Source organism: Thunnus thynnus, chromosome 13 (genome assembly GCF_963924715.1).
Source record: "Thunnus thynnus chromosome 13, fThuThy2.1, whole genome shotgun sequence".
Lineage (NCBI taxonomy): Eukaryota > Metazoa > Chordata > Actinopteri > Scombriformes > Scombridae > Thunnus > Thunnus thynnus.
In genome coordinates this window covers 5,838,099-5,959,994 of record NC_089529.1, presented here as the reverse complement: position 1 = coordinate 5,959,994, position 121,896 = coordinate 5,838,099, and the positions used below count along the sequence as shown (strand labels likewise).

The 121,896-nt window shown below is 40.1% G+C and overlaps 5 protein-coding genes across 14 annotated transcripts; 3 read left to right on the top strand and 2 right to left on the bottom strand.

Moving 5' to 3' along the window:
• Positions 1-225: 225 nt before the first annotated feature.
• LOC137195244 (myosin heavy chain, clone 203-like) lies at positions 226-4,376 on the bottom strand. The gene is made up of 11 exons (XM_067607448.1): positions 3,998-4,376; positions 3,728-3,886; positions 3,343-3,481; positions 2,947-2,997; positions 2,663-2,737; positions 2,472-2,528; positions 2,279-2,338; positions 2,123-2,187; positions 1,850-1,916; positions 1,110-1,147; positions 226-1,006 (listed from the first exon to the last, which is right to left on the bottom strand). The coding sequence occupies exons 1-11, from the start codon at positions 4,066-4,068 to the stop codon at positions 799-801; spliced, it is 990 nt and encodes a 329-aa protein (XP_067463549.1). The 5' UTR covers positions 4,069-4,376; the 3' UTR covers positions 226-798.
• Positions 4,377-4,882: 506 nt separating this feature from the next.
• On the top strand, positions 4,883-71,672 carry LOC137195243 (vacuole membrane protein 1-like). 9 transcript variants are annotated; one of them, XM_067607439.1, is made up of 14 exons: positions 4,883-5,761; positions 9,572-9,733; positions 10,549-10,674; positions 11,462-11,561; positions 11,747-11,885; positions 15,228-15,318; positions 18,295-18,405; positions 32,361-32,603; positions 36,414-36,545; positions 45,707-45,787; positions 46,216-46,332; positions 50,908-50,969; positions 67,354-67,456; positions 68,676-71,672. In XM_067607439.1, the coding sequence occupies exons 3-14, from the start codon at positions 10,663-10,665 to the stop codon at positions 68,817-68,819; spliced, it is 1,335 nt and encodes a 444-aa protein (XP_067463540.1). In that variant the 5' UTR covers positions 4,883-5,761; positions 9,572-9,733; positions 10,549-10,662; the 3' UTR covers positions 68,820-71,672. The 9 variants fall into 9 exon arrangements, with proteins under 9 accessions (XP_067463540.1, XP_067463539.1, XP_067463541.1 ...); XM_067607438.1 differs by having other exon boundaries at positions 11,459-11,561; XM_067607440.1 differs by having other exon boundaries at positions 4,886-5,761; positions 11,459-11,549.
• A 9,088-nt stretch (positions 71,673-80,760) lies between these two features.
• rps6kb1a (ribosomal protein S6 kinase b, polypeptide 1a) lies at positions 80,761-93,634 on the top strand. Its single transcript, XM_067607435.1, has 15 exons — positions 80,761-81,105; positions 82,146-82,189; positions 83,068-83,188; positions 84,522-84,590; positions 85,270-85,417; positions 85,626-85,683; positions 87,310-87,410; positions 87,562-87,652; positions 87,792-87,882; positions 88,017-88,124; positions 88,231-88,293; positions 88,442-88,519; positions 88,600-88,707; positions 90,281-90,393; positions 90,757-93,634. Exons 1-15 carry the CDS (start codon positions 81,034-81,036, stop codon positions 91,019-91,021), a joined length of 1,530 nt encoding a protein of 509 aa, XP_067463536.1. The 5' UTR covers positions 80,761-81,033; the 3' UTR covers positions 91,022-93,634.
• A 202-nt stretch (positions 93,635-93,836) lies between these two features.
• Positions 93,837-97,953, bottom strand: rnft1 (ring finger protein, transmembrane 1). Its single transcript, XM_067607437.1, has 9 exons — positions 97,759-97,953; positions 96,644-97,110; positions 96,483-96,559; positions 96,280-96,380; positions 95,767-95,920; positions 95,515-95,673; positions 95,311-95,376; positions 95,121-95,222; positions 93,837-94,955 (listed from the first exon to the last, which is right to left on the bottom strand). The coding sequence occupies exons 1-9, from the start codon at positions 97,782-97,784 to the stop codon at positions 94,821-94,823; spliced, it is 1,287 nt and encodes a 428-aa protein (XP_067463538.1). The 5' UTR covers positions 97,785-97,953; the 3' UTR covers positions 93,837-94,820.
• Positions 97,954-101,844: 3,891 nt separating this feature from the next.
• LOC137195240 (SUN domain-containing protein 3-like) lies at positions 101,845-118,644 on the top strand. Of its 2 annotated transcripts, XM_067607433.1 has the most exons (11): positions 101,845-102,172; positions 105,473-105,568; positions 113,371-115,489; positions 116,095-116,183; positions 116,305-116,546; positions 116,660-116,728; positions 116,885-117,016; positions 117,136-117,257; positions 117,399-117,572; positions 117,687-117,776; positions 118,073-118,644. In XM_067607433.1, the coding sequence occupies exons 3-11, from the start codon at positions 115,406-115,408 to the stop codon at positions 118,184-118,186; spliced, it is 1,116 nt and encodes a 371-aa protein (XP_067463534.1). In that variant the 5' UTR covers positions 101,845-102,172; positions 105,473-105,568; positions 113,371-115,405; the 3' UTR covers positions 118,187-118,644. The 2 variants fall into 2 exon arrangements, with proteins under 2 accessions (XP_067463534.1, XP_067463535.1); XM_067607434.1 differs by lacking the exons at positions 101,845-102,172; positions 105,473-105,568 and adding an exon at positions 112,664-112,927.
• Positions 118,645-121,896: the final 3,252 nt, after the last annotated feature.

The following is a 121,896-nucleotide window of genomic DNA, read 5'->3' as shown; positions in this document are numbered from 1 at the left end:
TGAGCAGAACTGGGCTCAGGGAGGGCGACCATCTGCCTTGACCGGTTGGGTTGAAAAAGAAAGAGGGAGGAGGGAGGGAGAGAGAGAGAGAGAGAGAGAGAGAGAGAGAGAGAGAGAGAGAGAGAGAGAGAGAGAGAGAGAGAGAGAGAGAGAGAGAGAGAGAGAGAGAGAGAGAGAGAGAGAGAGAGAGAGAGAGAGAGAGAGAGAGAGAGAGAGAGAGCCCTAACTATGTGAGGAGAAAAGTCAGTGTGTAGTAATAGCTGTAAAATATGTTAAATCTTGTTGTACACTGAGAGAAACAAGCTCTGTAGTAAATGTTTCTGAGTAATTACATCTGTAAAAAAAAATGTCTTATTATATTGCATTTGATATGATTGTTGATATTTGCATATTATGGGATATTTATTGTTAATCATCTGTCTATGTTAATCATTTTCTGTACTGCTCTGGCAGTTGGCATTTAGGTTTCTGATCTGTCATGCCAATAAAGCTTATTTGAATTTGTAAATTTCAATTTTAGAGAGAAAGACCAAGAGTGAGAGAGAGTGTGTGTGTGTGTGTGTGAGAGAGAGAGAGAGAGAGAGAGAGAGAGAGAGCACCCCCCTCAAGAGGGCAAGGAAAAACTCCCAAAAAAATCCCTTTCATGGGAAAAATTGGAAGAAACCTTGAGAAGGACCACAAATGAGGGAGCCCCCTTCCTGGGCGGTCAGGTGCAAGGTCAGGTCAAGTGCTCAGTGGCCATTTTAAGACTCATCTGTCAGGCTAAGCTCTCTATGTAATGTGTGGTCTAGCTAGGTTTTAGCTAACAGGAGGGTGTATGTGCTGGAGCTGGCTGTAGGGCTCCAGCATGTTGAAGATGATGCTCCAAAGGTTGCAGTCAGGGTTGGAACTGTTGCAGAAAGGCACGATTGAGGTCATGATACCCACAGAAAGGAGGACACAATTGGTGATAAGCCCGGCTGCCTTAATTCCTCTCCACAGGATCGTAGCACAACGATGCCACCAGCTAAACACACACATAATACACAAATAAGTAAAAGAATAAGGGAATTCATTTTGTTCTATTCTTTTTTTTTTTTTTTACAGTGCATTATATGACAGACAACTACCTCTCAGTCTTCTTATCTTGTTCTTCATCCTCCTCATCCTGCAAAGATAACAGACAGCTTCAGTACATATCTCAGAAGTAGGCCAACATCTGATAAACAGCACTTAAAGGAATAGTTGGACATTTTGGGAAATATGCCAAGTTACATGAAAAGATATTTGTTTGGTAAATGTAAGTGATCAGCTGGTCAGCTTAGCATAAATAGAGGAAACGGAGGTAAACAGCTAGCATGGCTCTGTCTGAAGGTAACAAAAGCGGCCCACAAGAACCTCTAAAGCTCACTAATGAACATGTTATATTGTGTTTGTTTAATTCATACAAAAACCAGAGAGTAGTTATGAGCCAGATTATTCTTCTTCTTGTGATTATTTCTTTCTTAAGTCTCAGCTGGTGGCCTGACAAACTTATGGAGGAACCTCGAGATATAACATGTTCATTAGTGAGCTTTAGAGATGCTGGTAAGAGGATTTTATTACTTTGAGTTTGGACAGAGCCAGGCTAGCTGTTTCCTCCTACTTCTAGTCTTTGCTCTATGTTAAGCCAAGCTGAACATATTTACCATACAGAAGTGAGAGTGGTATCAAACCCTTGATCTAACTCTCGCCAATGAAGTGAACGAGTGTTTTTCCCAAAATCTGAAACTACTGTATATCTTGAGCAGATGCTTGAGGGGGAAGTGCTAGTCATGGCTGGTAGATACTGTTTTATTGTGTTTGTAATGTGTTTGGATATTATATTCACCATTGCTGAAACGTCCAGTGGTTGTCTTTTTTCACTTAATGGCTCCTCTGGAGAACTCCGTGCAGCTCTATCAAATCAAATAACACAAATAGGAAAGGTCAGACAACTCCATACAAACATCTGCTAATTGTAATTAGATCATCTACAGGATGGCCAACAATTACATGAATGACTGAAACACACTACACTCAAACTGGGTTATTTTAAAACCAAGTTTAAATAAGAAAGATTGTTCTAACAGTATAAGCAAGTTAAATATCACACAATAATTACAATATCTGCTCTTCCTGTGTGCTTCTCAGTTGTTCTCGAAGTTCTCGTCGTTCCTGTCTGAGAGCCTGCAGAGGAGAGATGAAATTTAGAAAAGCAGGATAATGGGCACAGTAAGCATGCACATAGAGAGGACACTATACTGTATGTGGTACATACCTTCATGTTGTTTAAATGCTCCTCTATCTCGTTCAGTTTTTCAACCACTGTCCGGAATTTCTGTCAGAAACAAAGACACTCTGATTAACTGACATTTTCATCAATTCATGAACACCTCTGATGTTGAAAGTGTGGCGGCTAAGAGACACTACAGTCATCATATCTTGAAGGTTTTATAAAGATTTATATATACCTTCTTGATTTCATCATCTTTACTACGTAGGGCTTCCTCAATCTCCTCCAATTTGTGCTACAAAACACATAAAAAGTTATTTATCAACTATGTTACTTCAATTCAACTGAATGAATGTGCTATTTAGACAGGGAAGCAGTTTGGAAGAATATATATCATCACATTACTATCAGTGAAGATCTGTGTTTTACCTCTAATTCCTGCTCAGTCGTTTTCAGCTTTTCAAGGTGATCCTCATATTTCTCTGTCAGACAGAGTTGGTCCAGCTGAAAGAGAAGCAGTTCACTAAGAGTGGCTCCAGGGAAGGATGCTGGGAAATAAACACCAACTAAATGCTTTTCTTTTTTTTTTTGTACAGTTCTATCAACTACTTTGACATTTAATTTCTTCTCATGATCAATGTTTGGCTGTAAAATGATAAGAAGAACACACACAGGAGTAGAGAGGAGATAATAAGTATATGGCAGAGTCTTACTTCAACACTCAAATTCTCATTCTTCTCCCTCAGCTTCTGATTATCCTTTTCCTGCACAAAGACAAGCAATGAAATCAGGGTTAGAAATCAACACCAGTTTAGGTGGGAGCTACTGAAGCAGCCACACTGCCAGGTCACCACCTGCTGTATCATTTCATATCCCTGTGTGACTCTAGTTGTGTAGTAAAAGAGGGAAGATGGTTGTGGAGTTTAGACTGCAGGTGGTGTCCTGCCATGAGCAGGAAACAGTGAATGGTGTTTTTACTACAACCTCAACTTCTCACTATACAGTGCTGCCCTCAAGCCAACTTTACAATGGTAACTGTTCTTGAATATTGAATGTCAATCACCATTGAGTTTATAGACAACTGAAGAGGAATTAAGCATATCACTCACCATATTTTTTATGTAAATTGACTGATGCCTAACAATTCTTTTTTCTTCTTCCTCAAACAGAAGCTCCTCTGTCTGGGCTTCTTCCTCTTCTTCTTGCTTCTGCTTCTTCTTTTTAATATTTGCCAGCTGCTGTTGCAACCTGAATTTAAAAAAAACAACCACCAGGAATATGTAAGCTCTCATATCCTATTTTGAAAAGGTGCACATGGGAATGAAACGTTATTCTGGGAACAACATTGTGTGCAAACATTGGTTCTTAGCTTGTTGGTATGAGATTCACTAACAACATTACAGACAGAAGATGGTGAATTTTGGTCAGTGTGTATAAAAGTCAGTTCGCTAACATGATGAAAAAAAGTAAGATCGAGTTAGTTAGGTGTCATACTCTTTCACTCTGCCGGTAAGTTTCTTGTTTTCAGCTACAATCTCGTTTGTCAATTCCTCAAGCGCCAGTCCATCCGCCAATATCCTGTCATAGAGCTCCTTCTTCTGTCTGTAGCTGGTTCCTGCTTGAATGAGTCTTCTCCTGAGCTCTTCCCGTTCACTACAGACACAACACAATATAAGAACGTTTTATATCGACAGGTTTATCACATATAGTCAAATGAGACTCAGGAGAAAATAGACAATCAATATTTTGCCTTGAGACACGCACCTGATAGTTTGCTCCTCTTCGTCACTCTGTTGAACTATTTCCTCTAGATTTATGAAGTGCACTTCTACCATTTCGCTGTCTTCCTCTGAAGTGAAGAGTCCTGTTTAAGTTGACGTGTTGCCTACCTTAAATCTATTTAACAAATGACAGCTGTGTCTGGTTCCTGACTGAGATCTACTGACTGTCTGTATAACTACACATTCCACATTCTATATGACATCACAACAGTGTGGATTCCATACACACACACACGCACGCACACACACACACACACACACACACACACACACACACACACATTATATTTGTATATGCCTTAATATGATAACAGCAATAATTTAATATAATAAAAAACAGTTACTGTAATAAGCAGTCACAGGCACCATACTTACACGCTATTTATAAGCAGACTTTGAGTATGTACTGTGTTCACAGACACTCAAAAAATATTTATTATGTTATATTGTTATATATTATATAATATGTATTTTGCTTATTGTTACCTTATTTGAATATTTGACTTTCACTGTGCAAACTTATTGATGTGAAGATACTAAAAGGCCGAGTTTAAGTGAAAACTAAAGAGAGGTTATTTCTATATGTCAAAAAATGTCTGGAATGGTATCTATAAACTCAGGACAGTCAGGATGTATGTACTGAAGAAACCACCATTCCTTATTTGTTTGACTCCTTCACTACTTTCTCTCCCTATTCTTTTCATTCCACCCTATGTAGTGCCCTTCACAGTTCCTCATTAGTTGATCAGAATGCAACTGGATCCCTGCCTCCACTTGCTTACCTGCATGTGTGCACCTGTTCACTCCTACCTAAGTAGCTTCTCTCCTCACTCTTTCTCATGGCACGGCAGTCAGTTCACATTGTCTCTGTGCGTGAATACTGGTAAGTCAAACTTCATTTTACTCTTGATTAATTGTTTGTTGTTATATTCCTGGTATGTCCATATCCTCAATGGTGGAATGTAACTAAGTAGGCTACATTTACTCAAGTACTGTACTTAAGTACAATTTTGAGTATTTCCATTTGATGCTACTTTATACTTCCACTCTACTGAATTTCAGAGGGAAATATTGTACTTTCTACTCCACTACATTTATTTGACAGCTTTTGTTACTTTTCAGACGAAGATTTGACACAATGGATAACAAGCTTTTAAAGTACAACACATTGTTAAAGATGAAACCAGTGGCCTTTACACGGACTTTTAAGTCTGAAAATGAGAGATTTCTTTTCAAACATATAATACGTGTTATAAATAATTGCTAAGACGTGTGAAAAGACTGAACTACGTAGTCTTGAATTGTGGAGTTAGAGCATCACACTGTTTTTCACCGCTTCAGTGTTCAGGATTTTTGGGCAGGTCTGAAATGGTGGATCCATGACGTAGATTGTTGACTAGCACGAGCCCCCTCCCACGAGCTCAGTACTCATACTTACTATTTATACACAGGTAGTTTTACAAACTTTCATAGGATGCAACTAGTATTCACTTCGGATAATCTGCTGTTAGTAGTGAATAGGGCCATTTTCGGTAGACGTTAGCTCCAAGGAATCATTTTAACCGAGCATCCATAGCATCCCTTGAGGGTGGAGCCGCCCACTGCTTCTGCTTCAGCACCAGCTGTGCGGCTTCGAGGTCTCTGGCCAGAGGGAGAGCATTTGCCGGGCAGCACTTCACCAAAAAGCACGGCGTGCTCCAAGGGTGACGACCACAATGAAGAAGGCCAAGGACTTTTCAGTAGAGAAGTGAGTACGTTAAAGTGAACCGAACTCCATTGAAAAAAACGACAATTTAACATAACGTTAATTGGTGATGATTCGCTCGTTAACTAGTCATTAAAGTTAAATTTTTCCTGAATCATCCACATTTACACGCAATATATGCGCCGAATTACACAGTGGCTCCTAATGTGACTTTATTTTTAAATTTTCATCCATGTTGCTTGCCTTACACCTACAAAGAAGGCCTATTTTAAATTGCGTATTTTTATATGGGAGTTTGGTATGAGTGTTTTTAACTCAGAGGCTGTTCGTTTGGGCCAGGCTTTCAGCATCTTTAGTGAACACGCCTCCAGCATTTCAGAGCAGAGAATACTGCTTATTTTTCCATGATTTTTAGACCTAATTTTATATACTTGGTGATTTTTTTTAATCATTCAAATTTGGCTGGGTGGTTAATAACCAAGCAAAAATGAAGCCAATGCGGAAAGTGCCAAAAACTGCAGTTCCTCAAATGGCCCCTTGAGGCTGACTCCATCCCCATAGACCCCCACGTTAAAATGCCCAACTTTACAGCAGAAATAAACATGTTTACAGTCTGGTACAAGAAATGGGTTTGGTCTCTATAGCTAATTTCCCCGTTCATGACAACTGTACTGGGGGTAAATTTTTTATATAACTGACCTGTTTAAATCATAGACTGTAAAAAAATATGGACGCAGTCACCGTGACATCACCCATTGGTTTGTGAACTTCCGTTTTGAAGCCTCAAGTTTAGCGATTTGACCATCCCCATCTTGGATTTGTCTGTTGCCATGTTTGATTTTTGGAGCCTGAAGTGACCATATTTGGACAAGAGGGTGGAGCTGACAATAGCACTTGCTGCTAGCTTAGTTAGCATGATACATTTACAATCCATGGTTAACAGTGATAATGCTGATGCAAATTTCCGCTAGCGAAAAACAGGCCTACAACCATTGAAACAAAATGTACTGAACTGTAAAGATGAACATCCGACTCCTTAGAGGGTCTTTTATCACAACTAAACGCTGAACAAGACCTTTTTAGGCGACAAAAATGTTACAATTAATTTCAAGAACTGAAAACGCACTGTGAAATAGCAGCAGCTAAGCCTATACTCTGGGGTTATGCCATGGTTACGTTACGTAATCAATGTTGCCGTGGTAGCAACTTGTTAATCACAACATAGCCATGACCCAAAGCATACGCTGCTTCATCATCTATTTTACTCTAAATGGGACCATAATTTACAAAATAAACATCATGCTGTATTGAGGAAGACTTGAAACTAATGATTGAGACCATAAACTCATTAGGAAAGTGTTTACTGAGGTAATAAATCAAGTGAGAAGTAGGATCATTTTCTCATAGACTTCCATACTTCTTTTTGCAGCCAGTGGAGTTGCCCCTTGTTGGCTATTAGAAAGAATGAAGATTTAAGGCACTTCCACATTAGCTTCACTTTTCAGGCCGAGAGCTATCCATGGATGTATAAAGAGAACTGGATACAGCATTGGAGGCGGGGCCCCGTTCATTCCTATGAAAGTTGCTCAGTGGCGCATGAAGCCAAAAAAATTCAACAACTTCTGCATTGCTTCCGCATCTGTGCGGCCCATAGAGCAAGCGCAGTAGTGACTTTTGCCGGCTGAGTCGGCTACTTCTGGTTTAGCCCTCCGGCTAACTTGAATGGGGATGAAACAATTCAATCGTGCGGCTCTTTGAGGCTTTTGAAATGTGATCGGACCAAATGGATCAAATTCTGATAATAAGACAAGTCATTTCATGGGGGTTGTGATGCTCAAAAAAATGTATCCGTTGATTTACAGGCGTCTCTTTCACAATGTAAGTCTATGGGAAAAAGTCTTTTTGGGCCAATGTGCATCACGTGACGTTGTAATTACACGGTTTGGCCGCTATGTCAAATTTGCTTCAAAGCCTGGCGCTCTTCCTGTATCCAGTTCTCTTTATACATCAATGGCGCTACCTGCTTGGTTTAAATTATATTAAGCTGTAAATTTATGCATAATTAAGGACGTGGTCGTTTTGAGTGACATGTCGCCAGCCACTAGGTGGCTAGTTTCAGGGTCACATTTGTCTTTTGGCTGATCTTGGCAGTCAAAATCTAGATAGTGTGCTGAATATTGGCTAACATGCTGCTGTAAACTAAGACAACTGCATAATATCATTTGGCTGAGAAGTAATATCTATAAACAGGATCTGCATATCATTGCAGAATCTGTAGGCAACAGGGCAATATTTCAGTATGGGAAGCATTCTGGTTTCCTTTTGTAGTCTGTTTGTTGTCATGTTTGAGCGGGCTTTGGTTGCAGGCAGGTAAACAATCCAAGTGGAGAGCAAAAGAGGCGAGATTAGCTGAGAAATTACAGAGCAAAGACGACTTCTTGTTTACATGCATGTTAAGTATTACGAATGGCTATATACCTACTGTAAATTCCCTGTCTTTAGCCTAGTGCATGCTGGAAATGCAACAACCCCCCGTGACCCTCAAAGAGGTTGGTATATTGAGATTGAATGGATGAATGTGTGGAGGTTTGCATAGCTCATCTTTATCAAGGTTGTATAATTGAAATGAATTAAATGCATAGAAGTTATTTCAAGAAGAGATTGTTTTCAAGGCTTGATGAGCTATGATTTTAATATTAGAAAAAAAAGGTCTACATTTTTTCACATAATCACACGAGAATAAAACCATTAAATATTATTTAAGCAAATATTAATTCAGTGGAGTTAATATTGTTTAATCTCTTTTCTCTCAGGGAAGAAGGCTATATACTGTTACTGGGGAAGACCAAAGATGCCATTGTTGCGGTAACAAAAGGAGCAGGACTCTCCTTTTTTTTTTGTTTGAGTGGATGTTTTCACCAGGTATTTCATATATTTACGATGGAAAACCCAGCTTATGACTGATAAATTGCCTCACCTCTTCATTTATTGTGATGCTTCGCTGCCACGCTGCAGTTTTAAATTGCCAGGGAGAATTTGTCACTCTAGTGCTTTGGTGCCCATTTCTGTTTTCTCCATCAGTTTCTAGTTTGACAATCACTCTTCCAAATATGATGTCTCTTTTACATGAACTAAATGACCTCTCAGCAATTTTACCTCTCAGCAATATTAACGCTCAAGGTCTAATAGGAGGTAACTGATCTGACTAAAGTGCTAAGACTACTGGGCAGCCTCCAGAGGCTGTGCTTGACACAGATATCATCCATGTCTTACACTTTAAGGTAGAATATTTATTTCTGCTCCTAGGTCGCCAGAGTCCCATGGTGATGTGGGAAATGACACAGAAGGCATTGTTCTCTTGAAACCTACTCCTACTGCACTTTCATAATAGGATCCCAAGAGATAGTAACACAAAAACTGTGTTCATGCCCAATCATCACCACTTCCAATAGAGCGGTGAACAATCACAGAAAGAGTTCTGAAATACTTTTCTCACTTTTACTCTGATGCACAAGATGATGCTGAAACTCAAACATGGCGATAAACAGTTGAGGTCTTCTGTGTCTAGTTATGACCTGAAAAATGTGATGTCCTGAGGTGTTTTTTTTGTTTTTTTTTCAAATTGGGAGTTAGCTGAGCTCTCTCTGCCCAAATGCCATTCATTCAGTCTCTGTGTGAAACCTACTGAGGACTGAGAAATGTTAGAAGTGCGCTCCAGGAAAGTGATCCACTTATTTATAGACCTCCTAATTAGACTACCTCTCTGGAGGTTCTACCAGGCAAATGATGAAATCTCTCCTCCTTTCTGTCTTTCTTCTGTCGTCCTGCTCTCCCCTCCCCCGGTAAACCCAGTATCAGTGCTCTATCCCTCACTGGCCCCCTCATCGCCACACCCTGCACTCAAGTTATGATGCAGTTCATGGGGAGCGTACTTTTGCCCTACATTGCCACTGGGACTCCACCACAGGTTTATTTGAGCCCGGAGCTCATTGTGGATTAAACATCAGATGAACGGTGAGTTAACTCTCTCTGCATAATGCATTGCTAAAATTTATACAGCAGTAGTTATATTACAGCTTTGCTGCTTTGATTTATACTTTGTGAATTCATAACCTCTCTCCAGTGCACTGTGGTTATCTCAGATTGAAACATGAGAATTTGCAACGTATTAAATTTCTCATCCTGTGGTTTATGTGTTCTGTGTTATGTTTCACATTGTCCCCCGCTCAAGAGTTACTCAACAGGTCTGGGTTGTTTTGGCTGAGGCGATTGCGCAATCAAGTGCTGGAGCTGTGCTGCGCTACTGTGTCTCACACAGGCAGTAGTGTTGTCATGTGACTGTTTACTAGGTATTGATCATGAACAATGTGGTGGAATTTAATTAATAATCAAATCATTTGTTGAGTAGAATAAAGCGCACACTTATACAGAAGTTGAAATTAATGTTTTTCCCAAAGCTACCTGTTTGGCACCAATCTCTATAATTAGTAGTTGCTAAAAGGATATTTCACATTGACGCACTTTGTTGAGCCCTTTCGTTGGACTGTGCTTTGTTCTCCTCAGTGCAAGAGGAGAAATGATAGGGTGTATTAAAAGCTATTGTGTGCTTCTAGTGCGCGTGTGTGCTCAAGGTTTAAGGTCTGTGATGAAAAAGCTTTTGTTTGTGTTTCCCTGAGAAGGCCAAGAGTAACTCTCCAAATGCCTTGCAGTCTAATTGTCTGAGAAGATTTTTATTTTCCTCAGTGTGACACTTAAATTGCACAAATCAGACTGCAAAGTACTCACAGCCTCAGCGCTCATAATGTGTCTGTGTGTGTTTTGTCCCTCAGGATAACACTCGACACCCTAAACATGCTGGACCTACCAAGTGGACTTGGCACTTACAAACAGCAGGATACAAATATTGGAAATGTCGCTGCCATTAGAGAAATAATTTGAAGTGCATGGGGAAAAACGTATGTATTTCTCACAAACCTTAGAATGTATCAATTACATGCAGGTTGTAAAGAGGCATCACAGACCACTGTAATATCAGTGCTGTACAGTGTAGCCTGACAGCCCAGCAAGTGTGAAGGCATGGAAACAGGAGCCAGAGGCCCAGACCTAGGGCACAGGATAGAGGGATTAAGCTCTGAGAGCGTGTGTGTGTGTGTGTGTGTGTGAGACACTGACAATTCCACCAGATGGTGAGCTGCATACCTCCGTGTCAGAGTCTCCATCTCACTGCTCACTGACAGATTCCTGTGAGACCTGAGGCTCTGTAGTGAGACACTCTGTGCTTGTACAGTAGGCACGTGTGAATAAGTGTGTGTATGTGTGTGTGGGTAAATGTAATTAAGAAACTAAAGTCAAAATCTTATGTTTTCACACTATTATTGATATGTACTAATGTTTCTTCCACAGTGTATACCTCTTGATCACCAGGGGGCGGACAGAATGAGTGTACACACAGAAAAATTAACAAGACTTGCATGTGCTCCCAGTGTCAACATTGATTCTAATTAAAGACTTCATTAGGCCATGCACAGGCCTGATTGGGTTACCAGCAATCTGCATGATTTGCCAGCAGAGGAAAAACACTGGCTGGTCGGACAGTTTTTGAGTGTGGAGAGTGTTTGGTGATGCTCTGTGTCGTCGTGTGTGACTGTATCAGTTTCGGGGTCGGGTCAGTTTCAGATCTGGTGTGTGGTGTACGGTATGGAGTGTGATGCTGTGCTGAAGGCCCATCTCCTCTCTCAGCAGGACTCCTTGCTGGTGAACGACATGGCAGAGAGTGGGGCAGAAGGTGAACTACTTCAGAGGCGTCTTGGTGTCAAAGAAGAGCAAAATGGTGAGCTGACAGGTAAAAACAAAATACATCTTAATATAACACTGAGCAATAGATCAAACCAATGCTTACAGATACTTTTCCTATTAGTGCATCAGTGCTAAAATTTCTTTGAGATGGTGTAAAAGGTTCTGCTGCAGCTGCATTAGCTTTATTTGAAAAAGCTTGTGTGAGTGTGGATTTGTACTCTCTGCGGCTAGACTCGGTGCCATCTGCGGATGAGAGGAAGGAGAGGGACAGGAAGGAGCGTGAATCCCTGGTGTTATGGAAGAAACCTCTGTTCACACTCCACTACTTCACTCTGGAGCTGCTCATCACCATTAAAGAGTGGATATGGAGGTGAGGCCAAGGATGGGATGCAGCCTCCTTTCCCCCCAAAACACTGCCCTGTCCGCATGTCACGAATGAATGCATTTGGTCAATAAACATTTCTTCCTGGATGGAGACTAAAAACAACATTTATGTGTTAGACAGCCATACAAAAACAATTTAGTTAGCTTAGCTTAGAGAGGATAATAAGGTAATTATTGCACATTTGGATCCACATTAAGAGTTTGACTTAAAAGAGAGATTAAAGAGCAGAGATTAAACTACAATGTTAAATGTAGGTTTGACTGAGAACAAGCAAGTAAAGATTTTTGTATGAATTATTTCTGTATTGATGCCGCTACAGTGTTGACAGCAGCTAGACGGTGTTTATGTGATGTTAGTTTTATTTATAAAGGTTGTTGTTGGTCAAAAAGAGCATGATGGTTGTGGAAAAAAAATAGCCTTCATATGCTCTCTCTGTCACAGACACAGTTAAGTACAAACCCACACATAACACCAGACAGATAGGAGGTGACCCTGATTGTCTCAGTGCTATCATCTGAGAAGGCCTTCTCCTTCATAGTTTAGTGTTCAGTTAGAGGCCTAATGAACCCAATAACACTGTCCGAAAGAGACATCACAGAATTTGCTTATCATTTTTTTCCTCGTTACCCTTCATCGCTACTACTGATAGAGCTGAGAAGGTCTTTCCACCTTGCCGACTGATGTTACGTCACCCACAAAGCCTCAGACCATACTACGTCATATTTGCTTCGCACCACACAACATGCTTTTTACGCACCTAGTAATCTTTGTTGACACCAAGGTCCCAGAAGAAGGTCAGAATGTACTCTCAGGGAGGCCTTTGTGGTTAAGTGTGTGAGGACAACGTGTTTATTTTCTAAACTACAAGAGGATGTGGTGAACCGCAAGCACCATGAGCAGTGTTCTGACTGAAAGAAACTGCTGTTCACCAACATTCAAAACACAAGGCGTTTTAACTGCTGCAGGGAGAGGATACATGCGTACACATTAAGGTTTAGTCTACGAGTGCACAGAGAAGTTGTTTTTTTTTTAATTTCCGCTTTATTTGATGGTGATAGTAGAGAGAGACAGGAAAGGCAGGGGAGAGAGATGGAATAATTTACAGCAAAGGGCCCGGGCTGGATTCAGGCTGCTTCAGTAAGGACTCAGCCGTGACGGGTGGTACGCACTCTACCAGGTGAGTTACTGGGGCACCCAATGCACAGAAGTGTTTCCTGAAAGTTGATCGAAGTGGTTTGCAAATGTATCACATCTGTACAGCCAGTCCTCAGAGCAACACACTGTTCAGCGTTGTGTCTCCACACTTGTTTTGCTTAAGATGTACCTGCAGATGGGGACAGTGGTTGTGTAACAACCTGGTGCTACCCTTGACACACATTGTTTTTGGACATTAGAGACCAGTTTAAATCTTAAAAGGCATCCATTCCACAATAAGAAAATTAAGATTTTTGCACACAATGCATGTTACTGCTGTTGTTACATCAAAATAGCCTTTTGGAAAGACCAGAAATATGTTTTATTTTTACTCCTCACGTTGTATTTGGTTCAGACTTACTGATCTCTTCTTTGTTTTGTTCTTGATTTTCAGTGAAGTGACACATTGTTATTACAACATCAAGATAAATGGAAGTAGTGCAAGGTCTGCTTTATTATCTCCAGCTATGAAAGAAATATTGAGTAAAATAACTGAACTGCAGCAGAGTATTTCATTTTATGGGAGCTGGACCTCTATTAGGATTTGATTGTAATACAATAAAACAAATGTATGACAACTTTAGTGAAACTACATTGTGTAGCCTATATTGTCAGACAGATGCTTCCAGGCCCAGTTCAAACACATTTCAGTCATTTCACAACAGGTGTATCAGACCTTTTTCACAGCAGACATTTTGACTTGTCACAGCAGGGGGAAGCACACGTTAAACTGATAACATGACATTATGTCCAAGGAAGCCATACTGGTGAACCATCATGCACTATACCAGCGTCACAAATTTAGAAACACTAATGAGATTAGCATTTTAGTATTTTTTGCTGTAAAAAAAAAAAGTCTGTTGTATGCCAGACAGGGAGAAACGTCCCCTTCAATTAACTCTATCAAGTGCCTGCACCTGACTGGGACAGGGGGCTGGGGAGGAGGGGTTGTGGTTCACTCGGTTCACTTCATGTCGTTCTCACTTTTCTTACACGCAGCTCAGCTGCTCAGCACACTGTTAAGTCAATTAATGAGGGAGAAAAAATTCAGACAGGCATTCATTCTTACTGAAACCTATCCCTGCTGATACAGTAGCTTGATAACAATTTCTAACCACATTAGCATTAGCATGTAAAAGTCCTTCATTCGAAATTCCTTAGTAAAAGTGCATACATATTATCAGTAAGTTGTAGTTAAAGTATCTATAGAAAAATACGCCCTGTAAGTAATCTATTATACGTTAACGTTACTGTAGGCCATATTATTCAATTGTTAATACTGGTGATAGTTTAGTCCATAGCATTACATGTTCTCATAAGTTTTTTCATTTAAAATCTTAATTTACATAGTTAAGTAAGATTAAGTAAGTACAAAAGTGTAAAAAATGCTGACTTGTGTCACGCCTCGTCTCTGGTCTCTCCCTGACATGCTTGAGTTGGCAGAGCCCTGAAGCGCCGCCCTGCCCTGCACAGGGCGGAGCAGCTTGCTGATCGCTGGCTTATTCAAAGTTTATTAATATTAAACGTATCGCGTGTCCACATTGCACCAAATTCAACACTGCACTCCCTTGGGTCCCCAGCCATACACCTGCCAAGTGTGGAGTAGATCAGATGAATGGTTCAAGAGATACGCAAAGGACATACACACAGATATACAGACATACAGACACACAGACAGATAGGGATTCCTTCCTTTAGTAGATAGATTTAAGTGTCTTAAGTTCAATTCTACATGTTTTAGGGCTTAAGTCAATTTTTTATACATGTAAGTCTGAATACAGTGTTAGTGCAAAGGGTTACATACAGTATGTGGTGCGTTGCCCAAATGACTACTGTATTATCCTTTTCAGAACATGTCACTTCTCTGAGAGAAGACTAACTGTAGTGGCTCAAGCAGTTGCCAGCAGATGTCTCTCTCCCTCAAAGTTGAAATACAAATTGCATCCTTTCACTAATACTTCCTCACTCATGCTACTAATGATTCCTCATCTTTTTTCCTCACCCTCATACTTTGTCCTCTTTACTCACCATCTTACCACTATCTGTTCCCCACTTTCTATTTCATTCACCTTTGCCCTCTCACACTTGCCTCGGTCATTTTGCACCTTCATCCTCTTCTTCTCCTTCACCCAGGCTCTGGCAGCAAAGACAGACTGTGTTTGGCCTGCTGATCCTGTTTATCCTCCTCTCCATTGCCTACCTTTTTGAAGGAACACACCAGAAGGTGACCAAAAACTGTCAATATTTTTTCTAGTATATTATAATCCTACTTTTGGTGCTGTGGAGGGTCAGCACCTGAGCTCAGTTCATCCTCCTCATTCGGCTGAGATAAGTTGTTAAAAGGTAGTGAACACTCATTGAAGAACTGATGTAGGTTGATGTCTGTTTTGAAAGTCTGGGTACTTTAAGGGATGGCATTATTTAATGGATTTTTTACTGTTGATGGTTGCTTTCTTTAAAGTCACAGAGTGCAGGTCATAGTTTCCTCACCTTTTTATACCAGCATAAAACTAGGGGAAGTAGGGGAGAACCAGGATGAAAGTAACACTTTTCAGATAAACATAATTTTAAAAGATAACGTTACAGACAGAAACTAATTTTCGTTGATATCAACAATTCACACATTTTCTGTCAATACCAGGCGCTATTTTGCTCCATGTATGTTTTGATAGTTTGTTTATTGGATTAAATCCAAAGTGGCAGAAACGAGAAAATGTATTTCTGTTTTGTTTTTTAATGAGACACAGAAACGAAACCCCCCACCCCCAAGTTAAGCCCTCTGAGTTGTGTTTTAATAATAATTTGATGGCATTGATAATTTTAGGAAGAGGGGGCTGCTCACTTTACCTCAAAATGGTTCTTTTCTGTTTCCTGTTGACCAGATCTGTCGGGCTAATGCTGGTTAATGGATAAATAATCGCAATAGCGTTTTTCTTGTTCATGTCATAGCTATATATCCTCTTTGTGGTAGGCTACATGGAGGCACTCTGCGTTATTCAAAACCATTCTTTTCATTCTAGCTACATGCCAGCGTGTTTTTATATTTTGAAGAGTCATTAAAAGCTTGTGGCCTCTAATTCCTGAGTGCATCATTTGAACTGTTGATGTGTCGGCAAGTTTTTGCATAGATCACTACGTCAGTGCACTTTGAATGTTGTTAACTGGGAATGTTTTCATGTAGGACAGGAATTATGTCACTTGACTTTATCTTCCTCGTTGCTCTTTCACCAGAAAATGCACGGTTCCACGAACAAGACATAATAGCAACCTCACGTGTGTCTACATGTAAATGACATCTTCATTCTTGAAAACCTAGGTTGCAAAGTTCAGACTAGACTAGACTCAAGTTTAGTCTTTCTTCTGAAAAACGTAAAACTCACCAGTATTCAATTCATTAATGTTGAAGCACTTTATTAAGCTTAAGTAAGTGTTTAATAGGTTTTAAATGAATTTAAACTCTGACATGGCAAACTTCAGGATGTGGTAAAGTGCTAAATAATCTGATGATCATGACTATGACACAAGAAGCAATAAACGTAACTCACTATCTTATTGAAAAAAATTTGCCACTTGAGTGACTTTGCTCACTGTGATCGAAAACCGCTTTTAAGGTAAAACTCCACGAAAGTATGACGTATCCACGTGATATTTTGCAGTTCTGGTAAGTGTTGCGTGCTGTACATGCTGATGCAGTTAGGCATATCAGACTTGTATGGGCTCGGAGAAAATCGCAGCGTTACTTTCGTCCCTATTCCTTTTGACTTGGTTCTCCCCTATATATTTGGGGCAGCTGTGGCTCAGGATGTACAGCGTGTCGACCATTCATCTCAGGGTATGTGGTTTGATTCTTGTTCCTTCTGTCCACATATTGTAGTGTTCTTCAAAAAGACTCTGAACGCCAGATTGCTTCCAATGATCAGGCCAATGCTATGCATGGCTGCTATACTAAAATCGATGTGTGAAAAGGTTAAATAGAGGCAAATTGTGAAGTGCAATATAAATGTAATCAATTTGGCATTTATTTATGTCCCTGCATAGTGGCATGCATGATTCAGTCTGAATCATGCATGCCAGTGGCTTGCATGATTCAATAGTGGTATGAATCATGCATAATGGCATGCATGATTCAGTTTGAATCATGCATGCCATAGAAATTGGGATTGGTACTGCAGGAATATAAGAGCGCCCGTGAGAGTACAGAGCCTGCGTGAGCGTCATCTCTAACAAGTGTGTGCTTGTGTGATTCTGCCTACATCACGTTGGCTTAATTATTAACTTCTCACAAAGCTCAGTTTTACCTGCAAATGTTTTATGTTCACAGAGCAAACAATTGGAGCGGTGTAAACCACAGCGCTCTGTGCTGTAGATCTGACTTGAACCCTTCCCCTTTCTTTTTTTTTCCCCCAGCTATTTGTGTTTTTTCCTGCCATGAACTGTAGCATTTTGAAACCCACTGCCATAAAAAGTTTTTTTTTTTTCAACGTTAAAACGCAGAGACTCAAGAGTTGTGTAATCAGTTCTCAGTAACTACACGCAACAATCACCCATGGCTGGCACTGCACTTCCCAGCATTCTGCCAGCAAAGAGAGGCAGTACGTGCTGTTTATGTTTTGCTGTGGTTTCCTGGGAAATGGAGTCCTCTGTCAGAACCCCCCCCCCCCCCCCTCTACTCTCCAATGCCCTCCCTTCTTCCCGTAATCTACACACTCCACGCTTCCTCCTGAAAGCAACCTGCCTCGGCTCAAGGGAGGAGGTGTAAACGGAGTGATAGATGTAGTGATAGTGCTGGATGAACAGGAGGAAGAGGAATATAGAGAGAGATAGAGAAATCTTGGCTTGCCTTACTTTACTAGTTGTGTAAGAGCTGGCTGCCACCAGAAAGAATAATGGTGCTGTTCTTCTGTCAGTTTGCTGAACACTCCTACCCTACGGCTCTGTCCTCTAAACTCAACAACAACCTCTGTCTCTAAAGGTCTCTCTCTCACTCTCTCCCTCTCCCTCTCTTTCTCTACCACTCACTTGCCCTCTCCCACCCTTTAAAGTGCCCTCTGTTTCGCACACTTTCACTCTCGTACCTTCTCTCACTCTGTCTCTGTCCCTCCCCTCCTCTCTCTGTGTAAGCCCCCCCTTCTGTTTTCCTCACACTCTGTGCATGTGTCTCTGCCATGTGGTTGACCGTCCCTCTCTCTGGCCTCTGCAGTATGTGCGCTACATGGAGAAGAAGACGCTGTGGTGCGCCTACTGGGTCGGCCTGGGCATCCTCTCCTCGGTGGGTCTTGGCACCGGCCTGCACACCTTCCTCCTCTACCTGGTAAGAGAACATTTTCTCTGACTCTCCACGACAAGTTGCCCACCACTTTTTACACAGCATTCACTTGCCTGTGCATGTTAATGACAGAGCTGAAAGTGAAACACAGTGGATGATGGTGGTGCAGTGACGCAGGTCTCAAAAGGCTGTGTTGATGCTGTTGTTGGGTTGTTGCTAAGGCTTTAATAAGAGCATTATGAAAAGCTTTTGGAGGCTCCTCGTGCATTTGCACATGCATACGTGAGTTGGGTGTGCGCGCATGCATTTTAGAGAGGGGCGGAGATGAATAGGCGCTGTGGTAGCCGCACTGTTTTGACAGGCAGTCCAGGAACAATCGCACTCACTGACCCCTCTGACTGAGTGCACATGAGGATAAAAACACCCCCCCCCCCTTCTCCGAGTTCTTTCTGTTTCCTTTCTTCCCGTTCTCCTGCTCCCCACTGTGTCCCTCACTCTCACTTTCTCTTACACTCCCTCCCCTTACTCGTTCTCCTTTTTATGTCTCCTCTCTTACAGTCCCCCCTTTACTCCCCCCTCTCCTTCTCTCTTCCTCTTTCTTTCCGCTTTCCCCCAACTCTCTCCGTCTCGTTGAGTGTTTTTGCTCAGTTCTGAGCATGGGGAGGTGTTAGGTTTGTACTGCTGATCAGATCAGGGTCCCAAAACATCTGCTTGTCTTCCTAGTCCATCTGTCATGAGGGAGTCTGTGTGCCCTCGCCCAGTAGAGCTGAACTGGAAACTTTGAAGTGCGTGTCCTCCATTCTGCTGTTTTTAAAAGCCCAACTCTGGCGCTCCCAAATGCAATTTGCGGAGTTTTTTCTTCTTCCCCTCACTGACCCAGCTCACTTTTCTAGAAGGTTTTAAAGTAGGATGTCACCATCTAGTGAGCGTGGCTGCTACTGCATGTTGTGGTGTCATTGAGTTCATGACAGAACTTGGTGCTCCTTGCTGGAGCTGCTGTCGTGCATTTTTTTTTATAGAGTTTGACTAATATTGTTTTTTAAAGGCCGATACTGGTGTAGATATTTTTAGGTTTAATCCACCGATTATGTTTTCGTGTGGATATTTAAATTAAAAAAATGTTTTTAGAAATTTTAGCGTGTATATCCCTGAATAAAATCACACTTTTAAGCAATCCGTGTTTGCCACAGAATGGACTTATTGTAGGGAGGAAATGCCTCTGAAAGTGCATTTAGACCACAAGACTGTACTATAAACATTGAAACATTGCATGTTTATACAGATTGACAAACCTGAACCTGTTGATGGCAATCCACCTTGACATTACTGGAATGAATTCTCTGATCATACATCCAGATAAAAAATAATAATAATTTATTATGTTGAAGATGAATGCTGCTAACCCTTATATTGGCCTGAGTCATTAGACTAACCCTATTTGTTTACATAAAATCCTGTCTGATCTAGTATCTACTTCCTCTCTTCAACTGTGAGCCTAAACCACAAGTAAGACACACAAAATCGACCTCAGAGAATTATAATTACACATCTTCTTTTCTGTGGAAGGGCTGTTTAAAGGAGCCATTGAGATTCCTGAGTGATTTTGTAGATTTCTGCATCCTGAGAGATTTCTTTTCTGAAAGAAAAAAAAAGTTTAGAATTTCTGTGGCAAGTGAGCACTGGGGAGTGCTGGCAGACATGTTGTCCTGTTTTGAGGAACTAGGACTGGGTCAGTGGTTTATAACTGGGTCAACTGTTATAAGTTCAGAGCACTTGCTCAGATCTCCCCACAAACTTAGAAGTCTAACACTTGCAGGCTGACCTTTCTGGCAGTGTTTTTCTTCCTGTACATAAGACTTGGGTGTTTACCAGCTCTTGACTCCCAGCATTCAGACTGCTGCTCATTTCAGCGTTTGTAAAGAAGACCACTACAATTACCCTGTAAGTGGTAGACAAGTGCACCACTAGAGATACACACCAGCTCAGAGAAGTGCCACAACATTTATTGCTCAGTTTCTCATCTGGTCAACAATTTGGTGAAACTCTTCATTGCATTTTCACTTCAGCAAACTGATTGTGGGGCGCTGAGTAGACCTGAAAGTAGAGCTCAATCAATTAATTGATTAGTTGATCAACTAAAAACAGCAATCGTTTCCATTAATTAATCATTCAAGTCATTTTTTAAGCGTTAAATGTGAATCTATTCTGGTTTTCTTACTCTTCTATGATACTAAGCTGACTTTCTTTGGGTTTTGGACTTACGGCTGGACAAAACAAGCAGATAGCAGATGTTACCTTGGGCTGTGGAAACTTGTAAAGACAAAAAATAATATCAATTGACCGTTTGATTACAACAATAATCATTAGTTGCACGTGCAGTGCTGGATTACATTCTGCTGAATAGTATTTTATATTTGAATTAAATCTATGATTTGCTGTGTCAGTAAATACCTCGGTCTGTTAGAAATGAATTAAAGCTATTGTGTTTGTAAATAATAACTGATTCATAAATTACCCATAAGAGGTTTATAACTGGCTCATGTCAATACAATTAATAGTCAGTAGAGGGTGCCAGTGGTCTTAAGATGATTCTAAACAAGAGGAATAAGTGCAGAATACCATTGTAATACAACATTTCAGGGAAAGTACATAGATACCAAGTATTTATATTTTTGTTTACATAAAGGCTACAGTTGAAAAATCATAGTCTCACCAGCAAATGAAGATCTGGAATACAGAAGTGAGTCTGAAAGCTTTGGATGGTTCCCAAGTGTCTGATTTTAGGGCTTTACATAACTACTGTTTGACAACGCACTAAATATTTCAGCTTATTTCTATGTTAAACCAAGAAAGACACTAAAACATGAAGAGACTCCACAATATGTCACATTCTTGAAGAGTATGGTGAATCATAAAAGTGTAACAAATACATTTCAGATACATCTCATCATGTGCCAGCTTTTCTTGTAACGTTAAATCAGCATTCTTTAGTACCTCTTTGTAAGATGTGGGAAGGCGGGAATACTAGCCGGTCTAATAACTATTAAGGTCCTCTGTAGTGCTATTTTCACATGACATAACATGTGACTGTGTTGTCATATGACTTCCTCTACCTTCCAAGCTGTCATCATGTGTCTGTCCTTTCTCTGACTTGTTTAAAAGACTTAACTCCTTGATTGAAGCTAATTCTTTCATTTCCTGCGGTTATAGTAAGTGTGTGGCCACATTTTTTTTTCTCTCCTGGCGCAGAGCTAACTTGATCAAGCCGGACACACTGTTAGATGCAAGATTTCTCTTTAACCTGTGAGAAACAGATATGACTGTGATTATATCTTTCTCTGGTAATGAATGTTTTGTGAGAAAAACGGCAACACATCACCTATGAACAGCACACATCTTTAGTGGATGGCGGGAAGCAGTTAACAGTATGTTATGACATCACTGCAGAGCCACCAGCAGAGGGAGGTGCAGAGCCAGTAACATGTTAACCATCCCAGTCAATGAAACTAGAGCAGAAGTGGCAGCTCTCCTGTTCCCTGACATGGGCAATTGCTGCCCTGTGTCTCCTCTCTGTGTTCGCGTCCCGCTGAGACTGCGGGAGATCATTGTACAGGGACAGGACTGGTTACTGGAGGAAGATAAAACCCTGCAACTCAAGCGTAAAGAAGGGGAGAAAAAAAAAAAAAAAAGCACACTTCTTGGCACACCATCAAGTGTATTTTATCCAGCTGCTCTCAGGGAGAAGGTAGTGGGTGGGTGCTTACCATACAGACCATGAAAACAATAAAATCACACAGGAACACTGGAGAGATCTCATTTCGGCAGGGGCTGTGGAGGCGAGGATCAGTACACATGCATGCACACGTACAAGCATTAAGAGTCCTGCACCTGCGCGTCTATCTGCCATAACGATTGTGAAGATCACAATTATGAGTGGGACCGGCTTTCATCCCCACTTAGATTTTAAGCATTTGTTCTGTAGTGATAACTGGTGTCACTGCCCTCCATAAATCCTCTTTTAACTGAGAAGGGGTTAGCCATGAGTGTGACTCTTGAAAGCTTGGGAATGCTGTAAATATTTTAGAAGAGAGCTCATCTGAGTCATCCACCATTAAATTACTTTCAGTAATGGCTGTTGCCATTAAGTCATTATGGGCAGCATGAAAATTGTTGTGCTCAACGTTAAATCAACAGCAACAAAGAATTAAAGTCATTATAATTGAAGCCGCGCACGTTGCTGTTTACATACAGTAATAGCAACTAGGGTAGTCATTTTTTTTCTCTCTCCGTCTTAGCTTTGAGCTGTTTTATGAGTGAGAGGTGTACATGTTGTGTCTTCCGGGATCAAAAAGGTCAGGAGCCACTGAGGGAAAAACAACACCACAGGATAACAAAAAAATTGAAGCATATTTGTAGCATGTTTATGACTCACGACTTACAGTCCCTTGTCTTTCAAAAAGTAAACCAGTGGCTCATCTAAATAAAGAAACATTCTGTAGTTTTCTATATTCAGGTTTTTTTTTGGATTGCTAAATTACAGGTTTCACTGGAGGTTTGTGTAGAATATACAGATTTTCCCCAGCAACCCCCCTAAAATTAAGTTTTAGCTGTTAGCAATTACCAGGAGCACAGCTTTAATTAGCAGCAGGTCTGAGAGTGCAGCTTCCACACACTGTCCTTGCATTGTTGTTACTATCACACTCAGCTCTTAAAGTTTCTCCCGCTCAGATGCCGTTATACAGTTAAGTGCAGTCCGCCCACACATTCACAGTCTGACAAGAACATGTGGGTGAGAGAAACTCGGTCACAGCACGGCAGCATGGCAGGGTATCAGACAAAGGACTGGTATTTGTGTGTGTGTGTGTGTGTGTTTGTGGTTGTGTGTGTGTGTGTGTGCAGCAGTACCCTTCACTCACCTGACCATTGTGTAGTTTTTACAGTCTCTGTAAAATCCCAGAAACAAACAATAGAGCACGGAAACCTGGTTGCTTTGTTTGATATGTGACTCACACACTCCCGCTGCTCTGTATGACATGGAGTAAATTTTCCACCACTCATAAGTGTTCTTTTTTTCTGTCACTTTAGCAGTGTTGATGAGAGAGTCGTCTTTTAACTCAGAGCTGATAAAGCTCGGGGTCAGCTATTCAGAAAGCACTGAATTTACTCTGATGGGTGTGTACATTGCCATGATATTGATTCAGAATTTGATTTAAGCAGCTGTGGTGGACGAATGTAGTGCAATTAAAGTGTTGAATATTAAGGTATTGTAATGTACTCCCTCTGATGTTTATTTATTTTTTTTTTACAATTATTATCACTAATTTATTTCACCAGTTGTGTAATGGGAGTTAATTTAATTTATTTATTTTTTAATCATTATAATATTGTTTGTTCATTAATATGTATGTATATATCATCTATATGGTTATTTGTAAGTATGCATACATACATTTTATTTATTATTTTTCATTAAATGTTGAAAACTCAAACATATTGTTAAAAAAAAAAGAATTTTCTTTGACTTTGCTGTACGGGCTTTCTGTGTCAAACATGACTCGGCGTCGCATAATCCCTCCTGTGTTCACGAAATGAGAATTGACACCTTGCATGCATGTTACCTGGAACATGAGTGACACATCAGGATCAAGTTCAGTAGTTCTTTGAAAAGCTGAAAAGCACCTCTTTGACTCACTCACTGGCTGGAAGTAATGGATCTCTCGCTTTAACTTCAACACCTCTTAAATTCAATTTGAAGCCATTAATTTTTAACTACATCTAGATAGTGTGTCAGAACTTTATCGCTCGGATTTGATCCTCCCACTACTGAACAGGCAGTATTACTTACATACCGTGAAGATACGTTGGTTGGGAATTTTATACACTGCTGGTAAGTTACGGAGCTACAGCTGCTAGTGAGAGGAATTGTCTAACTTTGGTTTTAAATATGAAATGCCACAAAGGGCTTTTACTTCCTTTACCAAAAAAGACAAGAAAAACAAGCAGCACAATTACTTTCATTCATGATTTTTAAGTAATTCATTTTCTTCCTCATAAGGTTGGAGACATGGATCTGCCCAAACGTCTTGTGACTTACTCATCTTCACCAAAGTCCTTCAAAGACAAATACCAGAGAGATTTGTGAATGGGTGCTTTGTGTGTGTGCGCGCGCGCGTGTATGTGTGTGTGCGCGCCCACACGTGTGTGTGTGTGTGTGTGTGTGAGTTTTCACGTGTGCCATTTCTAATAGCTTCTCAATCTTAACTGTCACACCTCAGCCATCCAAGGCATGCGTCTGACTGTCTGTGTCTTTGAGGCCCCAGGAGTCCTGTTAATACCAAGTACAATAACCATTCACGCCACACACACACACAGCCCACAGGAAGCAAATCCCAGGCCAAGTGGGCTTAGTGTGTAGCCAGTGTGGAATGGCACCAACAACCCTGCCAGAACAAGCCAAACTTGACCAGACCAAACCAGAGTGCTGCTGGCAGACTGCAGGTCTTAGGTTTTGTGAAGCATAGTTTTGTTATAAAATTCTTCTATGAAGGTCACCCATCACACCATCACACACCCACAGGTGGGTCGCTGCATCAGCCTCCTGATGGACTTTCTGTGGGGACTTTTTAACTCCGACATTTTGCCTCCCTACAGTAGTTTTTGTTGGCAAAGATGAAGCACACTCAAAGAAGGAATGAACACCCGTTGTGCTTCGATGTAATTCAGCCAAGGCATCGTCACACTTCAAGAGAATGTAAGATGCATCAGCTTAAGTAATTGATGTCTTAGATTATAGTTTATATTTTTTTATTATAAAAAATAATTATTTTTCATCAATAAATCTGACAAATATTTTCTGGATTAATCAATGAATTATTTGGTCTATAAGATGTCAGAAAATAATAAAAAAGTGTCCATCACAATTTTCCAAAGCCCAGGGTGATGTCTTCTTATTGGTTATTTTGTCCAACTAATAATCTACAACTGAAAACTATTCAGTTTGCAATATAAAACAAATAAAAGCAGCAAATCCTCACAATTAAGAAGCTGGAACCAGAGAAAGGTCTGCATAAAAAAAAATAACTTTTGGCTCTTTCAGATATCTATTACGCACATTTGAGCTGGTAATTTGCTCATTAGATGAGGTTAACAGATTGCATATGAACTAGTTGAATCATAGTAACTCCTTCAACTGGAGCTGATAAAGAGCAAACATGCGCTGGCAATGAAAGGCACATGTTTCATCAGTCATCTCTGAAATGTATTGCTCAATAATAATAATAATCTGTGACTAAAGACTCAAAAGGTAACCCCCACTCAGTAACGCCATTGCAAAGGAATACAACATATTTACTTTGAATTTGACTTTTCTCATGTGCAAAGTGTTAATTTATTTAATTACTTTTAATCACTACTGTAAGCTCTGAATTTCAACATTAAATATGAAGATAGTTTCAAACCATGTCAGCTTTGGATTGAAATCAAAGCGTTTTGAGTGTATAATCCATTGCTCAGTGGGGGGTCAGACTGAGTGTCTGTCTGCTAGTCAGGGAGAGGTTTCTGAACATGAAGTCATATGGTGAAACCACATGGATAAATCACTGGGACCAGCCCCTCAAACCTCCAGCAATTCCCAGTCTTTGTGTGTGTGTGTGTGTGTGTGTGTGTGTGTGTGTGTGTGTGTGTGTGTGTGTGTGTGTGTGTGTGTGTGTGTGTGTGTGTGTGCACGCTTACCACTCACTTCTAAACCAGCGACCTGTTAATGAGTGGACTGTCCTGTGTCTGTGGTCACTGAGAACTGGTCAGTTTATGGTCATCCATTAACGTCTGGTTTGGAGCTTCGGAACAACTGCATTTGTCACCATAAACTAACAAGAGGAGGCCACGCCATGACTGGTGTATGGGATGATTATGGTCTGCATCTGCCAGGGTCTCTCAATTAAAAAGAATTAATCAGGGAATGTATAATTCCTCTTTTAAATTTGTATCTTTTTGATCTTAGATAAATTAAAGTGTAGACTAGTGCACAATATTGAAATGAGGAAGGCATACAGGGATCACATTCAGTATTTTTTCGATGTATTTATAACCTGTTGCTAGCTGACACTTTTCATCTGACTCTCGTGTGCTACTGCTTCCTAATATGATTGTACTGTATTTTGAAATTTTAGGTGATACATCATGAGTGCATTCACTCCACCACACCAGTTTCCCCATACAGATTGAACCATCTTTATTTATTTCAAATGTAAAAAGCCCCCGCCTTGCAATTCAAGTCATCATGCCTACACTGTTACAGTATGCTATGAGTGTGTTTCTGCTCAAATAATATAAATAGAATTGTCACTGTGACACAAAAGGTCACACACAAAAGAAAGTATTTGATATGTCAAGTGTTTAACGATTCAAAACTGTTATAAGGATGGCGCTGTATCTTGTGGATCAGAGAAGGTGGTCACCAGTCTGTGTTGGTAGCTGTTCTCAGCAGCAGCTATTGGCCAACTAGCTTTCACATCCTCCTTCAGTGGGCACATTGGCACACACTTTGTTTTTGCTTTAGCACTGAGAGGAAGCTCCTTTCCACGCACGTGCTTTAGCAACTGCCGTGCTCGTGGCTGATCCCTGTGACTTGTCCATGATTGGGGTTAAAAGAACAACTACAAATGAAAAGTCATTTGTTATCAGTTCACCTTCATCATGTCAAATTCCTCAGAAGTTCAACTAGGCACCAATGTCACTATGAATTAGCCAACACAGCCCCACACTACAAAATGTGGCCCTATCTTTATCTTAAATATTTCACAAGGCTGATAAAAGAACTGTTGGATCTAACTCAGAGCATGATTTGTGCTCCTATCAACTTCAGTGGAATTTTAAAGTTGCCTTGTGGAGTTGTAAATAAACAAAAGATTCATTCAGTGTTTCTCACCAAAACACATTGAGATCTAACAAATGTGTTGAACACTTTTCTTTCCTCATAAAACATTAACAAAGGTGATTTTTGAAATATTTAAATCCTGCTATGTTCACATCCATGTTTGCTAGCCTGCGGTCTTCTTCACGGCTTTTGTAGGCACATTGCATGGATGTTCAGTATTAAGAGAGCTAGATACAATGCCGCCACTCAGCCTTGCTGCCAGTTTTTTCCCAGTGGCCACTCGCGGTATTGCCAACGGGATAAACACTACTGCAGTGGACTGCATTACGCAGAAGCAAACCCTGAAGCTAGAAAACTTTTTGGGCTTATGTGGCAGGCAAGCTAGGGCTAGTGCTGTTGCTGAGAAGGAATTTCCCCTGTGATTTAGGGTGGCTCAACAGCGTGGTATGTGGGCATGTGCAGCATTAGCGCCATTTTTTTAAAACTGAAAATCGAGGTTTGTTAGCCTGATTATGTGTCGGCCGAATGGAGCAGCAGCACGGAAAACACTTTAAATCGTGTTGTGGCAGGAAACAACGTTGGCCTACAGCCGAGTCCCCTTAAACCTGGGATTTATGAATGTAGTCTGGCTGGACGCACATTTAGATTGTGTGATTGGTGGAAAAATATTTTACCTCACAGGTTAAATGGCAGCCTGCTCGGTCGTGCAGTGACCCTGGAGAATTTAAACATATAACTGAGACAAAATATTCATACGGACGTGTTTTTAACTAACGAGCATTAGCACTGACCACTGGTCAGCTCACCCCGAGCCTGGCTCTGTTATGAGGGCTGGATGCCAGGTTAGCTTGTTAGCTTGGATGTTAGCTGCAGGAGGCTCGCGTTAGGCTCCATGGAGCCCCGTGAGCAAGAACTTAGTGCGCGAGATGCTCCGCATAGCAGGCAGCATCCTCCAAACCTGCCGGACCGCACTGGGGGAGCCACTGAGCATTCAATACACACGCATTCAAGATTAAAAATGAGAAGGGCCTAGCCTCGTGAAAAAAATATGAACATAGCACGGTTGAGGCGGTTGCTTGCCATGTACAGTAGTTGTCTTGTCTATATATTGTATTGCAATATTGCAGTTATTGCGACAGCCCTATGAAGGACCCGATGACACTTGTTGCTGCGACGGATACTGATTTATCAGTGAGCTTAACGGAGATGATGTGCGGGTGGTGGTGGCAGACTGGCAATTGAATAAAATCATTTGGCTAATAATCTGCTTTTGTAGTTAGAAGAAGTCATCTCAAGATAAAGTTGTATGCGGTAATACTTTCATGATTCCATACCACTCGCAGTCGCCATCTTTCTCAGCTCAGCTGCCTGTTCCACCAGTAGAGACTGACCTCTGGTGGCATGTGCTGTGCACTACATCACCTCAATACAGCATCTCCGTATCAGTTTAATAGAAAGAGGAGTGTCTGTGTTTTTGATGGAATTGAAAATCATACCTTCAGGATTTCTAAATACCCTGGTATACCATAATACCTTGATACCGCCCAAGCCTACATGGAGCACTGCTACATTTCCTGGCACGTCACCGCCACAAACTATAGAACGAGTAGCAATATGTATCATGCCGTGTGTCCTTGTGCATATGCTAAAAACATAGCTCTATAGCATTAGTAGTGATCAGAAACTCTACAGGATGCCTTTAACTTAGAAGACAATTTGACTTAAGTTTAATTTTAGGGACTATTCCTTTAAACATCTCACACTGAGTCTCACAGTGGTTGTTTGGCAGTAGTTCTCTGTTATGGCCCTCACTGACATGTGCTCTGCTCTATAGAGATAATATACTGTCAATACACACACACACACACACACAAACACATGTTATTACCGGAACCAAACAGTGTGTGTCTCCTCAGAGTCTGTGTGGATGTACTCATACCCAGGAGTGGGGATCCCACTCGTTTTGGAGGCCAGGCGTTGGCTTTTGCACGTTGCCACAGGAATGCCAGCAATGTTGCCTCCATTGTGGATCCCATCGGGTCAGAGAGAAGAACTTTGTGCCTCTGTCAGTGCTGTTGTGTATTTTAGTGGCTGCAGACATCATCAACGTTTGGCAGATCTCAAAGTAGACATGGTTAGGAGGGGGAATAGTTATTTCAGCACACGCACATGTACCCTCACCATTACTTTGTTTATAGTAAATGGTGTAAAAGGTGAAACAATGGCTTCTCTGAGACAAAAAATACTTCCTCCTCCTGTGTCTTTTGTTACTTTTTCCTGCCATTAATCATCTACTATGCCTTCCGAAGGGATGAAATGTGTGTTTGTGTGTCAATGTGTGTGTGTGCCACAATGTCAGAAACAAACTGAGACAGAGGGCAGTTACCTGGATGTTGTGGGCTGGGCTGCAGATTAATGGTGAGTCACTTGAACAACATGAGAGGACTAGGCTTTTGTGTAAGGTGAGAAGCAGTGACAGAGCATTACACAGAGGGAGAGCGAGCGAGAGCAGGTACACCGAGTCACGCAATGCTTTCAGTTGGCAGGCTGGCTGTGTGTGTTTGGTAAACACACATTTTACCTGAGATAGAGTTGGAAGGTGTACGCAAGAGGAAAATAGTCTTTCTTAGCCACATAAACATTCTGTTTGAGGTGTGTGTATGTGTGTGTATGTGTGTGTGTGTGTGTGTGTGTGTGTGTGTGTGTGTGTGTGTGTGTGTGTGTGTGTGTGTGTGTGTGTGTGTGTGTCAGGTCAGTGAGATCCCACTAGAGAGTCAGTGGGGAGGATATGAGGGTGGGGAGTATCCAGTCTGGCTGGGTCAGAGCTGGGAGTTTCTTGACTTCTCCCTCTGGGTCACTAACGATTTTCTCATTTGTCTTCTGCCTGTATAAGAGATCTAGTATGTGAACATCGGATGTGTTCTTTGTGGGTTTTTTCCATTATTGATGTAAATGCATGTATTTCACTAAAACATTGACACTACAGTCCTGCAGAAGTGTGGGCCCAGCTTTCAGCCCCTGACTGGCTTGCTTATTAGTACTGTGTGTACAGAAACTAATCTATGTCAACTAAAGGGGGCGCGCTGTATCCAAAGGCATTTCTCACACACCACTGTCCTCCCCTCCCATGTCCTGTCCTGTCCTGTCCTGTCCTGTCCTGTCCTGCCTTGTCCCATGCAGCTCCGGAAGTTCCGGCCCCACCCGAGGTTTGCCAGATTGCTTTGGTGTTACATTGCGTAATGCCAAACTACCCCCGTGCGTCACTGGGAGCACCCTTCCTACACACACATACTGTATGCATGAGTGTAAACACACAGAGTGTATACACACACACAGAGTACACAGGACCCGCTTACATCGGCCCACTCTGTGGAACTGCCTTTATTTGCAGGGATCACACTGCTGTTACTGACTTGTTTGATCATCTCTAGTGTGTAACATGTGGTTTTACAGAGGAAATGCAAAGTTACATGACCTTTTCTTCCTGACTGGATCCTGTTCAGTATAAAACTTAATCAAACATCGTGCTCTCAGACGATGTTATCAACCTTATTGTCATAATGAGTCAGTGCGGACTAGCGGCCATTTGTACACACAGCTTCCTTGTTCCTCTCAGACAACAACCTTGCTAACTGAATTCATGCTTCAGGAACAGTGTATTTTTCACACAAATTGTTATACTTTTTGCATACTGTTCTGTTCAGCAAGCCAGCACTTTGCTTTGACCGAAATAGGAAATAAAATTACTCTTTAGCACAAGTGCGCTACATGAAATTACCCTTCAAAACAGGTGTGTTAAATGTAATTCAACCAATTAATGATAATTTATTTAAACTCTTTTGTAAGGAAGCAATGAGATGTTAAATTGCTCATGTTTAAAATAACAGAAGTGCAATTACAGAAAGGAGGCTTCATATTAAATGCGGGTACTGTATTTTAAAATGCCAGTAATGTTGAAATGGAGATTTTCCCTTGTGATATGTTCATTTTGCTATTTCTGTGTAATTTAGTTTAATTGTGAGTGTGTGTGGCCGTAGGAGTCTCTATACACAGCGGCATTGTAGATATCGAGATGACTTGTTTCAGGGTTTGCCGAGTCAAGATCACAAAGCTGGCAGCTTGACAAAACCTTCAGCATGCACCAGAAATCCAACCTGCTCCTCTCGTCTTTCCTTTGATTCTTCTGTTTTCTCACTGGAAGCATAATTGAAACGAGTAAATAAACAAGAGCGCGGAATGTAAACTAGACCAGGCCCTCTCAAAGACAGCAGGGTCCTTAAAAATGCTAATTTGTCTCATTCTTACAGCAGGAACAGACAAACATTAATAAATTCTGTCTGAAGTCTGAATATAGATTTCTTTTTCTGCTGCTCTTTTCATCATTATTATTGCATGGCTCTCCTGTGGGCACATCCAGCGTACGCAGCGATGGGCACATGGCTGTACTCGGTTTTGTGTGTGTATGTATGCATGTCACCTGGGGAAGGTGGGGAGAATCAGGCTCTTAAATCCCTGTGTTGTTGGCACACTTTATATTTTCAGCCTGCAATTGTTTGTCCTTCACATGTCTTTGACGTTCATTTTTATGATTGAATGAGTGCATGAACGTGTGCGTGTCTGTGTGGTGAGTATGTGTACACCAAATAGTTTCTATGCGCCAGCTTTTGTTTCCAACTTTGATCGTTTCCGCCCGGGGCTCTCTGCTCTTTATCTGTTGATACTTTCCCCTCTCCTGTAGATTTTGAAAATACATGCTTCATTTTTTTGCATAATGCTCCAGCTTTGTCATAGCTATGTGTTTTTCTACATTTCCTAAAGGTATATTCAACTCATACAGGGAGGAAAATAGGAGGCGCATTTACACTTTATGCTAATTTACAATGAAAAGCAGAGAAAGAGTTCCACAGCTGTAGGAACTATAAAAGAAACAGCCTAGATAAAGTACTTGCCCACATATAACTGTCTTTCTTGTCAGTCAGTATTTGACTCACTCTCCCCGTGCTAATAACAAAGGGGTCTTCCTCTGACTCAAAACTACTCCCAACAGGTGGACTTACTCCTACGCTATTTTTCACTCCTTCTCTTCATCTTCCTCTTTCTCCAACTTTCTCTCTGTCTTTCTCAGGGACCACACATAGCATCAGTGACCCTGGCGGCCTATGAATGTGGCTCTGTGGATTTCCCCGAGCCACCCTATCCGGACCAAATAGTCTGTCCCCAGCAGGAAGCACCACCACCAGGCTCTGATGCTGAGCATGTGGGTGTGGAGGCCGCAGGGGCGGACGAGGCGGTGGGGTCAGTCGCCCTCCAGGGAAGCATCTCTCTCTGGACCATCATCTCCAAAGTTCGTCTGGAAGCTTGTATGTGGGTGAGTGTCTGTCACACACTGGCTGTGCATACTTTAGACCGGAACAGCTAAAGAGCAGCCAAATGCAGGATCTGCACGGAGTTAAGCTTTTCTAAACATTTCTCATGGCTCAGATTTGGTCACAGTTTGCATTGACCTTGCACATTCGCCACAGCTTTAACCATTATTCAGAGTGTGTGCTTTGAAATATTGTTGCTGTCAGGTGAAAACCTCATATCTCCCAAATGCCAGTTCCTGAGGAGCTAAGAAAAACAGTCTTGTTTTCAGATTGACCACCATGCATTTTTGAATTTATCCAGTGGGTTTTGAAAGGTGTCATTAGACAGAGGGTGGTAGAAACATGAAAATCACCAAAATTGAAGGCTTTTAGAGACCCAGTTTTCCAAGGGCAGGGTCAACCATACATACCAATGACTCCAAATAAGGGCACAAATCAAACAATGATTTTTTTCATACTTAACATGCAAAATGCTGTGGTAAGAGAACAGTGAAAAAGGTGAAAACTTGGCCATTCTTGTGCTTTCTTTTAACATCTTAATACACATAATTATTTAAATCTTTTAGATCTTCCTCTCAGAATCTGAAAGGCTTAAGCTATAAATTATAGAACATTTGCATTCACATTGTGGGTGCGCATGCATTCATTGATAACTAAACTCTGTGGAAAACCCCAACCCCTTACCATGTATTTCCCCTGTGCAGCTTTGGTGGTTTCACACCTCTAACCAGCGTTGTGGCTGCTGAGAAAGATGAAATACTTTAGTCAACAATCTTTTTAAGGGCCAGAACAGAAACATTTTTACCGCTTTATCATATAAAAATGTAATGCTAAACTTTATAATGTCTGAGTTTCTGTTAAAGTTTGGACTAAAATAATGAAGCGATAAAAGATAAAGAGCAGCCTTCTACCTGGGTGTCTAGTTACGCTTAGACCAGGACGCTGGCGGCTTATCACTGACTCACACATGTCTCAGAGTTACCATGAAACCACTGACGATGTTCTACGCTACTATTACACACACACACACACACACGGAAGAGACACATAAAAGCACAAGCACGGAAACATGCTACAGATATCTTAAAGTAACACTCCATTATCACCTTCTTTGTGACTTTTCATGTCCACTTTTGTCATCTGTTTATTTATTTTTTCCATCTCAGTTTCTCTTCCATTTTACAAGCATTACTGAGAATGTCAGAACTCCCAAACGTTGAGAAAAGAGAACTTGGTCACTGAAACATGATATGAGTATATCATTCTTTATTATCTGTTTCCCTGTTCTGAATAATGTGGTAAGGGCTGAGGTGAGGGGGAAATACACCCCAGCTACTTCTTTACTACCAGTGGCTTTACAGGAACCTGTCAGGTTTTTAACCACCTGATTTCTACTGTAATTGGCCTTGAGGCTTCCTTATTGTTTGTGATACATTAACTATGCACATATACACATGCACAAATACAATAGCCATGGTGAAAGTTTAAACTAGCTGCTTATCCTGATATTAAAAGATTTTTCACACCTTTCACTTCATATAATGAGACCTTGTCTCCCAAATATATCTGCATCTCATGCGCTGTGTGCGTGCGTGCGTGTGCGCAGACACACTGATCCTGCACATAAAATCAGTGTCTGTATTTTGATTTATTACAGCAGCATGGCTTCAAACTGGAGTCTGAGCCAAACTGTAGCCACACCAGCAAGCAGCACCACACTCTGAAGATGTGACATAGGAGTCTGTGTGTGTGTGTGTGTGTGTGTGTGTGTGTGTGTGTGTGTGTGTGTGCCACCCAGTCCCCTTGGATTCACCACCACCACCCACTTACCACCACACCCCTGTAACCCCAGCCTGGCGCGGCCTCCACCGAGGCTTGTCAGCTCTACAGTTGGAGACACCTGTTGCGCCCACGGTTTCAAAGCACCCACACCAATACCCCCCCCCCCCCCCCCCCCCCCCCCCCCTCTGCCAGCCTCCCACCTTCTGGATACACTGGTGATGAGACATCCCCCTCCCCTCCCCACCACCACCACCACTACCACCACCTCTTCTTCTCTCACTCTCTCCTTTCTCCCTCCTCTCTCTTTGTCCTTTTCTGTCCCCTCTTAAAGCCTCTCTGTCCACTAACGCAGCTCCCTTAAGTGCTCCACTTCAAACACCACCACTGTGCAGGTGGACATATTTCACTCCCCCCCCCCCTCCCCCTCTGCCACACCAACACTCACACACACACAAACACACACACACACAGGCGCACGCACACTCACAAACAGAGGCAGAGCTATTGAATGGAGCAGCTGCCAGGGAGATTAAGGCACGTCTCCATTATGAGAAAAAACTGGCAGATTTCATCAAAGACTGCAGTGTTAACAAGAGAACAGGGTGTCCAGATTAAAGATTCAGTCTGCCAGGTTTTGGGATAGCACCGCCTCCTGAGAATGATTGTTTGGGCTTGTTGTCGCTGCCATGGTTGCTAACTACCCACTAATCATCTTCTGGCTAAGCCATCCCACTACATGCAAGTAATGTGGCTGTGATTAGCTAGTTATGTTCTTCTGGGAGAGAGATTCAAGCTGTGATTTTGCGTGTGTTCCACCTAGACAACTGCATTTCAGAGCAGAAGCTTCGTTTATTCACTGCTTTGCATATTAGGATGTTAAGGATGTGTCTGGGCTTGAAATCTTCCAAATGCCATCTGTAATTGTAACTTACACTAAATGTATCCTTAGCATCTTCTCTCATACCCCTCGCACCCCTACTCTTCCCCTGTGCCTGGAAACATTAAAGTAATGAGCTGTGAGCAACTCCAAAAACACTGCATTTCTTGGCGGCTGTTTTCATTGTGTTAATTAAGTCTGTAGCCCTCACCCCCTCACCCCTTACTCCCCCCCACTCCTCCCCGTTCTCATGTTTTGGCGGTATGAACTTGGTGAACCAACCCAAGTGCTGAGGATTTATTTCCCTCAAATCACTTCCGCTTTCTTCCTGTTAAGCCCCCCTCAATCACACAGGCTCCACCGCTTTATAGCTACAAGCTCCTTTTGGCTGTTAAATATCGATATCTTGGTTCCTTTAGACCCCCCTGGGCTTTTTAGCACATCTTAAATTTTCCAGAAACAGTGCATTCCACATGTCCAAAGTAGATTTGAACAGAGCAGTGAGCGGTGCACTGTGTTGATATGCTGTTTAGAGGTGGCATCTGGTTTTTCACCTTCCCTGGGCCTGTGTTTTATGTATCCATGATCGTTTAATAATCTGTGGGATTTTCGTTCTCGTAAATCTTTTCCGTTTTATTCCCATTAAGCGCTCTGATCGCACAATCCCAGACGTCAAGCCGTGCAAGCTCCTTTGGATAGTGGATATTGATATTTTTGCTCCATTAACCCCCCAGCAACCATGGTAACATGCTTGTTATAATAATTAGCATCACAGTAAGACAAATGTAGCATTTTTACAACCAAAATACCATTTAAAACAATAAAACCAAGTTTAGAATTATACTAAAAAGCAAGGAAACAGTCATTAAACATGGTTAGTTTACTGTCATGAATGTTAGCTTAATAGTACAAAAAAGAAAAAAAAATTGAATAATGGTGATACAAGTAGTCAGCCTGCACTGTACATAAGAACTAACATATCTCTCTTTCTTAAAGTAATTTTGAATTCAGAAGCCTGTGTTGCCAAAACAATATACGGCAACACATCACATCAGGGAGTACTATAAACACAAACAGCTGAGCAGCACAATCTGTGTGTGTGTGTGTGTGTGTGTGTGTGTGTGTATGTATGTGTGTGTTTCTGCATGAGCAGGGTGCAGGTACAGCCATAGGAGAGCTTCCTCCCTACTTCATGGCCCGGGCGGCGCGGCTGTCCGGTGCAGACCCAGATGACGAGGACTACCAGAGGTTTGAGGAGATTCTGGACCAGACCCAGTCTGCACAGGTGACACACTGTTCCCTGCATCATCTTCCCCTCGTCCGTCATTTTCATCACCCTCTGTCATCTAACACCCCCCACCCCACCACCCAACCCCCACCATGCTAATTTTTTATAAAGCTCTAACTTTCACCTCTGTCAGCTTCACTTCATTCTCGCCTCTCTGCTCTTTTGCACTTGTGCGCTTGTTCTTTATCACCCCGTTGCACTTGCACCATTTCATTCCTAATTGCTTTGTTCTTGGCATTAATTTATTTTCAGTTCTGGTATTTTTCTAAATCAGCCATTTCAACCTCCCTAAAGTGAACCACATTGTACCGTGTGTGTGTTTGTGTGTTGACCACTGACCAAGCCCCACCTCAGTGTCTCAACGGTACAACAGGAATCAAGTGCTTTCACAATGTTGTGACTAAGAGAGCAGCAATGATGCACTCGAGTAAAATGTTCCCGCCATTGCCAGCCCTTCATTTTGAAATTCGCTTAAAAAAATAAAAAAAAAAATGTTCTCCTATCAAACATCCTTGCAAATGTTTCAACAATGCCTAACAACTTATTGTAAATATTTATTTTTCCACACTCTTATGATTATGAATGGACGAGGAGGAATGAGGGGAAACATCCATGTGGTTTCGTAAAAGGCTTTTCATCAAACCTGTCTATCCTGACGCAGCCTTCATCCTTAGGAATGCTCGTCTCTCTCCAACATTGTGGGTCTAACAGTCAGACAGGTCAAGTGCAGTAAAACAACTGCATCCATAAATGGTTTTGAACTTTACAACAGACTCACTTACTCTTGTGCTTGCAAATAAACTGCAGCTGATAATATCATAGACAACTGTTAACAAATAAATCCTGTTTTTTATGAGGATATCCCAGTTATCAAGAGATTACTGAGTGATTCAAAGTGTGTTTCCTTTTGTTTAAAGTATGTATTTCACTTTTCAGCATGCATATAGGATTAGTAACAGTCCAACTGTGGCTGAGATGTGACTTATTCAGTACTTGCATGCTTTCTTTGATAATTCAGTAATTCAAAAAGGAAGAAAATGCCTGAAAAGTATGCTTCTGGTCACAAGATTTAAAAAAAATCCCCACAATATATTAGGCCTATTGTTTATGAATGTATTAGAAATGAGAAACAACGGAAAAAATCATTCTAACATGTCCATTCTTTTGACTGAGACTCATAAAGCAAAAATGTCGTTACCTTGTATTCCTGGATGTAGTGTTCCTCTGTCTGTCTTTACATGCAGAGAATGTAGAGTAGAGGGCAAAGTATTAACATAGCAACCCAGCCAGTGTCAGTCAGATCCCTTAAATCATGTGATTCTGCCTCAACATCCTGTGTCATGTAAAAGCATGTCAATGTAAAATTAACTACTAATAACTACTAATTACAAATACAAGTCATTTGTCTGGAACAACTGCCAGCAGGATTTCACTTCTTTCAACTGTTAGAGTTTTCTAGTAGCGAGTTGTTATCTTGAAACCAGGCAAATCACTCCGTTTATATCAGTAATGCTACTTGTTTTCAAATTTAGTCCTGCTTCCCTTTCTAGTGGCAGAAAATCCTGCTTTCTTTTGGATAAAACTGAACCTTTTTCCACTTCTGGCCACAGCTCACTGATGTCAAGGCAGGTATTTTGCCTTTGGCTGGGTCACATACTCGGAAAACTGTTAATACCCCCAATAGGTGACCCATTGTCTGCAGAGTAAATAAATGATCTTTAAATAAAATGTCCAAAATTAAAGGATGCGAGTCCCTAGGAGCACAGAGTACTCATGAATGATTCATTCAACCCTGTGGATGTGCTGTATGTGTGCAAAATAACTGTTCTACCAAAGGGAAATTATTGCATCAACCACTGTTTTTCATTATCAGCAGTTTAACCGACTCCCAGTGCACAAACTGAAGTGACCTTTTGAGACTCTAATACTGAAACAGATTCAAGGAAGTGACTACAAAAAATTGGCGAGAGGAATCCGTGCTGCTGGTTAATAAGGGACAGGGGTGCAGCACCTGCTGTAAGGTCCGCTGTTACTAATGCTGTGGACAGCTGGGTAGGCTGGCACCAACAGCAGCCCTGGCGTTCAGACCACATGTGTGAGAGTGGAGCTCTGACATCACTCGACTTACTGATAAAGTGGCGCTTCCCACCCAAACTGTGAGAAAAAGAGCAGAGACATGGGAAGAGCGAGACTAACGGGCGGCGTGGGGAAGAGAAGATTTTGTCTAAATGATCATCTCAGCACCGAGGAGCTCCTGCGTGTCTTTTCCCAAACAAACTAACAGTATGACGCAGGAGGAGCATCGCCTGTTCGTCTCGCATCCGTGCGAGGACAGATTAGAAGTGACGCTGCATGCTGCTGTCTCAGTACACAGCCTTAGTCTCGCTCTCTCTCTCTCTCTTGCTGACACTGTTTCTTTTTCTGTCCCTCTGTTCTTATGCTCTTATTCTTTCTCACGCACTCTGGTGGTCTCCCACTGTGCATTACTCTCTCGCGCGCTCTCTCTCTCTCTCTCTGATGATATCTGGCAGCCTGGTGCATGTATGTTATGTGTGCTTGTGTGATTGGACAGCATCTGGAGGCAGGTTGCTTGCACCAGCGAGGACCTGCCACATACGGAAACATTTTTTCTCTCGCCAGGGCTTTTACCATTACTCGGATGTTCTCAGGGTTCCCTTTTTCGCTCAAGGAGATCCCGCAACACCTCTCTGATTTGCACTTTTCCGCCTTTTGCCCTTTTTACACCTTTTCAAGGTGGACACGGAAGCAATCATCCACTGTGGAGTCGTGTCAGAGGTTTTGATAGAAAGCTGAAAATCAATAGAGTAGAAACAGGCTCCACTGGGATTGGATTGGAGAAATTGTGGAATCGTTGGATCGTTGTGTATTAGACAGGAAGTGGTTAAATCTTGTCGTCAAGGATGTGACCCACACCCCCATCCCCCCCCCCACCCCTCTGCCCCCCCCCAACCTTATCCCCCTCCACACACATACACACGCAGGCTCTCACACACACACACTCCACCCTGTGGCAACAGAGCTGGGTTAAGATGCTGTCTTCGTCCCCTCCGCTCAAGTCACAGAGGTTTGTAGGTGCCAGCAGTTTGACTTAAACCCAGTGGTATTTCTCTCAGCCTGCACGTGCCAACTTCCTGCCACAAGTGCACGTGATGCACAGCAGCAGAGCACTCTGGGTTTTTTTTTTTTCTCATTCATTCAACAGAGCTATTCAAGAATAATGAAGTCATGCCTTTTCTAACGGCTCCAGACGCTGATGTCATGAACATCAGATTTTTTTCCCCTCTTAAATCTTTAGCTCAGTACGAGAGCACTCGGCGGGCCGGAGAGGAATCCTCAGTATCGACACGGACCGTCTCGGAAGATCCTACATGGACCGAGTCCATGATTGCTTGTAACCTGATAATGAAGTTATTTCCTGGCTTGTGTTTTGTTTTTTTTCATCCGGCACGGAAAGGGTTAACAGGCTGTGAATTCTTGATTGCCAACTCCCAGGATCGTATCTCCTGTAACTCAAATCAGGGCCATCTGCGCTGGGCGTATGCCTGCCTTCCCCCCTGGCCTACTGCACTCAAAGGCTCTCTGTGCTGTGGTTTGCCCGGCCCCGTCACGTGACTTCTCTGAAAATGCCCCCTCCCTCCTCCTCCCTCTTTATTTCCAGTAAACTGTTTGAAAGGAGGGGGGTGAGTCAGAGTAAAACCAGCTTCCCTTTAACCACAGCTTGTTAAAGAATTTGTCAACGTGGACTCAGGGGTGCATTTTTTTTTGTGTGTGTGTGTGAGTGTGTGTGTGTGTGTGTGTGTGTGTGTGTATGTGTGTGTGTGTGTGTGTGTGTGTGTGTATGTGTGTGTGTGTACGGATAGATTTGAATGTGTAGGTCTTTTTTTTTTTTTTTTCTCCTTTCTTGAAAGGGGACTGTAGCTTCGATTGCGTCAGGAGTCCTTAATCACTCCACTTCCTGTGCCAGAGAGAGCGGGCGCGGGCTTGTTGGGAGTTAATGAGATGAACTTTAGCTGTCTTTGTGTCGGGGGGCTCGCGACCGCTTTGGAGATGTGTGTCTTCTGTGTGAAAGACTTTCATTGAGAAAAAAAAGGAAAACAGAGAGAAGGAGAGAAAAAATGTGCGTGGGTGTTGACTTGTGTATAGGCTATGCATAGATTTTTCCTTGTCTGACACTTTAATTTTCCACATGGAGCAGAGTGCCTTGTCGCTGCCTGATTTTTGTCTCTGTTTGAACTCTGTACCCCATCAGCACTACCAAAGCCTACTGAAAACAAAGTGTTTGCTTTGCCAACTTCTTCACTGTGAAGTCCACTTTTTTGTGGTAAACCCTCTGAACAACTTTTCAGCAAATCTGAAATAAACAGACATCATGTAATAGAAAAAAACCTCACTATCATATAATCTTATTTTAAAACCTTAATACTTGAAACTGACCCTGAAAGTTTACTTCTACAGTATATCAAGATGTACTATGATAAAATCATGGCACTGCTTTAAATAAAGGAACTTTTCCTGTTAATGTGTCGAGGTTGCTGTATGCAGTTCAAAAAACTGTCCTCTCTGGTTTTTCCCTGTGGATTTGTCTATTAACTGTCATCACCTGGCAACTGTAACAACAAATATTCAAACTATCATATTAAAGGTAGTGTTCACTCTGCGTCATGCTCACACATTTTAATACAAATTCTTCTGTGCTTATAGAGTAAAAGTTATTTTTTGCCATGTATCTAATAAGAATTTAATCTAATATTTAACTGACGACATAATTCCAAGAATGCTAATCTTGTGACAAACACCCTGCTTTTCCTCAGATTAATTCATCTACAGCGTATTTATTGTGATTAAATCAAAACAGACATGCTGCATTCCTTACATGTTGGTTTGTGTCATATCATTCCAAAAACTTGATATCATAGTGAAGTTAAAGTTAAATCATTTTGATTAAAAAAAGCTTCACATGTTCATGAAAGACATACATGGGAACATGACAGCTGTAACAAGTGAGGCAAAACCGGTAAAATGTGGTTTCTGAAGAACGCATGATTTGTTTATTCAAATGAGGAGTTGGTTAATCTGACCGTCAGAAGTATATGGGGAAGAAAAAAATCCAAACCTATAAACAACAGATCAAATGTGAGTATTGTTCCCCACAGAGGTCGGCCCCATGTGGGGTGACTATGCAGACTGCTGAGTGAAGCATCTGTGCCGAGCAGCCAAACCTGGAACCAAAACCTCCATGGTTTTAATGACGCTGCACCCTTGACAAGATCTTACCAAATGTAATTGCTGCTAAGCCCAGCCCTGCAGGCCGGTGGTGAAGGAGGGGGAGTTGGGGGGGGGGGCAGGCAGCCCTTGGCAAGCTGCCTGGCAAAGATGGTGATTTTCCATAAGCCACCAACAACAGAGTCTGGATGTCTGAACCCCAGCCATCCAAGATAGACGCTTCCCCAGTCCAGAAATGCAGAATAGAGAGAGAGTCCAAGTACATAGTTCAACTATAGTAAATCACAGTGTCACAAGTTCACACACACACACACACACATAACACCCTCCCCTCACCTCCTCAGGGACCCTTTGTTCACGCTGCAGTGATATTTTCATGCTCACTCTCGTTGCATGAGCCAAAAGCTCAACTGCTGCACCTAATGTAAACAATGCATGTGTCATGATGTCAGAAAATGAATGGGATTCACAGGCCGTCTCCATGGCACTGATTGGTTCTGCAGGGTTCCGTCCGCGCTACAACACCAGCGGTTGTCAGGTGTTCTTGGTCCAGACACAGTCCTCAGCGGTTCAGCTGTAAACCAACCATACACATTCCTTCCCTCCCTGTCCCCCACCAGCTGAGCAACACACCACACACGCACACACACACATACATGCACGCACATGTGTGCACACATGGGGACAGGCTAGAATTAAAACTACAGGCTTGGCTAAGGGGAAACCTTCATGATTGGACGTCAGTGGAGGCAGAAATTCAAATTGTGAACCAATCAGATTCTGTGTCCCTTCGCTCCCCCCACCACCACCTTATTAGGCGACCTCCCATGTCTCTCAAATTTCCTGACCGCGGGGTTGCACCCCGCAAAGAATGTCATCAGCACTGTACTGGTTTTGTTGACCATATTAGGTATGATCATGTATTGCCAGCCCCCTCCTGCACCTCATTTTTTGAATTAACATGATGCTTCAGAAATGGAGGCCTTACCTTTTGAAAAAAAACAACATTGTCTTGTCTTTTCAAATAAAACAAATACAGTTTTTTTCTTTAGTTTCTTTGTCAGTTGATTTGGTATTGTTTTTAGGTGAGAAAAATGTGCTTTTGGTGGGAAAATCTACTTCACACCCAGCAAACAGTCATTTTCAGACTTAGAATAATTAAACACACACCACTGCACTAAATATCTGAAAGTTTCATTATAAAATGCTGTGGATGCATTTTTGGAAACACTTTGCTAAATGAAAATCATCAGGAAATATTTTAAAAATACAAACAATTTGGTTCCAGAAAAATAAACAATTTTATTGTCTTAAACTGAATGTTAGCTGTAATACAAACATAATTATGTGTCTGTATTAGCAGTCAGTGTGTATTTTTCTTTAAATGGAAGGTGTCTCATTTTGGACCAAAAGTCTTCATATATAAAGAACTGTATTTACAGTTATTAATTAGTTACTTTATTAGCTAGTAACTTTGTCTCCTTTTATATTTGTGACCAGAATAGTCACAAATATAAAAGGAATTTGAAGTTTAAGCTGAGAGGCAGAGAGGGATGCTTTTTAATGTGACATATCTACATAATTTCATACAGCCAGTGCACATTCTTAATATGTACATTCACTACAGCAGGAGACAGATTTAAATTCAAGTGTTGAAAGATCTTATTTTTGACCGTAATCCTGTGTAAGGATACATTAACCATGCATTTATTCTGCAGTAAATGTAGCCAGATACCAAAGAGACAGTGGTTTACCTAATAAAGAGTTGTATAAAACAATTACCTCATCAAATATGGCATGAATATAATAACTTTAATATATTTAGAACTTCCCAACATTAAAAACAAGAGTCTTTATTACAGCAATAGATTCATTAACTTTGCAAAAAAAAGGAATTTTCTTATTGTTTTTCATGATAACAGTGCAAAAACTTGAATGAAAGTTCAGACAAATGTAGAAATAATAATTAAGATAAGTTAAATTAATTAAATGATTATGAAAGTAACAGTTTTTGGCTGTTAAATCCATCTTCTCTATTGTCAGCAGATTAGATTATTAACATATTAAGGCCTAGAAAATAAAAAAACCCTTGCACTGGATGTTTTGAAAATGCAGTTTCCTCAGTACATTTTATTTTTATCATTTTAAGGGGGTTGATTTCCATCCAGAATCCCACAATTTCTATGTGAAAAACTAGTTTTTTAATTTAACAAATCTAGCATTGTATGGAAGTAATGATTTTATATAATTTACCTAGAAATTGAATGTATCATCCAAAAATATGAAAGGTCCTGGATCAGGGATTTCCTTTGCATTCCTACTGTGTTCCCAGAACTAGTTTAAGTAAAATCCAAATAGATTAAATCTCCTCTTCCCAGAAAAGGTATATTGAGGAAAGATCTGTGCCATTGCTGTGAAAAGAGGCTTTTGTTGGGCTGTCAAGAGGAATAGGGCAAGACCAGCAGAAAAAGTAAGAATTTGTGAGTCACTGGATGACCAAAGTCTGTTGTCTTGTTCTCAAACTCCCAGTGACAAAGTAATTGATAACTGGCACTAGAGGCAAAAATACAGACATGCTAAAACCAGTTTATCATTCTTCAACAATGAAGAAACATGTTTAGAGATGAGTTTTGTGGGTCTTTTAGAATAAGTGTCAAGTGAATCAGTGTATTTTCTGCTGTGAACTTGGAGATATTTATGCTGGCAGGATGGTCATGAAGTAAGTGCAGGACTTTATTTAATCTAAAGCCCAACTTTTTCATTCAAACATTTAAATAAATGAACTTTCCCTTTGAGATGTTTTTTATCAGGTGAGTCAATATTTTGAGGTTTTAGAGATTAACATCATTTTAGATTAAGCAGATAAATTTGAGAGGGTTTAGAAACACACATTCTAAGATTTACAAAGTGAAAGTCCTTCTGATGCACAATGTATTACAATATATGTACTTTCAAGTTCTAAACAGTCTGCATGACTGTACATCTAAATTCTGAGAAACTAATTATTGGGTTTGTCAGTTGCCATCTTATGCAATAACTGATTAAAACATTTTGTTGAGGACACATTTGTGGGAAGTAAAAAACCCTGCTGCTTCAGCTGCTCTCTTCTTTACACTAATTTAGAAACAAACAGAGATTAAAAATCAAGTTATTCACTCATTATTCGTTTCATTTGGACACCAGTATGGTTTTAGATATAAAATGGAAAGATTTAATTTGAGTACACAGGCTACAATTTGTAAAAAAGCTGAAACATTAACATTCAGAGATGATGGAGAAATCCTAAAAGTAGATCTTTGAATATAAAATGTGATCCTAAATTAAGATGTTATCCTAAATTTATTGTTTGTTTTAATGTGGCATTTGAATTGGTTTAAAAACAGTCATTAATAATCACTTCAAAAACAGCATTGCAGCTGGTTACACATATTTATTTTATTTCACACACCTCTGTGATACTCCCTCTTCCAAATAGATTAGTAGAAAAGCACTGAAAAAACTATGTTATAATTTTCTTACTAATGTTTCAGTAGCCTAATTATTTATTTTGATCCAAACAAATGTAGGTATCAATCTGAAAATTGCCAGAAAATTAATTGTTAATAATTTATCATATGAGATGTAGATCACCAATAATCATTGTAACAGTTTTAAAGTGTCAGATATAATCCAGTATGTATAAAGCTAAACATATGTATCTGATAGAAAATCTACAGCAACAGATAGAAAGATACATTAGTATTATTTTTCTTTTTTTTAGTAAAAACACTGTTTTTGATGTGTCCTTTTAATAAAGTGTTGTCTCTACACTGTGTACTGTGTTAAAGTACAGTGTGTGATCAGTATCAGCTTAACATTAACAAGTCACATGAAAATATAATCACACATTTTTCCCACTTTTGTTTTTTTTTCAGGACTTTGCCACCAGAGCAAAAGTAGCAGTGCAGAAACTCATCCAGAAGGTTGGATTCTTTGGCATTTTAGCCTGTGCCTCTGTAAGTAAAATCAAACATTATCTTTTTTTCTTCTAAAATATTTTTCACTGCTGATATGGGGTTATCAGTGTAAATAATTATGTCATTTCCTGTTATATTGCTGTGTTATATTGACATTTGTGCACCATTCAAGGGAAAAGCTGAATTGTGCTGAATTGCACAACATATGAACAAAAAATAAAAAATGATAAAATGTATGTTTGATAAGTAGCAGATATTCTTATGACACACTCAGTGATCCTCTGTATGTATCCCTGTAGGATACACATGGAAGGTAAATGTGCAGAAGAGAAAACACTTAATGGGCTTTATTATTGTGTTAGATTGTTTCATCTCTGTCATTTTATCTATATGATTTGTTTTGTATTTCTTGAGGTAACTGTATATAATATAAAGTCTAATCATCTGTGTTGCTTTTTTCCTCCCAGATTCCAAATCCCTTGTTTGACCTGGCAGGAATAACATGTGGACATTTTCTGGTCCCCTTTTGGACTTTTTTTGGTGCAACACTCATTGGGAAAGCAGTCATCAAAATGCACATTCAGGTGAGCTGCAGTAAAAAACTATACATCTATATAAATAATGCCACAGTTGATTTTTCTAAAAGAGTGTTCATAAAAATACTGCTGAGACTTGTGAGCACTGGATATATAGTACTTGTCTTTTATCTTTTCTATTCTATACTGCAGAGAAAAAGCTAAACTTATGTGTGCCAAAGTTTGAAATATGCATACATCTTTAATATAGTTCAGAGGGAGAAGTGTGTTAAATAATGTATCACTCTCATGCACAGCATCTCTGTACTGTACTGCTGGCAGTAAGGAGGCCATTTTGTGCAGCCAAAGTAGGGGCAGTCAACCATTTTGTGATTGCAGCTGCAGCAGCCCTACTACATTGTACAGTCAACTGGTCAGACCACAGCAGATTGAGAACTTATAGGAAAGTAACAGATACATCCTAACCCTTGAATAAGAAACTACTGTTAAGAGACTTGGCATCACAAATGCTTTTTCTAATCCTGGAAAATCCTCAATTTGCGTCCAGGAATTTGCAGTATGTCTGTGATTACCGTCAGGGGCTCGACTTTCTGTTTTCTAAGCAAATGCTGGAATTTACTGGTTGTGACACAGACAAGAAGGGTTAAAAGCAAAGCATTTTCCCCACTCGGCTCATTCCTTATCATAAGCAGAAAGCATTGTCCTGGCCCAAACTGAGAAAAAAGTGGGGGCGGGGGGTGAACCTAGTGAGCGCGAGCTAAAGCAGATAAACATTGTCTGTGGGAGGTGATGGAGAAAGAGAGAGGGAGAGATGGAGGGGGAAGAGAGGGAGGAAAGGAGGGGTTGCATGCATGGCAGGCACAATCACACACACAGGACCAGATTACACCCAGGGGTCCCAGGGGCCCCTACTGACAGAGGTGTGTCCCTCCCTGGCTCACGGAAAGAAAGACTTCACCCGGCTCTCCGGCATGTCTGGGGGGCCCCAGTCTCTCCTGTATCTGCTTGGTTTAATTTCTTTCAAGCTCAGGTTTTGCTTCTAATGCACCAGATTCAGTGGTTTATTTACTACAGTGTGTGAGCAGAAAACAAGAAGTATAGGAATAAAGCACACGGGAGAGCAGGTGATGTTCTCTCTCATGGGCCAAGAGGGAACAAAAGGGGATTTTGAAGCTTGTTGTGTGCGTGCGTATGTGTGTGTGTGTGTGTATGTGTGTGTGGGCATAATACTCTGAGCAGCCTCAATGCTTCAAAGCGTGTTTTTGATCTGGGTTTGTACCTGTGCTTCAGGTGTGTTCTCATCAGTCTCCAAGGATAGAGGCTTTTTTTTTTTTTTTTAATTCTGTGCTGCTTCTGCCTTTTATGCTCATTAAGCTTCACATCTGAATGTATGCTGCTGAATAGTTAACGTCAGTGCCTTTGTGACACAGCAGGTCACTTGAGGATGGTGGATGATGCCATGGAAATACACATTTCAGGCCCTTGAGATAGGTGATTTTGCTGAGGGCAGAGGAGTTGTGAGGTGTGGCAAAGGTGAAATGAGGGAATGATTATGTGTAGCAGAAGTCGCAGAGTTATTGTAACACCATGTGACATTTTAATCTCTATTTATGTATTGCTACAGTTGCAAAAACAAGGCGTTCAAAGCAGGATGTTCTCACTTCCACATTAGTGTCAATTCACTAAATGTAGCTCACGGTTCTTGATAATGAGAGGTCATTTTCTGTAAACTATTGAGAACTGACGCTTTCCCCTTCCCCCGTGCCTATGTGTGAACGACTAAAGGGATATGACTGTGAGGCTCTTAACGGCATCATCAGTGAAGTGAAATCGGCGAGTCAAGACCATGTCACCATTAGTTTCCAAGTAGACATATTTAAGGCATCTTAGTCAGATTTCCTGTGTTGGCCATCTTGCTGTCCCCTCCTCCTCGCTCTCTGTGGGGTCGTAAATCAATTGTCAGTTTCTGTAAACGTGACTGCACGAACACAGTGTTCAAATGCGTTACCCCAGAAAGTATAAGTGAAACTGAGGTGACAAAGTTGCAGTGAGGGTCTCTTGTTTACTTTGTGTGAGGTGCAAAAATAGTGCGATGGAAAATGGGTTTTTTTATTTTTATTTTTTTATAACTTTCAAAATGTGAGGCACCATGGTGACATGAAAACAAAGTAAGAATAGCAACAAAAAAACAAACCAGAAACAACTAAAGATAATAATAATAACAAAATTGATAAAAGATAAGTTAAAGTACAAACACACACACACACCCACACACACACACATATATATATATATAACCTCTAAGCCCCCACATCTCCTCCCACTCACCCTCAGATCTTTACTGTAATCCATCCATTTATTCACAGGTCTCTCACTTATTATATCGCTGCCCTTTTTCATTCACTTTGTCATTGTAAGTAGGTCATACAATGATACAAGTTCAATTTCAGGGAAAGGTGAATGCTAATAAATAAAAAGCGAGTGTACAAGTTAGATAAACAATCTATATTAATCTCATTAACATACAACTGGAGGGAGAAAAGCAAATGAAGAAAATAAATACATGATAATAATTATAATAATAATAACAAAAGGATATGCTCCCCGTTTGGTTGTTGGCTCCTCCTAATATTGTCCTATTTATCCAATAGCAGTCTATTGGCTGTCTGTATGTCTGATGAAATTGTTGTTGTTAAACTGAGGTGCAATAGGCTCATGTCCTGTGTTGTCACATTTTGCCCCTTCTTTCTATATAACTCTCTCATTTGGTCCATAGTATGTGTCTCTTTCTATATTTTAATTGCTCAATTTCTTTTACTTGTTCCATTATGAAAATGTTTTTAATTGTTGCAGATGCTAATTAATTAAGTTTTGTTATTTTTGTGGCATTTTGACTGCAAGTCTTTCACTCATGCTGTCAAAGCTATAACAAGATCTTGATGCTTGACACTGACACAGATGAAAAGACAACCAAATGACAACACACGTACAAGCTGGATGACATGTTATATAACCATACAATGAACACTGTGACAAAGTACTGATCAAAGAGACCTGTCACATGAAATTAAAATTGTCCTTGGAGCGTCCTGGTGCTGAGTTATGAAACTGTTCTGTTCAACACACAGAACATCACTTTTATATGGTTCTGCAGCGTAAGTGATGTGTAAAAATATGTAAAAAGTGAATTTCACACTTTCATTTTTTTTAAAATTGTGTTGGAACTCATTAAACAGTGGTGAAAATCCTCCACATCAGGTCACATTGTGGCATTTGACTCTGAAAACCTCAATAATATTATTTATCATTATAATAATATGACAATATATCATTAATAATACATAATACATACATAGATGCATACATACATAATATAATAATATATAATTAGTATAATTTCTTAACTCAATAGCCAGTTGAGGTCTACTATTAGGACTAATCTGCCTGTCAGAAAGTAGTGTTTCATTTTTTTTGATCAAAGCCATTTAGCCAATTGTAAAAGCATGATGAAAAATATTCAGGTTTCTCATGAAGTTCAATGTAATTGTATTTATTTTGTATGTGCTACCAGCTCCTAATTCAAGCTACACATTTATATTGAGTGAAATATTCAAATCCAAGATGACATTTTTATGGATCCATCATTACATAAAATGGAAAATTCTAGATGTCTTGTGTATCATTTTATACACTTTTCCCTGTAATTCAGGAGTATATATTTAGTATCTTTGGAAACCTTAGGATCTGGACTTGAATTTAAAATAAGGTTATGTGGGTTTGAACAATCCTTTTCTGCACAACATGAGTTTGTAATGACGGACCCGCCAAGAGCTCAGTTGGGTCAAGCCTTTCTAACAGCATGTGAATGGCAACTAGATCAAACCACGTTTTAGTGGTCCAAACGCATGTTTATAAGAATACAGTAACCTACAACAACTACAACTCTGCGGGAGAGTAAAAGGACCTTGAAAAATGTGGTCAATTAGTGGGTGCGTGTTGCTGCCCCCCTCCAAGAGGACACAGAGCTGATATGAGACAGAATAGCTGCCAGTCGCCTATCTGTCCCTTCTGGCCCGGTGACTAAGCAGGAGTCAGACAGAACAGGAGCCGGCCTCCAGACCCCCTCTGAAGCAATGACACATCTCATTTGATTCCTCCATTCCTCCAGCCATCCATCCTTTACATACACTCACACACACACACACACACACACACAGACTCAGACTCTTCTGACAACAGGCTGTGTGATGTGCTGACCTCGTGTACTGTGTTGGTGGTGTGTCATAGAGCCCAGACCTTTTATTTCTTGCCCTCCATGACAAAAGGGCGTCTTCATGGCTGATTTTAGACCAAACCGCCTTGGTGGTGCAAGGCATGAGTTTTGGCGTAATGGGAAGGGTGTGTGTGTGTTTGTGTGTATGTGTGTGTGTGTGTGTGTGTGTGTGTGTGTGTGTGTGTGTGTGTGTTTGTGTGTTTGTGTGTGTGAGAGTGAGTGTGTGAGGGGGAGTTAAGGAATTACTTATCAAAGTATGATGCACACACTGCCTTATTCTGAACCCTAGCAGTGACCTCATGGTTCAGCTACTGACTCGTTGTTTCTCTGTGTGTTTCTTTGTCATACAGAAACTGTTTGTGATCGTCACCTTCAGCAGGCATATAGTGGAGCAGATGGTCTCCCTCATCGGGTGAGTAAGCCCTAACGGGTGTGTATATGTGTTTGTGTGTGTGTGTGTATACGTGTGTGCGCTCACCAAAAGTACCTTGTGGGATGTACAGCATCACAAATGAAAGAGTTAATGCAGAACTTGACGGTTGAGACCTTTTTTAGATGCTCATGTGGCATTCAGGTAATTTATGTTCCTTCGCGTGAAATCTGCCTCCTCCTCTTTCGTGACTCGGATGAAGGTCACACAGAGTGAGAGGTGGCTTTGAATTAAACATGGTGATCTGGGATGATGACTTGTTGCTTTATCCTGCTTGAAATACTTTGAGCAGACCTTGAAACGTGGGTATTTTGTCACATTCTGTTCTTCTTTTGGCTCCTCACACCGCTGTGATAGTCTACATGGTTATTAATGGCATGGATTTTTCCACTGGATGAACATGTTCTGGCTGCTACACAGGACAGGATGAACTCTTGTCTATCACAGAAACCTCCTCTCTGCTTTATCTCTCTTCATGCACCACCGTCAGCCTTGTACCTACCTGATCTCATAGGGAGCACAAGCCAAAAAAAGAGGGCTGCTTCTCAATGTCTCGCCATGATGCAACCTTTTTCCTCCATAAGGCCCTTTGGGTGTCAGACCTCTCAGGCAGGATGTGCTAATGCTTATTGGGCAGGAACCTCTTTGGAGCGAAGAAGAAAGTGTCTGAGTTTCCGGTGTGAGAGAGATAAGAGATTTCAGAAAGGAAATTAATTTGTGGCGGTACTTGTGTAGGCCCGACTGGAATCAGCAACAGTGTGCATGAGGTTATTTTTCAGGATTAAAAGACTCGTTTTATCATGAAACCATCAGCCACAGATTGTTTTGGAAGATATAAAACCAGTCAAACTGAAAACAATTTAATGAAAATGCTAAAACCTAAAAATCACACCAACACACATACACATACACACACGCACACTCTCTCTGGGCCTCTGGAAAATAAGTGTTGAGTTGAATGAGCCTTGCTGCTGGGTGTGGGAGCTGATGGGTGCCATGATGGGTGTCCTTGTAGAGATGCCAGGCGCTGCAGCTGGAAACTGCCATCGACACACCTGCTGGTGGGAGTGCCGTTTATTACACACACACACACAAATACAGAGACTTGCACACTTCTTGTCTCACACACAGACACACACACGCACACTTGCCGCACTGAAATCAGGCGATGAGATTGCATCAGCTCTCTTCCTTGCCATGTTGTCTTTTTATGTATTTCCCTCGTTTCTAAAATGAATTTTGTAAGACTTCAGGTAGAGACTATTCAACAAGTTCTTATTGCTCTTTTCTCTGCATATATATAATTTTTATTTATTTTTTTTTAGACGGTTTGTGAATCTAGTTTTAATGCTGCAACAAAAACTGTGTCACAAGCGAGGTGTGATCAGTGAAGCTCGGTTAACACAAGCCTTACAAGAAATGTAAAAAGTTTTTAGACACCCCTATATGTTTACATATAAGTACGTGCGTGTGTGTGTTGGGTTGTGAAAACCCTCTGCCCTCTGGCTGTCACAGTTCAATGAGCTGCGTACTCAGAGCAACAGATCACTGGTTATCGACAGGTTTCAGTTTGAGTCACTGCTGGCTTCTTCTCTAAAGGAAGTTTCCCTCTTTACAACTTGTCAACCGTCAGCTTCCTTCCTCACTGAGGCCCTTCCACCTTCACCTCTTCTCTCTGCTAGTCTCGCTCTCAATCACACATCACCTTATGAATGGGTGACAGTCTTTCGAATTTAACCCTTCAGGCGCAGACAGACCGCAGAGTCGTGTTAACTATGCAGGTGCTTGAAAATAAAAATTACACCTTTACTGCTAAACTGCAGGCACCTGCGGTTGCCCCCACCCTCTACGCACGTACATGAAGCCTTGACACCCACACACACTCACAAACTAAAACATTTGTCCTCTGGATGCCCTCGTTCTTTTAAATCAATTATACTTATCAAACACCTACAAATATTTTTTTGTCACCTCAACCACATTCACCTCAATAAGACTCTTCTAGATTATACCTCCTGGATGTTCATATTTGACATAAATCAGCAAATCTCAGGAAAGTGTTTAAAATCTTTTTGGAATTGCAGTAAAATTTTTGGAGGGCTTTTTTTAGTTTTATTTGGATTTGAGTTTATGGAAGCTATTTTCAGCAAAACTTTTTTTTCTTGATGTTGCATTAACAGATTCCTAAAATAATAATTTAGAGCCATGCTCTTAGGAAATGTTTATTTCTGAAAAATCTTACACTAATAATTTATTTGTTGTTTGATCTGAATGTTTAACTGTCTTTGATTATCAAATTAAATTTGCTTTGAACTAAATGTTTTTACTGATGATTAAATATAGACATAAATTGTGTCTTTATTGTGGGTTTTTAATATTGATGCTCAGTTTGTTTTTGTTTGCTTGGCTCTGGCTTTAGTCTGTGTAAACTGAGAGAATAGTCTCTGTCTTTGTGGGTGACTGAAGTGACCGTTGGACTTTGGCTGAAGTGATTTCATTCTTGCATGACATAATACAATACTACACAATTCATTTCCTGCTCTTTGCCTGTCAGGTGAGCTAGTTGGCACACACACACACACACACACACACACACACACACACACACACACACACAGGGCACAGTAGTGTGTTGAAATATTAAATGATGACATACTGAAACTCACATCAAAAATAAGAAAACACATGTTCAATACTATAACTGTTCAGTGTGTTCTAAAGTTATTTCTGTTTTTAATTAATCATGAATAAAAAAAATAATTAAGATAATTTATCAGTTTCCTGACAAAACACACAATAACATCTTTCACTATGATCCCATCAGAATTTGTACAAAATAGTAACATGCTGTTTGTTTAAAACTTAAGGAGTCATTTCACCCAGTGAATCCCCTGAACCGCATGTTGTAGGGTGACCTTTATTTCTTTATAAAAACCTGATTTGAGTTTCATAGTATATAGTAGTGAAAACATATTCTTTTGATGAGAACAAAAAGTGTGTGTGTGTGTGTGTGTGTGTGTGTGTGTGTGTGTGTGTGTGTGTGTGTGTGTGTGTGTGTGTGTGTGTGTGTGTGTGTGTGTGAGGTGGAGTCCGTATCCAAGCATTATATATTTGAGTAGCATGTATATTTCCTAACTTAGATGTGACAGTGGAAAGCCGATGAGATCAGAGATTACTATAAAATATATAAACACAGGCTACCGGCCAGATGCTGCAGTATAACTATAAACAAGTAAAACTTGTATGTTACAGCAGAATCGTCAGGTTCATGTTTTATTTGGTTAATATTCCTGCAATCATGACAACGGATGATTTTTGTATTTACTCATCAGGGAGTGTCCACTAAATCTGCAAAGGTTTCATTAAGAAAAAATTGTTTTGCAACACTGGCACTTGAAAAATAGTTGTGGCAATCAGAGCTGTGCATCATGATATAGTCATGATGCATTATGTCTTGCTCAATTTATTTATAAATTATCTTATTTCCAAATATGGGCCTTTATAGGGATATTTTTTTAACTTTTCACTTATTCATCAGCAGTTTAAGTCAAGTAGTTTTTCTATGAATGACAAATGGAAAACAGTGTGTTACTGAAATTCAGCCTCACAAGAGAGGTTTGGATCTTAGGCTTACAAGGCTCTAAAACTGTCAACAGCCATTTTCATCACCCCTGGTAACAAAAATGACCAACTCCAAAGTTTTGTTTTTTTTTTACCAGCTGGAAATAAAACGTAGAGAATATGCAAAGGACTGTTTTTTTAGAACAAGTTGAACATAAGTGGCTTAAAATTTCCATTATACATTTATGACTGTCTGATGTTCCTTTTGAGAGCTAGACCAAAAAAAAAGTGGAAAAATAAGTTCTATCCTTTGACAGTTGTTCAATCAAGTGAAGAATTCTTCCTTTTTCAACTGTTTTTCAAATTACAGTCTGTTTGGGACGAAAAAATGTGTGTCAGACATTTCAAACCTGATGTATTACTTCTTCATGTGTATTGTAGAAACAGATTATTTTATTTCCGGCAGATGTGTTTAATTCTTGTTTTCCTGCCATGCAGAGCATGAAGGTTAAATCTGCAACCTTCTGTCAGCGGTACCTGGATAGTAATAAAGATAGTTTGGCTTTGAACTGCCACAAAGTCACAATAAAAGCCTTCACAGATGCCTTTTGGGCTGATAACAAGAACTGATAACCAGGTTGGATGGAGCTGTGTGTCTGATCAGACTTGTTAGGTTCTTGCGTCCTGTGACTAATGTACAGATGTCTCTTCTTCAAAACCAGCCGTGCGTGCACAGTCATTGTTTAAGTCAGGAGAAAATTCTGCAGACTCACATTGAATAAGGCTTTGATCAACATCTGAAGCCGTTATATATCAAATGCTTTCATGCTTTTATTTAAGTCTTCGTTTTGCTTTTTTTTTTCCCCCACTAGTCACTAAAAACTCCACAAAGGTTTCTCATCTTTTATAAGTCTTGAGAGTTTGTAGATTTGATTAACAAATAAATATCAGGCATTGTTTTTGAAAATGAATGTACTTCTGTTTTTATAACTAATTTTAAACTTTTAAATTACATTATATCTCCCAAATCTGTCTATATACCTACACTCTCTGGATCTCTCACTAAACACTATACACTCTGAGAAAAACCTTTAAAATTGATGTCAAACACTTATTAATGACAAGTGTCCTTTCTTATCCCACTACACGCAGATTTCCTCCCTTGAATTTTTTTGAATTTAATAAGCAAGTGAAGTCAATAACCCTGGAAGCACTACAGAGAAAGGATAAAGCCCTGCTAATGTGCTCCATATAACTGCAGAGTAACATATTCATCTTTTTCTGTGCTCAATCCTCCCTGTCCTCCTTTCTCTTATCTGAGCTGGTGCTTCATTGGTCAGTGAGGTGGTGATATACAGCAGGAAGAGCTCAAAATCAACCCGCGTGTGCAGTAATGGAACAGGGAGCTTTCCTGTGTTTGACACGCTGTCTGGGCCTCCAGACTCTCCTTGTTTTATCTGTTTTGAGTCGCTGTGTTTAGGCTGAATTGCTGACTCTGATTTGTACCGCTTGTTTTCCAGCAGTCATATGTGATGATATGTGAACAGGAAAAAACAGAAGTCTTCCCTAATTATGTGAACAGCTGTGGTCATGAGGTCCGTCGGGTTGCTTTGGTGTTGATTCCTGCAGACGGTGAATCACCAGCACTTCCAGTTTGTTTACACCTTGTTAATGGTGGGACTGGATTTAGTTTCTGTAAAGGTCTGAGAGAGGACAAAGTGTGAGGTAGGTTATGGTGATGATTATCTTTTTGAGAGTGAAAAGAGAGAAACAAGACAGGAAGAGGGACACCATCACAGTTTCATCTTATTGCATCTCATTATCTGACTTCACACTGGTATTTTAAATGACAGTTCTAAATAATCCATCATCTTGATTGAATCAGCCCCTCTCCCTGACTTGTATATTGTGCTTAGACTTAGACTTTGCTTGACAAATCCTTCAGACTCATGTGTCAAGGGAGGAACTATCACTGTCAGGCTCTTGGGGAGAAAGCCATTGAGATGCAGAGAGGAAGAGTCGAGACCTGAAAAGATTATCCAGTAGAAACCGGTGTGCTAGGATCGTGGGGGGGTGGAGGGGGGGGACCCTGCATGTCTCCATGAGAATGCACCCATTTACATGTGAGTCCATCTCTGAGGCGTGAGTCCATTACCAGCACAATGGGCCTGCAGATGGCTCTTCTGCCGCACAAGGCTGTCAGCATTAGGGGATCACAGCAGGCAGCTCTGCTCGGAGGGAGGCCAGGGGAGAGTCATGGGTCAGGGCAGGGCAGCCGGGGGTTGTATGAGCCACTCACTGGATCATACTGGAACTTTCCAGATCACACAGCACTGTAATAATGTAATTATAATCAGAGTAAAGGAAGATTCCAGTTGTTTTAACCGGTATGAAGCACCTGAACCAGGTAGTCTAAAGGTTGTTATTGGAGTAAGCATAAATCAATTGGATTACTTCTCAGACTTTCAAATTACTCTCTCTCATTTACACTCTCTGATCTGGTTTTTCTTTGTTTTGGTGCTGTGTTCGTGCCAAAATAGATCACAGGATAAACTGGATTCAAAGCTGTGTGTTAAACTCTTTGGTGAGAAATACACATTGTTTTGAGAGAAACAGCAACACAACTTTCATGTCACAATTAACACTTAAAGTAATAGTTTATGTTAAAGGTATACTATGCAGGATTTGTTTGTTGGTGTTTGTAAACACAGCATTAAAAGTTGGCCCCTCCTCCCCAGCTCAACGCCAGAGCGAGAGAGAGAGGAGTTGTGGTTGAGCGAGCCAGAGTGTGAATGAAGAGAGTGAGCAGTGCCGGCGGGAACAAAGCCGTGAATCAGATAAATAAAACTTTATGCTCTGATTGTTTCACAGTGATTACGTTCTAAAGCACAAATGAACACGCCCACACCTCCGCACAACTTTGCAGGAAGGTGCTGCATGGCCGGATTTTGTGTGAATGCAGAGCTTCATCCTGTCCGCTGTGGCCTCTCTGCTCTGCGTGTGTGTTGCTCAGCCCCGCCCTCGGTCAAGCAGACACACAGACCTGCAGCTTTATATATATCCATGACACAGAGCAGAGTGGAGCAGAGGAGAGACGGAGACAGCGATGTAACCTAGTCGCGACGCTACAAGTCCCGACCTCACATCCTGCGCTCTGTTGATGGCTGGCGGCTACACACCCACTGCTCAATGGTTAACGCCAAGAAGCCTCCCAAACACAGCAAAATAATAAGAAATAAGAATATACAGACAGAGGGCAGAGTCTCTGTAGATACATACACTGCCACACACTTCTAGTGGATCATAAGTGCTGATTGAGAGAGATTACTTTTGTATGAGTCTATACATTGTTTTTCAGGAAAATCCTGAATAGTATACCTTCAAGGTCTCTTTTAAATTTAAATGTGATTGAAAAAAGTCAACAATCAATCTAATCTGTTTCTTCCCACCACAAATTCTCCTAGACATTAATTCAACTTTCAAGTCACTGTGAACCATGCAAATCAAACTATTCTGGGTATTCACAGTAGTGCAGTTATTTGCATGCTTGTAAAAGTACTGAAGTACTGGAGTTACCGGAGAAAAGTCTGTTACTATTCGTTTCCACTGAATTTCACCCAACTAGAGCACAGTGTGCCCTAGCTCATATAGAAACTACGTTTGTGTGGTTTCATACTGAAACCTGTAGGGTCTGGTTTGAAGGTAACTGTGCGCATGGTCTCGTGAGAGCTGAAAGTTACCTAGCAGGGAGGGATTTTTTTGTCTTATGCTCATTATGTTCTTATCTTATCTTTTTGTTCTCTGTATCACCACATAAGTCTGTGTGAAGCAGAATGCACCAGTTTGGGGCAATCACAATCAATCAATATGTTTTGTCCTTTATTAAAGGAGAACACAAGTAAACTGATGGAAAATCCTAAAATGTAAATGTATTTCTTTAACCGTTTACACCTCGGCCACATCACTGCTCCTATAAATAGTCCTCTTTGAGCCATATGAGCAAAGTCTTCCCGTTAACCCAATCTGCAGGAAGAGAGTATTTTTGATCCTATTAGTCACTGAGATCTCTGGTCACCTGAGAAGCGCCTTGACAAAGATGGCATTGATCAGTCATTCCATGGCATGCCCTGCTCTACGCCAGCCCAAACGCAGTTAGACGCCTCACTTAGTATGACGGGATCAGAGGCAAACAGGGCAAGACAGTGGGAATGAGGGATAGAGCGGCACGTCGCGGCCGACTCTCTTTTTATACAACGTCGTTAAGTTTAATGCGAGGCCCTGCGGGGCGTCCATTTTCTCATCTCCCCCGCCTTCATTCTGATTACCTTGGCCCCCAAGCTCTGACAGAAATACAGAGGCAGTAATAGACAGAGAGAGGTTTGAGTCAGAGCCAAAAGGTCTTACCACACCATTTAGAATAATATTCAATCGCTCAAGAAGACTTCTTCAGATAGTGTACTATAGGCTTATTTCTGTGGTTAATAGCACACTAAGGGGCTCTGAAGAGGTGCACAATGATCCGAATGTAATTGTAGCTTTGATGAGTAAGTGTGTATGTGTGTGTGTGTGTGTTTGTGAGAGAGAAAGAAAGACACAAAGAAAGGGAGAGGTCAGCTGTGCGTTCCAGGTCTGGTGTCATGTTATGTGCCTCTCGGGTACAGTGTGTATCCCAGGACTTCCTGCTTTATTCATCCCTGATTCATTTGTTTTGGTCCCCAGTCTCACACTCTGTGCCGCATTGCACATGCTGCTCGCTCATCAAATCATACCTACACATGCTCAAGCCAAGGCTATGAAGTTACTGATGTATTTATTCATCAGGATGGCAGCCGGCTTGTATGTTGTTTTAGGAAACAGTACGCCATTGATTCAGTTTTAGAACAGCTCATTTATCAGAGGAACACAACGTGACCTCGAGCTCTTAATCAACGTCATCCACTGAAGTCTATTGTTCAGTAAATCCCATGAACATCGTAATGTGCGATGTAGTTTCATCAGTTGTCATGAGTATGTGTGTCTGTGTACTGTGAGAGGAGTCATCACAGACAGGCCCTGACTCAGAGGCCAGCCGGCCAGCCGTCCGGACCCCTCTCCCTCCCCGTCCTGCCTCCACCACACCTCAGTCAAAACAGAAATATAGTCCCTCATCAGACCAGTTCACAACAGCAACAAGTTGTGGAGAGGGAAGAGAGATGGCAATTCTTCCCGTAAACATGCTCTGTATTGTCTGGTCACGGATGATCCGTGTTAAGCCTCTGCCTGAAAACCAGGGCAACTATAAATCTTAATTATGAGGAGGCTGTGTTTTATTTGTTTTATTCCAGACATATAAATCGTTTGCTTATTATTTTACTTTGTTAAACCTCAAAGATTGACCAGTGTGAATACAATTTATTACATTGCAAATCATACAGCTATGAAGTCTTTGCACACACATATAACTGTTTTAATTGAGAAATAATGTAGTGTTTTGTTTTTGGCTGTGTTGGACCTTTTCTACATTTCATCAGTGTTGTTGCACATTTAAGCATACAGTTGGTTGCAGCTTACAGACACAGACATCCGGAACTTTCACTTTTCTGCATTAGTTAGCTCCTAACCACAGCCTCAAAGTGAACCTATACTATATATATACCTGATCAGGATCAGGCATCAGAAAATTATAAACCACTTTTAGCAATTTGACAATTTTTTGCTTTTGTTGTGTAGAAAATTTGTCACAAAAAACTAATGTAATTGATCTTGCTACATATATTTATGCTGAATTACTCTCACTCACAAAGCAGTCAGACAGTCAGTAGAACATATTGTTTTGAAGCGGAAGATATATAGCATTTTGTGGCTTTTATCAGGTACGTTCGCAGTAACCTATGTGGTTGTTTGAGCAGCGTATCACAGTGTATATGAACCACATACACTATACAGGCCCACAGTGCACTGTATACTGCAAAACTCCCACACATACACTTTTGTGCTCACTGGATAACCTGCTGTGTTGGATTAGTGACATACATTGCGTTTATGGGACAGTCAAGCTTCAAACAGTCTCAAGTTCTCATTTATTCCACGTGCCATTAATTTTCCACCCCATGACCTCGTTTCTTTGGTGTGTTTCTGCCCTTCACATTTATTTAACATGTCGTAATGTGTTCATTTAACCTCTCTTGTATGTTTCAGTGTTCTGTGTGCTTGGGTTCTCTGACTTGCTGCACCAAAGTTTCCCATTTGGGACCAATAAAATGTAAACTGAAATAGAAATACAGTAGGTGTGGTTATCACCGGGTCATTAGGTGTTCATTTGAAAAGAAGGCTAGACGTTGTCCCATAGGAAACAATGTCACCATAGATCCCATACAGCGGCCATTCCTCCAAGCATGACATCACAGGATGGATGGAGACTCTCTGAGTAACCGGCAGTGCCCTACACCTCTTCTTCTTCTTCTGTTCCTTTGCTGCCTCCTCTATTTCCAGCCTGTCTGTCGCCGCCGTTCTACAAGTAGCATATACATGTATGACTTGTCTGGATGTGTCTACAGTCACAACTGACTCATTGAACAAGCCTTTCTCACCTTGGAAGCGTCCAAGCCTGGTTACCCAGTGACCCAGCAACTGCACACACCTCCACACCCAGACCAAGAGGGTCTGTGTGGGCATGCCGACCTGAACCTGGGGGGTCGTAGGGGTTGGAGGGCTGTTTTATGTGGCTGTCTGGGAAGTGAGAGGAATAATAGACTGCTATAATTGGTGCCCCCTGATTTCCTGGCAGCACTGCGGGCACCCAAGAGGATAGCATGTGTCCGAGCTTGTGTATATATATATGTGTGTGAGTGTGTGCTGGCTGACACAGATGGTTGTGGAGCAGGGATGTGATAAACACCCTGGGCAGGGGGATCTCCGTTCAGGAGTGGGCTCCATGCTTTAGTGGTGAAGTCATTGGGAAAAAGCCCGGTTGAACTGGAGGAGGAACAGACACACATACACACACACACACACACACACACACACACACACACACACACACACAGATATTACCTTACAACATTTGCACGTGAATCAAAATTTTCCTTACAACAAAGTGAAACACACTCCTCCTCCCATAATTCCATTATTTCATTATTCCAACACTTGATAATATAAAATTAGAGCAGTAGTAATTTATCAACCCATGAGCTGATGGGTAAGTGTGTCAGTGTTTTGCACAGAGATGGTTAAGAGGTCAGTGTTTCAGTACCTCAGGTCAGCGCGCCGCCTAACTACAGTGTGCGTCTTGCGGTGTCGGTGCTGTTATGTTAGGTGTGAACTGTGGCCCTTTGGAGCATTGGGTAACACTAGCGATTGCCTAAGCCAGTTGTTGTGATGATGTCGTAACCAGTTGGAACTGGCCAGGGTTTGGCTGTCATGTGAGCCCTTGTTCTCTATCATCCGCTGCCCAGGATGTCAGGGCACATGTGTGTGTGTGCCTGCGTGTGTGATCTTGTGTGTGCACACCTTAGGGATTCCATTATCATAAAGAACAACAAATGGTGAATTTTTGGGGTGTATATGTGCATGTGTGTGCGAGTGCCATTGGAGGTGGCAGCCTTTGGAAGGGGCAGACAGGTCAAAGGTCGCCTCTGACTCATGGCTTGTGGAATTTAGGTTTTACAAAGTGAACACCGGACGCCTAAACATGCTCCACAGTCAGTGAACAGCAGCAGGAAATGATAGTTCATTAAAAAATGAGAGGCTGAGATGGCGCTCACAAATTAACCCTTCACAGCAGTAATCAGGCTGCAGGAAGCTGGGAGATGTGGGGTTTTCCCTCCATATGCCCTTGTTTTGCCAAAGCTTATCCCCTCCTCATATCTTTCCTGATTATTGATAAAGTTATCGTCTTTTCATGGTTAACAGGCAGACAGAGCATGGTTTGAAACCACTGCTGTGAAGTATAACAAGAGAAGTACATTTTTGTACTAAAGGCTTGAATGCTCACAGATTAACCATCACAGGTACTTTTCCATTCCTCATGAAACCAGATGTGTGATTTTTGGTACATAATTGTATTTTTAAACTTGCAAATTTGGAGCAAAAGATGCATTTTATACCTGCATACCAGCAACAGGCATTGTACTGTAAAAGAAAAACCAAAGCTGTGCTTCCTAAGCAAAAGTAGGCAACTGTGTTCTTAAGAAATGTCTTTTTTTTACCTGTTAGTGTGAAGATTCCCTTTAGTCCTTGTGTTGTTCAAAGGAATTTTTTTAATCATATTTTATTCTTGATTGTTAAGCAGTAAGAGGCAATCAGCCCTTTGTGTTGAGAGGAAGGTGAGCTGTAGAGGTGGCAGGTCTTAGAAAATATCCGCACCATCAATAACCACTTATCTTTAATATTTAGATTTTCTGTAATATTCAGAATTATAAAATTTTTGTGTAAATAAAAAAAAAACCTTTGATTGAAACATTTATATATATCTATCCTGTGTGTGTGTGTGTGTGTGTGTGTGTGTGTGTGTGTGTGTGTGTGTGTGTGTGTGTGTAAGGTGATGCCAGCTAATAACTAACTAAAACAGTTCTCCTTACAGCCCCAGAAATAGTAGGTCACATAATGAAATTAGTGCCTCGCTGGTTTGCTGATATCTAAAATTGACTTTGACTGTGAAGCCCATTTACGTATCCTTGAATTTCACTAAACACACAGATACAGATATTCAAATAGTTTTACTCATCCTTATGTTACGCTGACACATACAATACTGACTGCTGTATGAGCACACAGAGAATTTGGAAAAAATAAAAAAAAGTGATGAGTTCGTTGACATTGAAGGACGGTGCTGTTGTTTCTCTTGTACCACTGGACAAAGAGCTGCTCATGCTCAAAAATATTGATCAGACTACGTTGGCCCACTTTGAATTTATTCTTGAATGAAGTGGTGTTCCCCTTTTTGAAATACAGTATTTGTTAACAAAGAAAAGTGTGTATAGATAGTACATGTTAACTTACTGCCTGCTTTCTGCTTTATTTGAACTCATCATATATCCAAATGGATCCTAACTGTTTTATAACTGCATCAACAAAAAAAAAACCTAAACCCAACTTTTTGAGCTGCTGAGCTCCTCTTCACACATCTCACATATAGTCAGTCTTGGTATGTTTTTCTTGAATTTACATGTTGATTTTCCTAGATACTTTTGCCACAACTTTGTATTTCATAGTATAACCTCTTAGCTTCTATTGTTCATTACATCTGATAGATGAATAAATACAAGTATCCTGTTGCATCTTATATATCACTGAGAGACTCATTTTTGACTCATATATTCCTATTTTATATAATTTAATTTATTGATTCAGACAGTGACTCAATGGAAATCACTTGGAGCTACGATCATTTTGCTCTTAATGTCTAGAAGCCTACATGTTACCAATTTGATGGCCATTAAGAAATATCACCCACACTCATTATGTTTAAGAATACGTGCGGTTATATAAAATACACCTATGGTATGGATAATTAATCACATATACACTTTTATAACCCAGGCAAGTGAAGCTCCTTATGCTTTTTGCACCACTTCTGGAAGTAATTTAATCAATTGGAGAACAACTGTTATAAAGTTTGATAGCATCCACACATGCAGGGTTTTATGGCTGTAAAACCACCTACATTTTAAGACTTTTCATTATTGTTATTATTATCCTTTTTAACCATCCCATATTTTTTCTCCTCAGAAGAAGAAAGTGAGAAGAGTCAGATTTTACAGATCTGTTTGTATTAACTGCAATGGTTTTTATACTTGACATTAAATTTATTATGGCAATTTATATTTTTGGATACAAACCAACAATAAGGAAGATTATCATATAAAATGCATAGAAGAACTGATCATTTGAAATATTAAACAGCATGAACTTATGTGAAAATACAGAGTTTTTTCTCCTTTACTGCCACATTAATGACGAGGAAAACAGAAATTATCAATTGAATGTAATTTTAAGCACTTTAATGTTACAACGGTTTCAGTTGCTGAAATAAAATTAGACATAAATCTACGATCTTTATTTTCATCATGATTATTTATGCATTTTATAGATTTAATTAGCACTTAATTATTAGAACAAACATGCATGCTCTCCTAAAGCTCTACTTTAGTGAATTTAACTTATTATGCTCGCCATAAATTGAAACATAATCAGTTTTTGTTATAAATGAACCTTTATAGTTAATACAGAAATTTGGCAAGGGCACTTAGAGGTTAAAATTCAGACTTTCTGCTTTTTAAAAAGTGCTCTAAATTGTTTTGTTAAAACTGATTTATTTCCCTGTTTCTCAAGGCCACAGTAGTTTCACAGCCTCGCTTAGGAAAAAAAGATACAAGTGAGAAGTTTTCTTTTACTTTGACTTAAAGCAGAGGATTTTAACAAAGTAGTTGTTAAAGTTTGTTCAGTAGCTGCTGAGTAAATAGCTCAGGCTTATTGTCTGCCAAATTACACCTTATGACTGTTAAAATTTCAGCTAGTAGCTTCTCTCTCCCTCAGCTGCTCAACTCAGAAAGAACTCAGAAAATACAATTTTAAATTTCCAAACTTTTACTGAACATTTAAAAAACACTTTTACAAGAGTAACTGTACAACACAATACTATTTATTACATATATTTAATGCATGCACAAGTTACACAAATGTCTCGCTTCATTCCAGATATTTCTCTTAGACTAAGAAAGAAAACCTTCTGAACTTCTTTCCCACACACACACACACACACAAAGATGTTGAGCACATTTTCTCAGGTACTCACGGGTAAATTATGAATACACTTACAGTAGAAATCTCAAATCCAATACACTCGCAACAACTGCAGAAAGTGAAAGTATATTCCCAAAAAGCACAAAATCATCAGATTTTTAATGGAAAGACCAAGAGACAGTCCTGACTCTGAGGCATTAAAAACATGTTTTAGACTGCTGGCTTTGAGCTTCATTGTTGGTGGATTTGCCCAGGCTCATGACTCAGTATTGCTCATCGTGTAGGAGATGATTCGCCCGCCATTTCTGAAAACTGTTTCTCTGACTCTTTGTTCTTGGCTGTTTGCTTTTATCTGCTGAACTAGTGTATTCCTGCTGTGTTTTCAAATCGTTCTTTTTTCACGTGCAAACTCATATTAGGCTTTTCATTCAGGATATATATTTTTAAATTTAGTTTGCTAAGTTTCTGAGTGAAGATGTTAGGAATTTTGTGAAGTGGGGGATGGGAATAGGAGTGGCCAAAAAAGAAAAGCTTGATTTTTGATACCGTGTGTCTTAACCTTTTTCTATTGTGTAATTTAAAGCGTGATCCATCCGTTAAGACTTCCTGTCTACTTTATTTCCATTCACATGTAGGATATCCATTACCTGGTATAAAGTTAATCATTACTAAAAGCCTTCCTTGTTGTAAACTCAATCATTTAACACAATCTGGGTGTTTTTCTCACTATAGCATGTGTGTGTGTGTGTTTGTGGAGGTGGGGAGGGACGGAAATGACTTGCCTCCTTCAGAGAAAGTTATCAGCTATAAACTCAACCGTATGTGACATGACTGCCCACGCAAACCTGCTCTAAAAATCTTTGATGTGTCTCCGACCTTTGATGATGCCTTGCCAGCATGAACAAAAAGATGTATAAGTGGAACATAAGGAATGCTTTGAAACAATAGCTCAGGGGATGTAATTGACTGTGTATAGCCACAAAAGAGAATAAGTGAAGGTCTTTAGTATGTATTTGTTTAGTGATTAATCACTAACTCCAGCCTAGGGATGGGCCACTGATTCGCTATTCTAGGGCATTCTCTGCAGTCTCTCGCGTCTTTTTTTTTCCTTTCTTTGAGTGTGTGTGTGTGTGTGTGAAGGGAGAGGAGGGGTGTGGAGGGGAGGCGGGGGGTTCAGTAGTATGCTTGTAGTTGGTGGCTAAATCTTGTAAAGGGTTTCCTAATATGGGCCGTCTTACAGGAGTGCCCTCCCCCTGTGGGCCATCCCCCCCAGATCTCAGCCAGTGATGACACAGCTCGGGTACGACTCACTTCCTCATTAATTGGCTGAAACCAGTTCTTACAGGAACCGCCTGTGATAAATGTGAGAGTTCTGAGAAGTCATTCATTTCTCCTCGCTGCAGCGGCAGAGGAGGCACTGCAGGGGAGTTGAACGAGTTCACCGATGTGTGTGTGTGTGAGAGGGAGAGGAAGCTGAGTATGTGTGTGTGTGTGTGTGTGAGAGAGAGGAGAGGAGAAGAGAAGAGAGCAGAGCAGAGCGGGAGAATGTGGGTGACTACCGCTGCCGCGGCTGCCGTATGAGGACCAGCCAACTTTATTTTTGCTTTTTGTAAATTTTCTTTTTAGTTTTTTTTGTTTTGATTTTTTGAGCGATGCTATTTTTTTTATAGCCGTGGTACAGTTTGTACTTTTTTTTTGTATGTCTGTGTGTGTGTGTGTGTGTGTGTGTGTGTTTATATGTGTGTGTGTTTGTGGGGATGAGCAGTGAAGGGATTGCACTCGTTGCTCTCTCCGTCTTTCTCTCTCCTCGGAGAGAGGAAGCAGGGGAGACCGACACTGTACAGGAGATAGGACAGCATGCCTCCCTTTGTTGCTGCCCTTGGGCTGGTGAGTAACAATGATGTGACGTGATTTGTGCCCCCACCCCCTCCCCTTCTTCCCTCCCATGCCTCCCCCCTCTCCTCTCTCTTTCTCTCTTCTTCCTTCCCTCCCTCCCTCTTTCCCTCCTTTTCCTCTCTTCCTCCCCCTCCTCTCTCTCTCTCCCTCTCTCTCTCTCTCTCTCCCTCTGTGTTGGTGGAGGCAGAGCTGTTCCACTGCTGGGTGCGGCACTGCAGAAGCCTTTCAGGGAGTACTTGGAGGCCCAGAAGGCCAAGCTGCACCATCACGCCGAAGAGGGGATCCCAACTGTAAGTACAGGGGCCTCAGCCCCCAGCTCACAGACTCTATTCATTCATGTATGCGCGCCAAGAAAAGAATGTGGCCCCCTTACTTTTGCCTCTTTCACTCCTTCTCCCTCCACTTTTTTTTGTCCCCTTCTTCTCTTTATCTAAGCCTTCCTTTATATCTCTGACCCATTTTCTCTCATGAACACAATTAATTCTGTTTTCACTCTTTTCACCTGTGCCACTCTCTTCTAAATTACATTTTTTAATTAACTAAATTTTAGAAAAAAAATCTAATTTTATGTTTGACCTCTATAAGAGAAGTGTTGATGTTGTAGATTTTACTGTAACCGGTAGTGTTACGGCAGATTACAGAGACTTGTTTAGGGCCAGAATGACAGAGTAGGTTAGCGCTGCACTGGGCGGGCTGGAGGGGAGGGAGGGAGTAAAAAGAGGGGAGGAGGAGAGGGGCCAGTGTGGGGTCTGGCTCCACTCGCTGTATTGAACTGTACTACTGTAGCGCGGGGCGTGCTGACTCATGCTCCATCTTACCAATTGGGAGTGTGTGTGTGTGAGTGTGGTCACTCCCCTATGTGTCACACACACACACTTGCACTCAGTGCCCCGCCTGAACCCAGCGCTGACTGTAGACCGGGGCGGGGGCCCCCCCCTCTGCCAGTGACAATCCATCAAAACCCCCCTGTCTAGAACAAAAAGAGCCAGTTGTAGCTGTAGCCTATTTCTCTTTCAAAGCTTTTTTTTTTCCTCCTCCTTTCTATTTCTCACTCCCTCTTTCTCTCTCTCTTGCACTAAGTGATTCATTGAAAACAATTTTTCTTTTTTTATGCGCTTACTAGGAACGAAAAGAGAAAAAAAAGGATAGACTTTTGAGTTGCACAAGGACAGATTAAGGCATTTCTAGAACAATGTTCCTTTTTTCTTGTAACTTGAGCCTCCTGCAGTTACAGGAGAGAAGCGAGGCAATTTAACTTGGTGGAGGCAGGCTGCAGGCTGGGGTCAGTGGGGGCGTTAGGAGGGAGGACGGTGGGGGCTGCCGCGTGTTTTATTACCCCTGATCTCTATCTGTCCTGCACATGGAGCTGGATCCCCACCTAGCCTACAGCATCAGGAGCAGAGGGGAGAGCAGGGCGTGGGGTGAAGGGGGGGTTGGTGGAGGTGGCCCTCAGCTTACTGACCGAGCTCCTCTCCTCTCTCTCTCTGTTCTCTCTGTGGTTCCTGGCAGGAGGAGAGCTGGCTGTCGTGGCTCTTTGAGAAGGTTGTGGTCATCATGGTATGCTTCTTTGTCTGCTCCATTGTCAACTCCATGGCCCAAACTTACGCCAAGCGCAAGCAGCAGGAGAAACACTCGGAGGGCAAGACGGAGTGAAGGCCAGCTCGCGATCACAGCGAACCATCAACTTCAGAAGCCTCGCTGCTTCTCCAAGCTCCCTACCACTCCTTTTCCTCATTTCTGCTCTCCCACCAGGCTGATACCCCACCATTATCTGAAGCATAATATCAGCCTCCATCTGGTTTCTCTCTTGTTATTGTAGCAACATGTTTATGCTGAACATGGACTTCCATTTACTTGCTTTTGAAGGCTTTGCATTTGGTAGTGATTTCCGCGATTGTTCTCTTTAAGGTAGGTGCTTGTTGGAGTGCGTGTGCGTGTGTGTAAGCTGTTGTGTTGTTAATGCGTCCATGGTGGTGCTTTTAGCAGCTCCCGAGCACGTGAGAAGAAGCTGCTGGCAATAATTTTCTTCAGTGAGGCCTTAAGCTGCACTGTTTGTTCCACTAGAAGAACCTTAATGTCCATTGAGTCACTTGAATTCACTTTATTTAAATAAGCTAGTATTGTTACTTTTAATTATGCTGTGAATGTTCTGTAAAACCAGCACAAAAGTTGAGCTATTTGTTCAATAACTTATTAATTTAGTGTCTATATTTGCCAGTTGTTTAATAAGATATTCTGTATTTATTACTTTTAGGAGTTGTTGTGCAGTATTGGTTGTGTTAGATAAGAGATGTAAATGGATTGTAAATCATTGTCCACTTCAGAGCTGTTGAGCCCATCTCCTTTCTACATATTGTAGAGCACTAAGTCAGTAGTAGTGAAGATGTTAATGAATGTTTCAAACTGTCCATAGTGCTTTAGTTGACCACTTCTATTGTGTGTGCAGTAAAGCTCATCTTGGTACTTCTGGATGAGAAATGATAAATCAGCCATGAATCACCCTGCTGGTCCCTTTGTCTGCCCTTATTGTTCTGCTTCCAGGAAGAGAGCACATGAGTCAGCCCGGGGCTACTTTACCAGATGCAGCCATGTATTGAATCAGATCTACGGCTGTGTGCGCGTGCCTGTGTGTGAGACGGAGAGGGAGACAGAGATAGTAGGCTGCATTTGCGTGGCTGCCACATTTGTTGCTCTCCCTTTTATCTTTTATGGATTAAAGCAGATTGTGCTCCACTAATAGACTAGGAGTCTACCTGGAAGTCTTAGTATAGGAAATAGTAGCCGTTCCCTTTAACTTAGAGGCAGTCTGTGTCATGGTAAGTGTTTCTCTTTGTCTTCACGCTTTTTGTTTAACCCTTTTTTATCTCAGATGAGGACATAAAGCTCATGTTTGACATTACATGAGCAGCTCCTCAAACTAAACACAGCGTTTTAAATGATCAGTATTCGTTTTTTGTTGCCTTTTCTCGCTCATCGGATAACGTCAGCTGGCTCTCGATATATGCAGTACCTTCTTTTTTTTCCGTAATTGCCAGTGAAATGTGCTATTTTCTTCTCCCTCTCTGTACCGCTGCTGTGCTACGCTGGACTGAGCGCAGTGGGCGCTAGAGCAGGCACAAGCAGGAGGGGGGAAAAAAAACCTCAAGCACACAGTGAAAAGCGTCTGTGCCGTTACCTCAGCTGAACCTTCGAATGAACTCGTTGCACTGCCTCAGTCACGGAGCCAGGAGACGAATCACTCGAGTAGATTCAAAACAGAGGGGTACTGTTGAGCGTGCTGAGCTCTGCGCTCTGCACCAGCTCTAGTCAGAACATTCACATCTCCTCTTTTCTCCTGTCATGGTAAGTAGGATTATGATTTTTTTTTTTTTTTTTGAATTTTTTTTTTTTTTTTTTTTTTTTTTTTTTTTCATTGTTGTCTTTTCTGTACATGCGTATGTCTCAGGCATGTCCGTCACTCTCCCGACCTGTCAGATAGCTTATCAGACTGGTGTTGGCTGTTAAGATTGCAAGGCGACAACAGTCTGTAGGCTGTCTGACATTTCGGGCTCTTTCATCTGACCAGCATCCTGTTTTGTCCTCCTTCTGTTACTGTCATTGTCTCAGTTAGCATCAGTTCCCATTTAGAGGTGTGTGCTGCGATGTCACTTCCCTTTATCCCAACCGCTTGTGAAACGTCAGAGACATGGGTTTATTGTTTATTTCCTCCATGCTGACGTCTGTGAGGGTTTTTAATGTGGTTTTATGTGGGGGGAACTGTGTTTTCGCGTGTTTGCAAATGCAGATGTAGTGATGTCAATAGTGTACTTCTGTATATGTGTACGTGTGTGTGTGTGAGAGTTGGCTCTGTCCAGAATTTCCAGAGAATCCAGACAGTACACACCTTATTGCAACACATTACATTGTGACACCCAGTCCTAGGTATAGTACACGCAGTGCTCACCCAGCTCTCCCCTTCCCTTTTACACTTCCCTCTTCTCTTTTACTCAGAACTTTCCTCTGTTGCTCAATACGCACTTTTTTTGTAGGAGGCTGCATTTTATTGGAACAACTCTCTTAAGGGGGTGTTTTTCTAAGGGCCACAAATTGGTAATTATACAAAGCTGAAAATCATTGCTTGACCAGTGGATACTTTTGCCGCAAAGCCTCAGTTTTATTTTAGATGATTTTAGATTTAGATGATTCTTTTTTTTTCTTGAACAGAGCAAAAGGGTAAAACTTTTTCCTGGTCATAAAAGCAAAATCATTGGATAACACTGGAATGGCTCGCTGGCTCAGAGAGTGTTTTTCTTGGCAGTTTCAGGATGTCCTGTTCCATAAGGGAGCCCCCTTTTGGCATGCCTGTCTGAATGTGTGTGTGCATGTTTGTCTAGAAAATCTGTTTATATTTCTATGTGTAAATGCCTGTATTTCTTGTGGAATAGATGTCTGTACCTGAGTTATTTAAAAGGCAAATTCACTGTTTTTTTTTCTGCTTTCACTTTAAATAAAGTCTGTTGAAAAGAGGATCGGTGTTCTGTTCATTATGTGATAAGTCTTGACCACACGGAGCCGGTGTTGACCCTCAAGCCTCCAAAGAATCTCACATGTCAGCCGAGAAAGAGGGACAAGGAGGATACTGAGTCCATCACAACTCCAATTTCCCGTCTAATGTTTCACATTCAAACGGTTATCACATTACTGATTTGCTCTCTCCACACTGACATCATCTCCATTTTAGATTCCAAGTTAAGCCTTTGCTGTGAGTTGTGGTGAATTATAGCTACACTTATACTCTTGTTGTAAATTGTACCGGTTTTTAAATACAACACATCATAAAAAGGAATTTGTTCTAGTATTACAGGTAAACAATAATGTGAAACATTTTTGATGCATAAAGTGTTTTCTTGCAAAGTTATTCAACCATTTGAAAAATTCTTGTTATATAAAATGTTTATTATGATCTAAATTTGGGTAACTTGCTATAAAATAAAAATAATAAAATCATTTCAACTATTTTTTGTCGGTTTAGTTTCACAAGCATTTACAAAAATCATAAAACAATCAGTAAAATTCACGTATCATACACTATATATTATATTGATTTTTATATGATGCAGGTATTTTTGACCTCAGATCAATTCTCTCTTGTTGTGACATGAAAAAGAAAACGGGAACCTGACATCAGTGTATGCGAACACAGTATGATCTTGTGTCCTGAGGTCAGATGTGTGACCTGTGGTAAGAGACCCCTGTCGAGAAAAGTCCTGTTCCCAGAGCAGCCACACCCAGAGCACTATGAATACGACTGTTTCCACCCACCCACCCCGCCCCACCCTGCCCCGGGGCTCCGGCTGAAAACCCAACATGCAAATCCTGCCTGTCCAAACTGGCTGGGGGACTGATATTCAAATAATGACACTGCTTTTGTCCTTCCTCGCTTTCTCTCTCTGATCTCTCCATATGCTGTACATATACTACAGTTTGAATCCGGTGGTGCTGGTTTAATTCCTGGCAGAGTGACCCCACCCCCCCTCCCCTCCACCCCCCCCCACACACACACCACCTCCCTCACTGTGTCTCACTCCAGTTTTTTTCCCCTCCCTGTCAGCAGGCTAACCACCAAGGGATGCTGAAATATCCCTGACTTCATCCGCCACCCACCCACCCACAAGCCCACTCTGCATTTGGTTATCCACTTAGTTCCTTTCACACTCTGTCTCATTAAATTATGCTGACCATGTGGATTTTTTTTCCCTTTCCTTTTTTCATTCAAAATCACATTAAGGTCCTTTGTTTTTGTGAGCAGAAGTCAGGGGGTCATATCAGACCAAATAGTCTGTCCTGTCATGGTAATGTGTTACTGAAAAAGATGCTTACCAAAAGATAAGCCACTGTTGTGTCAGCAGAATAGTCTTACACACCATTTGTAGAATGAGAGAAGACACTTAGATTTTTAGGAGGAATATTATTAAAAACTGCATTTTCTAAACTCAGAATTTCAAGTGTGCCACAATCAAAATAGTGAAATACTGAGCATTGAAGTGGAAAAACGTATTTACGTTCTATCTATTCAAAATACTTTAACATTAGACATATCATTATAATTCCCATTTGTTGGCAGTTGTCTGCCCTAATAATGGTCCCTGTCTTTTTATTAACCATCATATACAGAAGTCCTGAAAGGCAAGAGAGCAAAAGAAAGCAATTATTTTTCTCTTGTGTGTACATTTTTACACATGTTCAAAAAAAACAAAACACTTGAAATGTGAGTTTTACTGCATCCAATGTCAATACCAGCTCCAGCATAAACTTTGTCTGAACTACAGACAGCTCATATTCATCTCATATATTCACAACTGACCAATGCAGCAGTGAGTTGATCTCTCTTTCTCTGTTACACACACATGCTTGTATGTGCACATCATAACTGTGGTTACTGCAAAGTTCCAGCAACAAAAGTTTTAGTTCCCTTTATTGTGGCTTTGGCATGCTAAGATGTAACAAGCTTATCAGCGGCTTTAGATTCTTCATAATTCACTCCATCTGAGAGGAGATATTATTGGTCTCATTTGAATTAGATCACTAGGTTGATTCAGGATGATTGAGTGTCTAACTAAACTCATTGACAGGCACTTGGCTGGCCTCTGTTGTTGTATGATTTGCAATTATTCAAATACAGTAATTCAAACCATTACTATCTAATGATGCACTATTTCTGAGACTGGATTTGACACAACAAAACACATCTTCCTGTGTTGTGTTCAACTAAATTATGTGTGGGTATTTTAACAGAGCATAGTTAGGCAGGAGCATCTGCTGTTCCTGCCCACACAGTGCCAGCATGGCAGACTAATGGCTGATGCCAGGTGGCAATGCCAGGGCACCACAACGAAACACACACATCCCCAGCTCTTCCGCCTGCCTGTTTCTGAGGGGTTAACTCTCCAGTCCAAGTCAAGTCGTGTATTTGTTGTTGTACTTTCAAACTGTTGATAGATTCTACATGGGCAACATAAATCAATTTGTAGTTGTGATAAAGCTTTCTTCTGTGTTTGCGGGGGAAATAAATCTGAGAAAAACAACACTGGCTAAACTTTTTGTCCTCCATTGTCCCAAACAAATCTCATTCACAAATGACTAACATGACAAACATGAGTTCTTTCATGGGTCAAACACAGGAAATCATTTTTCTCCTTACATGCCTACACAGTATATCATTGTAGACCTGCATAATGACTCGTCATGCCTCTTCACTTCACCTACCTTTGGTGCCCCAGGAGTTTTGCCAAGAGACCTGCGTCATTCAGGTGTGTCATAAACACAAAGGGGATGTGAATGCGTAGTAAGATTAGAAAACACAATAAAGCAGAAGTGCTGCGTGCCTGAGAGTAGAGTGGGTGTAAAATTGTAGAAATATACCTAATACTCCAACACACACACACAGTCAGAAACACACATCCGTTTGATCTGAGAAGACGTCAAAGTTAACCTTTCTAATGCTTGAAATCAGACAGTATGGACTCTCCTCCGCAACAGATTTTATCCACAGGCACTGCGTGCATCTTAAGCACAGATTTACGTGTCAATGCAGGTTACTGTGTAATGACATGATGCCATCTCAGAAATATTACTGAGGAATGCCTCTCACTGCCTTCCAAGCATACCAATGCTGGGAATGTGTGGTCTGCTCTTTCCGCTGTAGATGCAAATTAGGCAACACTAGAATGAACCGGAAAAACTGCCAATAGATGCATACTTGGTCAGAGGTTAAAGTTTTACAGGTGCACTGGGAATACGTAGAACACCTTGATTTTTTGAGGGGTGGGGAAATGCTAATGGAAATAGTCACTGTCCAGCTTCAGTTTAAAAACACAAATAAAACCCCCACAAATATCAACCTGCTAGGGGTGCCAGAAGAAAAGTTGGGGGTGTCACCAAAATTATTAGGATTCATCCTCTGAGGACCATGAATAACTTTACCTGACATAATGGTAATCCATTCAGTAGTTGTCTGGACATTTCACTAAAACTCAAAAATATTAGCCTCAAGTGCACTGTTAGCATGCAGTTAGCATTTTAAAGCACATGTTAAAGGGACAGTTTAACATTTTGGAAAATGCACTTTTTTGCTTTCTTACAGAGAGTTCGATGAGAATAGATACCACACTCATGTCTGTGCCCTAATAAGGGAGCTAGAGTCAGGATGTAATTAGCTTAGCTTAGCATAAAGACTGGAGGCAGAGGGAAACAGCTAGCCTGACTCTGTCCAAAGGTAAAAATAAATATCTACCAAAACCTCCAAAGCGCACTTATCAATACATTATGTCTTGTTTGGTTTTGTACACAAACCAAAATGTAAAATCAACAAGCTGTGGTTTTAGGATGTATACATGCTGTAACTGCTTTGGTAACTAGCCACGGAGCACAGTGACTTCCTGGAGTCTTGCCATGCATAACATGCTGGGGTTTATTATTTAACGTGTTAGCATGCTAATGTTAGCAGTAAATGTCATATTGTTGTGGTGCCAGCCCTCAAGAACCAACGAAAAAAAGCTTCTTTCTACATTCTCTGATGTCCTACAAAACAAAGACAGAAAAATCTATCAAACACGCCACAGTATTCTCTGTGTCTATATACCGCCATCAAAAACATATGACATTACTATTACAAACTGAAGCTCTCAGCATTTATGGCATTGCAATCAGAGCTAATTTTAGTCATGTCCACATACTCTGCATGAGGCCTGTTTACCGCATGCAGTGTGGTTGTGTGCAGCATGCCCATCAACGTGCTGCAAACCACAAAGAGCAAACAAAACCAGACACATCCATGCCAGACTACACAACAAACACACTGTGCTCCCAGCTCATCTGGATTGGCTTGTTGGCAGTGATATCCCACCATAGGACCTCACCTGAGCCCCAAAAATGCTTTATACACCCTCTTTTTATGTGACATTTTTGATTGCTACCGCTGTTGATCAGCCTATCCTTTCCTTCTACATCTAGTGCACTTCATACCCACTATGTTGAAAGCAAGTAGTCTGTTTCACAGAACCTCTTTGCTCTTTAACTTTTTGCTCTGATCCTTCAGTGGCCACCTCTGATCCTTTCTTAAACCTCCTCTGCTTTCCACAGTCCTCTCTTCTCCAACTTTTCTTTCCTAATCCTCAATGTCCTCAGTTCTCTGTGGTCCACAGAAACACCATCCTTTCAAAAAGGAGAACATTTTTCAAATTCCCTTTTTTTAAACACAAAAAACATTACAAACTAAAGCCACCACACAACTCAAAAAGAGGGGAGAAAAAAAGAAGGAAAAGCACAGATTAAGACCATTTACAGTAAGGTTCACTTTAACAATATTTAAGTTGTGAAGGTTTGCGGTTCAGTGGAAGGAGAACCTCACGAGACAGAGTCTAACAGGAGGGTGTCTATATTAAACCCACACACTAACATGATTTTAAATCTCTCCTCCATTATCAAGGTACATCAGCTTTTGACTTTATTTTCTAATCCAATCAGTATCTTGAGGGGAATTAAATTTCTTGAGGAAATCAAACATTCACATCCTTAACTTTCTTTGTATGTTCCCCCAAATTCTCAGTGATATGTAAACCAATATCTGCCAGGAAAAGAAAAAAACAATGATGAAAAGTTAGTCATAATGTAAATAAAAAAATTATAAATTAAGTCAAAATTGTGAGATATTAAGATAAAATGTGGACGGATTTAGTAGTGGATTTATCATATCATGAGAATTTTTATTTTCATTGTCTTACTTTTTGCCATTTTACTGCCAGAAATGAGCTTCCACAGAAATATATGCATGTATATATATATATATATATATATATATATATATGTATACAGTTCCATTTCAAGATTTATTCACTGAAGCATTGTGTTGGTTTACACATTTCAAAGTGGTTTATCGTTTAAGTGTTCTGACACACATCTAAGCCAAAAACCCAGCACGGCTGACCTGACATACATATTATGGCTGACCCTGTGAGACTGCTGGCCCTCGGCACAAAATAAGCATAATATGTAGAGGTTACAGGGATTACTTTACCAGATGCTTACATGTCTGGCTTTTAAAAGTCACTCTGAGGCCCATACTCTCTTTGGGAAAATAAACTTTGCTGTCACCTTTTCACTGGATGTTGCTGTTGGATCTGAGCTCTGATCAAATAGCTTACTCATCTACTGTGAAACTGTGTCAATTACAGGCTGTTGCACAGTTAAAGGGGAACGCCTGCCATTTAAATGTTTAAGTAGTATTTACAGGGCAATTGAGCATCATGAAAACAGATATGGAACTGTTTTCTCATGTTATTGGTATTTATTGTTTACATAAAAAAAAACATTCAAATTTGGATAGAACACTACAGAATCTTTGTCCTGCAATAAACACCAGGCTTCAAGAAAAAGGATAAAAATCAGATCAAGATGCTGACAGCTTTCACCCTCCGTTTTAAACCTTCCATATTGACCAAGTCCAAGCATGAGGGCACGACGCAGTCAGTTGATATGCAAAGTGATTTTGAATGAACACAACACTGACCTCAAGTCATCACAGAGACCCACAACAGAGCTCTGCGACTTTCTACCAGTGTCTAGTCAGGTCTTTTGTAAACATAAACAAAGCTAAACAAAACAGAGAACACACACAGAAAACATATTTTGTTACCCAGTGCAGCTGGTTTTGATCACCAGGCAATCAAAGTCAACCAAACTATCAGATGGAACTGAGGCAGTGCTCAAAGTAATGCTGCCCTGCAGGAGGGCCTTTCTCGTGCCTCCTGAGAGAGAGATTTCAGGCAAAACCCCCCACAATAAAAGAGGCTGTGGTAAAGATCGACCTACCAGCTCCTAAACTGAGGACCTGCTGGGAATTTAATCTGTAATCAATGTCACTTTTACTCCTATACGGTGGAGGTCAAATATGGTTTAATCATTCAAATGCATCCTCTCATCTCATCAGTTCTTGTATGGTGGTGCTGCTGGGACAACACAGCTGCACTGAAGGAGAGCAGCAGGAAGGGATTGCTAAAGATTACATATATTTAATACACACTTCACCCCATCGTCATTATGACTAACCATTCAATACTCTTAGTGTGTGTCCCCCACATCACTGTAAAAACCCTGCAGATGACTGATATGAGTGTGTCCTATCTGAACTGAATTCACTTTTTAAAAATGTTGTCGATAAAATACTTTTTTATTCTGTTTGTGCTCAATGGAAAATGTCAGGAATCTTTCTGCTAATAAGATATTTAGTTGAGATTCAGGTGTGATGCGTTCACCTGGATGAACACAGACTTTTTAATGATGCAAATCAAAAGTGTCTCTGTAAAATGTATTAAAATGATGCCCGATTCTTTCTTTTTTTTCAACTGTTTTCAAAACTTGATTTATATTTGAAAAGTATTTTGCATTTCAGATATCTCTTACAAAATATGAAAAGCACTAAAGCATGGGTTTGCACACTTAAATAAAAGAGACACATTTTCTTTCCTTGATCATTAACACTGAACAACAATTCTTAAATAATTGCAAAACTAGCTGGTCCACTTGACTGTTAACATGTGTTTCCAATTCCTCCTCCTTTTTTTTCTTTCCAAAAATGCTGGCTAAAAAGAACATCACAATATTTTTTATCCTTATTGTTCCATATTGTTTGGTTTGATGTCTTGTATAGTTACTGACACTGATTGGAGTAAAGATATACATCTAGATGAAGTTCTAAACCACTAGGGGGAGCAACAATAAATGCATAACAGTTTAATAATATATTGGCATTTTATCAGGAACTTGGGTTGGACTAACACAGTGCAGCTACACAAGCAGATCTTAGGATGAATGAAAAATGCCTTCCACAGCCTGAGAAGGATTCTCTTTTTCTTGCTGCCACCTACTGGCAAGAAAATGAGGTTGTAAACAGATCCTGCAGCGAAGTACAGGGATGTAATCTGATTATGACTGGGTGGAAAACACTACAGCCTCAATGTATGAATCTCTTAGCAGCAGTAACCTCAGGTGATTGTCCAGCATCTCAGATAAGCTTTAAAAAAATCTCTGTGTTGAAATAAATGTACCAGTCATTCAAATCAATGTGTTCAAATTTGAATAATCTACATTGATAAAGCATAATTACTGTGCTTCTGGTTGCTTTGGATATCTGTGATCAGACCTCAGTGGTCTGTGTCAGAAAGAAATAGATAATATGCTTCTTTTTTTTTTTAAAGGATATCCTAAATACTTTAAATCATGCTCTGTGGTAAACATTTAAAAACCTGCACCTGCGTATGATGTTATTTATAAAGCCTTGCAAATTTCAGTGAAACTGAAACCCACCCACTTAACTAATTTACCAACAAATGTAACTTAATTCACTTGGTTTGGCAGGTTTAGCTTTATCTATATAAATAAATCTCAACATTAACAATGAGAGAAAACTGGTCATTTCATTTTCTGGCAAAAAAAAGAAAAAAAAAGACATAGTGCAAACAAGAGGGTGTTAAACTTTTCTTATGTCAAGTGACCCAAATCAGTACCATATTAGACAACCAACCCCATAACCAAAATGAATCCCATTTACGTTATAAGATTATAATTTGACAGATTCTGAATATGAATCTCTATATTCTAGGTAGAGGAGACCAGAGGAGGAAAGTGAGACCTACTTACTTATAGACATTCTTATACCTTCTCTCGGCCTGCTGCAAGTGAGTAAAATAATTAGGACATTACTCCTTAGGTTTCTGGGAAGCATTAGAACTGTGTCAAGAGCTCCACTTTTGTGACTGGAAGGTCAAAGCCAAATAAGGTCTTGGTTTAGCGCTGCTGCCAGTAACCACCATCTTTAAATGACATAAAGCCCATCTGGAGGTGTGTCATGCATAAATGCATAAAGAGCTTTACTTTGGAACATAACAGAGTAATGTCCACTGTTTGATGGAGAATTTTTCATCCACACACTTGTCAAAGAAAACTGTGGTGATCTTAGCAATGTCATTGTAAGAATGTAGGTTTTTAAAACAAAAACATATATAACAAGTCTACAATTTTCTATATCAGTGGCTGTCAAACTCTTTCACGTCAATAAGCCCTAAACTGACACAAATTAGACCATGGACCCCATTTTTATAAGATTTCTGCTTTTAGATGTTTTATTACGGAAAGTGTGAGAAACCCATGACCAAAATAGTCATACTTTCTGTCATTGTGTTACTTATGGATGGAATTAAAATGAAAATAAATGATTCCCCTTTTTCCTGGGGACCCCCTGGAACCCCCTCAAGGGCCCCTGAGGGTCCCCTGACCCCACTTTGAGAACCACTGGTCTGTATTATCGCTCAAAACCAATTGAAGCACAAAACATATTCAATCTAAAATATAAGATAATCTTAAGTAAATATATACTTTCTGTACAGTAGAAAAAAATGCCAATAGTCATACTGCTTAGAATACACCATAAGAAAAAAAGTAAAGGCTTTAAATAAAATCCAATATAACATTTTTTTAAATCATCCAATGATGCAAGTTTGACTTGCTCTGATAGATTGAGGAACTGTAGCCTAGTTAATTTAATTTAAGGGCAGCTGTGTCAATTCTATCGCATCCCGCTGAGATTAAATTTCCCCGCAGTTATCACTGCAGGTTGTCACTTTACTACTGAGTTTTCAGCTGTCACCAGGCCAGGCTGAGCCGAGTAACGCCGGTGACCGACACTAGAGGCTCTTCCTGCCGCTCGGTTGTTGTGTTGTTGTGGTTAGCTGGAGGTTAGCTCATGCTTTCTGCTGCAGCCGGCTGTAACGGTGATGAGGCGGGGGAGCGGGGCTGTGTTTTGTGACTAGACACCGAGTGAAGAGCCGCGGCCATGGCTGGGGTTTTCGACATCGATTTGGATCAACCGGATGAGAATGTCTCTGACGACGAACTTGAAGACGGGGTGAGTTTGCGTTAGCCGGTTAACACTTACGTTAGCTTAGCACCTCCAAGGCCTGTGTTGCTACCGTTAGTAGTCATGTATCCATTATCGGACACGTCCTCGCCCATCATGTTCCCGCGGAATCTGGAAGTGCCCTTATAAAAGTCACTACACTGTGTTTAAGCTACATTTCAGAGCATTTTCTGAATTTAAAATTATAACAGACTCTAGAGTTACTTTACAAATTAGGTTTCCTTGCCGACACCGGTCAGAAACAACATTAGACTGAAAGAGCGCTGTGCGGCGGGGGTTGATGTAACGTTAACTATCCCCGGCTTAAACACCGCATAAACCCGTATAGCTTTAATTGTTTACTCTTGGGGTGTCCTGACAATGAAGGCAAAAACGCCACCACGTAAGCAAAAGGGTTGTTGAAAAGTGGTAAACGACGACAGGAAACAGCCATAAGGAAAGCCGCGTACAAAAATGAGAATAAGTCGTATCTCCAGCGGGCGTAGCGACGTGTCCGATAATGGAGATATTGGTGAAGCTGCCTGCATCGGCATTCGTCTATTGTAGGGATGTAGCTATATTACCTTAATTATTTACATGAATGCCACATGTATGGTGTGACAACTGCTTTGACATTATAAATAAGTGTGATATAAATGGACTCAGAGTTCAGCCATCCAACAACAGGCTGATCCCGATAATGCTAGTTCGGAGTTAGCATCAGATACTACTTTCGTCATTGGTTTACTAGCCAGCGCTGACGTTAGTTACAAACACGGGTTTATTTGAATAAATGATAATATATAATAAAAAATGAAGTTAAGGAGAGACAGTGTGCCTCTTGAACTACCTTAGTGATTAGTTAGTTAGCAGCACTACCTGTTAACTTGAAGTGAAACCGGCTAAAATATTTGTCTGTCAAACACTATAAGTAAAACTATAGAAAACCCATAATATATCTATGAACAAGCTCAGGTTGGCTGGTAAATTACAGTCCTCGCATTGATTTGTGCTGAGATTTTCTGTCCTGTTGTTCCTCTTGTTTTCAGGGCCAGCTCAGTGAATATATGGACCAATGCAGTGGCTTTGAATTGTGAGTATAAAGCAGCATGATTCACTGGGTCCCAAAAGGGGCATCAACGTAATTTGGATGACTGAAGTTTTCACTGAGGACATTTAAAGTGCTTTGGTGGGCTTTGTGGTAATGCTTTTTTAAATGCATCTTCTATAGTATAAGCACTAACTAATCTTAAGCCAACTTAACCACACTACCAAACAATTAGAAATTACAGATGGGTGACAATTTAAAGGGAAAATGAACATAAGAGGTGGGACAATCACAGAACAGGTTTAATGCTCCTTGGCATAGTCTCTTTAACTGTACTAGAGGGACCAGCACCGTTCTTCCAAAAGATAAATCCTTATCTGGTGTTTCCATCATGATGGTGGAGAGAGCACTGGCTGATCAAAGGTGTCCGATAAGTGTGATAATTGGGTTCAGATCTGGTGATCCTGAAAGCATATGATTCACTCCATTTTCATACACCTCAAACCATTTCAGTGACCCTTCATGTCCTGCAAGGAAGCATCTGCATTTGTTATTTATTGCCACTCATTTACCCAGGTTTTTCCTTTAATTTGTTGCCCATTAATATGTACCCAGTAATAAGTGATACCATCTCAGATAGGCTCTCTTAAAGCAGACTGTAATCAAACTGGGGGTCACTGCACTAATGTGGATCTATTTGTGGGACATTTGTATGAAAAAGTTTGGGAACGTCCCCAACAATGCACAACCATCTCACCTAGTCAGCTGTTTACGCCCCCAACAACAAAACTGTTGTACCACCATCAACCTCAGTTGAACCATTAACTATGTCTATATTTAGTCCCAATTGCTTGTAACGCTCAGTGGTGATATTGCTGTGTTTTAAATGTGATTGTTTTTTCTTTATTTTTTTGTTTTGCCAGTAACATGGATGACTGTGAGAAGTTTGAAATTTCAGAGAACAGCGTGAACAAGGGAACAGAGCAGATCAGGCCTGAATGCTTTGAGCTGCTGAAAGTTTTGGGGAAAGGTGGCTATGGAAAGGTGAGGCATCTGATTCCCTGGCATGGAAATGTAAACATCAAGTCATTTACCACACACTAATGAACTTGCCTCCTTTTCCTTTTTTTCTCGTAAAAACATGACTTGACCTGAAATTTTGATTTTGAAAGTTGGAACCGTAATGTACAGTTGGGTTTTTCACACTTTCACATTGCACACTTATTTATAAAAAAAACTATTAGACCCTAGTTTATTCCCGGGAAATGCCACTATTATACCATATTGCTTTTTTTGGCCTGTGACCTGTTATGTATTTGCTCATAGCATCAGACTGCCAGTATGTGGGGGAGGACATTGTAGTTGATATTCCAATGGTTGGGGAATTTTTTTTAACAAAGTTACTGGAAATTTAGTTATGCAAGCTAGAAACATTTCAGCATTTTTGTTGACTATCACCAACCCTTGCAATTCCCAAGAGATGTATAACACGCTATGTGAAAGTAAAAAAAAAAAAAAATCTACTGCACCTGTAAGATCTGGCACTCTAGAACCATCTTCTCCTTTACCCAAGTCAACATAAAACAGAACTATAATCTGTATTTACATTGAGATATCTGTCTTGTTTTTATGGTTTTATGAAGGTGTTAACGTTGTGTTATCTTGGTATTACCGACCAGTAGCACTCTGGAAGTTTTCTGATGTGTTGTTTTCTGAGTCTGACAATGAAAATGCACATTACAGTGATCTTGGAAACATTTTTCACAGAGCCAACAGGCACATGACTTTCCTTTATTGAAGTGGTTTCATGTATGATGACTAAGAAGTTGTTTCCTGAAACTTACTTGGCATTACAAAGTAATTACATTATTCAAAACACACTGTCATTTGTTTTGATATTCTTGTGTTTTTATATATTTTGGAACTGGTTTGACGTTTCTTGGCTTTAAAACTGAGAGCAAACAATCTTTTCAAGGATTTTACGGGCACACAAATACTTAAAACACAGACATTGGCTCATGCAGGAACAAAGCAGTTCCTGGTGGCACTTTTGTCATCCCTGTCCATTTGTATGTACTGAATGCTTTACACACAAATGGTCAGGGAGAATACTAGAAGAAGAATAGCCGTTTTCACACACCAAGAGTGACTTTTGTTTACTGCTTAGAATGAGCACACATTATGCACACACCAGTGCTAAAAAATATATTTCGCTTGTCCCAAATCCTTTCTTTGAATGTCCGCAGCATAACAAAGTGTCATTTTTTTAAGACACATTTGAGACATATCTGAAAATAGAAATAGTGACTCACAAACTATTAGCGCAAATGTAAATGTCTTTATGGATTTTGCTTGACATGTTGTTAATGTTTTGCAGGTGTTTCAAGTTCGGAAGGTATCAGGTGCCACCTCTGGGAAGATATTTGCTATGAAAGTGTTGAAGAAGGTGAGTGTGAGTCTGTCTGTCTCAGGTTTGGCTGTAACATGACTATTTCATTGATGGAGAGAGAAAATCCGTAATGCTCAATCTGTCCTTCAATCACCCATCAAATGTGAGCCTAACTGCCCCCTACTGTACATACAGAGTAGTGTAGTCTGACAGCATATGTAAGCAAACACAAGCATTACATCTAAGGGGATTTAGCTCCTTAAATACTCAGCTGACTCTCAAGCCCTATGTAGCATAACTATGTGTAGTGTTTCACATGTACTGTATGTCACTATGTGCCTTTTTTTTGGTTCTACTCTGGTGACATATTGGTGCATTCAGCTATGTAGCCAGGAGCCAAGGACAGACCACCCAAAATAATGGCTGCATGCTTTTTTCCCATGAAACCTCAGAGCTGCTGCTTCTGCTCATCTTGGCATCCTCTTTGCAGCTGTCACTGAGCCGGTGCCGGACTTTGCTTTAAAAGCCAGCTCATATTCCCCGAAGCTTGAGGTTTTGGGTAATGACTGTGTTTGTTGGCTTAATGAGACTTGACGGTAGCTACCATGCTGGCTTCCTGATTCCACCTCTACCCGTGCAGATGATGTTGAAGCTCTGACACCAGCTAATGCGGTTTAAGTTATTACCCAAATAGTTTTCACACCCTGACTCTCCGTGCTTCTCTGTCCCTTGCCAGGCTATGATTGTGCGTAATGCAAAGGACACAGCACACACCAAAGCCGAGAGGAACATTCTGGAGGAGGTGAAGCATCCTTTCATCGTGGACCTCATCTACGCCTTCCAGACAGGGGGAAAGTTGTACCTCATCCTGGAGTATCTTAGCGGTGAGCATACTGATGCCCAGTTAAATATATTGTACAAATCCCCAGTCTTTACTGTCATAAATGTTTTTGTCTATCCCCATGTTATGAGCACTAGAAAGCATGTGTGCACCAGAAATTGAATGGACATTTCTTTCAGCACAGTGAAGAAACAAATTTGGGTCTCCAATTCAACTGTGATTACATTTGATTTTGTATGTGGTGACTGCAGGTGGGGAGCTGTTTATGCAACTGGAAAGAGAGGGCATCTTCATGGAAGACACAGCATGGTATGTTGATTTGTCTGCCACTCTGGTAAAGTCTTAAAATATCTAGCTGGGGATAAAATTAGCCTTTAGGTTTGCTGTGACTTGTCGACAGTGTTTCTGGTGATCCATAGGAATTTTTCCTGAGAAATAAATTTAAAAAAAGAGGTTTTCAGAGTGTTGAGAAACTATTCAGGATGTTCTGCTTAAATATGTCCATTTTAAATTTCTTTTAATCTTTTCATCTGCTTTTCCACTCCAGAGGGAGCTGTGTGAAATTAGATAAATTGCCTCAAGTGGTGTCACTAACACTATCAGTGTTTAATTAGTGCAATGCTAAATCAAGGGAGTACAAACACCCAGGATTGCAAATGACAAGTCTTTTTTTGTTTACGCGTGATATTGGTGCATCAGGGCCAGAAATGCCATATGATATCCAAATGTCATTGTGATCTGTTGTGTCTGATCACATGCCAAGTGTGGAAGCTTCATTAAAGCAGGTGGTACAATACTTGGTTTTGACACATCTGGACTACAGTCCATTGCAGCTAAAAAAGGATCTGCAGAAGTTTCAGATAGTTCAGAAGAAGCATGTTTGGTCCTGAACTGTTCAGATCAGGAGGTTGCAGGAATGCATGCTGGTCTCCCCTGGCTGAAGGATGGGCTGGCATGTAGTCTTTTAACTTTCTTCTGGGGAATATGTGATCTAAAACTGGCAAATTGTTCTCAAGAATAACGTTTACTAGGAATAAGAACAAAACTAGACAAGTGACAATGGTAGCTCTTCCACAACTCAAAACTAATGCTTGGTTTTGCACAGGGCGGCCATTCAGTGGAAGAATTAACCATCATTTGTCAGAAAATCCCTAAATATGAAAAACAGTTTGACGGATTCCTAATGACTCCTAATGAGATAGATTCAAGGCTATTCTGACTAGATGGCTAGAATATAATGGAAAGTGTGTTGTTCTATATTGATTTGGTAGACTGTAGTTATGGACATTTGATTGCAGTGTGTATGCTGTAGCACTGCTGATTATATTACAAACTAGTTCTGTATCTTGTTTTATTCTATTTTATTACCAGTTTAATGTGTATGTACATGGATTTAGGCATGTTGACATAATGGGGATCTGAAAAAAAAAGATGTGGCCAGCTGTTAAACTTCTGGATTCTCACAGCAGCACATTGATATATTTTACATGTAGCCCACACAGGCCAAACGGCATCATGATGACACAGATCCATTGTGGAAATTAGACACTTCTCTTCCATGGAATTTGAAGTTCAGCACATTCAGTTTTGTAAAAAGGCGATGATATGTCACACTGTGTTTCTCAGGAAGTGTGAGGGACAAAAGCTTGCAGCCCATGTTCTTCTGTTTAATAAACACAGCCTGTAGATGAAAATGGTGATTACATGAACCAAGCTGCTGAACAAATAAGGGTGTGTTACATGAATATTCCGAGAATAACCTAAGTGACATTGAGGATAATACATTGACTGCAGATCATTGAGGAGCAATTGAGAGCATTATGTGGGTGGAAATTTCTATAAATGTATAAAATCACTGATGGAGAAAATGCATTCGTTTGGTGCCAATAACATTTTGCTGAATGTTGAACCCGCATCTTGTTTTTCTGTTGACAGTTTCTACCTGGCTGAGATCTCAATGGCGCTGGGTCACTTGCACCAGAAAGGCATCATCTACAGAGACCTGAAGCCTGAGAACATCATGCTCAACAACAATGGTACAGAAACCTGAAGTGTCCCTCACAAAAGCCAGTTTAGAAAAACTACAGCTATGTACATGTCCCCTACACAGGTAACCTGATACTTAACCTCTTGTTTGCTCGGGGATTAGTTTTCTCATGTTCTTGCCTTGGCTCCATTTTCCTCTAGGACATGTAAAGTTGACAGACTTTGGTCTATGCAAAGAGTCCATCCACGACGGAACGGTCACCCACACCTTCTGTGGCACTATCGAGTACATGTAGGTTGCACATCAGCAGGCAGACTTTCAAGATGAATTTAGACTTCAGTTTTATAGACATCTGCACATTCAGTCACATTTTCTTACACAGTGCAGTGCATCTGCTGTATCATCTTGTCCGTCCCCTCTCATTCCTCAGGGCTCCAGAGATCCTAATGAGGAGCGGACATAACCGCGCAGTGGACTGGTGGAGTCTGGGAGCTCTCATGTATGACATGCTGACAGGAGCAGTAAGTGCACATATATTGATCCTATAATAGCATCACAAAAGTAAACCAAACTGTTTATCACAGCACTGTGGCTATTAAAAGCTTAATCCAACTTCGAAACATTTGCTGAACTATTTTGTTTTGGCATTTCGTAGCCTCCATTCACTGGTGAAAACCGAAAGAAGACAATTGACAAAATCTTGAAATGCAAACTCAGCCTTCCACCTTACCTCACACAAGAAGCCAGGGACCTCCTGAAAAAGGTGAGTCATAAAATCCTTCCCTCTGTCCCAGCTTCTCCGGCTGTGTTGTCTCTGCTGAAACTTCTTGAAAGACAGAGAAATGAAATCTCCAAATGTTCTCTTTTAGCTGCTGAAACGAAATGCCTCATTGCGACTTGGTGCTGGACCAGGAGATGCCGCTGAAGTCCAGGTAAATAAGTCTGTTGAGTGTATGCATGCAATGTTAATTTAGTTACCTGTGACTTTAAATGCTGAATCAGAAAATCAGGATGCCTCTTGGAAAACCTGGTGGTGGTCATGAAATATAAAAACACAACTGCTGTCATCGTCTTTCCCAGGCCCATCTATTCTTCCGACATATAAATTGGGAGGACCTCCTCGCTCGCAAAGTAGAGCCCCCATTTAAACCTTTCCTGGTGAGTTCATCTTTCACGTAGTAATATCCTCTTGTGACCTGTCCCTTCAAGATGATTAACTGATCCGCTTCTTCTGGCAGCAATCGGCTGATGACGTCAGCCAGTTTGACTCCAAGTTCACCAGCCAGACTCCAGTGGACAGCCCTGACGACTCCACGCTCAGCGAAAGTGCCAATCAAGTCTTCCTGGTGGGTAACTAGTTCTGTACCTCCCAGCAAACAGTGCACCTTTCTGCCTTGCTGTCTTAATTTCTTGAGTAGAGAGTTTAGAGAGGAATAATTTATGATAAACATGCAGTTACTCATGATGCAATATCTGATTATTTTACTTACAACATGGTCACTTGCTAAAAATTGAAATCAAATTCTTAGTCATTTCTGTTTTAGACCATTACTTTTTTAAATAGATATTTTTTGTTGACATTATCTCTGTCAGTCTTGGAGTAAATGTAACTTTACAAGAGTAGTAAGCAGAAGAAGCTACTTCTTAGCAACATGTAGGAAAATAGTATTTATGTATATGATAAATAAAAAAGGTGCTGAGGCAGCAATGTCAGTTATCTGCAATTTGACACAGTCTGATGCCAACAACAGTTTTCACAGTTTTCTTACAATGAGCAAAACGTGTTAACATGTGTAAATGTGGTACCGGTGATACACAGTGTTCGGACACAGATTACATTACTTGCCCACCACCCCCACCGTCGTTTTGCTTTTTTTAAAATAGAAATAAAACCCATTTAGTTCATTTTCACATATCAGCGCCCACATTCATTGAATAAAAAACCCTAATTTGTAAAATACTTAGTATGTTATCAATATTTAGTCGGACGACGGACGCTACAATTACAAACTGAAAGTGTCTGCTCTGTGACCGTCCACTGCAGCAGCAGAGTCACAACACAGAGTAGCGTGGAGTACGTCTGTCCTCCCTCCTGCTCTCTGCTGTAAACACATGTAGCTGTTAGCAAACAGCTGCTGTCATGTCTCAGTGCTTGTTTTCAGCAGAAATTCTCCCGCTCTCTGTCTGCTCAGCCTGCTCTCAGTGTGTCTCACTGGATTGCAGGTGGGTTGTTCTGGTTCTAAGCAGCGGAAGTCCTCTGGCTCATCCCCACGTCTGTGTGTGCTGCAGACCGGTGTCAATGCAGCCATGCACCATCACACACATGCTCTCTCTCTCCTGACCGCACACTTGCTACGCACTGAGCTATTCCTTAAAGAAGCTATGCTGACTATATAACACATTTTAGTTTAGAAAACATATTAATACTTTTATTTAAAATCCCTGATGCTTAGGCCTGGCGGGGGGTTGACTAACTCAGGGCCGGCAGGCTGCCAGGCTTGCAATAGACTGCCGGAAACCCTTTTATAAGAACTCAATTTGTTGTCATACGCTGTTCACACTTTGAAGGGGTTTGAGGGAAGACAAGGGTTTTTAATAGAGCACTGTGGCATTTATTCTTGCCTTTAACGGTTTCTGTGTTGTCTGCAAACATACATACAAACAGAGGCAAGCTCTGGACATAATGTTTTTTATTTCCTTCTCAACAAGTAGGTCTTACGAGAATCGGTTAATGCATCCCATCTGGTTCAGTCCTGTTGGTTTCCTGGAAGCTTCACTCACTGTTCCACCACATTGCATGATCCGGTTTACTCAGGGTTTCATTGCTCATCATCAGCTGTGGGTTGTTTTTGGAAAGATTGTCTTTGAAGAGTTGGACTTAGATCTCTCTTCTGTTTTTGTCCCCCACCCCCTGCTCAGGGTTTCACATATGTGGCCCCATCTGTGCTGGAAAACGTCAAAGAGAAGTTCTCTTTCGAGCCAAAGGTCCGCTCACCGCGGAAGTTCCCAGGAAGCCCAAAAACACCTGTGAGGTAAAAGCAATTTTTTTTTTTTTCCCTTGAATTCCATTTTTCATTTATACAGTAAGTCTACCCCTCCTCCATGTCTCCTTTGCTGACCTTGAAAATGTAGCCTGCTTGGCCTCAAGAAAGCCATCAAGTCTCTTCCAATGGCATAACAGGAATCCTCTTAGGGCTTTAAAAGAATTGTTTATCATTTTCATTGGGTCAAATAAGTAGGGATCAGTCATGGAAATATTGAGGTGAACTTAATGTAGACAGATTTGAAATACAGGTAATAAGAGAACACTTGCTTTTCAAGCACAGAAAGGAAATTGATGAACTTGCGAAACCCTCAGAGGATCAAACAAAGTCTCACATGTCCCTCTATCACAGTCCGGTGAAGTTTGCAGGTGGGGACTGCTGGCCCCGGGGACCCACACTGACAGGCTGCCCTTCCCTGCTGTCTGCTGGCAGCTCTGCAGAGCAACCCATGGAGGTATCGACAATGGAGCAAATGGACACAAGCAGCAGCAGCACCTCCGAGGCCTCGGCACCACTTCCCATCAGGCACCCTTCAGGCATCAATGCAGGACCCTACAAAAAGCAGGCCTACCCCATGAACTCCAAGCGGCCCGAACATCTACGAATGAATCTATGACGCACGGCTAGCGTACAAACATTAGGACTCTTCCAATTCCTCCTCTTCCTTTTTATTGTTTTCTTTCAGAGACTTGTAGAATTTTTAAAAGAATTGACTGACACTGTCAACGCCGATCACCAGCTCTTCCAGCAGCGCCTTCCCTTCTCTTGGCCTCCCAAATCCTCCTGACCCAGCCTGGCCTCCTCAGCCTGCCGCAGATAATCAGTGAAGTATATTAGATACCTGGTCAATCGAAGGGGTGATGTGAGAGAAAGTTGACCTGCTTGTTGGCTGTTTAATGCCAGCTGATGAGTGGGCTGATGTGGTTTCGGTATGCTCGACTGGCATTATCATGATTTACTGGTGCTCTTTTATTCTCAAGTCTGGACAATGTTACTTCTAGTTTTTATGACTAGTTGCTTCCATCATGTTGAGTGGGATGATAGTGTGAGGTGTACAATAAGATTTTGGTTACAAGGGGTGTGTGTTCCCCCTCAATATGCCAGGCATTTTCTTTTTGTGTTTTAATGATCACCTTGCGATGAGACCTTGCAGGATACACTGTCAGATGGTCAAATTATTGGATAACAATTCCACAATGAACACAGTATTCCTTTTATGTTGAGGAAAATAATCACATTGCCTTTGTCACTGGAGTGTGTGGTCAGGAGTAGGTAGAGCATGACTTACGGAAAAGCAGCTATAAAAAGATGGAAGTGAAATTTCAGCTGAAAGCATCACTTCACCACAATCAATACCAAATGCTGGCACTGCTTTACTTGTCTAGCTGGAATGCTTTCTGTAGCAAGCATGTCCAGAAGCACTGTTCAGTGTCTTTGTGTTGAATGTCAACAGACTCTAAATGCCTTTTTTGTGTGTCTCTTAAATCTACTGCGCTCAGTTTTGACAATGCCTGCAGCATTATTTTTAACTCATGTGGCCTCATTGTCACTGTCACGGTGGGAAACCAACAAACATGTCGAGACAAGATGACCCACAATACACTCAGCCAAACTGATATCACTGCCTTTTATTCGTTCAGGCTGCGTTCATGTATTTAGTGCTTTGCATATGCTTATTGTGCATTGACAGTAACAGTAACAGGGCTCTCAGTGTTAGGGGGATAAATGCAGACTTAAATGAGTGGACCATGTACAAAATCCAGTGTCAGTTGAGGTGTTTGTCTTGTTTATGTGATTTGAAGCTGCTATATGAGCCTCCGGGAGTCAAGCCATTGGACCGTCTTGCCCTAAAGCTGACCACACCGGCGGATGCAGATTCCCATGACGCTAATTGAAAATAGAATGAAAGAAAGTTTGCTTCAGTTTGAATGGCTCCGGTATTGGTTACCCACTTGTTGTTAAACAAATTGACCAAAATCACTGTTTAAATGAACCAAATTATTTTTTTTAGTGGTTAACACACCCTGAAAAACAACTGTAGAAGTGTGTTACTGTTTTTTGTAAGAACTGTATGGCTCAGTCAACCACGTTAAGTTCACATCGTCGTATTAATACTGACTTCCACAACATTGATGTTTGCAGTCATTTTCATGTGTTTCTTTTAGTTACTTAAGTTTTTCATATAGGTGAAAGGATTGATTTTCTTCTTCTACCACTCTGGTACAACAACTGTGTTTAACACTCCACTTTTTACTCCGCTTAACTTTGCATGTTAATTTGTTACAATATTTATTTCAAGTGCCATTGTTTTTCCACTGCATTGTTCACACTATGCAAGCTATGTATTTATTATGTAGTATTCCTTAGATAAGGCAGCAGAATGTGTTGTTATTTGATTTGGAATTCTTGTCAGAGACTTATTTTGTCATAATGATAATAATAATAATAATAATAATAAGCATGTACAGTATGATTTTATTTCCACAGAACATGTCTTACAGCAACCTCAGATGCAGCTTTTTTCTTTTTATTCCAAAATCGAGGGTGACCCAAATGTCTTACAGTATTTATTGTGTGGCATAGTATCATATTCAAGGGTGATTTCCAGAAGAAAAAAAAATGTTTTGATATCTTAAGACTTTCCTTGCTGAAAACTTGAACTCAGTTTGTCTTTTTGCAGTGCTTGGAGCGAGGGCAGTATATTATGAAATGATACAAAAACCAATGGGAATGGCATTGTGCCTTTGCTGACAGAGTACAGTGTGTATGTACAGTATGCTGTATATTGTAAATTTGTGTGGAAGTGGCTAGGAGTGACCCATACGGTTCACTTCCTGTTATGTATCTGAAGGATGTTCATTTCTTAGCTTCACCAATTCATTGTGATATGATCTGAGTGTGATCATTTCTGATTCTGTCGAGTCTATGGGAGGGGTTGGGAAACTTAAAATGATACATTTTGCTTCTGTTCAGGTATGCCTGTGTACAGTATGTCATTGTTTGGGGCTCAAACAAGTATCCCCCCCACTGAGATGTTTGAGAACAACCATCTTATCAAGTTTACTTCAGGTGGAAAACATCATCTTTGAGTAGAACTGGTGTTTTTAATCACTGGTGGGCATTGAGAATACCGTTTAATTTGTCACCCCTACATCTGCCCCTTAAGATAGGGAATATTAATATGTATCATGTACATAATGAAGTCAAAATAAAACTAAAAATGAATGGATCCTGTTTCAGAGTTTTTTGTAAAGGTTAAACTGTTGTCATTTTACAGCACTTTAAGAACTTGTTCAATCTATTTTTAGCAGGTTTTACTCAGCCTCTGTACACTAAAGTCAGATTATTATCTAGACTGATGTGATTTTACTTCGTAGCTGTTCAGTAGATAATTATTTCTCAATTTTCCACATAAATCAACAAGACACAAATGTCATTCAAATGTTTATTCAGATAGTTTATGGATCTAAATGGGAAAAATAACAGTGAAATGATTTTCATACATAATAAAATAGATGCTTCTCCCAGTCTTTGGTTTTTACAAAAACGAGGCTACATCGCCTCTATAGAAAAATAATTTATGTGTAAATCAATCTCACAAGCTCAGTTACATCCTTTTTATCAATCATGAAAAAACAGTCACTGAAAGCAAAAGGCAAACTGTATTTAGCCTGCCATGTCCATCCTCAGTGCCTGGATGCAGGCTGGCAAAGGTGTGGTCATTATCTGGGCTTCCTAAAAGCCTTTTGCAGTGTGCTAGTTGTCAGCCCTCAAATCTCACGTTTATTTTAACCCTTTCAAACTGAAAGATGCATCTAAAACAGAATTCAGCAAGCACTCCCAATTAGAGGTTTGTATGCCGCTGCTTACCTCTACACAATTTATTGATACAAATCAGAAAAGTCGCTTCCAAACATTTAGAAACACTGGATAAGAAAGGAATCGTGTTGCATGTTTGTTCAAACTTGTGATAAAAGGAAAAACTGTTTAAAATACTTTTTTATATATATTTCTCTTCCCTCCCATATTTATAGTTGAAGAAGTACAACTTGCAGCCCCATGAGGAAAATTTACATTTGTCCTAGAGACAAGATCAAAGGTGAACAAAGCGACAACACAAGAGGAAATAACTGAAAATAGAAAAAAAAGGGAAAAAAACACTTGAGGGCATAAAAAAAAAATCAACTTTCAGTTGTCTGTGAGAGTGACTAGTAGGGACATACTGGTCGTTGTGTGTCCTTACTGACCTCAGCCCTCAGCGGGCACAGCCCTTTGCCAATAAATGAACAGTGTGTACAACATTACTTGTCAGTGGAGTTTGACGGCCATAAAAAAAAAAAAAAAAAAAATCACATTAAATACAAACTAATACCAATGTCCCAGACCCAAAAGCTTCCCCACCTGTGCCTTATTAATCAATAAATCTGCAGGTGTGGAGATGTGGCTCCGTCCCTCCATTTGTAGACCTTCTCTGTGATCACAGTGCGGCAGAGAGGGCAGCTCTTCTCCCGGTTAAACCACAGAGCGATGCATTCGTCACAGAATATGTGCTGCAGAGAAACAACAGGATGTCAGCATGACTTGCACTTACAGTAAATGACGAGATCAGAATAACAGATGTACTTCAGTTAATCTACTATCAGCTAAAACAATGCCAAAACCTTAACAACAGTATGACATGACAGGCCCTGCGGTGCACACTTGTGTGGTTTTACCTGACAGAGCAGAGCCCGAGGCTCCCTGTACTCTCCCTGACAGATGGGGCAGACGTCTCCAGCCTCGCTGCACTGACTCCTAGTGGCTGCTGTGCCTGTATGCTGAGGAACAAAACACAAAACACTTCAGTAGAGCTGGCTACTGATTCTGAACATGTACATTTAAAAAAAGAAGCTGTTCACCACTGACCTCGCCCTTTAGAAATATCCTCACAGTTTTCAGTAAAGACGTCCACTGTCCGTACAATCCTAAAAGCTGAAAGAAAGAGGAAAAAGAACAAAAAAGTGAAGAAAACTGACTTGAAAAAAAAAATAGTGTTATTGTCAAAGTGGAAGGTAGTTTTCAATAGGAATACAACAAAGATCTATTGCTGTTTAGTTTGAGTGATCACACCTTCAGTATGAGGTAGAGCAAAGCCAGCAAAACCCCTAGTGTGAGTCCAGGGGTGCCGTCAGCCTCCTGGTAGGTGACCAGGTAGCGGAACCACAGTGAAACAGGAGCTATGGCCTGATGGACCTGACCAAGCTCCTCAGTCAGCATCAGCATTCGCCCCTGAAGACAAACATACAAAATTTAGAATTACTGAAACAGCCCTGCAAAGACAATGAATTTCAGTGATCCCAAAAAGAAATCCACCACTCTCACTTGGGCTCTGTAGGTCACCAGTGAAGGGGGCGGCAGCAGAATAAGGCACTTTATCCCCATAAATAGGAATTTTATTATGAAGTTGGTGATGCCGACTGCCCATAGAACCTCCCAGAATCCCAACGGCTCAATGGTTGGGCTGAGGAAGATGAGGCTGGAAGGAGATCAATAATCAGGTTAAATGGCACGGTCATGTAACAAAGCTGTTTATCAGACTGCAGTACGAGTGAGCAATGTAAACATACGCTGGTTAACATGACACAATAATGACTTCACTAGCACGTTTTGTACAAGTAAAGAATGGGTTTTTATGCCGAAGCCATGGAGCCAGCTATTGGATGAAAGGGCTGTAGTCAAAACACCCAGAGTATGAATTAAATTACCACTTTGAAATCTTTTTGCTTACTCAGCCCACAGCGACAAACTGAGATTATATCCTGTGACCAATTACCTGTTTCTGGAACACAGTCACACGGTTTTGTTCAGGATAAATAATGTGAGATAATGTCTTACCAGTGGTAAAGTGTCTCAGTGAGAAAGGTGTAGTAAAGCAGGAAAGTGGAAGAGATCAGGAAGAATAGCAGCCACACACACTGCAGCTTTGAGTGTCGGTCCTGAGAGGATGCACACAAGCAAAATCAAGTTTTAGAAATCTAACGGCAGTGACCATAAATGCGTCCTGAATCAATCAATGTGTTTTCATGTTCACGACTTACCTGAAGAAAGACTTGAGTCTGAATGTTTTTATTCACATATAAAAAAGTTGTGAAGAGGCCGACCCCAACTGCTAGTCCTGGTAAATGAGGAGAAGCAATAAGACAAGTTGTTTTGTGTTATTGACAGTTGCAATAATGCTGTTTGCTTATATAATACTCACCAAGAGCATGTTGGATGACCAGTTTAGCACACAGTATAACAAGGAAAGGAAGACTCTTTTGGAGCCAGCGGAAGAGACAGCGGAGCTCAGACAGGGAGGTACTGGGTTCTCCAGAGTCGAGATCAGAGTCAGGCGGGTCAAGCTCAGGCTCTGAATTGGAGTGGTGCTGTGCTCGATTGTGTCCATGTGAATGGGAGTGGCTGTGGGAGTTGACTCTGGACCTTCTGGATGACGCGCCTCCACTGGACTCCCCAGACCCACTAGTCATGGGTACCCGCACCTCATTGCTCTCAGGGCTGGCAGTAGCAGCAGCAGCAGCAGCATTGCCAGGGGCCGGTGTCCTAGTGAGAAGCTCTGGTTGCAGAGTCAGAGATAAACCATTTCCTGCATGAGCACCCCGCTCACTTGAATTCGGCTGCATTACAGTAGGAGACTCCCTCAGTTTCAGTGCTCTTCTGTAATCACTCCTTTGACAAAAAAGACAAACCTTTGTCACAATATGTCAAGCATCAACTGTAATTTAAAGCTGTAATAACAAGTTCTATCATATTTCGATAACAAGTGGAAGCTACACATATAAAGGCTATCAGGAATCAGGACTTTGCATTGTGTTTGGATTGAGGACTCCCAGTATTCAAACGAGCCACTGATGCCATCTTAAACAAATTACAAACTACGTTTAAGTGTCTAAGTAAGAGACTCACAAAAATTTTAGAGATATGTTTATTTAAAAAAACATAGGATTTCAACTTGTAGAAAATGTACAAGCTGCCACGCAGTAAATGAAGACGTCATTATTTTTGTGGAGCGTTAAATGCATAAATGTGACGCTACACTAACTTAAGTTTTGTTTGCTAACTTGGACTGACTTGCAGTCATTGTTGAAGGTGTTGAACTTCCTCAACCCACAATGAAAGTTTCACCCTTTCTGTTAATGTTTTTGCCAGCTAAATAACGTTCTCTGAGTCAGTAATTCTCCGGCAATAATAGTAAAAGTGGACACAGACGGACACAGCAGACAGCTGACCGCTTCCTACCGAAATGAAACGCTGTTAGCATTAGCAGCTAACAGGGGCTCTCAGGCCACATTAACGGCTGTAAATGCTTCCGCTCACCTGTCATTCTGCACCCGGAGTTTCATGGTAGGCTCTTGGTCCCCATCTAATACAATGTTCGGGCCGCCAAACGAAACAAAAGCGAAAGTAAACCAAAAAACAAAACTGAGACATTAGCTTTCAAGCTAAGCCATAAGCTGCTCGTTCAGACATCTTGACGTTGTTGTTTACGACACGGACGTCGTGAACTTCTTCTGACGGATTTTGTATGTAGTGTCTGATGTGAAAAGCTGTATTAGCGCCACCTAGTGTTTACCTTTTAAATTACACTCATGGGATTATACTGTAAATTAGTGAGATCATTTGGTACCATTTTCTGATAAGCGACCCTTATAAAGGGCTATAAGCATTAATCAATGGCTTAATAAATGGTTAATAAATAATTTACTAACGCTTTTATATTTGCGCTATTTGTATCCTATTTACACTTCACAGAAACAGTTTCCTTGTGTCTAATTCTAAAGAATGTTGTGTTGTTATTCTGTGTAAGTACACTAAACCGGAGTCAAATTCCCTGTATGTGTAAATATACTTGGCCAATAAAGATGATTCTAATTTTCTGATTTTATAAATCATTTACAAGCCATTAAAAAGTGGAATATTTGGGTTGCCATGTTGTGAAAATCCCCTCCTTTCGATACCACCAAAACATTTGCTTTTTTTAAATTCTTCAGGGAGACACCTCTGATATACTGTTCAACCACATACCTTTTTGAAACAGCTGCAGGGCATCCAGACCAAACTTTGATTATATTTCATGAATGACTTATTAAATATATCTGCTGATGATCATCAGGTATAACTACCTGATGATTTAGAAAATGTGAAACACTAACCTTTTATTAATAACTTAACACTTGATTACTCATCACAAAGTGTGAAACATTTAACCCTTTATTAATATCTTATGATAATAATTTATAACTGCAGGCCTGTGTCCTTAAGGAAACCTTGTAGTGGGAGCATTCAAGAACAGTTACCATTGTAAAGTGCAGCACTGTATAGTGAGAAGTTGAGGTTGTAGTAAAAACACCATTCACTGTTTCCTGCTCATGGCAGGACACCACCTGCAGTCTAAACTCCACAACCATCTTCTCTCTTTTACCACACAACTAGAGTCACACAGGGATATGAAATGATACAGCAGGTGGTGACCTGGCAGTGTGGCTGCTTCAGTAGCTCCCACCTAAACTGGTGTTGATTTCTAACCCTGATTTCATTGCTTGTCTTTGTGCAGGAAAAGGATAATCAGAAGCTGAGGGAGAAGAATGAGAATTTGACTGTTGAAATAAGACTCTGCCATATACTTATTATCTCCTCTCTACTCCTGTGTGTGTTCTTCTTATCATTTTACAGCCAAACATTGATCATGAGAAGAGATTAAATGTCAAAGTAGTTGATAGAACTGTACAAAAAAAACACAGCCACTGCTAAAAAGATTCTATATGTATGTGCATGCTTACTGTGCCCATTATTGTGCTTTTCTAAATTTAATCTTTCCTCTGCAGGCTCTCAGATAGGAACAGCTGAGAAGCACACAGGAGGAGCAGATATTGTAATTACTGTGTGATATTTAATTGGTTATATAGTATTCCTTATTTAAGCCCATAATTGACCAGCATTTGGCTTTAAAATAACCCAGTCTGAGTGTAGTGTGTTTCAGTTGTTTATGTAATTGTTGGCCATCCTGTAGATGATCTAATTACAATTAGCAGATGTTTGTGTGGCGTTGTCTGACTTTTCCTATTTGTGTTATTTGGTTTTATAGAGCTGCTTTCAATGCGCTGGAGCCCTACAGCGAGCTCCAGTACACACACTTTCCTGTTAACTAAAACCTAGCTAGACCAAACATTACATAGAGAGCTTAGCCTGACAGATGAGTCTTAAAATGGCCACTGAACACTTGACCTGACCTTGCACCTTACCGCCTAGGAAGGGGGCTCCCTCACTTGTGGTCCCTCCCAAGATTTCTTCCAATTTTTCCCATTAAAAGGATTTTTTGGCAGAGTTTTTCCTTTCTCTCTTGAGGGAGTTGCAGTATACAGTTAAACTTGACTTTACCGTGGCCTAGAAGTTAGCAACCTCATAGCAGGAACCATTGAGCAGAATTGCTCAATAGTCAGACTGCTATACCAAAAATAAAGATTTCTCCCTTGATTAAATTACAGTAAGAAGGCTTAAATGCGAGCCAAAAATGAGATGGAATAAATTATTACAATAAATAGATTAATCAAATAACCAAAGAGATTACCTACACACAGCAAGCTAGGGTTACTCAAACCACACAAAGAATACATTCAATAAAGCTACTCTACTACTCAGCTGCCTCTTAACACAGCACAAAGCCCCACGAGAAAAATGGCCTATACAGTTGAATCAGTTAAAAGGTACAATACAACCTAATGATAAAACAGCTGTTGGCTTTTCTAGCAGTTTGTCTTTGTTTAGTTTAACACTAAATGAAACAGAAGCACATTCAAATACAAAAACAAACATTTAACAAAATAGATGCAATGTAAAATAAACATCTACCTTGCTGAACTGGAACACACGAAGAAAGGCCCAGGTGAGCTTTCAGACCCTTTATAGACTCTGCCCCTTGGTTGGGACCTAGTGCTAGACTTCCCCCTACATCAGTAACATCTGTGCCTTCCTGCTATGACGAGTCAAAATGCCTGCCGTGTCTATTGTGTTATTACTATACTTCCACTATTGCCTTGCAGTGATACTACTGTTGTTTCTACTGCTACTAACAGTAACATGGTGAAGATGAAATTAAAATGTTGGCACAGAGCCCTGAGCTCAACCTGAAACATCACTGTTGGTATGAACTGGACGTCAACTGTGAGCCCAGGCTTACCATCCAACATCAGTAGTCGACCTCACCAGTGCTCTTGTGGTAAAGCCTTGCAGTCATGTTATAAAATCATATGGAAAGCCCTCCCAGAAGAAAAATGGATGAATGAATGGCCAAAATTCAAGCAGCAGAGGCTGAGATATCCTGACTTTTAGTGCCTAAAATGTTCCTAAAACACTACAATTCATATTAATGCAACTCGGCAGTGTCTTTTATTATGCCACAACTTTCAAATTTCATGCCTGAGTCAACATAATCCAGATTACATCATCAGTCTTACTCTATCAGACTTATTAAAACCTCCTCCAGAGCCACAGAATACATTATATATAACTGTTTTCACAGGTTGAAGTGCTCCTCACAGTGAGTTAACTGATCTTTTTTGTGTAAAATAAGTGGACTGCTTCTTTGAATATTGAAATGTTCCAATGTTCCAGTAGTGAGCATTAATATTTACTATGCATACAGGAGATTTAGGCTGATATGTATGAACCAATTTCCACTGAGTTCTCCCTGAATTGCTTAAATAAAGTTTGATTAGTTGGTCTGATTGCATTGGTGAGATGAACTGGAGATAGGGGAGTATGAACTGATGAGGCTATTTGATTCTCTTCCTGCAGTCAGCCAGAGAAAGCCAACAAACTTACAGTATGAACATTAGTTAGTCTTCCTCTATTGCCTGGTGCTTCTGGGCCCCTGGCCAGCCATCTGTTTTTTCATCCAACAGCCATGCCTGCCTGCCTGCGCTCACCTGCAGCTGAAAGCTGCTGATATGATCTCCTACAGTTTAATAAATTGGGAGAATCAGAGCAGAAGAGGGGGAAACTGTTAATGAACTTCACATAATCTCCTCTGTGACACACTGTGTTTAATGAGCTATGCTGTGCTCTTATGGCTACAAGTTCATCCAGTGGGATTCAACTTGAAGTTACAAAGGCACCTCTAAAAGCTTAAGTGTGATTTCATAATGTCGTCTAGAAGAGATAGAGGTAGCTAGGTAGAAGGAAAAACATCACATAAGTCAGATCACTCCTTTTATTCTCCTCTATCTATACTCAGCACAAGGCAAAAAAATTTGCACAAACATCTCAATTATTTCTTCTTCAATGTGCAATAGAGCTTTTTCACAGTAGACATTTTGAGTTGTCATAGCAGGAGAAGCACAGGTGAAACTGATAACATTAACGATGGCTCAATTGCATTCAAGTGTCCAAGGAGGCCATACTGGTGAACCATCATGCACTATAGCAGGGTCATGAATATGAAAAAACTTCATGGGATTCAGTCATCAGTAATGTTATTAAATGTGCTTTTCCTGTTTTGACATGTCAAAATGTCTGCCGTGAAAAAAGTAAATAGCATGGATGTATTATAAGAACTTAGTCTAAATAAGGTCTATGGTCCTTATGTGCTGTGGAGTTTTTGATCTCTAGTGAAGCTTTGGAGGACGTACATGCACATGCAGGTACATGCAGGTGACATGATACAGGGAGAGGAAACTGTGCCAAAGATATGCAGCAAGTGCGCCAACAAAGGCAAAGAAGAAGAAAACTGCCAGTAAGTGAACATGGGTTTATAATGCAGGATTCAACCTTTTAAGAAAGCTTTACAAGTGTTTAATGGGGAAGGAATACATTCAACACATTTATTAGACCTTAAGGATACACTGAAAGAGTTTTAATAAGTAACACTGAATGTAATAACTTAATTGTTTACAAGAAAACTCCATGGGGCACTTTTCACCAACAGTGAGTGCCAATCAATTAGGCTAATTACCAACAGGTGCAGCAAGTGGCTAACTGCAGTGAGGGGTGTCCTCAGACCTGCCTCACTGAGTCCACCAAACCAAAACATACTGTACATATATTAATCTGAGCCATATGGGCAATTCTAAAACAATGTCCAACCAATATGGACAACAACAACATAATGACCAAACTTTTCCGTGCTACACTACAATGAAGATGTCAGGGCAACAGTCATGGGCCTGTTCTCTTTACATAACTATGTGCTATGTAAAGAGAAACATATCTTTAAAAGACAGCAGCAAGATGATAGGCTAACAATGGAAGTGTGTTGCTGTGCTATTGGATAGATGTGAACCGCTGATGTGAGCAAATGATAGCTCAATTGACTGCTCCAGACAATGACAGTAAGGAAGATTATGAGTGATGCGTGAGAGATGTGAATGGCAGGATAAAATGAGAAATATAACTACAGGCCTCTGCATGCAAAAAATTGACTGAACTTTCGCTTCCCGACTAAACTTTCGCTGAACTGTGTGGCATGTCATCCATGGCTTCATGTGAATGTTTGTTTTTACCTGAAATTTAATTTGTAAAGTAATCAGATTTCATAACAGTGCCTGCTCTAAAACACCCGTTGCTAAATATTTCCTTTCTTCTAATAACATCAGTCCTGACAAGCATGTTAGATTATCATTTAGTAGTTAATAGTTGAATGTTAATAGTTAATAAGGTTGGATTTGTGAAAACTTGATTTAAGGAGGCGTCTGGCTGTAAAATAAAGCAGTATTTGTTTACCACTGATTTGATCTTCGAGCAGGCTTCATTGTAAGTGAGCACATAGTTAACAGAGTAGGGTGTGTTTTGTTTTTCCTGAGGCTTTTGGAAGTGGCCTCTACTTTCGTCACTCACTTTATCCAATGCGTTTGTCTGGTTAAGAACGAAATCTTTTTAAAAAGGAATTGGCTTGCCTATTAAATTTTCCTTCTGTGTTGCAAATCCTTTTTATTCTAGCAAACTGTTTTACTGGCAAACATTTGCCAGTTTGCTGCTGTTGCTTGTCACTTTAGTGCAAGCAATCATTCTGTTAATGGCTTCCTAATTGAATTTGCTGAGTTTTTATCTTCTGTGGTTGTTAAACTTGTCAAAGTTTTGATAGTTGTTGACTTCAATATTCATGTTGATGAAGCATCAGATAAATTTGCTGCTGAATTCTTAAGCATAACTCAGTCTTTAAATTTAATGCAACATGTATCAGGGCCAACCCACAATCATGGTCACACTCTTGATTTGGTTTTGGGTCTGATTCTGAATACCATATGCATTGATGACTTTTTTTGTGTCCGACCACAAACATATTATTTTTGATATTGTCTTCAATGCTGACACCCAATCCATCAAATGCACGACCCGTTCTCGCACTCTCAACAGCCACTCTGCAGACAAATTTGCCTCTGTCTTTGCAGATCCCAATAAGGATATGGCTTTGCCTGCTCAGACCAATGATTTAGTCTGCTCCTTTAATAACCTCTGTATCTATCTGTACAGTTAACTCATCCCCTTGGATGAATGACGACTTATGCGGTTTTAAAAGAGAGTGCAGAAAGGTTGAGTGGAGGTGGAAAGTGAAAGAGGCGAGACCTGCTTATTTTTCTAATCTAATTGATTGCAACAAAAATAATCCCAGAGATTTATTTAGCACTATCAATAGATTAGTGAACCCTGCCCCTCCACCTGTACCGGTCTTTTCAAATACTGATTGTGAAATGTTTTATCTTTTTTTGTAGACAAGGTCACCAATATAAGGTCAAAAACATTGCCTTCTTGTACCGCTGGAGTAGACTGTCGGGCTCATGCTTCATTATTGAGCCAGCTAAGCCCAATATCATTGGAAGATCTGGCAGCCATTGTCTCCCAAATGTGCCCCTCCTCTAGCTCTCTTGATATTGTTCCAACCTCTCTTTTTAAAGATGTTTTTTGTTCATTAGGACCATACTTACTTTCAATTGTAAATAGCTCTCTAAGCTCTGGCTGTGTGCCTGACTATTTTAAGCATGCAATTGTTCAGCCACCATTAAAAAAGCCAAGCCTCGACCCATTGCTGCCCAATAAGTACCGACTGATATCCAAACTTCTTTTTATTTCCAAGGTCTTGGAGAAAGTAGTGTATAAACAACTTATACGGGTCCTGGACAGCAATGAAATCTTTGTTAAATTTCAGTCTGGTTTTTGTGTGGGGTACAGTACTTAAACTGCTCTGCTTAAGGTTTCAAATGATGTTTTAATGCATGCTGATGCTGGGAAATGTTCAGTTTTGTTGCTGCTTGATCTAAGTGCAGCTTTCGACACTGTTGACCACTCTATTCTCCTTAATAGGCTCCAGCAATGGGTAGGCATAACAGGGCTTGACCGGTTTGCCTCCTATTTGTCAGACAGGAGCTTTTCTTTGGCAATTGATCATTTCGTGTCCTCATCTGCTCAGTTGTCATGTGGGGTACCCCAAGGTTCAATCCTTGGTCCAATTCTTTTCTCCCTGTACATCTATTTTATTCTATTTATTTTTCTCTCAATTGTTTGCATTGTACAGCACCTTGTAACTCTGGTTTTGAAAGGCGCATTATAAATAAAGTTTTCTTACTTACCTACTGTTTCTCAACTCAAATGTGTTAGTAAAGAATAAGTGATCCAGCCACATAGAAGTGCTTATCTATAAGAATGCTACTTTGATGTGAAGAAATGTGGAATTTGACCTTTATCCTTTCCTGTCACAACTTGTAGAACATTTACATTTCATTATTTGTTATATACTACTACTACTACTACTACTACTACTACAATTTCCCTGATATTTTTTAATTGTAGTGTAGCACAGGAAACTGTGGTCATTAACATTTCATTGGAAATTGTTTTAGAATTCCTCATTTGGCTCTCATGATGTTAAAATCAGTGTGCTTGTATAATCTGTATATAGTTTTGTGAATGTATGTTTTGTTTTGGTTGATGGATTTATGGTATTTAATGTTATGAAGTGTATGCACACCAAATTTCTTTGTACTTTTTGGATTGTGAATTTTGACAAAAAAGTTACATTTATTCATTGTTACTGTTGTAGGTCTGAACCATAACAGTGCCCTGCTGTGTTACTGGTGTATCCACAAAGCCCTTGACGGTGACGACATAAACCTCATCTAAAGAGTCTTACATCACTGTGAGTGCCTTCTTTTAAACCTTTGTTTCTACCATTTGAACACTTTCAACCATATTTGGCTGAAAAATTGATTTGATGATTGGATTTTTAATGAGGGAGAAGGTATAATTTTAAGAATTTTTAACTAGGTTATTGAACTTTTTGTGGAAAAAAACATATTAAACAAATTATTATTCAAAGCAGAGTATTTTTGCATGTCTTAAAACATGTCTGTCACCTACTACCTACTTTGCCTACTGTAGACATGATTTTACATGTCAATAAAACAATTGTGAAAAGGTGGAAAGGCTGCTCCTATAAAGGCATTTAGCACATATTGTTTCTAAACAAAGAAGTGCTCATTTTAGCCCTGGAGTGGTTCAGAATATGTCAATTTACCAACAAAGTTCAACAAAATTAACTGTTCTAATTGTTCTATTTGATTTATGTTCTCATCAAAAATAGACAATATATCACATGATTTACATGTGTTTCCTATGTATTTTCTTCATATACAGAAATATATATATATAAAGTACCCCAAAGCTTATAATCTGAGATATGTACAGATCAGTGCTGAATACTAGAAAGATTGAACACTAAAAACATTCAAGGATCTAAAAGTTTAGGTTCACATCAGAAAGTATTAATGCATGTATCAAATACATGACCTACACGCTCTTGTCTATATGCATGACATACAAAAAATAGCCTACAAAGCTGACATGTTAACACTGTTGTTATTCTAGTTACTCTAGTATTTAAAAAGTCATAATTCTAGTTACTTTAAGCTCAATATACGGGTCAGCTTAAAAACAAACAATGAAGAAATTGTCACAAGCAAGCACCCAGACCTCCTGAACACTCATTCACAAATCACACAACATAAAAAGGTGACTGCACAACCACTCAATTAAAAATTGGATCAATTTAAAATGAATCAGACTCCTTCCATGTGAGTCCAGACAGCTCACTGTGACTCTTCAACAACTTCAGTATCCAGGAAAACTACCCACAGCACATTAACGTTATATGATCTCTGCTGCATTTTTGTTAAGGAGAGAAATTCACACAACAGCCACAGAGAGACATTTAACCATCAGAGAAGAAATTATCGACCAAAGAGACAGAGAGAGAGAAGCTGTATCTGACTCATGTTGTCTGATGTCTTCTTCTTTCTTTCATGGAGATGAAGTATTCATGTCATAACGTCCCACTGCATTTGTGGCTGTTGGTCATCTTGTTTGTTTGTTAACAGAACTTTGTTGCTGCTAGTTAACCATATATGATGGAAAATAACGCACACCAAGGGTTGTAGTGAGGTGCTGATCACTGCAAGTAGACTTGAGAGTAAGAAAGACCATCTGGTACTCATATTTAACTCCTCTTCAATCAGTGCCAGCCCAAGCTACTTTAACACTCTTCCCTCAGGGCAACCGCCGCTGTGGTTGTTGTGGTCAGTGTAATTGTACTTACCATTGTAACAGTTTTAAACATCCTCACACGGATAAAGAGATTCCTATAAAAGGAGTTATTTCATGTCACATTAAGTCGGCCTTTTATCTTATCACTTGCCCTTGTGGTAAGTCATGTGTTGGAAAGAAAAATGGCCTTCAGATCTCAACCCAATTGAACACCTATGGGAGATTTTGGACTGACTGCACTCTCCGCCACCATCATCAAAACACCAAATGAGAGAATATTTTTTTGAAGAATGGTGTTCCTCAGCCTTGGCATTGAATCTACAAGTCTCTGAACTCTTCTGGAGGGATGAACACCATTCTTCAAAAAGATATTCCCTCATTAGGTGTTTTGATGATGGTGGTGGAGAGCGCTGTTTAACATTTCAGTCCAAAATCTCCCATAGGTGTTCATTTGGGTTGAGATCTGGTGACTGTGAAGGCCATAGCATATGATTCACATCATTCTCATACTCATCAAACCATTCAGTGACCCCTTGTGCCCTATGAATTTGGGCATTGTCATCCTGGAAGAGACCACTCCCATCAGGATAGAAATGTTTCATCATATAATAAAGGTTATGACTCAGAACTACTTTGTATTGATTTGCAGTGACCCTTCCCTCTAAGGGGACAAGTGGACCCAAACCATGCCAGCAAAATGCCCCCCACAACATAACAGAGCCACCAGATCCCCTCACTGTAGGGGTCAAGCATATTTCATTATGTATTTTATTCTATAACTAATATTGTTTTTCAAATTATTTTTGTTATTTTCATTCCTTAACATTGTCCTTCATAATCGTAATTGTGCTTTGGCAACACATGTCAAATGTCATGCCAGTAAAGCCTATTGAATTGAATTGAATTGAAGTCAGCCATTGTGGTGAAAGGAGGTTAATGTACTACAGCTGTGAGAGCTGTTCCCCATCTCCATCCCGCTCCCGCCCTGTAATTGTGTTATTGCACTATAGAATTGTCAGTGGAGTTGTACTGCCCCAGTCAAGACATCGGAGCCAAGTCTGTGGAGGGAGGTTAACTTGACATATAAATTGCTATCTGCCAAGATGAATGGAGCTCGCCAGAGAGCAGATGAGGAGAGCAGTGACTTGACATCGCTTCTGACAGACTCCGTATATTCCCCGTCATCTTTCCCCCTTCCTCTCTCTGTTCACGGTGCCAGCTGCTGCTTCCTCTGATGTCTTACTGGATCTGCCAAAGATTCAGTGGCAGCACTGTCCTGTCTTCTGCACATGTGTTTGTGTGTGTGTGTGTGTGTGTGTGTGTGTGTGTGCGCGCGCGCGCAAAACACATCAGAGTGATAATTTACTTTATAACTGCCTAGGGTTATTATTTAGGACATCTATACCACCCAATAACATTCAGAGTGCGAGGGCATGTTGAATTAGTTTCTGGAGTGATTTCCACAACAGGGAAAAGGCCCATAAAGTTTGCAAAGATGACATCACTGTGCACCTACTGGTGTTGTCTATCATTGTAAAATCTCTAATAACAAAACCAAATTTAGTTATTGCACTAGCAGCATTTATGGCGGCAGCTTGTTGAATAACTGTTGCTTTTATGCATCAGTGACTTAGTAATACATTGTCAGAGATGAAAGATGATTTGATGACTTGCTGTGTTTGTGTTTAAGGCTGCAGTGTGTGCATACATACCCTTACCTGCCATCCAGTTTGTGGTATTCTAAGGACAGGAAGAGGAGGGGTTGGCTGGCCTTTTAGATCACATTCATAGCAGTTGGAGACACTCCAGTTTGCTGACTCAGAATCCATAGAGGCACTTTTGTTATTACTGTCTAGAGTTGAAGAAAGCTGCCAAAATTACTTGGCATTAAAACATTGCTGATTGGATAATAAACAGATGCAAGGCTATAATATGTCTGAAGCTATTATGATTTGACATAACACATTTGACAAACATAACAGGTGTAATTTCCACACATGCTATGGCATAATCTGTCCGAAAATATTTGCTTTTCAAAGAGACCCATAGCACCCTCCACAGGCTTATCCACTTTATGTTAATGGGGAAGAATTCCTGTGTTGGCAGTGAATGTGTGGGAGCCACAACTCTCTCCTCTGTAGCCTTGATTTATATATATTTATATATCTGCAATGTGTGTGTGTGTGTGTGTGTGCGTGCGTGGTATTTATTAAGAGACATAATTCATAAGGTTTTTGGTCTCTGAAACATTTGAAGATAATGCAACTAGGTAATATTTCCAGTTTGGACTCAGTGTTGAAATCCTCCCTAATCTCAACCCTGCCAACATTCTGGTTTACATGAATCTTCAGGAATTCAATAGTAAATATGTCAAATCAATCTAAGATTATGAGATAGGGTTTTTATAGGGAAATGTTTCTTTAGATTGGCTTTACATTGTCTTCATGACAGTCTTCATGACAGTCTGCATCTGCATCTACCACTACGTGACTGCATATCATTCTGAATATAAGCCCACGTATACTGTATTTGTGTGTGATGTTGAAATTTTAGTAATTCTGTTTTTATGTTTATTCTCAGAAATAATTTTAACATACATGTAAAATAAAACAAGAGGTCTTGACACTGATTTAAAGAGAAACTATTGTGAATAGATGGAATTATTTCATCCCACTGGCAGATTTTTTTTTTCATGTTTTCAAGGCTGAACCTGAGAGAAAATTACTTGTTCTGTCATTCTCACTGTTTTCAGTTGCCATCGGTTTTCCATCAGTTTGTTTTGTGTTTGCTCTAGACTGGAAAGAAGATGAGAAAAGCTATAATGTGAATATAATCTATTTATAATCTATTCTTTTGAAATAATCCCTGAACTATAGTTGTAGGTATTCAGCACTATCTGAGGCCTGTTTCCCACAGAGTCCTTGAAGAGATTTTTATAGCATTTTATACAGTCATAAAAGGCAGTGTCACTGTGTGCAGTGGCATCAAATATTACCTTAGGCCTTCCACTTATAATGTATGCATCATAAACACAGAACTAGGGAGCGTCAAAGACAATGAAGGACAGAACGGTTCCCTGATACTTTTCATCAGTTCCTTGTTGGACAATATTTTCACCATCCAGCAGGTGGTGCTGTATGATAAGTGATGAAATGACACTTAGCCTGAGCACACACTCATTCATCACCACGCAGTAATACATAGACTATTTGTGCTAAATGAGGATTTTAAATAATTCATATATTTTTAAGACTGCTAATTTGAAACTCAATTATATCCAGATGCTAATTTAGGCCCACACTTTGATGTATTGCACATGTGGGATGCAAACACAGGTGTTCCTTCTCATAGGCTAATTGGTTGTCCTTAATCAAATCATAAGAATTTACCAGTTTGCTGAGCAGCTGAAGTCCATAAATCCCATAATATGAGCTCTAGAGAGAGTTAAAGAGCAGATTAATGTAGTGTTGAGCTCTATGCACATCCTCACATCACACGGGTGGCCACCAAGGTGAAAAGAATCGTTCCATGGTGACCTCTGCATGCCAGGGCTTACTCAGAACATGCCCCACCTCCCCTGTCCTCCTCCTCCACAGGCCTGGTAGCCACTCACACCAGTTTGTTACATTGCCAATGGCTCGGCTGCACAGTTGTCGCCCTTTTCCCTTTTATCTTAATAGATGGGCTTCTCCCCAGCCGCCATAGGAAAAAAGTCCCAGACTTATCGGCCACAACAAGGCCTCTCAATTGTCAATGTGATCGATGTGTGCAGCCTGGATCTAGGCCACTGCATTAGTTGTGGAGGCTCCTAGCCACTCACCATGGATACACATCGCTGCTCACATCTTGCTGCTGTTGCGGTGTAATTGTTTTGTTATTGCGGCTCCGACAGGGTGTAACACGATGTCCATTTAAATGTTCACATAGCACTGGTCAGCTTAATGCTCATGACCTGGGGTGAAGTCAGGTAATTTGAGACATCAGCTAAAATTGGACAAGTAAGGTTTTAGATCTTGAGCTCTTTAAATATTGGCAGCCAGTCACCAAACATGCTATTGCATTGTTGCTACAAATGTCCTTTACATGGATGGGTGGAGCAAAGATTCAAAACTCACTGGTCCCAGAACTTATAAGGTTTGGACAGGAGTCAGTCCCACCTCTGAAACCCCAGACCAGAAGACGTTCAAAGCCAAATACACATGGCAGGGCAAGAGAGAGAGATCAATTCAACTGTCCGTGGACCAGATCCCAGAGCCAGGGAGGAAATCATCTGTTGACCACCTGAGAGGCAGTGAAGTGACCTCTACTCAGCTCTTTGTGCTTGAACTTGGTCTTTTCTTTGTTCTGTAAGTCCATCTGAACTCTTTTTAGACCTACAGAGATTTTTCTTTTAAAACTAAACATACTTTTAAAATTAAAAGCAATTTTTATCCACCTAAGAATAGAAATAGAAAGGACCAATTACCACTCTATTAGAGTTTTTACAGTTTCTAAATGGTAACTTTGCAGGCCTGAGATTCACATTTAACTACAGCTTTGAAGAAATGAATTTTCTCTGTATAAATGTACACCAAATCTACAGATCGGAATACACTTCTTCATGCTGAAAGCTTTCATCCCATAACTCTTTAGAAAAGTCTACGTGCAAGTCAGCTCACTACACTGAAAAGAACATTCAATGTTCCAGAAGAATATGATAAAAGTAAAGAAGATATGTTATCCAAATTTAGAGAGAGAAATTACCAAGAAGATGGGCTTGTATATGCAGAAAACAAAGTGGATTCAAAGAGCAGAGCAAGCTAAAAAATCCTCCAAATCAAAGCCACACCTTATTTACAGCACTACATTCATCCCTAAAAATAAGAACATCAAGGTCATCATTTTAAAACATTGGCATATTCTTCAAAGTGAGCCATCTTTGCAAGAAACCTTTAAGATCTACCTATGGTAACTTTTAAAAGAGGAAGAAACATAAGGGACAGGGTTGTTAGAACAACTCACAACTAAACCTCTTCAAGGCAACTTTAAATGTGGAGCCTGCATAAATTGCCAATAACCTTAAGTCTTTTAACCACCCTACTGATGGGAAAACCATTAACATTAAGGACTTTATTACCTGTAAAACAAAAAATGTCTATTCATACAGTGTCCATGTGGTAAAATATACATAGGTGAGACATCCCATTTTTCCTTAAAGAGCATATCACTGAATATAGGAGCTCCATTAAGAGGAATGATGTAACCAGTCCTCTTGCAAGACATTTTAATGAAAAGCAACATCACATTTCATCTCTATTTTTATAGGCATAGAAGTGATTAAGTCCAGCCAAAGAAGTGGTAATATCAATTTTCTCCTGAAAAAGAGAAGCATTTTGAATTTTCTATTTCAAACATTTATTTCCAGGGAGCATGAATGAGGAGTTCTCAATTAATGAGTTTTTATAATGGTTCTTAAATATCTGTCATTTAAGTGGTTTTGGAGTGGATTTTATGATGTATTTTTATGATATATCTTGTTGCTTTTCCTACTCTTTCTATATATAGTACTTTATAAAAAGTTTTAATCAATTAATTACAAAAAAATTAGGGCCTGCAACGATTCATTGATTCGTCGATCAACAAAAAATTAATCTGCAACTATTTTGATAATCAAGTAATCGTTTTGAGTCATTTTATAAAGAAAACATGCTAAACTTCCCTTCCTTGAACTTCTTAAATGTGAATATTTTCTGGTTTCTTTAACCTCTATGATGTTAAACTTAATATCTTTGAGTTTTGGACTATTGGCCAGGTCAAAACAAGACATTTTAGGTTGCATCCACCGACGTAGCCACCATGACACCCATCGGTTTGCGGACTCCCGTTTTGTACACCATGGTTTTGAAGCCTGGGGTTTGCATTTTGAGCGTAGGCATCTTGGATTTTTTGGAGCCAGAAGTGATATTTGGACGAGAAGGTGGAGCTGACCTTACCTATAGCCGCTAGCTTGGTTAGCACGGTGCATTTACAGTATATGGTTAACCGTGATAATGCTAATGCTAATTTTCGCTAGCAAAAAATAGGCTTAAAACCATTAAAACAAAATGTACTTAATGGAAAAACTGAACAAGGTCTTTTAGTACAACCAAACAATGAACAAGAGTTTTTTAGGCGACCAAAATGTTGACATTTTTCACTATTTTATGACATTTTATGGACCAAACACTAATCAATTAATCAATCATCAATCGAGAACATAACCGACATATTAATCGATATTGAAAATAACCGTTAGTTTCAACCCTAGGAACTGTCAACTAGCTTTGAAGCCATGTCTTTGAGTCATGTCCTTATATGTTGCACACAGCACTGTCTCCATTAAAGCATGTATTGCATTTAATTTTAACCTTTAACACATAGGCTATCTGAGAAGACATCTACCATCACAGTCTTTGGCTCCATCTGGTGCTAAGTTAACTGGACTGCAAGAGGCAAAAGCTGCAGGATTGTAATGACTGGGTGCAACCAAAGTTCAGTGTTATTTATCATTTTCTTCTAAATAAAGTAGGTGCTTTTCATTGCATTCCTGAGAATTGAAATGCTTGTGTGATGTTTGTGATGTTACAGTGACCGTTTTCACCAAACCAGCCAGCCAATAATGAAATCATAAAATGAAAATAAACATTATTATTTATGTAGCCTTTGTATGTTACGACTGCTTCAACACTATTCTCAAATTAAGAGTCAAACTTGCTAATTTCTTACTTCATAAACACATTAACGTTTTTTAATACACCACCGCAAATAGTTTCCTTCTCTGTTTACTTTGTAATGCTGTTGATCGCCTGTTGGTGTATTGTAAATTGTAATTTACTATTTTTATACTTACCAACATCAAACCATCGATTTATTGTATAAATCTAGTGACTGAAATATCTATTGTTGGGTGTCTTGAATAAAACACTTTGTGATAGATGCAAAGCAAAGTTAATTGAAATATTGTCTTGTTTGCATGCTTCATTGAAGTGTAAAGTTATACTCTAGACTACATCTACATTTACGATAGTACATTAATTTTGTGTAACACACATTTTTTTTCCACATCTGTAAAACCGAAAACGCTTTATTTTTGGCAACAAGTCCATGATTTCCACCTTAGGACGTTTCCTTCAAGTAACTTTTCGATTGAGTACTAATGATGTGGAAAAGGGAGACAACGGGCTGTTCCTTAAGAGTTGTTTAAGTGCAGTTAAATTAATTCAATATTTCTTCTAAAGAACTGACCATTTTAAAATGTTCAACTGACTCTGTTCTGACAAAAATAGGCTCTACAGGTTACACTGGCATTTTTCCTATAATTAGTAAGTTAGTTGCTAAAATGTTACTGTTACGGTTTTTTATTGTTTGACAGCATCATCATTTTATACCACTTCCTTTTGTAATGCAACAACGATCACATTTTAATGAGTCAGATGTTGATGCTCTGATAACTTGATACAATAGTTTTCATTTTGTATGAACGATTTGATATTTGAGAATTAGGAGCCTAGTGTTGATCACTAACTACTGTAATAGCTAAAGGACAGAGAAAGTTAATGTAAAGGGACAGCATGACAGTTTTGCCATCTCAAACAAAACATGATATTAATAATATGATATTATTTGGCTTCAGTAAATGTAGCAAAACCACAAAACACACCATTATAACTTAATTTCTTTCATTCAAATTTTTTATTTAAGTAACTTTAAGTGAGTAAAGCAAGGTAAATATAATGTCAGCAAACTGGCCTTAAGTATTGAAAGTAACGGTACTCATGAATAACTGCATTTAAAGTGTTAAATTATTGATGTAGCCTATTGAATCCAAGCAGCATTTTAATATTGTAGCTGGGTCAGCTGCTGTCTAGTCTGACTATTGCTTTTTAATTGTTTAATCTGTGGCAATGCATCAGATTTTCATAAGTTTATCATATGTTTTGTTAAGTTTTTATCTGCAAAGTGACTTACTACAGATATACAGTAAATATAAAAAAGTACATATTGCCCATTTAAATGTAGCCCATAATGTTTCACAAAAAAAGGAAAGCATCAATTACGATGTGACATGTGACGCAAATGGCTCTGGATTTACTATTTTTATTTTTCATGCATAAGTGGGCTACAAATGATCAAAAATGATGCACGACTCATTAGCTATAATATATTTATAATTGCGTCGGTGTCTTTCTATAGCTACGTATGGCGTAAAAGTAATACTTGATGATACATGACTTCACAGCAGGCCTACATACATGCTTATTAAAACTTGCATGTCATCATTCATGTCGTTTCTTGTATGTTTGTTTGCTGTTGCTTTGAGACGTCATTTCAACGTGTTTTACATCGACAGCAGACGAACGTTCTGCTTTGTGACGAAAGATGGTTATGACGCTGTTAGAATCAACCCGGAGCTTTGATGGTCAGGCTTGCCAAGAGCCTTACCATTCCGTTGCAGGATTTCAAGACATTAGTCAAGTTCGTTTCTGGCACTTTAGGAGAGGTAAGTTACCCGCAGAGCAGCACACTTGACACTTGACATATGAACCTGTTGAAGACTCTGCTGTCTGCTGTAAGATTTAAGATTTAACTGGCTTAAACCTTGATTGAGTTTTTTCTCACTCACTCATTAGTGAAAGCTAAATTAAAAAAGCATTGTGCATTTTGAATGTGTTTTGTATCCTATCAAGTGCAGCACATTAGATAACATGCAAGAATACATTTAGCGTTAAGATCAAACAATACTAGTCAGATGACATCTCAACCTTTTGTATAATAGATTATTTTAGTTTTAGTTTTTAAATTATTTTTAATATTGCATAGTTTCATGCATCCTCTAGTTATGTACTTCTAGTTATCAGTGTTATATTTTTCTCTTTTTACTGCACCTTGTAACCACTTCTTTAAAAAGCTCTTTACAAATGAAGGCTTACTCACATTGGGAGGAAAGGCAAATGCACATCCTCTGACAATTACATTAACCGACTGCCTTTAATTGGATTTTCATATTTCATATTAAAAAATACAACATCATCTGTAGTAGAGTATGTGACTATATCAATGTGTGTCACTGATGATTTGTCCCGCTGTCTTTCTATCATTTGCCAGATGTTGAGAAGAAGTATTCGCCTGCAGGAAGCAGGATATTATACAGAGGAGGGAACACCATCTGTGTCGTATAAGGAGATTTTATACAGGTAAGTTGCTGTAGTGTTTGTGTGCACATGCTGTATACTGTATATACACATATAGGGGGGAAACCACACTATAAACCTTCACACATGTCAGTTTTTCCTAATTTTTTGTTGCATCTCTTAGGATCTTTCGTAGGAGGAAAAGTCCCAATGGGGTTCAGCATGACCTTGTGGGTGACTTTACACCAGACCATCAGGATATTTCTAACTATGTAGATATGTTAGAAAACGAGGAGAACATTCCCCAGATACATCAGCCTACTACTCATCACCGTGGGATTCAAGCGACTGACACCTGGGCGACTGAGACCACAACAACCCGTTGGAGGACCACTTGGAAAACTCTTAGGAAAGGAGGAAACAACGGTAAGGACTCCCACTCACATGTCATCATAGCATTTTATATGAGAAAGGCCAGTTCTAGACGCATTTTTCTTTGGCCATCAAGCTCTAAACATGCTGTTTGTCTCTCTCTGCAGGCAGAACATCGCGCAAGTTTTCCCTCAGGATCATCTGCAGCTTCATCCTTTTTTTCCTTCTTGCTTTTGGTGAGTGATTTACCACTTTCTGCTACAATCAATCATTTATAGTCCATGAGTAAAATCTGGGACAGTTGCTTTTACTGTATTTCAGTCCCTGTTTTGTCAGGTTTTGTGGAAACTCCCAAAAGCATTTTCCTAACCACTCTGCCCTGTCTCACACAGGAATAACAAACTACATACAACTTCATAGTGAAATTAGAGAACTACAGCAGGAGTTACATTCACTTCAGCACCAAGTGAATATGTTCCTTCCTCAGGCACATGACATACCTAACTTTGCTTTAGAGTCACAGGGTAAGTAATCTTCACCATCTTCATTTGTGCCAGTGTGATTCATACATGTGTTTTATTGTGGAACTTTATTTAGAGAGTCTCTCATTTTGCATTTGTGTCCTTGATTTGTGTGCGTGCAGGTGCCAGAGTTTTAAGTGACAAGTCTTCAGATACGTATTGGCCACAGGAAAACATTGGAATACTATGGGACAGGCTATTTTCCTGGTGGTGTTCTTTCACAACACAAAGACAAGTGATCCAAGTATGAATTACACAGCCGCATTCATAAAAGGCTCAATGACAGTTTATTATTGTTATGTATCTAATGTGAAATCACATGTTGAAACAACTTAATGTACTTTATGAATTGTGGAAACTAAAATATGTCATTTCCTCTCCTCAGGGACACACGTCTTTACATCCGGGGAAGTGCTGGTCCTTTTCAGGGGAACAGGGACATTTATTTGTCTTCCTGTCTCACCCAATCTATGTCACTCACGTTACACTTGGCCACATAAGGGCAAGCCAGTCCCCCAGCGGCATCATCGCAAGCGCGCCAAGGAAGTTCTCCCTCCATGTAAGTCATACATTTACTGTTGTTTTCCCAGAGATGTCAAGCATACTTGTCACCATTATTAACACAGTGCACAACAACCAGTTTGACTGATCGCTCTGTCTGTTACTCTTTCAGGGAATGACGACAGAAGATGACGAAGGAACCTACTTGGGGACCTGGGTTTATGATCGGGATGGCGTGTCGTTCCAGACCTTCAAACTGGCGGTGAGTATGATAAGAGTGATACAGTATAGCACTTGCGCATGTGCATTCTTTAATTCACACTTATTATTATGAGTTAGTTACAGGAAAAAAACAAACATTGTAAGGATTACCAGATGATTGCACAATATATGGCTTTGTAAATGATATAATTAGCCATTAGATGCAACACAGTGCATCAATATGTCACTTGTGTCTCCTTTCCCAACTTTTTTATATCTGATTTCCTAGACTCTCAGTTGCTCATGTTTTACAGCCCCCATCTGACTCTCTCATTTCTCTCTCCTGTCTCTTTCCAGGATCCAGACGTAGGAGTTTTTAGATATGTTAAGTTGCAGGTAGAGAACAATTGGGGTAACATAGACAACACCTGTGTATATAGCTTTAGGGTTCATGGGAAACTCCCTGCCTAACTGTACTTTCACTTGGCTTGGAGAGAGGTTTTTATGTAAATATCTTAAAATATATCTTAAATTATATAAATTGTAATTTTATTTATAAAATAAAATATAAATATGTATATTTATAAATATATAATATGTATATATGTATATATATATAGCTATATTTTTCAGGGGCCATATTTATATTTATCAAGCAACTTATACTCTCTCCAAGTATTTATGGTGAATGTAGGCGATCAGGGGCAGGGAGGTTAAGGGTTGGGGTGGTGAGGTGGTAAATGCTCTAGCCTCACAGCAGGAGAGTGTGGGGTTCCAAGCCCTGCTTCTTTCTTGCTGTGGTGAGATTATCCTCTCCATATCAGTGAGGTTTTACTCCGGGTACTCCGGTTTCCCCTCACATTTTTTAATTGGCACATGTATATATTGAATAGGACAATAAATATAATAAATATAATAAATTGTAATTGTTTTGCTAGATGTTTTATTTAATAATAAATGCATTCAACATTTATCCACCTTGCATATTGTGATTATCTAACCACGTGTATTAAATAAGTATTACTACATAATGTGCATCAGTGTGTAACACACGGTTCGGGACACATGGTTCATCTCAAAAGGTCAAATTCTAATTTGCTTTCAACTGTAGAAGAACATCCCTGTTTTATTTACATTTATTCAGATTGCAGCATACAGCCTGCCTGTTAGCTTTTTCCTCCATCAAGAATTATTAATCATGCATAAATTGTTCTCTACCCCGCTTGGTTCTGAGGTTGTTCTACAGTAAGAAAGATAGACTTTCCCTTTAATGATTTACATTTATGAAATTAAGGTGTTCCCTTGGCCAAAGTAATTTACAAGTAAAATAATTTAGAGAAGATTAAAATTAGTACAACAGGGTGATGATGAAAAGTGTTACGAGGTATCAGACTTGAGGTCAGTTGTCACAGCCTGTGCACCAAAATAAAGAACATTTTCATTTGACAGTTGTTATATGTAATTTCACATATTACAACTGTCAAGTCTATTAAGTGTAAAGTTACCGCTGCTGTGTATGGTGCCTAAAATTGTGCACAGCACTTCTCTTTCAATTTGGAGATGCAGGGATTATTTCTGCTGCTGTGTGATGTTACAGATATTTCATAGCTCAAAGGGAAGAATCCTACATACAAACAGAACATTAGTATACTGTGGATTTCATTCAGTGACGTGTGAACATAAGATTCATCAATCTAACCTGTTACACAATCTGCCTTCATCACATTAAAAGTTGTATTTCTGTGGGCATTTGAGTCTGTGAAGGATGCAAAATTGTGGAAGAAAGTGACAAAGTCAACATGCATGTAAGCTTTTGTGATGTATGGTGTGCTTTTCTAACATTGTATTGTTATGGACAATTATTATGGACTACAGCATCGCACATTTATAATAAACGTTTAGGACTGCTTGCTTTTTAGTGTTGCAGAACCTCATTGTACTACCTCCCCCAGTGACTGCTGCTGCAGCATGATTTGCCAGAAAGATCAAGCGAACATATAAGACTAACACAGCCTGCACTATAGGCAGGCCCTACCTTCACTGTAAAACATCATACAGGAATTTAGTGCAATCAGCTCATGTTTTGTCATTAACTTAACTCAAATATGTAAGTTGTATTAATTTCCAGTTAATTCAACTTGTCAATGTCAATGTCTTTAAAGTTTTCCTTTTCAGACCAGTTCTGAACTTATAAATACGAGTTCACCTGACTTGAGTCTTTTGACTTGAAATGATTAGTTGAATGAATGTGTACTCCCGAGAGTTCACTCAACTCATTAAATTAAATTTCTGAAGAAACATGATCAGCATATTAGCAGACTTCCCAGCATGCATCCTTTGAGAGTTAAAACCCTCCAGGCACCCTTCTTTTTTGTAGTTTGAAGAAAATTATGGGAACTTGCAGTGTCTTGAATACATGTTAAGATAAGTCATGGTTGTTTGTTTTCATAGTGATGAAAACATATTTCTCAAATACATCCATGCATGTTTGAGCAAGGATCTGATCCAATTGTCTTCACTGTCTGTGAAAAGTGAATGACCTACATCTGCACAGTATATGACTACAGTGTGTGGCATGTTTCACAGCCAGTCACTGTAATCTCCCAGGTCTCTTTTTCTATCTGTCTCAGAGATAATTACACATCATCCTAAAAAAAATCCTTCCTTCCAGCGAGGCACTGACCAAAGACACACACTCACACACACACACACACACAGTGTCCCAGGGCGCCAGTCAGTCAGACCACTGAGGTATAAATAGTCTGCTGGCTAAAGTTCCCCTTGAGAGAAACACACCTGAAGTGTTTGACCAATGCACACTTCTGAAATATCTTTGCTCAGTAAAAACACTCACAGCTTATTTTAGTGGCTTTTATGCATTTTATTGCTGTAAAGAAATTTGTAACACTGTTTTGAAAAGTGCTTCTCCAATAATCAATTATGTGCGATCTGTTCTATCATGCTTTGTTATAGGGATAGATTTTCCAGCCATAATAAAGGTAGGCTACAGTACAGTCTTGAAGTAGAATCATTAAGTCTCAGTGTGTAGAAAAGGGCCATCCTTTTGCACTTTCCCATTGCAGCTGATGTGTGAACTGAGTAAGCAGGAAATGGTGTTATTGGATAAGAGTTACAGTTAATGTAATCTGAGGAAACAGAAAAAAAAACAAAGATCTGAGAAACTTATATTTAGAAATGCACTTTATTAAGTATTTCATCTGCATAATAAATCTCATACAACTCATTTATCAGATATGTTTTGGCCCGAGCAGGCCAGATGTAGCATTCAAAGCAAAACTTGCTCATTGAAAAAAAAGAATGCATTGTGGAGTCAGTGGCTTTCACATGAAGTGATCAAAACACAATATTAAGAATACCATCTCATAATTTAAATAACTGATGAGCAAGATCATTGATACTAAGCATAAGATGAGAAAAAGTAGATGTGAGCCTAATGTTGAAACTACGTATATACAGTATCAAAAGTATTGTTGAAAGAGACAATAAGATTAAATTGCATTCTCATAATGATGCCATTGTCCACTCTCTGTTGCTCTCCTAGAGACTCTGTCAGAGACAGACCTGAATATTGGTTGAACAATGGTTCCACCTCCTGGTCAAATACTTGAATTACTTTGTGTGCTCAAATGTATAAAACACTGCAAGTCTTTTCTATTCTATATTTTAACCAGTAAGCAGGATAAAAACCTCTATGAAAGCAACAATTAAAACAAAGAATAGATATATTACATTGAGTTTTATTACCCTTTTGTAATGTGTGAAACTACTACTACTACCACTAATATTGTCTAAATTGTTAATAGGTCTCTGCTGCAAGAAATATATTTTATCCATGGCAAATTGAATTCATTAGATTCATTCTATTTTTATAGGAGTATGTACTACATTCCCCAACAAATGTATGCCACAATACTAACAAACTGAAGTGATGTGTGAAATGAGAAACCTAAAATGACTGAACTTTTTTGTAAAAGTTACACATAATTTTCTTTGGTGAATGTTGTACCTCAAACTGTGTGGCCTACTGGAGTGATTAAGATTTATTTGTTACAATCTCCAAACATATCAAAAATAGGGTAGCGTTTCGGTCTGCCACTTAAGGAATTGCCGGTCAAGGTGTATATAAGAGCCTTCAGTGCTGGTACGGTCTCAGTGAAGGT

Bases quoted from the DNA above. Each gene is read 5' to 3' on its own strand.
- rnft1 (XM_067607437.1), bottom strand. From the start codon at position 97,784: ATGAAACTCCGGGTGCAGAATGACAG. The intron at 95,674-95,766 runs GTGAGAGTGGTG...GTTTGTCTTCAG, and splicing joins TGGTGACCTACAGAGCCCAA to GGGCGAATGCTGATGCTGAC. The intron at 95,223-95,310 runs GTCAGTGGTGAA...TTTGTTCCTCAG, and splicing joins GGATATTTCTAAAGGGCGAG to CATACAGGCACAGCAGCCAC.
- rps6kb1a (XM_067607435.1), top strand. From the start codon at position 81,034: ATGGCTGGGGTTTTCGACATCGATTTGGATCAACCGGATGAGAATGTC. The intron at 85,418-85,625 runs GTGAGCATACTG...TGGTGACTGCAG, and splicing joins CATCCTGGAGTATCTTAGCG to GTGGGGAGCTGTTTATGCAA. The intron at 88,520-88,599 runs GTGAGTTCATCT...TTCTTCTGGCAG, and splicing joins CCCCATTTAAACCTTTCCTG to CAATCGGCTGATGACGTCAG.
- LOC137195240 (XM_067607433.1), top strand. From the start codon at position 115,406: ATGGTCAGGCTTGCCAAGAGCCTTACCATTCCGTTGCAGGATTTCAAG. The intron at 117,258-117,398 runs GTATGAATTACA...TCCTCTCCTCAG, and splicing joins CACAAAGACAAGTGATCCAA to GGACACACGTCTTTACATCC. The intron at 117,573-117,686 runs GTAAGTCATACA...TTACTCTTTCAG, and splicing joins CAAGGAAGTTCTCCCTCCAT to GGAATGACGACAGAAGATGA.
- LOC137195244 (XM_067607448.1), bottom strand. From the start codon at position 4,068: ATGGTAGAAGTGCACTTCATAAATCTAGAGGAAATAGTTCAACAGAGT. The intron at 1,917-2,122 runs GTAATTATTGTG...TTGATTTGATAG, and splicing joins ACACAGGAAGAGCAGATATT to AGCTGCACGGAGTTCTCCAG. The intron at 1,148-1,849 runs GTGAATATAATA...TTATCTTTGCAG, and splicing joins CACTGGACGTTTCAGCAATG to GATGAGGAGGATGAAGAACA.
- LOC137195243 (XM_067607438.1), top strand. The intron at 45,788-46,215 runs GTAAGTAAAATC...TTTTCCTCCCAG, and splicing joins GCATTTTAGCCTGTGCCTCT to ATTCCAAATCCCTTGTTTGA. The intron at 46,333-50,907 runs GTGAGCTGCAGT...TTTGTCATACAG, and splicing joins TCATCAAAATGCACATTCAG to AAACTGTTTGTGATCGTCAC.